The sequence below is a fragment of the Myotis daubentonii genome, chromosome 2 (assembly GCF_963259705.1).
Source record: "Myotis daubentonii chromosome 2, mMyoDau2.1, whole genome shotgun sequence".
Taxonomy (NCBI): domain Eukaryota; kingdom Metazoa; phylum Chordata; class Mammalia; order Chiroptera; family Vespertilionidae; genus Myotis; species Myotis daubentonii.
In genome coordinates, this window is record NC_081841.1 from 220577796 (window position 1) to 220717924 (window position 140129).

General features: G+C 58.3%; 2 protein-coding genes and 1 pseudogene across 2 annotated transcripts; 2 read left to right on the forward strand and 1 right to left on the reverse strand.

The window, feature by feature from the left end:
- The first annotated feature begins 2895 nt into the window (after positions 1-2895).
- KBTBD11 (kelch repeat and BTB domain containing 11) lies at positions 2896-9131 on the forward strand. Its single transcript, XM_059685837.1, has one exon. It carries the CDS (start codon positions 3620-3622, stop codon positions 5630-5632), a length of 2013 nt encoding a protein of 670 aa, XP_059541820.1. The 5' UTR covers positions 2896-3619; the 3' UTR covers positions 5633-9131.
- Positions 9132-17030: 7899 nt separating this feature from the next.
- Positions 17031-71206, forward strand: MYOM2 (myomesin 2). Its single transcript, XM_059685838.1, has 37 exons — positions 17031-17165; positions 23438-23556; positions 25193-25369; positions 27129-27267; positions 27419-27576; positions 28171-28263; positions 34655-34743; positions 34831-34881; positions 35600-35764; positions 36266-36427; positions 38034-38175; positions 39898-40097; positions 41266-41319; positions 42281-42408; positions 43919-44102; positions 45080-45254; positions 46925-47046; positions 49165-49352; positions 49765-49891; positions 50012-50190; positions 51945-52059; positions 54416-54572; positions 54657-54763; positions 56872-56916; positions 57450-57586; positions 58424-58568; positions 58822-58881; positions 60049-60116; positions 60895-61008; positions 61440-61527; positions 62026-62064; positions 63545-63650; positions 65901-66064; positions 66284-66320; positions 67211-67233; positions 68245-68300; positions 70586-71206. The coding sequence occupies exons 2-37, from the start codon at positions 23450-23452 to the stop codon at positions 70901-70903; spliced, it is 4419 nt and encodes a 1472-aa protein (XP_059541821.1). The 5' UTR covers positions 17031-17165; positions 23438-23449; the 3' UTR covers positions 70904-71206.
- Positions 71207-123319: 52113 nt separating this feature from the next.
- Positions 123320-123855, reverse strand: LOC132226487 (peptidyl-prolyl cis-trans isomerase A-like; annotated as a pseudogene).
- Between the last annotated feature and the right edge of the window lie 16274 nt (positions 123856-140129).

Consider the following 140129-nt stretch of genomic DNA (forward strand, 5'->3'; position numbering starts at 1 on the left):
ACAATAATGTCCACGTTAGGGACACATCCACAAGCTTATTTTCTAAGTTTCATATAAACAGCGGAACAATGGGGAAAAAACTAAAAAATGTTCTGTTTAGGTATGTATACGGTCGAGAAGGAATTGACAATCTTCAGGGGAAATGCTTGTACATTAGATGGAACTCAGACCTGTTCCCACTAACATATGTCCTGAGGACAATGGAGAAGGAACCTGCTATGACCGGCCCCCTCCCCCCGGCACAGCCCTATCCCTGGCTGCTCCTTCTGTCACCAGCGGTGGTGACAGACCGGGGGGGGGGGGGCTGCTCTGGGCGGTACCATCCCTCCCACAGGACCCCTCACCAGTGGGCGTTATTTTTTAAAATGTTTTTATTGATTTCAGGGGAGAGGGAGAGGGAGAGAGACATCAGTGATCGGCTGCCTCCTATACGCTCCCCACTGGGGACCGAGCCCACAACCCGGGCATGTGCCCTGACTGGGAATGGAACCATGACCCCCTGGTTCATGGGCCGATCTCAAGCCATACCACCTGGCCCTGATGGGGGCCACTCCATGTCATGGGGACGGCTCCCCACCCCGTGCCATGGGACAGCAAGCACACGCGGGGCGAGAAGTCCCTTTGGAAACCCCGACTCGGCCGAGGGGCTCGGGCGCACGTCACCGAGGACAGGAGGTGCCCCGTGGGCTGACTCTCCCCGACGGTTGTAAGGGGAAATGGCATAATGGGGCCTCCCGTGGCAGGAGTGGGGCTGGGGGAGACGGAGCTGCCTCTATGGAAAGGGCCCGGCTCTGCCACGTGGGGCCACGTGTCCTGGGACTGGGACGTCTGCTCTAGCTAGTGTTTAAGTGGGTCGTGTTGTACGGCTCGAGAATGAATCTATAAATGCCCACAGGGCGCCTGGCAGGAAACAGGCTCCCGCCCTGCTTTGAAGTGTGCCCACTCCCTGCCGTAACGCTTAGTCGGTGAAGACGGGAAGACCCCCCGGGCTGCCTGGGACCCCATTCCAGGCCAAGTGTAAAGAAAAAAGCACCCCTGGCTGAGGTCAAGGTCTTCTGTTTTGCACAGAAATGTTCAGAGGATGAGCCAAGCGAGAGCCGGCCTCTGATTTGATTAAGGTTCGTGTGCATTTGGGGTGAGACAGGCCAGTGGGCCTCCATGTTGACCCGCCCAGTCCCCCGCATGACTCGGCCGAGGCCCTGGGACCATGCCAGGAGCTGCGTCAGACCCGGCCGGTCCCCTGGGTCATCACTCGGTCCCTGCGGCCGGCGTCCTCCCCCTTCAGGTGCACAGGCCACCGAGAAGCGGGGGCGTGGCGATAGCATCCTGGCAGCCACACAGCTGAGCAAACAGCGGCCTGTCCTGTGAGCTCAGCGTCCCAGGACCCAGGGCGGGCAGGGCTCCGGTTACGCTCAGCATTTCTCATGGCTCCCCGCGACCTCAGCCGGTGCCTCCCACCTTGCAACTAGGCCAGCGAGTTATTGTTGAAGATGTCTGGGCCTGAGAGAGAGAGAGAGAGAGAGGGCATTGAATGCCGCCTTTCCAGCTTGGAGACACTTATTTCCAAGAATAATCACAGAGCGTGTTAGTAACAGGAGCAGGAAGAGCAGGACAAGCAGACAGACACACACACAGGCGCGCACATACACGCACACATATGCACATACAAACACACATGTGTGCGCACTCAGCCCTGGGCGCTCAGGCCCAGGCCGGTGTGAGGAATGCCGAGAGAACCAGGAGGTGCTGGGGAAGCGGCTACGTGTGCTGCCCTCTCACGTGAGAGGCGCAGGCGTCTGGGGAGACCCCGCGCCGGAGCCGGTGGGGCTGCCTCCTGCCTTTCTCCTCCTCGGGAAGCTAGGGCATCCTGGGTTACAGGCCGCTGCACCCCCTTCCCGGCGACAGAGCCCCAGGAAGGCTGTGGCGCCTGGGGAAAGGTCTTTGCTGGGATTATTTTGTAATTCGCCCGCAGGGTCTCCCACGGCCTGCCAGGCCCTCGGTGTGGGGGTTGACTTCATTTGATGTGGGTTGGCTTCCTTTTGCTGCCCGGGGGCTTTGGGGAGAGTAGCTTCCCTGAGGTTCCCAGACACGCAATTCCAAGAGGGAGCCGTGCAGGGCTCGGAGCAGCCTGGGCTCTGCGGGGAGGTGCCCTGTCCTGCGCCACATCTGCTGGGGCTGCGTGGGAGGCAAGGGACTGGGGGAGACTGCAGGATAGTGCCGCCCGGGAGCACATGGAACAAGGCGCCCTGGCCAGTGTTGGTCAGTGGTTAGAGCGTCCTCACCACCCCCCCCCCCCCCCCCACACACACACAGAAGGGTCCAGGGTTTGATTCTGGTCAAGGGCATGTACCTGGGTTGCAGGCTCCTCCCCAGCCTGGGCCCTGGTTGGGGCGCATGCAGGAGGCAACCAGTCGATGTTTCTGTCTTTCCCTCTCTCCCACTCTCCCTAGAAATCAATGGGAAAATAGCCTCAGGTGAGGATGAACCAAAAAGTAAAGCAACTGAGGAAGGTCATCCGTGCCTTGGCCGAGGTGCGGGCTTACCTGGAGTCCATTCACGGGGTGAACACGAGAGACGGGACCGCTCAGCGCTGTCCCCCAAATGCTGCCATGTCACACGTGGAGCCCATTTCCTGCACGGAGCTCCCCTTCGCAGGCCCCCGCATCAGTGTGTGTGTGTGTGTGTGTGTGTGTGTGTGTGTGTGGTGGGGGGGGGGGCATTTTAAATCCCTGTTATTCTGTAGGCGGTCAGCACGTCTGGCAGGAAGAAGTCAGGGTCCCTCCCACGGACTGGGCGGCTGGACCTGAGCGGTGATGGGGAAGTGTGGCGACCCCGCCCACACAAACATCCCAGACCCGCCGGCTCACGCTTCCTCTCCCCCCACAGGAGCCCGGAGGATGCTGTGGAGGAGAGGGAAACACCTGCCCCCCAGAGGAAGCCGCAGACCAGGGCCCCAGGGCGGCTGAGTGACCTGTGCCTGATCCTGTTTTTCCAGCGAGCACCTGGCCAGTGAGGGATGGGCTGGCCTCCGGGGGACCAGCGGAACCGGCCCCATCACCAGAGCTGCTGACACCGGACACAAGGCCACGCTGCCCGGCTGACGTGTGACCCCGAATGACAAATGGCAGCCCCTGAAAGAGGAAGCTTCCGGGGGCCTCTATACAAGAGACGGAGTTAAGGCCGAGTTCGGAGGTGGACACCCCCTCTCAGACCCTTGGTTCCTCGGGCTGCGAGGTGATGGAGTGTAAAGCAAGGACGCTGGACACAGGAGGGGGCGCGCCCGGGTTGGTCCCGTGCACCTGACAGCCCAGGAGCGCAGAGAGGGGCCTCGGAGGCGCAGGGCCGGCCCAGGACTGCCCCGGCACTAACGGAGGCCTCACCACCCTGCTGGAGGCTGAGGGTCACCTTAGCAGGCGCATCTAGGGCGGGCGCGCCCTCTTTGAAGGAGAGGAGGGTGGGGAGGGGTCGAGGAGAACCTCCTGGGAGCAATAAGCGGTGGAAGCAGGAGTCACACCTGAGCGCGCGTCCTGAGAGCCCACCGAGGCCCGAAGCCCCCGGAGAACCCTCGCCCTTGAGCCACCCAAGGTCATGGTGGGCTCCTAAGGGGAGGGGCGCTGCCATGGAGAACCCGGTGGCCCCCCGTGTCCTCTACCCCGGGGATGACCCGGGCCAAGGGCCGGATCCCAGGGGCACCTTGGCGCCGGGAGCGCGCCGCCAGGCAGGGGGAGGCGGCAGCGCGCCCGAGGCTCCGGGAGAGGGCAGCCTGCAGCCGCCGGACGCGTCCTGGGGGGAGGGCGCCGCGTCCCCGTCCCCGTCCCAGGCGCAGTCACCCTGCAGCCTGGGCGCCTCCCTGTGCTTCAGCTCCGGGGACGAGTCCCCGCCGCAGTCCCGCGCTTCCGCCGCCGAGGGCGCAGCGGCCTCCCCGCCCCCGTGCCGCCGCGGCCAGCGGGTGGTGGAGAGGCAGTGGGAGGTCGGCAGCGCCGCGTCGCCGGAGGAGCCCTCGTCCCTGGAGGAGCCCTCGTCCCTGGAAGAGCCCGCATCCCTGGAGGAGGCCGCGTCCCCGGAGGAGCCCGCGTCCCTGGAGGAGCCCACATCCCCAGAGGAGCCCGCGGACCCCGCGCCTCTGCCCCCTGGCGTCGGGACCGCGCACGGGGAGCCGGACCTGGTCATCGAGGTGTCGGGCCGCCGGCTGCGGGCGCACAAGGCGGTGCTGGCGGCGCGCAGCGACTACTTCCGCGCGCGCGCGTCGCGGGACGTGCTGCGGGTGACGGGCGTGGGCTGGGCGGCGCTGCGGCTGCTGCTGGCCTACGCGTACAGCGGGCGCATGGCGGGCGTGCGGCCCGACAACGTGGCCGAGGTGGTGGCGGGGGCGCGCCGCCTGCAGCTGCCCTGCGCCGCGCAGCGCGCCACCGAGGCCGTGGCGCCGCAGCTGAGCCTCGCCAACTGCCTGGAGGTGCTGAGCGCGGCCAAGCGGCAGCGGCTGACGGAGCTGCGCGACGCCGCCTACGGCTTCATGAGCGACCACTACCTGGACGTGCTGCGCGAGCCCGCCGTGTTCGGGCGCCTGTCGGGCGCCGAGCGAGACCTGCTGCTGCGCCGCCGCCTGGGCGCAGGACGGGCCCGCCTGCTGGCCGCCGCGCTGGGGCCGGCCGGGGAGCGCGCGGGCAGCCGGCCGCAGAGCCCGTCGGGGGACGCGGAGGGCCGCGGGGACGCCGCCGTCTACTGCTGGCACGAGGCGGCCGGCGAGTGGCGGGAGCTGACGCGGCTGCCCGAGGGCGCGCCGGCGCGGGGCTGCGGCCTGTGCGTGCTCTACAACTACCTCTTCGTGGCCGGCGGCGTGGCGCCCGCGGGCCCCGACGGCCGCGCGCGGCCCTCGGACCAGGTCTTCTGCTACAACCCGGCCACCGACCGCTGGAGCACCGTGCGGCCGCTGCGCCAGGCGCGCTCGCAGCTGCAGCTGCTGGCCCTGGACGGCCACCTGTACGCCGTGGGCGGCGAGTGCCTGCTGAGCGTGGAGCGCTACGACCCGCGCGCCGACCGCTGGGCCGCCGTGGCCCCGCTGCCCCGCGGCGCCTTCGCTGTGGCGCACGAGGCCGCCATCTGCAACGGAGAGATCTACGTGTCCGGGGGCTCGCTCTTCTACCGCCTGCTCAAGTACGACCCGCGACGCGACGAGTGGCAGGAGTGCCCGGGCAGCAGCGGCCGCGAGCGCTCGGCCGACATGGTGGCGCTGGGAGGCTGCATCTACCGCTTCGACCTGTGCGGGGCCCGGGGGGAGGCGCCCGCGGCCGGGCAGCTGCAGGCCGGCGGGGCGCGCGTGCTGCGCTACCACTGCGTGGCCAAGCAGTGGAGCTGCCGCGCCGCGCACCTGCGGCTCCCGGGCGCGCCGTCGGGGTGGGGCCAGCAGCCCTTCCGCTGCGCGGCGCTGGGCGGCAGCATCTACTGCGTGAGCCGCGCGGGCACCTGGCGCTTCGTGCCCCCGCGGGATGGCGAGCCCGGCGGGGACGTGGGCGCGGAGGACAGCGTGGAGGCCGAGGCGCTGAGCGGTCCCCTGGACGTGCGGGGCGCGCTCTTCCCCTTCGTGCTCAACCTGCCGGAGAAGCTGGACAGAGGCGAGGAGGGCGCTGCGTAGGATGGGCCGGGTCCCCTGGGCGTCTCCTGCCTCACCCTCTGGGCAGCCCTGGGCAGGGAAGGCCTCCTGGGCCTAGGTTCCCACGAGGAGTGGAGGAAGGAGAGAGTCGCGGGTAGGGCGCTGCCACCGGGTTATTGAAGGCTTTGGAGTTGGGAGCTGGTGGCTCGGCCTCCAGGACTCCCTCGCCGCTGCTTTAAGGCGGGCCTCCCCACTGCGCATTCCCTTTCCCTTCGCTTTGCTTAGCTTTGCCCTTGGCCTCAGGTGTAGGCTGTGCGCATGCAGGTAACCTCCCAGAGAGACAGCATCCGGAGGGGGATGATCAAAAGGGGTGCCTCAGGGCAGGCGAGCCGGCACCCACGGGGCACCCAGAGGTCCCCGCGTGCACAGGACGCAGACTGGAGTCTCAGAGGCACCTTGGCTTTCGCAATGAGCAGCCGCGGGGAGTTGGCAGGTCAGGTAGGCCCAGGTGAACTCTATCTGCGAGAGGAGCCACGGCTGTTGGGCTGGAGGGTTAAGGTGGTCACTGCTGAGTAAAGCTTTTTTAAAAGAATATTTCTTTATTGATTTCAGAGAGGAAGGGAGAATGAGAGAGAGAGAGAAACATCACTGAGAGAATCATTGATCGGCTGTCCCCTACTGGGGATCGAGTCCGCAACCCTGGCATGTGCCCTTGGTCAAATCAAACCTAGGACCCATCAGTCCACAGGCTGACGCTGTATCCACTGAGCCAAACAGGCCAGGGCATGAGTAAAGCTCTTAAGCCCTTTCTCACCCACTAACTAAGTCAGAGGGTTCCTGCCGCCACTGCTCCCGTTTTGGTGGAGCCTTTGGTGAGGGCTACAATCTCTCTCTCTCTCTCTCTCTAAAATATTTTTATAGGTTTCAGAGAAGGAGGGAGATGGAGAGAGAGAGAAACATCAGCAGTGAGAGAGAATCATTGATGGGCTGCCTCCTGCATGCACCCCCCACTCCCCACTGGGGATGGAGCCCACAACCCAGGCATGTGCCCCAACCCGGGGAATCGAACTCTGACCTCCTGGTTCGTAGGTGGACGCTCAGCCCCTGAGCCGCGTCTGTGTTTCATGATGGACTCAAAGAAAGAATTGTTCCCCCCGAGGAAGGTGAGGCCCATGGCTGCTGCCCGTGCTGAGGGCGAGCACGCGCCCCTGGGACCCGGCCGGGGTGCTCAGCGCGGATTACGGGATTCTGGGGAGGGGGCGGCTTTTTAAGAACATCGCCCTCAGAACACGTGGCAGAGTGACAGGCAGCCTGTGGACCTGAGGGGCCAGCACAGGCAAGTGCACGGCAGGTCTGCAGCTGGACGCTCATGTTCCCCAGGTGTTCACGTGCCACTCACTGCTCCGCAGAGCGCGAGGACTGACAGGCAGTCGGCTCTCGCTCCTTGGTCACATGACGCCGGGCGTTTCAGAGACGGACAGACAGGGCTTCCTGTCGGCTGGACTTGGAGGATGAAATACTTGCTCCGATGACCTCATGCCCAGCTCGGTATTGCTTACCTGTTGGCCCCGTGGAGGGAGCCAGGTGGCAGCCTGTGTGGCAGTCGGGGGCAGTGGGAAGGGGCTGGGCTCTGTAAGCTCTGTGGTTATGAGAGTTACCAGTTGATATGTTTGGACATGACCAGCTTGATCGAATCTGGGGCTTGTGCCAGAGGGAGGGGGTGACTGACAAGCTCCGTGAGGGACACGGGTCGTGCTGCCGGGCTGCGCTGGCCTTTACCACAGGAGACGGGAATCCCAGGGCAAGGAGCTCACGGCGAGGGGCACACACCGTGTTCTTCTACACGCGCCCCTTTCGCAGCGCGGCACCCCTCTCTCAGAGCCTCATGACGTGTGTGAGCGTTTCTCTGTGACCCGGGACAGGCTGATGCTTCCAGTCCTTAAACAGCGACCACACGGCTACCGCTGTGCCGTTCCTTGGGAATCCTTCCTAGGAAGTTGTCCGTTTCAGAGCCGAATGCCAAACGGGGCTTCCAGAGAGATGGTCCCCAGGGGGCCGGGCGTCAGGTGGGGCGGCCGCACCGTGACGCCCAGGAGCCTCGCTCCGTTTAGATGAGGCGTAGCCTGCGCTGGGCGAGGCGCCCCTTTCTGTGGTCTTGGGGTCCCGGGGGGGTCTGTCGGTGGAACACAGGACACGCAGAGGGTCCGTGGAAGGACGCAGGCTACTGTGTCACATTCCTAACCAGAACGTCTCAAAACAGACCCGAGAGGCCCCGCAGGCCGCGGGGACCAGTTTGTTTTGCTTTGGGGGCAGTTCTGGGGGTGAAGCCGCAGGTTTGCACCAGTGAGGCAGGAAAGCGCCTGCCGGGCGTGTTGATGGAGATGCTGGGGATGGGGGGGGGGGGGGTGGCCCCTGAGCACTGCCGGCCCAGGAGGGCTGTGTCCCATGTGATGCGATGTTCGTAGCCCGGCTCCCACCTGACTTTGAAAAGCAGTTGGTGGGAAACGATTTCCCACCCTGGATCCGTCGCCCAATGAGGCGCATGCGCCCGTGACACCCGCCCCCTCCTGCCGGGGAGACAGGACCGGGCACGATCGTCCCCCGTGTGGAAGCAGGGACTGTGCTGTCAGCCAAGGTTCACGTGGCACCCCAGGGCCCGGCCGGAAGCGACTTCGTTTTCTTTCTGTTTTCGCCCCTGGACTTGGGACGGGCCCAGCTCTGTGCTTGGAACGTGGCGATTTCACTCGCGCCTCCTGCCCGTGAGGAGAACGGAGCCGTGGGAATCCCTGGCTGCTCCGTGAACACTGACCACCCGCACTCGCTTCGCTACACACACCCAGAACGCGGCTCCTCGGCTCCGTTTCTGTTCATCCCGCTGTTGCTCAGTGAAGCTGGCCGCGGGGTCCCCGACCTCCTGCGAGAGGCTGGGAGGGAGCGTCCTGGGGCGTCTGTCTGGGGGGTCGCCCCCCCACCCCAGGACCTGACCTGTGGTAACCCCTGCGTGGCTGAATGTAAACGAATGTGTTACTTTGTGTCTGTCTTGTTTCAGGCCCTTCCTCGCTTACAAAATGCTTTATTTTGGGTTAAAAAATGAATGTTCTTATCTCCCCTCCCCCCGCGTTGCCGTTCACGAGGAGCTGGTGGGAGCTCAGGGGGTGGGGGGGGGGGCAGTGCGCGGCTGCCTCTGACTGTGTGTGGGTGGCCGTGCCCCCTCCTCACCCACCCAGGGCCGGGCTCCGGCTGCGCCAGCCCCAGCGCCCCGCTGGCCACCAGGCGCCTCCCGCGGGCTCCGGGACTCGCTGCGAAGGGACTGGACGTGGAAGGCTCGGCGCGCTCACGTGGGCAGGAGTGTCCCACGCGGCCGGCTCCACGCGGCCTGCAGTGTCGCGGCTTCTCGGACAAACCCACTGTGAGGGCACGCGGGGCGCGGACGCTGTGCCTGCAGCGAATGTATTTATCATCGCTTCCTCATTCCACCCGCGCCCACGCTGTGGCACCTGTGTGTCCGTTTCTGCGAGATGAATAAATGGTTGGAAAATGCCAGGGCCTCTGAGGTCTGTGTGGGGCGCAGCTGGGTGAGGTGTCTCCTGGAGACCACACCTGGGCAGCCCCGCCTGCAGGGGCTGGAGCCCCGTCTGTGAGGGAGGACTTTGCTGACCCCGAGGGTCCTTCCAGTCACAACGGCAAAGTCAGGGGCCTCTGCATGCCCAAGAGGTGTGATCCAGGCCCCTGCCCGCTCCCTCCTGCCCCTGCCTGCTCCCTCCTGCCCTGCCCGCTCCCTCCTGCCCTGGTCCCCTTGGCCTGGGGTGGTGCCCATCCTAGCGCGCCACCCAGCACCCCTGCATGCCCACACGCAGCCTCCCTACCAATGAAAGGTGGGAGTCACCATTTGTAGACGCAAACATTTCCTTTCACAGTTGGCACGCGACATGAGCAGGAGTCCCAGTGTTGCTATTATGCTGTGAGGGTTCTTTAAACTGTCTTTTTCCTCTTAAAATTTTTATTCATGAGGAGATGTTGCTAAGAGAATATTCTTCTTTAAATATGCTTTTGAATTGATTTATAGAGAGAGAGGGAGAGGGAGAGCGATAGAAACATCAGTGATGAGAGAAACATCGACCGGCTGCCTGCTGCACGCCCCACGCCGGGGATCGAGCCTGCAGCCCGGGCCTGTGCCCTGACGGGAATCGAACCCTGCCCTCCTGCTCCCAGGCTGGCTGGGAGGACAAGTTTATCTTCATAAAGAAGAGTGCGCTGTGCGCGCTTCCTCAGAGCCATCGGCCAGGCAGGTTGGGGACCACCCTTTGAGCCCCGTGTGCCCCTGGGGCGCTGAGGCCGGTGGGGGGCTCGGCGGGAGTGAGCTCTCTCCACAGGCCCCCAGGTGCCCCTGCACAGCACAACCTGCCCCGCGCCCGGCCGGCGGCTCCCTGAGTCCCTCCAGGTGTGAGCGGCCGATGTAACGGGGACCTTGTTCCATCGGGACCCGGGAGAGGGCGAGACCCCCCCAGGGCCCCGAAACCTCTCAGTGGTGACCCTGGCGCACCCACTCCTCAAAGCGCCCGAGTGCCTGCCGGGTGCCAGGTTCTCTCCTAGGTGACGGGGCGGGGGGGGGGGGGGCGCGCTGACCCCGTCCTCCTCGGGAAGCCCCTGACAGATGGAGAGGAAACCCCACCGTCACCACCGACGGTGACTGCTCTCCTTCCTGATCTGGCCCAGGGCCCCATCCCCCCCTGAGGTCGGGGCTCACTATCTACTCCTGAGGTAGGGGCGCCCCGTGCACCCCTGAGGTCGGGGTTCACTGTCCCCCCCTGAGGTTGGGGCTCCCCGTCCACTGTGGCAGGAGATCTTCACAAACAGAGGCGCCCGAGGCGATGCCCCGCGTCAGCCAGAATCGGGAGGTGGGTCCCTCGTGGGGTCGGTGGGCAAGGCCTGCAGGACCAGGCGGCCGGTGCCTCGGTTTCCCCACCTGCAGAGGTAGAGGCCCCGCTCTGACTCAGGCCGTCACGGGCAGGACCGCTCACTGACCGGAAACGGAGGCCAGACTCTTGCAAAACCTCTGGGTTTCCCCCGTGACTCACAGCTGCGAGCCTGAAGGGGTGACGCTTGAAAAGCAGTTCACGAGGGGCCCTCCGCTGTCGGGGGGCCGGGGGCCGGGAGCGTGGCCGTCTGCCCCTGTCTGTGCGGCCAGGGCTGGGGTCTGGCTGCTGTGGTCACTCAGTCACTCAACAACCACCTCTGTCTTCTCAGCGCCAGCCCCTCTGTTCACACGGAGCCACGTGCCACCACCCGGGTGCCCGTGGGCAGGACGCAGGGCAGGGGGTGTCCCGGCCCCCGAAGGCCTTCTCGGAGCTGCCGCGGGCCTGCTGGTGAGATGCCACCCAACCTGCTTCTCTGTGCACATTGGGCGCGACTGCAGTGCTCTCGGAAAAGGCTGCCTGGCCCAGCGGGACCCCCCCAAACCTGAGCAGGACACAGTGGGACCCCCCAAACCTGTGCAGGACACAGCGGGACCCCCCAAACCTGAGCAGGGACACAGCGGGACCCCCCCAAACCTGAGCAGGACACAGCGGGACACCCCAAACCTGAGCAGGACACAGCGGGACACCCCAAACCTGAGCAGGGACACAGCGGGACCCCCCAAACCTGAGCAGGACACAGCGGGACACCCCAAACCTGAGCAGGACACAGCGGGACCCCCCTAAGTCTGAGCAGTGAGGCCTCCTCGGGCTCACGTACAACCTAGCAAACAGTTTCTCTACCTCCCCCCACTCCCCGCCTCAGGGCAGGGTCCCTTCAGCGCAGGGTGAGCCGGCCCCACCCCCAGGCGATACACGAGCGCCTGAAGAGCTGGACATGCGTTTTCCTGGGAACAGTGAGGTCAGGGGTCAGGTTCCTCTCCCAGGACTCGCGGCCTAGCAGCTGCTCCCTTTACAAACGTTTACTCTGCAAGACAGGCCTGTGTTGCCCTGGTCACGGGGTTCCCCTCATGGATGGCGAGGCTGCCTCTGTGCTCTAAGCTCAGGTGTGAGGGACAGGAGGTGGCATCTGTGTGCAGGGTCCCCGCCTGCGAAGGGAGAGACTCGGGAGCAGTGGGCGGGCTCACAGGGTGTGTGTGTGCAGGGAGGAGCAGTGAGTCCTGCGTGCAGGGTCCCCGCCTGCGCAGGGAGGGACTCGGGAGCAGTGGGCGGGCTCACGGGGCCAGGGCATCCTTGTCCTGAGGGCAGCCGGGCAGGGCAGCCGTCCCCACCAGGACTCCTCCCCCCCAAAATGAGTGAACACCCGCTGCTTGGAGGCCCAGGATGGTGGAGGGATGGTGCAGGGGGATGGGGGGGGAGGGAGATGGTGTGTGTGGGGGGGGGAGGGGAAAGGATGGCCTGTGGCTTCCTCCGGCTGTTTGTCCCCTGCTCCTGCTTCCTGTCCCGGGAAGGACGCTGAGGGTGACCTCCCGCCTCCCCAGAGCCTTCTGTGCACAGACGTCCCATCCGGCTGGTCACACGGGGCCAGGGGACAGAGCCTGCTGTCTTCCTGCCTGCGAGGCGGCCTGTGGGAATGGCCGGGCGGACAAAGGCCCTTTCTCTGCGCTGACCTCTGGCTGGCCTGGCGGGTCTGAGTGTCCTGTGGTTCCTGGGCTCCCGCTGGCCGGGGTCCAGGAGGGAGCGGGAAGCCTCGGGCGCCCTCTGCTGCCGAGAGAGGCCCGCTTGCCACGTCCTCACCATCGGGCGCAGTTGAAAGGCCCCGCCCTGCTCGCTGCGTTCTTCCCGAAGGAAGGCCTGGGGTTGAGCGACTTCCAAGCCGAGGCGCCTGGACCTGGGGAATGGACGCAGTCACTCCCCATCCACACCTTCATGGAAACCCTCGCTGCTGTTTGGCCAGACACCTGGCACCGCGCCCAGACAGGTGACACATACAGTTAACCCCACAGTGTGTGCACGCACACCCACACATGCACATGCGTGCGCACACACATGCATATGCATGCACACCCCCCACACATGCATATATGTGCATACACACAAGCACACACCTGATTTTTGAACATTTAAAAAAATAATATTTAAAAAATGTTTTCAATTAGAGGTGAGGTTCAGTGTAGTTTCAGGTGCACCGCCCAGTGATTGGACATTTGTATAATTTACAAAGGGATCATCCGATAAGCCTCCAGCACCAGGCCTCGTTAGCGTCATATTATTGACCGTTTCCTGTGCTGTGCTTGACATCCCAGGACCATTCTGTGCCTGCTAATTTGTACTTAAAAGTATTTTGTTATTGGAAGTATTACCTGTGTCCCCCTGTCCCCCACTGTCCTCTCCCAGCCCGCCCCCACCCCCACCCCCCGATGGCCTGTGTCCACTGGTTATGCTTATATGCATACAAGCTCTGGTTGGTCTCATACCCCCTCACCCATCCTCCCCTGCCTTCCCTCTGAGGTTTGACGGTCTGTTCGATGCTTCTTTGTCTCTGCATCTACTTCTGATGTAAGGCTTGTTGCCAATAACCAAACTGCCATCACTTGGAGTTTTTCAGACGATGCTTGTGGGAGACAAAATACTCTTACTGTGATGAGCTAGAGCCAGTTCGGATTCACAGAAGCTTTCTTCCAAAATGGAGGCGATCCCCGGTAGCACAGTCAGTAAGTGTTTCCTGTCCCATAAAACCCGTTCGCCTTTCTTGCAGCCGCCCACAGACGTCCCCCTGCGGGAGGAAGATGGGCCGGCGGGCCGGGGCGCCATCTGGTGGGCATGAGCTGGGCGCTCCCTCTGGGAACCGGCTTTCTGAAGCTTGTGGCGCAGAGTCCCACCTCCAGCCTCCAGCCGGTCTTGGCGTCCACGTGGTCGCCGTACCTGTGCCGGCCTCGGCGGCCCTGCCAACACGGCCAGGGGCGCTGTCGTCCGAGGGGACGGAGAGGGTCTGTGCGCGTCAGTGACGCTGCTTTGCAGATGGCGGGGCCGATGAGGCGGAATCCCGCGGGGTGAAGGCCCCCCAGGGGCGGGCAGGCCGGAGGGTTTGCTGTTGATGATCCTCCCCCAGGACGTTTCCCATTGGTTCTGAGGGCGAGTGGAACAGAGAGGGAAAGGCAGAGAAACGTCCGTGTGAGAGAGACACGTCGACGGGTTGCCTCCTGCACGTGCCCCGACCAGGGCCGGGCACCGAGGTAGGTGCCCTTGACCAGAATCGAACCCGTGGCCTGGTAACGTCCCAGGGCTGAAGCTCTACCCACTGAGCCAGACGGGCTAGAGCCCCAGTAACTGTTCTTGTCAGCACAGCTCATGGCCTCCGGGATCCTAAGCCCTTAAGCACTGGGGAATGGAGTCCTGTCGGCGCCCTGATCCGAGTCCGGCCTGCTCCCAGCCAGCAGACTGCCCTGCGTTCATGCCCTCCCCGGGCACGGCCACCCGGGAGGGAAATTGCGGCGTAGCGGGGCTTAAGCGAGGATCCTCTAATCCAGACTCACTTTACAGCCGGGAGGCCAGGGCCAGGGCCGCGGCAGGGGTCACGCAGCTTCCGCCCAGATTAACAGACCAGAGCCGGGCCCGGAGCCCGTGCCCCTGACTGGAGCTCAGGCCCGCGGACCTCAGCGCCTCGCGGCGTGGCGAGTGCTTAAGGCCGTCGTGGAGATAAACTGCCCGCTAATTCAGGGCCGCATCTGTCAACAGAAGCTGTAAATAGCACCCAAGGGCAGAGCCGTCCGGCACATTTGATACCAACCGCGTTGGCTGAGCTTGGCGATGGCGAGCCACTAAGCAAGGCACGGGCTGAGCCGCGCGCCAGGCCGAGCGCATCACGGTCACCACGCGGGCGTGGGGACGGGCAGGGCGCGGTCCCGTGGGCAGGTCTCAGGCTCCACGCACAGGACGCGCACCGGGGGCACTTCACACCGACGCCATCAGGTGGAGGAGTCTCGCGCCTCTCCGACTCCGCAGGGCTCGTCCCAGGCCTCCTCCTCCCGCCGGCTCCGCAGGCTTCCTCTCTGCTGAGACCCTCTGCGCCCCTAACGGTCCGATGAGCCTGCGAGTCCGGAGGACACTCCTCCCCCCTGTGTGTCCCCGTGGCCCCGGGCACATAGCTCCCAACACCGCGCTCGATGATGAGCCCATGGAGGTCGTGCCAACAGGCACACGTGAGCCCGCCAGGCACAGGGCTGCCGTGGCTGCCAGGCTCCCGGCGTGTTTGGAGGCACAGATCCTGGAAAAACTCCGGCTCTGTTCCAGACACGCTGGTAACCCGGTTACCTGGGTGTTTGGGGAGAATAACAGTGTTATCACCACCCGGCTTCTCACTGACGTTTCAGGGGGTGCGCGGCTCAGGAGTTTGCTTTATTCGTTCCGAGAGACGTCTGGGGGGTTTGTGAGCCCTGGGGTGGTTTTAATCCTCACCCGGGGATATTTTTTCCATTGATTTTTTTTTTTTAGAGAGAGTGGAAGGGAGGGAGGTGGGAGGAAAAAGAGAAATATCTATGTGAGAGATGACGTGGATGAGAGGATGGTGAGGGATGATGTGGATGAGATGATGTTTTGACTCCTGGTGGGTCAGCCTGACCCTGCTTATGGATGCTGCTTGCTGGATTCACAGCTGAGTCACCTCCTCAAACGCTTCTCACAAAACTGCAAAGGAAACTTAAGGAAAACTTAACCCCCTATTCACATGAGTACATGTGCTCTACGATCTAAAATAATACGATTACTGTTCAGATAAGTCAGGTGCTCCCTACCAGTGTGATGGGCCACGGGGTGGATGGCAGTGAAAGTGCACAAAATCCGTCGGCCGGGAGGGAGCGATCGGCTAGTCACCCGGCCCTGTGGGCACTGGACCCCGTGCCTGGCCGTGTCCACCTGCTGTGACCTGCGCTCCTACTGCCCAGGATGGAGGCTGGGCTCCCCTGCATCTCCACACGCACCAGCTGGCTGGGGCGTCCCCTTCATCTCTGAAAGGGTGTTTTTGTGGCCAGAGGATGTTTTGGGGTCCTGTTCTCTGGTTTGCATTTTTTCTGATGAAAAAGTCTGTGCCATCTGTGCATGGTGTGACTTTCTCCCCTTTTCCCTCCGAATCACCAGCTGTTGGCAATTCGATCAGGACGTGACTCGGTGCGGTTTCAGTTCACGGTGCTCGGCTGGGCGGTGCTGAGCTCCGAGTGCCTGGGGGTTCCAGGTTCCAGCAGCCGGCAGCTCTGTCCTGACTCAGTGCCGTGCCGCCCAGGACCCCGGGGCTGCCTCCCACATCCCGGGGACAGGCGGTCCCTGAGCCTAGATGAGGGTGAGGAGCGCAGCCGTGGTCCCTGCGGGAGACGTGCCTCCCGGGAGGGGGCTGTGTGCTCAGGAGGAGCTGGGACCCGGCCGGAGGATGAGGCCGATGGGCAGGCGGCGGGCACGGTGACTGTCCCAGGGTGAGTGACCTCCCGGGAGAGGCCGGACCGGTTTCCGGAGCAAAGGGACGTGGATGACAGAACTCACCCGTCAGCTGCGGGCATGTGCTTGCTGCCCACGCAGCATCTGTAGTGCAATGCTGGGCCCTCGGCGTTAGGGGGGTGGCTCACACGGTAAAGGCATGCAGTCCGGGTCCGTGTGCAGGGGACTCTCAGAGGGGCCAGCCAACGCCTCTGACCCTCATCTTGGAACGTGTAAAGCGATTCATTCGCTGGCCTGCCTTGCTGGGCTCTGGCGTGTTTCGGTACCCGCTATATGGGCACATGGAGGGGTCCAGGGCTCCCAGGACTTTCCATACGTTACTTCTTCTAGTTTCTGCCACAAACGTGCAAGATTGTTGTTATTGCAGAGGTTTTACAGGTGGGAGCAGAGCCCAGGGGGTGACCAGCTGCCCTGCCCTTGGCCACACAAGCCCGGTGCCAGCCATGCGGTGCCAGTGCTGCGTTATTTATATTTGCACATGTGCCGGGCAGGACGGACACCCCGCCACTGGGGGAGGGGGAGGGGGAGGGGGCACAGCGTCCATCTGTGGCAATAACTATAAATAAGACGGAGCTGCCCACTGGGCGTCGCTCCCCCCTCAGGCAGGTCTTGTTAAGTCCACCCCAGGAGGAAACCTAGCGGTTGTTGAAATTAAAACAAACAAAAATTAGCTACGGAGGGCCCCCCCCCCCCCAGCCCTTGGAGTCCCGGGCTGGCCCTGGTCACCATGGTAACCGCGTGAGCCTCTGCCTGCGTCCAGTGGTGGAGAGACCCTCGGCCTGTCCATCTGTGCGCCCGGGGAGCCTGCCTCGACAGGATGGGAGCGAGACTGAGGATTTACGTGGAAAATGAGTGCAAAGGCCGTGCCCGCCCCTGCCCGCCAGCAGCGTCGTCGGCTTCCTGGGGAGGGGTGCCCTGTGCGGGTCCCTTTTCCATGGGATTTCCCCCCACAACGGCCGTCTGCTCCCAGGACCGGCTGTGACTATGGTCCCTGTCAGTTTGGGCAAGAAGCCACGTGTCTATATATGGCAGGTCCCTGGCCATAAATGGGGCGGGACAGGCTCTGCCCGGAGCGCTGGGCACTGCGTCCTGAGCCGGGACTGCCGTCCTGAGCCAGACACTGTCCTGAGCCGGGCAGCACTGCTTCCCCTTTGCACCGTCCTTCCCTCTCGGTGAGTTTCCCTCTTCGTTCCTCTCCTGGTCTCTCCTTCCTGGGGGGACGGTGCCTTGGGCACAGGCTGGGTCCCCCCAGCTTCCCCGGGACCGTTCAGGGTGGAGACGTTAACCTGCCCAGACCTGAGGTCCGAGTTTCTTGGTCAGATTTTAACATCGTCCGGTCATGTCTGCTGTTAGTGTCCCGAGTCCCTCCCCCACCCCACGGGACCCCGATCTGGGGCCCCTCCCCTCAGGTCCCCGGTCCGTGCACTGAGGTTAGAGATTGTGGTCTCAGAAGGAAAGGGCCTGTGACGAGGTGCAGGCGGGAAAGGGGGAGTGGAATCGGGTGTTTTCCTGAGATAACACGGAGCGGGGGGTCTGCCCACCCCGACGGCGGCCGGGGGCGCGGAGCAGGACAGGCGCTGCTGGTGTGTCCACGTCCCCGGGCGACGGCGGGCTGCCCGCTCTGTGCGGGGTCACTGCAGAGGTCAGCTCGGTGCCCCAAGCCCAGCTCCTGGTCACGCTCTGGAACCAGAGAGGTGGGATGTGCACCCGAGGGCTGGGGGCGGCGGGGGAGGGGAGTGGGATGTGGGGTGTGGGGAGTGGGGTGTGGGGAGTGGGGTGCGGGGAGTGGAGTGTGGGGAGTGGGGTATGGGGTGTGGGGAGTGGGGTGCGGGGTGTGGGGAGTGGGGTGTGGGAGGTGGGGTGCGGAGAGTGGGGTGTGGGGAGTGGGGTGTGGAGAGTGGGGTGTGGGGAGTGGTGAGACCGCCGCCCCTCCCTCCTGGCCTCGTGGTCCTCTCTGAGCAGAAGTCAGACATCGAGGAACAAGGGTGACGCGGAGGGATCTTTAGGGAACAGGCCTGGGCTCCATTTGCCAGGATCTGCCTGAGGCAGCTGCTGCAGGAGGCTGCCCCCCCCCCCCACCCCAGGGGGAAATGGGAGGGGTATTCTAGTGCCCAGCTGCTTTTCCTCGTGTCAGTTTGTGAACCATCTGGGTGAGAACCTCCTGGGCCTGTGTCCTGGCTTCCAAGGTGACTGGGAGGAGGCTGGGCTGAGGGTGAGCTGCCAGAGCTGCCCAGCGCCCTCGCTGGGCGGCCACGGCTGCTGCTTTGAGAACCGGTTTGCTCTGGCCGGGGGCTTGGGAGGAGCGTCGTCCAGTACAGCCAAAAGGTTGCGGGTTCGGTTTCCGACAGTCGGGGCACATAGCTAGGTTGCGGTTTGATCCCTGGTCAGGGTGCATATGGGGGGCAACCGACTGATGGATGCTCCTCCCTCCCTCAAAAAATCAATGAAAACTTATCCTCGGGTGGGGATTTAAACGTCACTGTGCTCCCTTCTCTGTCCTCTTGGCCTCTTGGGGGAAGTCGTTTGGAGAAGCTTTGGGGCAGCAGCTCCCGTGAGTGACTCGAGGAGCCAGTGCTGGGGCCCAGGGCCTGGTTCCCTGGGGGCCTGGTTCCCTGGGGGCCTGGTTCCCTGGTTCCCTGGGGGCCTGGTTCCCTGGGGGCCTGGTTCCCTGGGGGCCTGGTTCCCTGGATACCTGGGGGCCTGTTTCCCTGGGGGCCTGGTTTCCTGGGGGCCTGGTTCCCTGGATACCTGGGGGCCTGGTTCCCTGGGGGCCTGGTTCCCTGGTTCCCTGGGGGCCTGGTTCCCTGGGGGCCTGGTTCCCTGGATACCTGGGGGCCTGGTTCCCTGGGGGCCTGGTTCCCTGGTTCCCTGGTTCCCTGGGGGCCTGGTTCCCTGGGGGCCTGGTTACCTGGTTCCCTGGATACCTGGGGGCCTGGTTCCCTGGGGGCCTGGTTCCCTGGTTCCCTGGGGGCCTGGTTCCCTGGGGGCCTGGTTCCCTGGGGGCCTGGTTCCCTGGTTCCCTGGGGGCCTGGTTCCCTGGGGGCCTGGTTCCCTGGGGGCCTGGTTACCTGGTTCCCTGGATACCTGGGGGCCTGGTTCCCTGGGGGCCTGGTTCCCTGGTTCCCTGGGGGCCTGGTTCCCTGGTTCCCTGGTTCCCTGGGGGCCTGGTTCCCTGGTTCCCTGGGGGCCTGGTTCCCTGGTTCCCTGGGGGCCTGGTTACCTGGGGGCCTGGTTACCTGGTTCCCTGGGGGCCTGGTTCCCTGGGGGCTAGTTCCCTGGGTCCCTTGTTCCCTGGTTCCCTGGTTCCCTGGGGGCCTGGTTCCCTGGGGGCCTGGTTCCCTGGTTCCCTGGTTCCCTGGGGGCCTGGTTCCCTGGTTCCCTGGGGGCCTGGTTCCCTGGGGGCCTGGTTACCTGGTTCCCTGGATACCTGGGGGCCTGGTTCCCTGGGGCCCTGGTTCCCTGGTTCCCTGGGGGCCTGGTTCCCTGGTTCCCTGGGGGCCTGGTTCCCTGGTTCCCTGGGGGCCTGGTTCCCTGGTTCCCTGGGGGCCTGGTTACCTGGGGGCCTGGTTACCTGGTTCCCTGGGGGCCTGGTTCCCTGGGGGCTAGTTCCCTGGGTCCCTTGTTCCCTGGTTCCCTGGGGGCCTGGTTCCCTGGGGGCCTGGTTCCCTGGTTCCCTGGTTCCCTGGGGGCCTGGTTCCCTGGTTCCCTGAGGGCCTGGTTCCCTGGGGGCCTGGTTCCCTGGTTCCCTGGGGGCCTGGTTCCCTGGGGGCCTGGTTCCCTGGTTCCCTGGTTCCCTGGGGGCCTGGTTCCCTGGTTCCCTGGGGGCCTGGTTCCCTGGGGGCCTGGTTACCTGGTTCCCTGGATACCTGGGGGCCTGGTTCCCTGGGGCCCTGGTTCCCTGGTTCCCTGGGGGCCTGGTTCCCTGGTTCCCTGGGGGCCTGGTTCCCTGGTTCCCTGGGGGCCTGGTTCCCTGGTTCCCTGGGGGCCTGGTTACCTGGGGGCCTGGTTACCTGGTTCCCTGGGGGCCTGGTTCCCTGGGGGCTAGTTCCCTGGGTCCCTTGTTCCCTGGTTCCCTGGGGGCCTGGTTCCCTGGGGGCCTGGTTCCCTGGTTCCCTGGTTCCCTGGGGGCCTGGTTCCCTGGTTCCCTGAGGGCCTGGTTCCCTGGGGGCCTGGTTCCCTGGTTCCCTGGGGGCCTGGTTCCCTGGTTCCCTGGGGGCCTGGTTCCCTGGTTCCCTGGGGGCCTGGTTCCCTGGGGGCCTGGTTCCCTGGTTCCCTGGGGGAGGCCCCCTGCAGGTGCCTCGACCCCTCGTTCTGCGAGAACAGCTGTGAGTGGGGTTGTGGACTTGGGCATCTTCAGCGGTCCAGGTGGGCGTGTCTTGGTTGATGGAAGTCAGTGCTCTGCGCGGAAAGGCTCCCAGACTAAGTCCCTTCTTGGCCGTGAGAATGGGTCCGGCTGATCCTCACGGGAGGGGATTAGGCCCCAGCGTGTCACAGACGCGCCTTCCCCGGGTGAGGCCGTGAGGCCGTGAGGACAGGCTCACGCTTCGCGTTGCTGCCACAAACCCCGAACGTGCGGGCAGCGCTGCGGGGGGGGGGGGGTGGGGGGGGCAGGTGTTCTCGCCTCCAGCGTCCCCGCGGGTCAGGTCGAGAGTCGAACCCGGACAGGCCGAGGTCAGTCAGGCGACAGCGTGTGACCCGGGTACAGTCTGCTGAGAAGCCCGCCTGTGCTTCGGCTGCCGGGCCCACTCCTGGCGTTGGGGTAGTCAGTGCTCGCAGGGGCGTGTGGCCTAACGGGGGTCACAGGCCAAACCCCCGGGAGCTGAAGGGCCAGGAGCCCCATTTCTCGGCAAAGCAGACTGAGGCCGGGAGCTGCTGGGCCCCTGGTCGCTGCTGGGAGCCGGGCCCCCCTCCCCCAGGACTGTGGGGAGCGCCCCTGCTGGCAGGCCTGTGGGAGGACATGGGGCTGTGTCAGAGGTCTCTCTCCTGGGAAGACGGGGTGCGTTCTGGCGGCTGCTGGGTCCCGCGAGCCCCTTTTCTTTCTAGTGTCGTCCATACACAACAGTCCGGTCCAGTCCCCCGGGTCCCTCCTCAGGGCCTGTGACTCCAGGTGGCAGCTCTGGCACCTGCAGAGCCCATGGAGCCCGCTTCCCGGGGGCCGGTCTCCTGCTTGGGGCGCTCGGGGACACCGGGCAGTCCCCCAGGGGGGCTGTGAGGCGAGGGGAGCGGGCCCGGCACACACATGTGGCTGTGGCATCCAGGGGCGCGGAGGACCACGGGCTCGGGGCCAGGGGTGGGCCAGGCGCGGAGCCAGGAACCCCTGCGTCTGGGCGAGGGCACTGAGACGCGTCCTGGGCCCCTGGGCCGCGACCAGGCTGGGCTGGCACTGGCAATGCCCACGTGCTGTGGAATGACGAGCAGGTGGAGCGGAGTCCTTGACCCTGGTCTGGGTGACCCCCAGCGCGATGTCTCCTAAGCGAGCGGAGACGGCGAGGGGGGCGGAGAGGGTCTGGGGGCGTCTGTGGCATCTGCGGGCAGAGCGGGGACCGGGCCTGGACTTGGCTTCCCCTCCGCGTGCCGTTCACCACGGCGCCCGCCTCTCATGGGGTGGGGGCGTCCGGCCCCGGACCGTCATGGATGGCGAGCTGACGGTGCCCGGCCCTGCCCAGGACACGGGGACCAGGAGGGAGGCTGCCGTGGCCCCGGGCATTTCACACTCAGACACAGCCCGGCCCCGCCTGTGCGGACCACCCCTCCTGGGCGCTGGCGGCCGCAGATCAGACTTTGCGAGACAACCCGTCTTCTCCCGTCCTCCCCTGTCCTCTCCCGTCCTCTCCCATCCTCCCCCGTCCTCTCCCGTCCTCTCCCATCCTCCCCCGTCTTCCCCCGTCCTCCCCCGTCCTCCCCCGTCCTCCCCCGTCCTCCCCCGTCCTCCCCCGTCCTCCCCGTCCTCTCCCATCCTCCGGCCGGTGACAGGACCCTTTCCTTTGCCCAGAAATGCAGCCAGATTGGAGGGTTAAGTCAACGCAGACCGAGTAAGCGCAGGATGGGGGCGACACCAGGGCGCCCCGAATTCTGCTGAGGGAGGCTCTCCCTCCGGCCCTGCAGGTGCAGTGGCCTCTCCGAGAGGAAACCAGCCCGAGCTGGCGAAACGTGTCCCCAACACGGGTCCGACCTCGGGTCCAAGAGCTTCGCCCGCACTGCGCGGGCAGCCTCCGGGGCCAGCACACGGCCCGCCGGGTCCCCCACCAGTTCAGCTTCCCAGGGCCCAGCCCAGAGGGAGCCCTCCCGCCTCCTCGACTCCCCCAGCTGTGTTTGCTCAGGGACACTCCTTCCTTCCTCCCTCCCTCCCTCCCTCCCTCCCTCCCTCCCTCCCTCCCTCCCTCCCCCCCCTTCCTTCCCCCTGGCCTGTCCGCCCACCCACCTCGGGGCTCTCCTCCAGTGCCCCCTGCAGGGGCCTCTCTGACTCCCCCTCAGCTACACGCACCCCCTGCTCCCCGGACGCACACTGTGCATCCCCTGCTCTCGAATTCCAAGTTTGCTTTCACTTCTCTCACCTGTGTGAATTATTTTTATCCTCATCACCCACGGGGCCTTGAACAAACCAGGCATTCTGCAAATACCTGTTGTGTTCACAATTAAATGAAACCATCGCCCTGGCCAGTTTTCTCAGTGGCTGGAGCATCGGCCCTAGGCCTGAAGGGTCATGGGTTTGGTTCCCCGTCAAGGGGGTGTACCTCAGTTTTAGGCTCGATCCCTGGCCTTGGGGTGCATGCGGGAGGCGGCCAAACAGTGTGTCTCTCTCACATCAATGTTTCTCTCTTTGCCCCCTCCGTCCTCCCTTCCACTCTCTCTCTAAAAAAAAAAAAAAAAAAAAAAAAAATCAATGAAAAAAATATCCTTGGGTGAGGATTAAAAACAAAACAAACAAAAAAATGAAATACCTAGCCCAGCGTTCTTTTTCGTTTAGTCCTCACCCGAGGATAGTTCTCCATTGATTGTTAGGGAGAGTGGAAGAGGGAGGGAGAGACAGAGAGAAACATCCATGTGAGAGAAACACAGTGATTGGTTGTCTCCCTCACGAGACCTGACCAGGGCCCGGGCCGGGAGGAGCCTGCAACCAAGGTAGGTGCCCTTGACTGGAATTGAACTGGGACCCTTTGGTCCGCGGGCTGATGCTCCATCCACTGAGCCAGACTGGCGAGGGCCCAATGTTCGAACTGTAGGCAGCAGACAAAGCATGAAATCGGGTCCCGGGGCCTCACTCGGCATCCGGACTGCCGGTCGGGGATTATTCACGCGTGTACAATCCGCCGCTCACCGCCCGTGGGTTTGGCTAACTGGACTTGACTTTCCCCTTGGCCACAAGGCGTGGTAGAGGGTCCGGTAGACATGGCAGGGCTAGTTCAGAAAGGGCCTCATGCTGCTCGTCACTCTTTATTCGCAGGTGAACTCCAAGATGTCGCTTGTCACCATGCCTTTTTACCAAAGGAGACACAAGCACTTCGACCAGTCGTATCGCAATATTCAGACAAGATACCTTATGAACGAATATGCAGCAAAAATGTAAGTTGGAATTCACTGCTTAGAGCAGGGGTGGGAACCTTTTTTCTGCCAGGGGCCATTGGGGCATTTACAACATCACCCGCGGGCCATACAGAACTATCCACTTAAAAATGACCTGCTCTCTTTGGCCAAACATTGAATAAACTCGGCCCTCATGCCTTGGCAGGGCCAGGCCACAGGACGTCGCAGGCCTCATATGGCCCTCGGGCTGGGCGTTCCCCACCCCGCCTTAGACGCATGGAACTTCGGCTATGGGCGTCCCACATCAGAGGCAGGGAGCTTTACCTGGCCCCCTGGAGCCTGGAGTGACGTGGTTGGGGAGGCTCCGGGGTGGCAATGATCCCTGCTGCCCTTCTTCAATGCCAGAGGCGGATGTGGCTGACCTGCTGCTCAGGGGACTATGTGTGGAATGCTACCTGGCATCCGGGTAGACCCTGGTAGAATTTGCTAGACCTGCTAGATCCTGGTAGGTCCTGGTAGGTCCTGGTAGACCCTGATAGGCCCTGGTAGATCCTGGTAGACCCTGGTGGACCCTGGTAGATCCCGGTAGATCCTGATGGATCCTGGTGGACCCTCTAGATCCTGGTAGATCCTGGTAGGCCCTGGTAGCTCCTGGTGGATCCTGGTGGATCCTGGTAGATCCTAGTGGAGCCTGGTGTACTGACTCTGACCCCGGGTTAGATCAGGAGGGGTGGGGGCTTTTTAGGAAGTGCTCATTGACTTTATCCTTCACGCATCTTCCAGAAGCGGAATTTAAAAAGCCACCAAAAAACAAGGGCAGTGGGAGGGAAGACAATGGGAGGGAAAGCTGCCAGTGGCAGAGAAATTATGGGATGGCAGAGGAACGATGGGTGGAAACCTGCTGCATGAATAGTAAATGTAACAAGGAGTGAAGTGACTCCGAGTCACCGGCGGGGGTCAAGCCCCAAAGTCCTCTGGGAGTTTCTGAAGTCCGGCACCCTCAGGGTCCTGCAGCTCCCGCCCATGGACAGCACATCGGCAGCGCCAGGGCACTGATGGGAAGGTTGGGCTGCTGGCCGGCAGCCTCCAGCCTTGGGTTCCTGCGTGTCACCAGCACCCTATATTTAGAAATGCCTGGGGTCCGTGGGTCCAGTTGCCGTCCCCATAACAAACAAAGGCAAACACTCCCAGCCCCTCCCAACCGCGGCGGGAGCCTCAGATGCCTTCGGATATATATACGCCTGGGGCCGGGCCAGAGTGTGGGCACAGCCTGACACAGGGCAGGGGGTGGGGGAGGAGCTCCGTGTGACAGTGTCCCTCTGAGTGCGGGGAGCCGGGTGCAGAGGGATGTAGGTGTGTGCGCGTGCGTATGTGTATGTGCACTTGTATGTGCACATGTGGATGTGTGTGGACGTGTGTACACGCACACACTGTGTAGGCCTGTGTGCGCATGTTTGCGTGCACCTGCCTGGGTGCGTGCATGTACACACGTGAGAATGCACATGTGCGCACACATTTGCACAACTTCATGCACAAAGGTAATGTATCCGTAAGCATGCACACACATGATCCTGCATGTGTGTGCACTGCGTGTATAGGTGTGCATGTATGTGTGCGCATGTGTGTATAGAAAGAACAGTTTTCTAACACCCCCCACTTGCTCGCGTTCATCAAGGCGCTCGTCCTCCCGGTCGTCCTCCCAGTCATCTTCCCAGCAGTCTCTCACCGAGAAGTCGTCTTCCCAGCGAGCTGCCAGCCAGAAGCTGCTGTCACAGGGCGGCACGGTCTGCAGGCTCTGCGCCAAGAGGGTGAGCTCCGAGGAGGAGGAGAGCGAGCATGAGAACAAGAGAAGGTACGCCCTGGTCCCCTCAGGCCGCCTGGGTCACAGGTCGCAGCGCCTCCCACCGGGACGGGGTCCCATCACATATCCCCCGCCCCCGGGACAGGGCAGGAGAGAGCACAGGATGGGCTGACAGGGAGCCTGGAGGACAGGCAGGCGGAGGTGAAGTCAGAGCCATACGGTCCAGTGTTCCTCTCGGCCCTGAGAATGGGCGCCTGTGGCCCAGAGTCCACGCCCCACGCCCCGCGCCCTGCGCCCCATGCATGGTGCCTCTGGCTTTGGTCTCAGGTCTGTGGCCCACCCGGCACTCGGCCTCGCCACGCATGGCAGGAGGGTCACACCTGACGGCAGCAGCACTAAGGGTGTGAGGTTGATTTTGAGTTTCCACCACCAGCCTCTTAGCTTGTGATTTGTTCTGGTCAGGGTGCAGGACTGAAGCAAGTCAGTTTTTCATAGTGGGGCAGGGTTCCACCCGCATTGGAGGCAGGGGTGGGGGAGAAGGAGGGGACAGCGGGCAGGGTTCCACCCGCGTCGGGGGCAGGGGCAGCGGGGCTGTGGTTCCTCACACTCCACATTTCGGAGGACGGGGCTCATGGGAAAAGGGCAGAGGAGCGAGACGGATTAATGAGAAGTCAGTGCAAACATCATCTCAGATCCCAGAGGGACAGGTGGGGATCCTCCTCCGATGCACCCCAGTCCCCCCCCCGCCTCCTCCGCCACCTCCCGCCTCCCCTGCTCCCCACCCTACCCCTGCTCCCCTCCACCTCCGCCTACCGCCTGCTGCAGGGCGTACCGGTCCAGCTGCTTTTAGGATCAAAATAGTTACACACCCCGCTTCCCGCCACATCTGAGTCCCCCCTCCCTCCCCGCTGTGGAATAGGGGTGTTTTCTCTGTTCTCTAAACACTTCAAACCTGAAGGAGAGACAAGACGGGTGAACGGGTTTCACTGTGAAAGTGGCCCTGAGACACAGAGTCTGTTCCCGGCAGCTGAGAAGAGCCCGTACTGTTTAACAGCCGACTCGTGTGTTTAAATGCCTCCTGGGAACACACACACTTTATTGTAAAGTGAAGACTTCTTTTGTAGAAGGGTCGCCTCACCAGGGGTCCATTTAAAAATCTGGGCTTTCTGTGTTGGATCATGAGAAAAGGGTCCCCCTGTATGTGCTTGTGGGCACAGGGAGAGGACTTGAGTTTTATCATTTCAGTTTTACCAATTACACCTGCTGTGACCTCGAAAGGATTATGAAAACTTCCCATCCCTCAGTTTCCCCAGGGGCGCAAGGGGAGGGTGGACGGCGAATGGCCGGGGGCCGGGTAATTCACGGGGTTCCCAGGAACTCACTTTGAGGATTGGGCTGTTGGAAATCTTCCTAAAACGCCTGGTGAACCTGAACATGTTTTATCTCTGGTGGTGGTGTCCCCCCTGCGCCCAGCTGTCTTGGCAGGTGCGGGCCAGGCAGGTGGGGGCCAGGCAGGTGCGGGGGAGGCAGGTGGGGGCCAGGCAGGTGCGGGGGAGGCAGGTGCGGGGGAGGCAGGTGCGGGGGAGGCAGGTGCGGGGGAGGCAGGTGCAGGGGAGGCAGGTGAGGGCCAGGCAGGTGAGGGCCAGGCAGGTGCGGGGGAGGCTTAACACACCCCGAGGCCCTTTGAAGGAAAGACAAAGGGCGCTTCCCGGGTGAGACAGCCCCTGGCCGAGCGCTGGCCTTGCGTCCCCATGACCAGGCCCTGCCCATGTCCTGGCGGTCAGGACCGTGTCCCTCCTCCCTCCCGCAGGTACGAGTCCCAGGTGGCCTTGTACGGGGAGGCCAAGCGGGAGCGCTTCCTGCGGGAGCTGGCGGGGCTGGAGGACAGCGTGCACCTGGCGCGCGCCCAGGCGCGGGAGCAGCTGGACCGATACGCCCTGCACCAGGCGGTAGGCGGAGGCGGAGGGGAGCAGGGGAGGCGGGAGGTGGCGGGGGGCGGGGGGCTGGGGTGCGTCCGTCCGCGGGGCGTCGGTGGCCTCAGGGCGGGGGGCCGCGCTTGCCCACGCGTGTCCCTCCGCGGCTGACCGGCCGCTCCCGCAGGCGGAGGACTCGCTGGCCTGGGAGCGGCACGTGTTCGAGGAGCGGATGAGGCGCGCCCCCGAGATCCTGGTGCGGCTGCGGTCGCACACGGTGTGGGAGCGGATGTCCGTGACGCTGTGCTTCACGGTGCAGGGCTTCCCCACGCCCGTGGTGCAGTGGTGAGTGGGCCTCCGGCCGCGCGGGGCTCCAGTGGGGGCAGCGCAGCCGCCCAAGAACACGCCTGCCCCACCACTGGGCGTCGCCTGCTCGGAACCCCGTGGGAGGCACGGCATGAGACTGGGGCCCTGGTGAACGTGCGCGCCCCCCCTTCCCCCCCCCCCCCCCCCGTCCGAGGGAGAGGGACCCCCGCCTCGCAGGGCTTTTTCTCTGAAATGAGCCCTCGGGGCGAGGCTGAGGGCCGGCTTCCGGGCCAGGATGGAGGTGGGGGAGGGGGTCAGGGTGGGCCCGCGGCTGTGCTGAGGCGCAGGGAGGGGGTCTGGGGCCGGGCGACACCATCCGTTTACTCTCCGAGGGGAAGGACACAGACCCGATTCCCACCAGAGTCCAGGGGACCGGGGACGCCCTCTCCCAGGCCGAGCAGCGCCCACGCTCGCAATCAGCACAGGCCGCTCTGTCCTCACAGCAGACATGTGGCCCTGGTGGCCCTCACCCTGCGCCCGTGTCACTGAGCGTCCCCTGCAGAGGGGGCGGTGACACCCGAGGAGGGGGCACAACCCCAGCCTCCTCGCACTAACACACGTCTCCTCCTCCAGGTACAAAAACGGCACCCTGATCAGCCAGGCGGCAGAGCCCGGCAAGTACAGGATCGAGAGCAAGTACGGTGTCCACACGCTGGAGATCCACAGGTGAGCCGTGTGCACACGCTGGAGATCCACGGGTGAGCCGTGTGCACACGCTGGAGATCCACGGGTGAGCCGTGTGCACACGCTGGAGATCCACGGGTGAGCCGTGTGCACACGCTGGAGATCCACGGGTGAGCCGTGTGCACACGCTGGAGATCCACGGGTGAGCCGTGTGCACACGCTGGAGATCCACGGGTGAGCCGTGTGCACACGCTGGAGATCCACAGGTGAGGGCCATGTGCACACGCTGGAGATCCACAGGTGAGGGCCATGTGCACACGCTGCAGATCCACAGGTGAGGGCCATGTGCACACGCTAGAGATCCACAGGTGAGCCGTGTGCACACGCTGCAGATCCAGAGGTGAGGGCCATGTGCACACGCTGGAGATCCACAGGTGAGGGCCATGTGCACACGCTGGAGATCCACAGGTGAGGGCCATGTGCATACGCTGCAGATCCACAGGTGAGGGCCATGTGCACACGCTAGAGATCCACGGGTGAGCCGTGTGCACACGCTGGAGATCCACAGGTGAGGGCCATGTGCACACGCTGCAGATCCACAGGTGAGGGCCATGTGCACACGCTGCAGATCCACAGGTGAGGGCCATGTGCACACGCTAGAGATCCACAGGTGAGCCGTGTGCACACGCTGCAGATCCAGAGGTGAGGGCCATGTACACACGTGGCAGAGCCACAGGTGAGCCGTGTGCACACGCTGGAGATCCACATGTGAGGGCCATGTGCACACGCTGGAGATCCACGGGTGAGCCGTGTGCACACGCTGGAGACCCACAGGTAGGAGACCCCCAGGTGGGGGCCGTGTGCACACGCCAGCGCTGCATAGGTGCGGGCTGAGGCAGGTCAGTGTCCCAAACCTCAGGGCGGCCGCTCTCCATGGATGCACGTCCCAGGCAGCATTGCTGGTCTCTCTGAGTTCGTTTACGTGGCTCCTGCTTCAGGGTCAGGCTAGAGGGACACACAGTCCCCAGCCCCTCTGGGCTCCGCCTGGGAACAGAGAAGCCGTCTCAGGGGAGACCGGTCCCAGGTGCGCGGCTGCGTGAGGTGCGGAAGGCCGTGCTCACACCTGGGTCACGCGGGCTGCGTCTTGCACCAGGTTGGGCAAGACTAAGCTCACACTCTTCAAAGACGCAGGACCTTAATGTTTTCCTCATGATAAGTGGAAAAATGTAGAAGGGACAGAGAAGTCAAAGAAAACAAATTATTCGCACTGCTCACACCCAGCGGCTTTGCCTTTTCGCTGACACCACACGCAGGTCTCGGGCTTTTAAACTAAAGTGAGGTTCTCTTGTTCTTTTTAAAAATACATTTTTATTGATTACAGAGAGGACGGGAGAGAGAGAGATAGAAACATCAGTGATGAGAGTCATGGATCGGCTGCCTCCTGCACGCCCCCTACTGGGGATGGAGCCCAAACCCAGGCCTGGGCCCTGACCTGGAATCGCACCGTGACCTCCTGGTTCACAGGTGGACACTCAGCCACTGAACACACAGGTCCTCTGTATGCACAGCCTTTATTTTGTACAAAAAGGTCACAACATTATGCAATTCACCCTTTTTTCCCCCAATCCCATTCCCATTCTCCACAACTTGACTGCTTACCGTCTGGTAATTAAGACAAACACGGCGACCTGGGCTGGGCCCCGTCGGCCTGTGACCCTGGGTCACAGTCGCGAGCTCCTTTTGTCTGAAAATGATGATCAGAGTTGGGTCATAAAAACGTCAGCTTCTCCGTTTGCTCAGGAGTTCCTGTGAGACTGAGATAAGAACACACATTTCACATGTGTTATATAAATACACGGAAATCGTGCGTAGTAAGTTCTATCAGACCCTTTCCAGGGAAAGAGGAGGGTGCCCATGCAAATAATTCAGGCAGGCGTTAGAATGTGTGGTTTTATGGATTTTACTAGAGGCCTGGTGCATGAATTTGTGCATGGGTGGGGTCAGCCCAGCCAGCCCCGATCAGGGCCGATCAGGCCGGGCCGGCTGGGGGAAGGGATGCGGGAGGTTGGCCACTGGCCCCGCCCCCTGGTCAAACTCCTGGTGGAAGGGACAATCTGCCTGTTAGCCTTTTACGATATAGGATCATCATAAAGTTAGAGCAGTGACTGTCAGACTTGGGCTCAGTTTAGACTTCTGGGTGGGTGCCCCTCGCCCACCCCCAGGGCCGCATCCCATGGAGGCGCCGTTCCTCAGCCCCGAAGAGCAGGGCGCCCGCCAGCCCCGGCCCCCACGCCCCCCTTCTGGGTGTGACCCTCGCCGCCGCCTCCAGTCAGGTTCGTCCTGCAGCCTCCACGAGGCCTGGACGGTTTCCCACCAGAGCCAGCTCCCCCTGCGGGTCCGTGAGAGCAGGTGTTCCAGGGGCTGCAGGTGCTGAGCCCGCGAGGGTCGTTCCCTGTTTCTCTAGTGAACGCTTCAGAGAAGCGGGGCCTGGCCTCCTGGCTGAGGCACTGGCCACAGAGGACCCAGTGGACGCCGGGAGCGGGTGCCAGGAGCGTTCTAGATGCTGGGGACCCAACCAAGACCCTGACTTGGACGTCTGAAAAAATTTTTTATTTCTAAATTTCAGAGAGGAAGGGAGAGGGAGAGAGAGAGAGAGAAACATCCATGCTGAGAGAGAACCATGGATCGGCCGCCTCCTGCACGCCCCCCACTGGGGATCGAGCCCGCAACCCGGGCCTGTGCCCTGACCAGGAACCAAGGCGGTGGCCTGCTGGCTCCGGGTCGACATCCGCCGCGGAGCCACGCTGGGCCGAACTGCAGCCTAACAATTGTTTTAAAAAGGAAAGCGGTTTCCCTCTCTTGAGTCTGAACGAGTGGCCTCCGCGCAGGGTGGCCTGGGGGCAGTGACGGCCGAGGGACCGTGGGCGGCGGCTCGGACCCCAGGCCCCCACACCGGGCTGTGCACGGCCAGCGCCTGCTCCAAGGCCTTGGGCGAGGAGACCCCGAGCCGAGCTCTCTCTCAGCGCGCTCTCGTCTGACTGGGGGTGTGGGTGCCTGTGACTCCGCTGCAGAGAAGGGCCGGGGCCGCGCCCAGCTGTCACCCTCCGGTGCTGAGCCCCGTCATCGGATCGGAGCGGCTCAGGGCCCGGGGGTGGGGTGTGCGGCCGAGGAAGGAGCCTCCTGCTCCAGGAGTGACCTGTCTCCTCGGAATGTCTTTTGGCCCGGGCCCCGGATTCCTGAAGCGCTGAGAGCAGCGTGGGGCTCGCCGCGTCCCCCGGCCGCTCGGACTCGGGCCCAGACGGGCGCCAGGCGCTCACAGACTCCCTCCGGGACTCCCAGGGCAGGTTCTGTTTCTCCACAGAATTTTAATGCTGTTCTCACGCTCGGACGAAATGTCCAGGAAAGGTCTCGCCTGTGTTTTATTTGGAGCTCCCGCTACCCCCACCCTCACCCCCACCCCCACCCACTCCCACTCCCACCCTCACCCCCACCCACTCCCACCCACTCCCCCTCCCACCCCCACCCACTCCCACCCTCACCCCCACCCACTCCCACCCACTCCCCCTCCCACCCCCACCCACTCCCACCCTCACCCCCACCCACTCCCACCCACTCCCATCCCACCCCTACCCACTCCCACCCTCACCCCCACTCACTCCCACCCACTCCCACTCCCCCTCCCACCCCACACAACTCCACCCCCTCCCACCCCCACTCCCACCCTCACCCCTACCCCCAACCACTCCCACCCCCCTCCACTCCCACTCCCACCCCACCCCCGCCGACTCCCTCCATCCCCGCCCACTCCCCCCCTCCCCGCCCATCGCACCCCTGCGGAGGAAGGCCAGGCTGACTGTCTTCCTAGGTGGTGTTCTCTATTTTTAGGTGGTGATGTTCAAATTCTAACTTGAGTTAAATTTTAAAGCCGCCGTTGGCATCCAAGGCGAGGCCCCGGGCCTGACGAGCAGGAGGGGTCCGGGCCACGTACACCGGTGTCTGTCCTCCTTCCCGGGGCCCAGACGTCAGTGCTCTGCCCACGGGGGGATCGGGGCTGCACCCGGGGACTCTGGGGGCCCGGGGCCCCTTGGAGCCTGTCCGGCCCCCGCCTGTCCTGGGGGCCCGGGGCCCCTTGGAGCCTGTCCGGCCCCCGCCTGTCCTGGGGGCTGGGGCCCCTTGGAGCCTGTCCGGCCCCTGCCTGTCCTGGGGGCCCGGGGCCCCTTGGAGCCTGTCCGGCCCCCGCCTGTCCTGGGGGCCCGGGGCCCCTTGGAGCCTGTCCGGCCCCCGCCTGTCCTGGGGGCTGGGGCCCCTTGGAGCCTGTCCGGCCCCCGCCTGTCCTGGGGGCTGGGGCCCCTTGGAGCCTGTCCGGCCCCTGCCTGTCCTGGGAGCCCGTCCAGCAGGGAACATGACCCGCAGCTGTCACCGCCTGCCGGCACTTCATGCGGCGCTGAGGCTGGGTGGCCTCGGAGGGGGGAAGCGCAGGTCCCACAGTGCGGGAGGCCTGTGGCCAGCACCCCCGTCCCCAGGTCACCCCGTCCCCACGTCACCCCAGGGCAAGGTGCTTAGTTAAACAAAGTGTCCTCAACGTCCGCCCGGCCCTTCCCACTCCCCACCCTCCCGGCAACCCTCCCCCTGGGCTCCCCCTCTGGCAGGTGCGTTTATTTATAACCGTCCATGACCTCCGGCCGAGAGAGGTCACGCCCTGCACAAGTTACCAGAGCCTCCTGCTTGCTGTCCCAGCAGCCCCTGCCCTGGGGGGCGGCAGGCGGGGGGGCGGCAGGCGGGGGGGCGGCAGGCAGGGTGGGCAGGCAGGGGGGCGGCGCGGGGGGGGAGTGTGTGGCGGGCAGGGGGGGGGGGCAGCAGGCAGGGGGGCTGTGGCCTGTGCAGGAGCCGGTGGGAGCTGAGGGCCCGCGAGCACGGGCAGCACAGAGGCCCCGTGGCAAGCTCGGAGGCCGGGCTCTCCAGCTGCTGCCCCCCAGCGGGGCCTCCTCAGCCCAGGCGCTAATTGGGGAGCCCACAGCGCTGAGTGTTAGGGCCTCTCCCCTCTTCACGCAGAGTCAGGTGAAAAGCAGGTTAAATCCCCGGAGAGCTGCGGGGGGGGGGGGGGGGGGCGTGTGGGGCTTGGCAGGGCTCCTCCTGGCTCCCTGGGAGCAGCTCTCTCACCTCACGGCCCGCCCCTCGCTCACCCGCGGCGGAAGGGGGGCGGTGGCACGGGAGCAATGGGTCCCGGTTCTCAGAGCTCCGGGACCCTGTACCGTGCCGGGGGGGGGGGGGGAGGGGGGTGGAGGCTGTGAGGAGAGGGAATTCAGTGGATGCTTTTCAATGAAGAACAGGCAAGAAACATACAGCCCCGGCCTGTGCAGCTCAGTGGATAGAGCGTCGGCCTGCGGACCAAAGGGTCCCGGGTTCGATTCTGGTCAAGGGCGCGTACCTTGGTTGCAGGCTCCTCCCTGGCCCGGGCCCTGGTCTGGCGTGTGTAGGAGGCAGCCAATCGGTGTGTTTCTCTCACATGGATGTTCCTCCCTGTCTCTCCCTCTCTCTGCCACTCTCCCTAAAATCAATGGGCAAGGATGGCGAGGATTAACACAAACAAACAAACAAACAAACAAACAAAACACGTTAAAGTTGCAGAGCATTTTCAAATGCATGGTTTTATTTAATCACCAAAGTCCCCCGAGTGAAGTGAGGTCCTCAGGAGGTGTATTCGAGCAGCTTAAGAAACATGCTGTTTAGCCCTGGCCAGCTTGCTCAGCGGTTAGCGCGTCGGCCGGCGGACTGAAGGATTTCTGGTTTGATTCTGGTCAAGGGCACGTACCTCGGTTGCAGGCTCCATCCCTGGCCCTGGTCAGGGTGCATGTAGGAGGCAACCAATCACTGTGTCTCTCTCACATCCATAGTTCTCTGTCTCTCCCTCTCCCTTCCACTCTCTCTACAAATAAATGGAAGAAATATCGTCAGGTGAGGGTTAACAAAAGCAATACCTACTGTTGGTCGTATATAATAAAAGGCTAAAATGCAAATTGTCCCCTTGGAAGTTTGACCAGGAGATTGCTCACTATGACATGCGCTGACCACCAGGGGGTGGCGAGGAACATGGAGGGTGGCCAGTGGCGGCTGTGGCAGGGCACTGAGGGAGTGAAGGAAGGGGGAGGCAGGGAGGCGGGGGAACCTGATGGTCCCTGACCGCCGGCCAGGCCCAGGGACCCTACCCATGCACGAATTTCATGCACCGGGCCCCTCGTTTGTTACGAAGTCGGGCGGGACCTTGCCAGGTCTGTACTGAACACCGGGCCCGGGACAGAGCTGGCGTTGTTCTCAGGCACGTCTTCCACGAACAAAGGACCGAGGCCACCTGGCCGCTTCCCAGGACGCTGTGTTCAGAGGCAGGTCACCTGCTCTTACGGAACAGCTGACAGTCTGGCTTTTTCTCTCCAAGGGCAAACTTTGACGACACCGCCACCTACTCCGCCGTGGCCACGAATGTGCACGGGCAGGCGTCCACCAACGCGGCCGTGGTGGTGAAACGTGAGCGAGCACCGGGGACGGGGGAGGGTGAGGGGGCGCGCCTCACGCCCTCGGGCTCGCTCTGCCCATCACCCCCTTGCCTTTCAGGGTTCCGAGGGGAAGAGGAGCCGATCCACTCCATGGGGCTCCCGATTGGCTGTAAGTCGACTCTTTTTTCCCTTTTGGGCAGAAAAATATATACTGACATAGCACGTGGTTTAAAAAAATTCCTTTTTTTTTTTTTTTTTTACCATATATATTTTTACTGATTTCAGAGAGGAAGGGAAAGGGAGAGATAGAAACATCCATGATGAGAGAGAATCATGGATCGGCTGCCTCCTGCACGCCCCACACTGGGATGGAGCCTGCAACCCGGGCCTGTGCCCTGACCGGGAATCGAACCGTGACCTCCTGGTTCATGGGTCAACCACTGAGCCACACCGGCCGGGCTAAAAAATCATTTTCGAAAGGTCAGATTTTTTAAAGTTCGAAAAGCTCTCCACGCTGCATCGTCTACTGCTGTCCTGGGGTGAGACGCGGCACTTTCAATCGGGAAAAAGCCGAATCCAAACCCTTGACTAGCAGACCGGGGCCGCCTTCTGAGTTTAAGGATAGTTTCCTCTCTCCGCAAGCCCCGGGCCCCGGGCGCACTGGTGAGGGGCAGCGGACCCAGACCCTGAGCGGCGCCAGGCCTGCCTGGACGGCCACGGGCGAGGCCCACGCGTGGACACACCTGCGCCTCCGCCTCCCGCCTCCCGCCGCCCGTCACTCACAGCCACGTGCTCCCCTGGCCGCGCCAGCTGTGCCACAGGGAAGGGCCGCGTGTGTCCCAGTGCTGAGCCCATGAGCCCTGCCCGCCTGTCCCTTCCCTCCGCAGTGCCCTTGCCGTCCGTGGTGCCGTACACGCACTTTGACGTCCAGTTTCTGGAGAAGTTCGGGGTCACCTTCCGGAGGGAAGGCGAGACGGTCACGCTGAAGTGCACGCTGCTGGTGACGCCGGACCTGAAGCGGGTGCAGCCGCGCGCCGAGTGGTACCGGGACGGTGAGTGGGGGCGGCTGCCGCCCGGGGGCCTCCCTCCACGCGGTCAATCCTCAGCCGATGATGTTTTCCCCTTGATGTTGAGAGAGAGTGGAAGGGAGGGAGGGAGACACAGACAGAGAAACGTGGATGTGAGAGAGACACATGATTGGTTGCTTCCCACATGCACCCTGACCGGGGCCGGGGATGGAGCCTGCAGCCCAGGCAGGTGCCCTTGTATGGAATCGAACCCGAGACCCTTCAGTCCACGGGCCGGCACGCTATCCACTGAGCCACACCCGCCAGGGCTGGGAAACCACGTGATGTGGGACTCGCCTTTCCCGCCTGCGTGGACCTTTGCCCGTGCGGCGGCCACTGCTTCCCCGTCGGTGCCTCGCTTTCTCGTGGCTCTTTGCGAACCCGGCTCTCAGGTCGTGGAGCCCAGGGGACCGTCCCGCGTGGGCATGGCGGGCGCGCGGGCCCAGGTGCGAGCGCTCCAGTGCCGACCCCCTCCCGCCCTGGCAGACGTGCTCCTGAAGGAGTCCCCGTGGACACAGATGTTCTTCGGGGAAGGCCAGGCCGCGCTGTCCTTCAGCCAGCTGAGCAAGGACGACGAGGGCCTCTACACCCTCCGGATCGTGTCCCGCGGCGGCGTCAGCGAGCACCGCGCCTTCCTGTTCGTCAGAGGTCGGTGGGCTCCGGCCCTGGGCGATCCGGGGGCCCGTGGGGGGGCCTCAGGGAGATGCAGGCCGGCGGGCAGGGCGGGGCGATGGTTCACCGGCCCATGGCTCCCCGAGCTTTGCAGGGGGTTGAAATGGTCAGCTCCGTGTCAAGAAGCCCTGAGCTTCTAGTCGCTGGGGACGGAGCAGGTCCCGTGCCGCTCAGGGCGGTCGCAGCCGAGGTTCCGATGGGCCCGGGTTTTAGACGAGGAAGTGGACTCGGCACCGAGGTCTGGGCGGCTCTGTGGGTGCCGCCGCCGCCGTCGTTCAGCTTCAGAGCGGCCCCCCACCCCCGCACGGTGGTCGCCACCAGCGGGTGATCGAGCGGATGATTGAGCGGATGATCGAGCCGGTGATCGAGCGGATGATCGAGCGGATGATCGAGCGGAGGGCGGCCCAAACATTGGCTCATAACTTGCTGCAAACAACTCGAAGTTTCATGTTCTCTAAGGACTTTGAAATGTCAAAGCATCCACCATCCACCATCATGTTTCCCAGGTGCTAAAAGGCCACATTGTTGCTATTGTTTCTTCTGTGAAATTTCTTTTCCCTTTTTTGTTTTTTGTGTTTTTAGAGAGAGTGGAAGAGAGAGGGAAAGACAGAGAGAAACATCGATGTGAGAGAAACACATCAATTGGTTGCCTCCTGCCCGAGCCCCGACCAGGGCCTGGGCTGGGGAGCAGCCTGCAACCGAGGTACGTGCCCTTGACCAGAATCGAACCCGGGACCCCTGGGTCCGCAGACCGACGCTCTATCCACTGAGCCAAACTGGCCAGGGCCATTTTTTTTTTTCTTTAATCCTCACCCAAGGACATTTTTCCCATTGCTTTTTAGAGAGAGTGGAAGGGAGGGGGAGGAGGTAGAGAGAAATATTAATGTGAGAGAGACACACTGGTTGCTTCCCGCACACAACCCACCTAGGGCTGGGGATAGAACCTGCAACCCAGATGTGTGCCCTTGATGGGAAGCGAACCTGATGCTCTAACCACTGAGCCACGCCGGCCCGGGCTGTCCCCTGAATTTTGACAGCACGACATCGTGTGGCAGCGTGCCTTCCAGGGGCAGCGACCTCCGCTCTGGGTCCAATCACGAGAACTCACAGAGTTGAGCATGTTACAGAGGACAGACAGACGGCGCTGCGTTAGAGAACGCCTAAGTGTGTCGACATGGCCTGTCCCCCGTCCGTCACCGTCAGCGATGCTCAGCCCCTGGGTGTGAGGGTTACACGGGGGCCCGTCGGGCAGCTGGGCGTCTGAGTTTGGTGAAGTTGTCGTTGGGCTTTTTAATTCTCTTTTTATTATGTTTTTATTGATTTCAGAGAGGAAGGGAGAGGCAGAGAGAGAAACATCACTGATGAGAGAGAACCATTGACTGGCTGCCTCCTGCACGCCCCCCACTGGGGATGGAGCCCGCAGCCTGGCCTGTGCCCTGACCAGGAATCAAACCGTGACCTCCTGGCTCATAGGTCGACCTTCAGCCACTGAGCCACACTGGCTGGGCTCAACAGGCTTTAGAATGTCCCCGCCAGGGACTCTCATCACAGGTCACCTCTCCTCTGCCTTCCCCCCCACCAGATGCGGACCCGCTGGTCACAGGGGCTCCGGGCGCGCCCATGGATGTGCGGTGCCATGATGCCAACCGAGACTATGTCATCGTGACCTGGAAGCCGCCCAACACGACCTCGGAGGGCGCCGTCATCGGCTACTTCATCGACCGGTGCGTGCCCGTTGCGTCCTTACAGGGTGGGAGTGTTCCTGAAATGTTCCATGAAATACACGGACAAGATATTTGGATGTTTCCTACACTCGGCTCACGACACCATTCTTTAAATATATGTTTAAAATTCATTTCAGGGAGGAAGGGAGAGGGAGAGAGAGAAACATCAATGAGGAGAGAGACTCATGGACAGGCTGCCTCCTGCACGACCGCTATTGGGGATTGAGCCCACAACCCGGGCCTGTGCCCTGACGGGGAATTGAACCGTGACCTCCTGGTTCATAGGTTGATGCTCAACCCCTGAGCCACAGCATTTCCCTCTCTCTGAAATGAGTAAAAACATGTAAAAAAAACCCAAACCCAATAAAAACACAGAACTCGGCTGCAGCAGGTTAGCACCTGTGGGTCAGAGGCCTTTCATCAAAAATGCTGCCTAATTAGGAAAAGAGAGTGGATTCCTTTTGAACTGAAGATGCAGCCCTGACACTGAGCTGCTCCAAAGGCTGGTTTTTCAACTTCATTTCCCCGGGAAATCGGGAAATCCGACGAGAAGTGTTGGCACTTGAATACCAGTATCCCCGCCTCCGGGAAACGGAGGGCGATCATGTCCAGATTTCTGGTCGGGACTTAATGTTTTCTTTTCTTTTTGGTTGATCTTCACCTGAGGATATGTTTTCATTGATTTTTTAGAAACAGTGGGAGGGAGGAGGGAGGAGAGAGAGAGAGAGAGAGAGAGAAACATTGATTTGTTGCTTCCCCACATGCCCTGACACAGGCACAGTATTGAACCTGCAACCCAGGTAAGTGCCCTTGACAGGGAATCAGATCTGCAACCCTTTGGTGCATGAGCCACGCTCTAACCACTGAGCCCACTGGCCAGGGTAGGATGATGTTTTCGGGAGACTTCCAAATTCCACACGAGAAGCCTACTAGAACGATCCGCCTCACTGTAACTGGTCCCCCTTTAGGCCGCGGGGTGCACGGCCGTTCCCCCTCTGCAGCCTGGGCAGCAGACAGGCCAGGGAGCTGAGGGCACCTGAGATTTTGTGACGTGAGTTGTTCAAGAGCTACCGAGGGCGGACGGGTCTGAGATCTGAGACGATTTCCCCAGGAGTCAGGAACTGATCCGAGCCTATACGTTACAGAGGCTCGGGAATATACTCGATATTTCCTAAGTAGCTGTCTTTTAACATTTATTTGTGCTGTTTGTGTAAATTGATATTTTGATGGCGTCCATTTTGCCCATGTGAGATCTTTGCCTGTTATAATTGTTATCTATATGTATAAAAGCTTAAGCGACAGTTCAACCGTTCCACCGGTAGCTGTGACACACACTGACCACCAGGGGGCAGACACTCAACTCGCAGGCATGGAAACATGGAACAGACTGATGAATCTCAGAGGGAGGGGGGAGAGAGAATGGGGGAAGGGGGAGGTGAGATTAACCAAAGATCTTGTATGCATACTAGAGGCCCGGTGCATAGATTTGTGCACCGGTGGGGTCCCTAGGCCTGGCCTGCGAGGATCTGGCTGAACTGGCTCTCCGACATCCCCTAAGGGGTCATGGATTGTGAGAGGGTGCAGGCCAGGCCGAGGGACCCCACCAGTGCACGAATCCATGCACCGGGCCTCCAGTAGAGTATATATGTCTCAGTAGGTGTACACTCCTATAGACTCATTACGCTGATGTCGTCCTTACTCTTGACTCTTTTTTCTTTGAAGGTGCGAGGTGGGAACTAACAGTTGGGTTCAGTGCAATGACTCCCCCGTAAAAATCTGCAAGTACCCCGTGACGGGGCTGCTGGAAGGGCGGTCGTACGAGTTCCGCGTCAGGGCGATCAACAGCGCCGGCGTCAGCCGGCCGTCCCGAGCCTCAGAGGCTGTGGCTGCCCTGGACCCTGCTGACCTCACCAGGTTACAAGGTGGGTCCCTAAGAGGTCAGGGTCCCTAAGAGGTCAGGGTCCCTAAGATGTCAGGGTCTGGCCAGGACTGGGGCACATGGGGCCGTGCTATGTGATTCTTCCTTTCTCCCTACCCCCGGCGGTGTCTGAGCCTCGAGGACATGCTCATGGGTGGGGAGGGCCAGAGAGGGCCGTGGTGTCCCGTGGTGTTCCGTGGTCTCTCGTGGTGTCCCGTGGTCTCCCGTGAATGCCTAGGGGGAGCGGGGAGCCGGGCTGTGGTTTATACCTCAGTGCACCTTCCTGCCACCCTCCACTGGAATCCAGTTACCTGGGTGCAGAATTAGGCTTTGCCATGCCCACTGAGGGTACAGTTTCAACATACCAGGAGCCAGGTGTTGAAACCGAGCCACTCTATTTTGGAATTTTAATTTCACACAATGCAGGCTCCCCAAGGGGATGGGACCCTTAGTTATGCCCTTAAGGGAGCCCCATGCGTGTCTCTTACCTGCATGGCCTCTCGCGCCCACTGCAAAGAGCGGAGAAGCGCTGAACATCATCCAGACCGTTTCCACAGAGGCAGCTCTGATACCTCAGGGCAGGGAACACGCTGTCACCATGGAGCAAAGGCGATTCGTGCCTCATAGGCAACGAGGGAAATGGTGCTTTTTAAAATATATTCTATTGATTTTTCACAGAGAGGAAGGGAGAGGGACAGAGAGTTAGAAACATCGATGAGAGAGAAACATCCATCAGCTGCCTCCTGCACACCCCCTACTGGGGACGTGCCCACAACCCAGGTACATGCCCTTGACTGGAATCAAGCTTGCAACCCTTCCATTCCACAGGCTAACACTCTATCAACCAAGCCAAACCGGTTAGGGCAGAAATGGTGATTTTTAAATATTTTTATTGATTTCAGAGAGGAAGGGAGGGGGGGGGAGAGAGAGAGAGAGAGAGAGAGAGAGACACGTCAGTGATGGGAGAGAATCATTGATCAGCTGCCTCCTGCACGCCCCCTTCTGGTGATGAATCCCGCAACCCGGGCACGTGCCCTGACTGGGAATCAAACCGTGAGTTCCTGGTTCATGGGTCTCGATGCTCAACCTCTGAGCCTCGCCGGGCGGGCAAAATAGTGCTTTTTAAAGAGACCCTTGGATGTCAAATTTAGCGTCAACCTTTCTCTCTGCAGCCGTCCGTTTGGGGGAAGATAAAGAAATTGCGATCTATCAGGATGACCTGGAAGGTAAGTCGTTCTCGCCCCCCGGGGACTGGGTTGTAATTCGAGGCAGGAGAGGGGGGAGGCAGCGGGTGACAGGGACACCCTTACAGTAAGTGTGACACCTGTGGGTCAGACCTGCAGGCTTGCGGCCTGGGCAGCGGAAAACAACACAAGACAGAACGCGGAGTGAGCCTAGGCGTCCCATGGCCGATCGTGGACACTTGTGTGTGTGGGTCCAGGGCGCATTGCTTTGGGGACGGGGAGAAGCAGCCAGACCGGCCCCGAGGCTTGAGGACCGGGAGCCGGTTCCTTCTCACACCGCCCGTGCCTGGGCCAGTGCTCAGCATTGTCCGGGCAGCAGGTTCACGTCTGTTTCACTAAGGGACTGGCCTCAGCCCTCCCATCACGTCCCTGTTAGATCCTGCGAGTGCTTCTCCACCTCCTCCCGCAGCCGCCGGGAAGGGCGGGCCGCCGAGAAGGAGGGGCTTGCGTTATCGGTCCGAAATCCAAAGATTTCAGTTGGGCCCATAATCAGAGGACAAGCGCGAACATTTAATAAAAAATAGTTGGTTAACATGGAGCCGCCGCCTAAGGAGACGCACTTCGAGCTCCCCTCCCAGTGGCCTCGGTCCCACCGCGTCCCCAGAGGCTGCCTCGGGGAGTCCACTGGTTGGCTTTCCTGTTTGCCCCCGAACGGTGCGTGCTCGGGGCCATCCCTTCTCCAAACCACGCCACAGGGCAGCCCGGGCTGCGGTGGTTCCTGGTGGCCCATCCCCACCCCCACGCCCAGCAGGAACCCTGGCCGCTGGCTGGCTCCTTTCCTGGGAGCTGGTTTGGGGCAGAGCAGGAATGCGTGGTCTTTCCCGGGCCTGCCGCCTCGGCTCCGAAACAGTCCGCTCAGCGTGCCCACTCCCACGTGGGCTCCTCTGTGGGCCCTGCCTGGCAGCCCGGCCTCGCCCTCGCTCACCGCTGTCTTCCCCTCCAGGCGACGTGCAGATCCCAGGGCCGCCCACCAACGTGCACGCCTCAGAGGTCAGCAGGACCTACGTGGTCCTCAGCTGGGAGCCCCCCGTCCCCCGGGGCAAGGAGCCCCTGACCTACTTCATCGAGAAGGTACGGCTCCCCTCCCGGGACCACCCATCGCCGCGGCTGCTCTGTGCCGCGCGGTGGGCCTTGGAGACGGCAGCCACCGAGTGCCAGCCACAGAGCCCAGCACGCCGCAGGAGGACGCTCCTGCCCAGCCCACCTGCGGGTGGTGAGCAAGGTCCCCTCGGCTGCTGGGACTGGCCAGGCTCTGCCCCCCCTCCCTCCATGAGCAAGCCCGTCCCGTCCCCCGCCCTCCGTCAGGAGGCTGAGTCCCCACCTATCGGGAGGCATCGGACTTAGTCTCCCCCCAAACTCCAGGCTTCCGGTCCTGAGGGTGATTTGTTCAGAAGCCACGTGGCCACTGGGTGGCGACCCTGTAGAGGGACTCCCACTTCAGGTGGCCGCAGGTCAGGCAGGCCTAGCTCTGGACAGAGAGAACCAGCTGGTGGCCCCAGCCAGGCTTTCTCAGTGGTTGGAGTGTCCGCCCATGGACTGAAGGTCAAGGGTTCGATTCTGGTCACGGGCGTGTACCTCGGTTGCAGGCTGGGTCCCCCCTCTGGTTGGGGTGCGTGTGGGGAGGCAACCAGTTGATGTGAATCTCTCACATCGATGTTTCTCTCCCTTCCCCTCCCTCCCTACACTCTCTCTAAAAAACAACGGGAAAAATATCCTTGGTGAAGATCAAAAACAACAACAAAAAGAAAGAAATAGCTGGCATGTTGTGGCCCTGGAACACACATATCATGTGCACCCACACATGCATATACACACACGCACACACAGACACACATGCACACACAGATGTGCACACACATGCGCATACACCCACAGACCCTCAGACGCACATGCACACACAGATGCACATCCACACACAGACACACATGCACATACAGATACACATGCACCCACAGACACACATGCACCCACAGACACACATGCACATACAGACACAACATGCACATACAGATACACATGCACACACACACAGACACACATGCACATACAGATACACATGCACCCACAGACACACATGCACCCACAGACACAACATGCACATACAGATACACATGCACACACACACACAGACACACATGCACATACAGATACACATGCATACACAGATATACCCAGCAAAGCATACATCCTCTCCACGTGCCGTGCATCCCGTTTCACAATCACCTGCCCTTGCACTCAAAGCGCAGGTGTCAGCTGCTGCCGTGGGGGTCCGCCCTGGGCTGGGGGCTGCCTCGGCAAAGCCTCTGCCTCAGGAGAAGCTGTAACTGTGTCTGTGGAACCAAAGTTATGTTACATGATTGCTCACTTTTGAGTAAGAATTTTACTGGTCAGCGTTTTCAGCTTTGAATACTTTCTTACCTTCTCAAATCGGCTTCCCTTTCCACACACATCATAAAGACGTTTCGAGGGCCCTGTGTCGGGGTAGAGGATGGGCAGCCCACCATATGATTTGGTCGCTAAGATGGACGGTTCACCTCCGGCCCGCTGGGGGTCGGCCTGTCACAGCCCCCTTCTCCCGCAGTCCATGGTGGGGAGCGGCAGCTGGCAGAGGGTCAACGCCCAGACGGCGGTCAGGTCGCCGCGCTACGCCGTCTTTGACCTCGCGGAGGGGAAGCCCTACGTGTTCCGCGTTCTGTCTGCAAACAAGCACGGGCTGAGCGACCCGTCGGAAATCACGCCCCCCATCCAGGCCCAGGACACCATAGGTGAGTGGTACCACGAGCGGCCGCGATTCCGGAAGGGCCCTGAGTAAGGCGGCATCGGGTGACGGGACTGTGTTGATGAAGACACTAGCGTCGCACAGGAGTTGTAACTCAAGGAGCCTGAACGTTTCATTTGACCAGAGAGGAAAGCTCCCTCGGCCTCGCTCTGGTCAGTTCTCAACATTTCTCCAAAGTCTCATCTTATGAACGATGAATGGGTTAGACATACTTTTAGGCAATGGTCACTTTAAGAAAATCCCAGTCCCACCGGGCCGGCGTGGCTCAGTGGTTGAGTGTCGACCTATGAACCAGGAGGTCACGGTTCGATTACTGGTCAAGGCACATGCCCGGGTAGCCGCTCCATCACCAGTGGGGGGCGTGCAAGAGGCAGCCAATCAATGATTCTCATCATTGATGTTTCTATCTCTCCCTCTACCTTCCTCTCTGAACTCAGTAACAATTACATTTATAAAAAATCCCAGTCCCTAGATGGACTAGAGTGATTTGTCAGTATGATTGAGGTTCCCGCTCTGACGATGTCAAATGCTAGACGAGGCACAGATCCCTAGTCAAATCATGACATGAGTCCGAGTTCCTTCAGAGATGGACAGGGTGGGATTGTGGCCGATTGCCTCACAGTCGGCAGTTTTCCATTCCAACACAGTTACTACCCACTTAGCCAAAGCACAGTGTCACCGGAAGATCCCTCAGTCGTCCGGGTGGAGGGACGGGCGAGTTCATGATTGTACCCCCTTTTCTGTGGGGCCAGGTGGGGCCTCGGGAGGACAGAGAAGCCTGGCAGGCAGCCCTGGGTCCTCTGAAGGTTTGCCCATCCTTGTTCTCCTCCTCCTCGTCCAAATTTTATCTAAAGGCCCAAACTTGGGCTGCCACGCCCTGTGGACAGAGGGGCTGGAAGGTCGTGGTGTGTCTCTGAAACCCCAATATCACTGACCATGTACCAATCCGTCTCCCCTGCGAAGTCACCCCCTCTGCGCCCGGCCGGGTCCTTGTATCCCGGGACACAAAGACGTCGGTCGTGGTGGAATGGGACAGGCCAAAACACCAAGAGGACCTACTCGGCTACTACGTGGACTGCTGCATGGTGGGATCCAACGTCTGGGAGCCCTGCAACCACAAGCCCATCAGCTACAACAGGTGTGGCCCTTCTTCCCGCCGTCCCGAGGCCCCAGGTCACTGCCTGGGGGGACAGTTCAAGAAAGAAAACTGAAATAGGAGCCTCAGGACACCGAGGGCAGCATATCCTGTGGTAGACATACCTCTGAGAAGATTGTACACGTGAACGAGGAGCCTCAGGGCACCAAGGGCAGCATATCCTGTGGTAGACACACCTCTTAGAAGATTGTACACGAGAACTAGGAGCCACAGGGCACCGAGGGCAGCATATCCCGTGGTAGACACACCTCTGAGAAGTCTGTACACATGAACTAGGAGCCTCAGGGCACCGAGGGCAGCATATCCCGTGGTAGACACACCTCTGAGAAGATTGTACACATGAGCTAGGAGCCACAGGGCACCGAGGGCAGCATATCCCGTGGTAGACACACCTCTGAGAAGAATGTACATGAGAACTAGGAGCCACAGGGCACCGAGGGCAGCATATCCCATGGTAGACACACCTCTGAGAAGATTGTACACGTGAGCTAGGAGCCACAGGGCACTGAGTGCAGCATATCCCGTGGTAGACACACCTCTGAGAAGATTGTACAGGATGAGTCTGTCTTGGTCACACGGGGTGGGGGTTTTGAAGTTGATGAGCTAGTTCCTAGGCACCTGGCTTAGTGGTTTTCCTGCTGATGAAGAAGAGTTCCAGCACCTTCTTTTCTGACCTAATCCACATTTAAGATTTGCCTTGAATGGAGAGTTAAAACAGCAACCGTGATGTGAAAGGTGTTTTATTTTTCCATTTTAATTTTCTGAATGTTTAAAATTGCTCTCTTCACATAACTGGCCATCTCTTCTCTCACCAGCCATCGGGACAAATCCCAGGGGCCTGGCGCCTCCCCACGAGGGGGGGTGGTCGGGGGGCGCCGGCACCTCCATCTCCGCTCCCACCATCCATTTTACCTCGCTTCGCACAGAGCAGGCAGGGGCGTCCGAGTGAGTGAGGCGTCCCCAGGACACGCTGTCCACAGTGGCTGCGTTACCAATTATGGCCCAGCTGTTATTCTTTTCCAACTTCTTTATTTTTTATGAAAATACTTGAGAAGGCTGTGGCTAGGAAAAGATGAGATGTAATTGAGGAGAATAACAGAGTTTACTCACCGTGGCTGGAACCCAGGAGGCTGTCTCAGAGCACAGTTCTCTGGCGGAGGGGTTTTAGGTTACTGCGCCGGGACGGTGGGTGCCGAGCTCAGTGGATAGAGCGTTGGCCTGCGGACTCAAGGGTCCAAGGTTCGATTCCAGTCAAGGGCATGTACCTGGGTTGCGGGCACATCCCCAGTGGGGAGTGTGCAGGGGGCAGCTGATTGATCTTTCTCTCTCATCGATGTTTCTAACTCTCTATCCCGCTCCCTTCCTCTCTGTAAAAAATCAATAAAATATATTTAAAAATTATAATTTAAATGATAAGCTATACATTTACTGAGCACTTACCACAGGCAAAGCACCTGTGCTGAGGTTTTATATATATATAATATTTTTATTGCTTTCAGAGAGAGGGAGGGAGAGAGAGAGATAGAAACATCAATGATGAGAGAGAATCACTAACTTAAAACATAAAATAAACCCTTTCAAACCCCCAAACAGCCTGTTTTTGTGAAGGAGGGAAAGGCCACGCCCAGCAGCCACACCCCCTGTTTCCCCAGGTTCGTGGTGCACGGCCTGACCACGGGCGAGCAGTACATGTTCCGCGTGAAAGCGGTGAATGCCGTGGGGACCAGCGAGAACTCGCAGGAGTCGGACGCCATCAAGGTCCAGGCTGCGCTCAGTAAGTCACGCTCGCTGCTGTGTGCCCCTGCGCCAGGGCTTCTGTGCGACACACACGTGTGCTGCCGTGTGCAGCGTCGCCAAGAAAGGGTGGCGTGACTCACCCCCCAGAGAACGTGGGGTTCTGCGGGAACCGCTCACCCAGGCTCCTGCCTCGGAAGTGCCTGTGTGCTGACTAGCCACATGCTAATAACATGCCCAGTAAGACATTCCCGCTCACGTGCCCACATTAAAGTACATGCTGCGGGCCCGGGGTTCTCTCTTCAGTCAGAGGCTGAGGTCAGGCGGCGTCAGTGGCCTTCGGAGCTGCCTCAGTGTAAGGAGCTTTAATTCATGGCCCCGGGAATTGCAGGTGTTTATGTAACTTCGTGGCTTTGTTCCCACTCACCTTAGAACATTGTCATTGTGATGGAACTGACCAATCAGGTCCCGAACTGCAGGATGGGCGGGGACTGCGGGTGTGTGAGCTGCTGTTCTGTGGCAGTCAGCCACGTGGACTCCACGGATCCCACCACAGGCCTGCACAGAGTCAGGAGGTTCTGTGACCGACAGCCACGTGGGCTCCATGGAGCTCAGCACAGGCCTGCACACAGTCAGGAGGTTCTGTGACTGACAGCCACGTGGGCTCCACGAAGCTCAGCACAGACCTGCACACAGCCAGGTGGGTCTGTGACTGTCACGTGGGCTCCATGGAGCTCCGCACAGGCCTGCACACAGTCAGGAGGTTCTGTGACAGCCACGTGGGCTCCACGGAGCTCAGCACAGACCTGCACAAAGTCAGGAGGTTCTGTGACAGTCACGTGGGCTCCATGGAGCTCCGCACAGGCCTGCACACAGTCAGGAGGTTCTGTGACAGCCACGTGGGCTCCACGGAGCTCAGCACAGACCTGCACAAAGTCAGGAGGTTCTGTGACAGTCACGTGGGCTCCACGGATCCCACCACAGGCCTGCACACAGTCAGGAGGTTCTGTGACCGACAGCCACGTGGGTTCCACAGATCCCACCACAGGCCGGCACACACTCAGGAGGTTCTGAGACAGGACGTTGCACGGGCCACGTTCGGGTCATCGTAGGACCTTTGCATTTCTGAGAAATACACTTTGCTATTTAATTATTTTTGCCTCTGGCTCGATTTACCATTTTCAGCAACGAAGACTTCTCTTCTGAGGGTCATGTTTCTAGAATGTCAACTCTAATAGCACGTAGGTGGGCAAATACAACAAAATTAATTATCCCCTTGTCTCGGGTCTTCGTTCTAATCTCCGTTTTCCTTTGGGGGCACCTGCAGACCCTCCCTTCCCTTTCTAAGTCATTCCCGTGAGGTGAGGATCAATGATTTAAAACCTCACCCTGTGCTAAGAAGAGCTCATTTGCAGCTCACCTGAGCCTTAGGTAACAGAGGGCGCCCAGATGCAGGCGACTCAGAGTTGGGGTGAAGGGGGAGCTGAGACACATCCTGCTCCACCGGTTAGAGAAGAGGGTCCCGCTCCAGCCGGGGCTCAAACGGGAACCCCGACCTCCTTCCCGCTGGAGATCCTGAAGCTCCTGGGACCCCGCAGGAGGGGGCGACTCACCTGCGCCCCCTGGCCGTGGGGCGGCTGCCAGTCCTCGCGGTGGGAGGGGCCAGCCCCGCCAGGGTTTCCCTCAGGGGCGGGGAGGGTCTTGCTTCAGGGTCCAGGCCACTCTGACACCATGGCGCCCTGGTATTGTCAGAATAGGGGGAGGGTATTGGGAAGGAGCCAGAAGTACCTATGAGAGAACTTTTAAATATACTTTTATTGATTTCAGCGAGGAGGGGGGAGGGAGAGACAGAAACACCATTGATGAGAGGCCATCATGGATCAGCTGCCCCCCGGCATGCCGATACTAGGGATCGAGCCCGCTACCCAGGCTCGTGCCCTGACCGGGAACCGAACCCTGGCCTCCTGGTTCTAGGTCAGCGCTCATCCACTGAGCCACACCGGCTGGGCTCTGAGAGAATTTCCCAACTTTCTTTGAAAAGAGAGATGAGAACAGATGGTTACAAGGTCCGCCAGGAAAGGGGCCGAGGGCCAGCGCCCAGGGCCGCGCGGTGGACGGAGACAGGGCCGCGGGGTGGTAACTCGCGGTGTCCCCGCAGCCGTCCCGTCCCCCCCGTACGGGATCACGCTCCTGAACTGCGATGGCCACGCCATGACGCTGGGCTGGAAGGTGCCGCGGTTCAGCGGGGGCGCGCCCGTCCTCGGCTACTTCGTGGACAAGCGCGAGGCCCAGCACCGGAACTGGCACGAGGTCAACGCGGTGCCCGTGAAGGAGCGGCTCCTGACGGTGGGTGTCGGCTTCCTGGGCTCCGCGGGGCGCACGCAGCCGCCCGGCCCTTCGCCGTGGGCAGAGCGCGGTGACAAACCCGGATTCCACACCGCGGCTCCGGGGGCCGTGGGCCGTGGCTCTGGGGCCGGGGGGGCGTGTCTCGGGGCGTTTTCTCTCTTTCTGAGGAGCAGTGAGGGGAGGAGAGGCAGGTGAGTGGGGGGCGGACAGCCCGGTGGTGACGCCGTGGGGACCGGTGCCCAGGCCCGGCATGGCCCCCGCAGGTGCCTGATGCTGCGGTGGGGGGTGGGGGGCAGTCAGGTGGGCAGGCAGCCCCACCACGTGGTCACTCTGTACATCCACAGGTGCCTGCCCTGCCAGTGGACCGGCAGGCGCTTTTACTCGCGTGTGAGTGACTCTCACCATCTCATAGGTGGAGGGCTTGACTGAGGGCGCGTCCTATGAGTTCAAAATCGCTGCCAGCAACCTGGTGGGCATCGGGCAGCCCTCGGACCCCAGCGAGCTCTTCAAGTGCGAGGCCTGGACGGCGCCGGAGCCGGGTAGGGGTCCCACTCCTCGACCAACCCCCCCTGTACCCCCTCCGCCCCTGCCTCGCACCCGGGGCAGCCAAGGGACGACTCCCTGCGTGCGGGGTGCTGATCGGACCCCCCGCCGCCCAGGTCCCACGTACGACCTGACCTTCTGCGAGGTCAGGGACACCTCGCTGGTGCTGCTGTGGAAGGCCCCTGTGTACACGGGCAGCAGCCCCGTGTCCGGCTACTTCGTGGACTACAAGGAGGAGGGCTCCGAGGAATGGACCCCCGTCAGCGAGGCGCCCACGGCTCATCGCTACTTAAAGGTGGGGCGCCCTTCGCAGCCACTGCCTCTGGGGGCAGGGGGCCGGTCCCCGTGGCAGGCCCGGCCGGGGCGGTGGGGACCGTGGCACGTGCTGCGTTTCTGCCCCGAGCGCGGCCTCGCCACTGGACAGCCCTGGGTAGCGGCGGCCTCAGACACTCTGCACGGGCGCCGTCCCCGCCTTCCGCGGGGCGTGGGTATCAATCACTCTCCCCGCCCGGCCCGCAGTGACTGTGCTTAGCTCACAGTTCCTAGCAAAGTCTTTTTAAGAAAATATGTTTTTATTGCTTTCAGAGAGGAAGGGAGAAGGAGAGAGAAGCATCCATGATGAGAGAGAATCATGGATCGGCTACCTCTGCACGCCTCCCACTGGGGATCGAGCCCACAACCTGGGCCTGTGCCCTGACCGGGAGTGTGTGCACGTACAGACACACACACACATGCACACATCTTTACAGTTTTACCTCTGGCAGGATTGTGAGGGGACAGTGCTCTGTCCTCCCTCCAAATTCCTCTGTTTTAGCCCCTCCACTGGCCGGTGGCCGGGGTCATGTGACAGCCGCCCCGAGACCCGTCCCTGGCTCACGGCCCGGCTGCGACGTTCTGTTTGGGTCGGGCTCGGGGGTGTGACTGACAGGAAGCGACCTGTCCGCCCTCAGAGACAGGCCACATCCGCGCTGGGCACATGGCGGCACCCCGGAGCGCGTGGCAGGCATGGCAGCCACTTCCGGAAAGCAGTCGACAATATGAAACAATGTCTGTCCCCTTTGAATGAATAAACCAGCTTCTGCGAGTCTAGCTACTCCAGTTCGTCGGGAGTTTAGCAAATACACGCTTACTTGTGGTTACCAATGCGGATCACAGCGCCCATGGCGAACATGGGTGACACAGGAGGTGGACCCAACTGTGGTGGCGCCAAAGGGTGGGGCATTGTGCACGGAAAAAACTCACCTTCAAAATTCTGTTAGCCCCACAGAATTGTGTTAAATGACTCTACTCACCAGATTAGAAACTAGATGGTATGATTTCAATTCTGCTTGAAACTATGCAAAGAGAAAAGAAAGAGGACGTATCAGAATCGTCACAAATCGCCCTGCCAGGTGGCTCCTTTGGTCGGAGCCTCCTCCTACCCCCGCCCGACCCCGTACCCCAAAAGGTCACGACTTCCATTCCAGGTCAGGCACACGCCTGGGGTGGTGGGTTTGGTCCCTCGTCGGGCACCAATAGAAAGTGATAGGTTGATGTTTCTCTGTCTCCCCGCTTTCTCTCGCTCTGAAATCAATAGAAACATACCCTCAGGTGAGGATTAAAAAGAAAATTGTCGCCAGCCTGTGAGTTCCTGCAGTCAGGCCACCAGTGGGAGTCTGTCTGTGCAGCTGTGTGAGCCGACGGCACAGTGACTCCAACTGGAGGAGTGCGATTCTTTTCAAAACGTAGACATTTTATTGATTTCAGGGAGTAAGGGAGAGGGAGGGGGAGAGAGAGAGAGAGAAACATCAGTGATTGAGAATCATGGATCACTGCCTCCTGCACTCCCCACACTGGGGATGCAGCCCACAACCTGGGCCTGTGCCCTGACCGGGAATCGAACCCTGACCTCCTGGTTTCTGGGTCAATGCTCAACCACGGAGCCACGCCAGCTGGGCAGGAACACATTTCTTTATTTTTTGAAAAGAAAGCATATTCCTTACAAACGGTAAAAATAACCACGTTCCCTCTATTTCTCTCTTCTCGTGGTGTTTCGCCCGCCGCCTCCAGGTGTGTGACCTGCACCAGGGTCAGAGCTACGTCTTCCGCGTGCGGGCGGTGAACGCCAGCGGCGTGGGGAAGCCGTCGGACCCGTCGGAGCCGGTGCTCCTGGAGGCCAGGCCAGGTGAGCTGGGACGGACTGCGGCTTCGGGCGAGGGGCCCCGAGTTACGGGCGTGAATGCGGACGAGGCCGGGTCAGGTTTGGAAGCCGGTGGACGGCAGGGACACAGAGCGAGTTCTCAGGGCCGCGGGCTCTCCGGCCGGACCGGCGAGGGCACGCTGGGTCTGTGTGGGCGTCGGCGGAGCCTGTGTTTGACGTTAAAGCAGCGTGTGCAGGTGATGGCGGCTTTATCTGACCGGGGATTTGCGGCAGGAAGTGACGCAGCCCCTGCTGATGTTTGGTTGCCAGTAAGGAGAGCCCAGGAGGCGGCCCCGACAGGGACGGACTTCTTTGTTTTTATTTTTTTAATTTTAATTTATTTTGTTAATCCTCACCCGAGGGCATTTTTCCCATAGGTTGTTTTTTTTAGAAGGAGAGACAGAGAGAGAAACATTGATGTGAGAGAGACACATCGATGGGCTGCCTCCCGCTGGCGACCCAAACGGGGCCAGGGATTGAACCTGCAGCCGAGGTCTGTGCCTTTGACCGGAAGTTGAGCCTGAGGCCCTTCGGTCTGAGGCCAGTGGTCTAACCACTGAACAGCCCGGCCAGGGCCAGGGCATACTTCTGGGGGTTGGGAGCTCGCGGGATGCGGGAGGTGGGCGTCCGAGCTGCGGGGGGTGGAGCCGGCTGGAAGGGCAGGTGTCTCTCGTCCTCGCCCTGGGCACCGGCTGCACTGGCTTCGTCCCGGCTCTGTGCCCCCCCGGACCAGCAGCCTCTGTGAGCCTGGCCTCAGCCCTCACCGGGAGGCGGGGCGTCTCCTCCATCCTAGTTCCTCGGAGGCAGGCGATTCTCCCCGGCCCGGGGGAGGGGCCAGGTGCCCACCTTGGTCAAAAGGTAACAACTAAGCCTCCTCTTCCCCCTCGAAAATGCTGAGCCGAGAGGAGGGGAGCGGGGGAGCGAGCGGGGAGACCCCTGTGTGGCGTGGCCGCTGGGCCTGGGAGCAGCCAGGGCTGACCTCAGGGAGAGAAGGACCTTCGGGGCCGGGAGTGGCAGCGCCAAGGTGAGCCCAGTTGTCCTGCGTGCAGAGGGGGAAATGGCCAGACGTGCAGGAATGTGGAGACTTGGAACAAACCGCAAAGCCCCCCTGCCGTCCGTGTGCACCCCCCATCCGTGTGCGTCCCCCATCCGTGTGCGTCCCCCATCCGTGTGCATCCCCCATCAGTGTGCAGCCCCATCTGTGTGCGTCCCCCATCCGTGTGCATCCCCCATCCGTGTGCATCCCCCATCCGTGTGCGTCCCCCATCCGTGTGCATCCCCCATCAGTGTGCAGCCCCATCTGTGTGCGTCCCCCATCCATGTGCACCCCCATCCATGTGCATCCCCCATCCATGTGCGCCCCCATCCGTGTGCATCCCCCATCCGTGTGCAGCCTCCATGCGTGTGCAGTCCCATCCGTGTGCAGCCTCCATCTGTGTGCGCCCCCATCCGTGTGCATCCCCCATCCATGTGCGTCCCCCATCCATGTGCGTCCCCCATCCGTGTGCAGCCCCATCTGTGTGCGTCCCCCATCCATGTGCACCCCCATCCGTGTGCATCCCCCATCCGTGTGCATCCCCCATCCGTGTGCGTCCCCCCATCCGTGTGCATCCCCCATCCGTGTGCATCCCCCATCCGTGTGCGCCCCCATCCGTGTGCGTCCCCCATCCGTGTGCGTCCCCCATCCGTGTGCGTCCCCCATCCATGTGCGTCCCCCATCCGTGTGCATCCCCCATCCGTGTGCGTCCCCCATCCGTGTGCGTCCCCCATCCGTGTGCGTCCCCCATCCGTGTGCAGCCCCATCTGTGTGCGTCCCCCATCCGTGTGCACCCCCATCCGTGTGCATCCCCCATCCGTGTGCATCCCCCATCCGTGTGCATCCCCCATCCGTGTGCGTCCCCCCATCCGTGTGCGTCCCCCATCCGTGTGCGCCCCCCATCCGTGTGCGTCCCCCATCCGTGTGCATCCCCCATCCGTGTGCATCCCCCATCCGTGTGCGTCCCCCATCCGTGTGCGTCCCCCATCCGTGTGCGTCCCCATCCGTGTGCAGCCCCCATCCGTGTGCATCCCCCATCCGTGTGCATCCCCCATCCGTGTGCAGTCCCATCCGTGTGCAGCCCCCATCCGTGTGCACCCCCCATCTGTGTGCGGCCCCCATCCATGTACAGATTCCCATCTGTGTGCGGCCCGCAGTCCCTGTGTGGCTGGAGCGGCCGGCTCTTCCCTGGCCCTAATGTCCGAGGTGGACGGCGAGCCCCCATGTCAGGCCCTCTCTGAGGGGAGGCCCACAGGACAGCATGTCCCTCCGTCCCACGTGGTCACCTCGGTGCTCGCTCCGCAGGCACGAAGGAGGTCAGTGCGGGGGTGGACGAGCAGGGCAACATCTACCTGAGCTTCGACTGCCCGGAGATGACCGACGCCTCCCAGTTCACCTGGTGCAAGGCCTACGAGGAGATCGCCGACGAGGACAAGTTCCAGGTGGAGACCGTCGGGGACCAGTAAGTCGCACCGGCAGGGGCGGCCGCGGCCCCTTAGACACGCGGACGAGCGGGAGTCCTGACGCCCGGTCTGCTTGCCCGCAGCTCGAAGCTGTACTTCAAGAACCCGGACAAGGGGGACCTGGGCACCTACTCCGTGTCCGTGAGCGACACGGACGGGGTGTCGTCCAGCTTCGTGCTGGACGAGGCAGGTGAGGTGTGCGGACGTGGGGCTCTTTCGAAGGTGGGCGCTGAGGCCCAGGCGACTCGCTTCCTTGGGAAGAGGGGGTGACTGTGGTGGCGGGGGCGGGGGCCATGCAGAGCAGCCCACGTTCACTGGGAAATGACACCCGCTCGGGCCGTCCTCGTCCTGCTGGGAACGTGCAAGCGGTGGCACTCGGCAGCTGGGGCAGCGGCGGGCGCACTAGCGTGGACGTCCTCACATCGATGCGAGGCCCCGCGAAGCAAGGGGGCTCCCCTCGCTCCCCCCAACGCCCCGTAATTGGGGGACAGAGAAAACACACGCCTATGTCTCCTGTGTGTGAGAGCCTGAATGGCCATAGCGGATCCCGCCCTCGCTCACAGGGAGGCAACGCCAGAAAGAGCGGACATTCCCTCCTCACCGCGCCCGGGGCAAGGCAGTGGCTCCTGTGGTGGCTGGCAGAGCGCAGAGGCGGGTTCGCTCCCTCCTGGCTCCCTCACCGGTCCGACCCTCACCTGCTGTTCTTCAGGGAGGGCCAGCCGTATGGTCCTTTTTATTTTTATTTTTATAAAATTCATTTCAGAGAGAGGAAGGGAGAGGAAGATAGAAACATCCATGATGAGAGAGAATCATGGATCGGCTGCCTCCTGCACGCCCCCCGCTGGGGATGAGCCCACATGTGTTCTGACCGGGAATCAAACCGTGACCTCCTGGGTCATAGGTTGGCGCTCGGCCACTGAGCCAGGCCTGCCGGGCAGGGTGCCATTGCTGTAAGAGCCGTCAGGGAGGTGGGCGAACGGGCAGCAGTGGGCAGAGCCCTCGGATCTCCATAGCTCTGGGACCCAGGCCTGGGCTGAGTGCCCGCCCTCTGGCCGCCTTCCTGGAGCAGGAGGGCCCCTCAGCAGCCGCATCCTGGTTGGCGGTGCTCAGAGCGTGTCCCCAGGAGGCCTGACCCAGGACGGGTGCGGGGACAGGGGCGCGGGGGAGGGGACAGGCCACCGTCCAGGGCGGACGCAGCATCTGGTGGCCACGGCACCTGCAGGGAAGGCGGGCGGCTCCTGCAAATGTCACAGCACTCAGCAGGGTGAGGGGTCCCCTGTCCGCTGTCCGAGGTGCACCGGGCGCGGTCCCTGGGTCCTGCTCTCCAAGCTGCCTCTTCGCACCCCAGCGCAATGGTCTTCAAAGGCCCCCAAAACACCCCTAACGAATCCTGAAAGCGCCCCCCTCTGCACCGTTTCAGAGGTGACAGGCGACGTCTGAGCCTGAACTTTAAGTCGTTGCCAGGATGACGTTTCCCGCACACGTGATAGCGAGCGTGGACATTACACGTACTTCAGGCGACAGCGGGGCGCAGGCTCAGCGCCTTGGTCTGTGGCCGTCCCTACTGAGCCCTGGTCGGGGGTCTGAGTTGTGTCAGGCTGTTTGCTTCCTCCAGGAAAAGTCTGGTTTCACCTCTCAGTGCAGATACACGTCTCATAGTGGCTTTGTGACCACGATCTCATTTCTAAATTCCAGTTAGGAAGGGAGGGCGGGAGGGCGGGAGGGCGGGAGGCAGGGCAGGGGAGGCGCGAGGAAGGCTTCGGAACGTGCCCTGGGCGCTCTCAGGAGCGATGCGCTCTGCGGGGGAATGGGTGTCTTCGTGGTGACACCCCCGGGTGGGACTCTGGGGTGAGAGACACGGAGGACACTCAGAAAGGGGGCGGTAGCCGCCACCACCAGCCCCCTCGCAGCCAGGCCCACCCGAGGACAGAGTTCCTGTGCAATTAGCAACCTGGGAGCAGACCCCTCTCCCGGGACCTTACCTGCGCCCCACCCCACCCCACGCCCCTGCACCACATGCTCCACCCACACGCCCCGCGCACGCCCGGCCCCGCCCACACACCCCACCCAAGACCTGGCCCTGCAGGCCCTGAGCGGTCCCTGCAGTAAGTGGGAATGACTCCTGGGGAACAGCGCCCACAGGTTAAAGTGAGCCCCGCCTCCTTTCCCTCACGTGGGAATGCCTCTCGTGTCCTCCGTTAACTGTGGTGGCGTGGCCTCTGCCTGGTCAGCCTCCTCACCGTTTGCACACGTGTGCACTGGAGTCCACACCCATGGGCACGTTTCTCTTCCTTGTAGAGCTGGAACGCTTGATGGCGCTGAGCAACGAGATAAAAAATCCCAGTAAGTGAGCCGGGGACCTGGGCTGCGTGGAGTGGGGTGGGGTGGTGGGCGCGGAGTGGGGTGGGGTGGGTGGGTGTGGGTGGGGAGGTGGGCGCGGGGTGGGGCGGGTGGGCGCGGGGTGAGGTGGGTGGGCGCGGGGTGGAGTGTCCGGCTTTGTGTGGTCAGGGCCCCTTTCCTCTCAGCCCGCAGGCTGGCCACCTGCTCACTCACAACCAATGCAGCTCTGACTGTAGCTGGTAGAAATGTTCATGGCATTGCGAGAGCTTTGAATTTGGGGTTCAGGGTGGCTGCCGGGCCGAGGGGAGCCTCTGTGGCTGAATCCCACGGGACACAGAGAGAGTGCACCCTGGGGGTCAGGGGGCGCCGAGAAGGCCGCCCTCACGCAGGGTCCGAGCGGGGTCGCCCGGAGCTGGACCTTTGTTTCTGGGTGCACGGTCCCCTCACCCGGGGGGCTCACTGCTGGGAGGCTCAGAGCAGGACCTTCCTGTGAGCGCTCCCCGCGCGGGGCGCTGACTGACGGCCTCCTCCCGCAGCCGTCCCGCTCAAGTCCGAGCTGGCCTACGAGGTGTTCGAGCACGGCCAGGTGCGCTTCTGGCTGCAGGCCGAGCAGCTGTCCCCCGACGCCAGCTTCCGGTTCGTGATCAACGACCGGGAAGTCTCCGACAGCCCGGTGAGTGCGTGTGTGAGTGCGTGTGTGTGTGTGTGCAGGTGTGCCTGTGTGTGTGTGTGAGCGCGTATGTGTGTGTGTGTATATGTGCCTGTGTATGTGAGTGCACACACACGTGTATGTGTGTATATGTGTGATTGTATGTGAGCGCATGCACACACGTGTACATGTGAGCATGAGTGTACGTGAGCGTGTGCCCGTGTGTGCAAGTACATGCCTGTGTAGATATGCCTGTGTGTGCTCATGCACATGTGTGTACACGAGTGGGAATTTGTGCGTGTGTGCATGCTTCTCTGTGTGTATGTGCAGGTAGGTGTAGCATGTGCATGTGTGTGCATGTGTATATGTGAATGTGTATGTGTGTGTATATGTGTGTATGTGTGTGTGAGTGTACGCACGTGTACGTGTGTGTATGTGCGGGTACATGTAGTATGTGCATGTGTATATGTGAATGTGTGTGCATATATATATGTGTGTATGTGTGAGTGTACATGTGTGTACATGTGTGTATGTGAGTGGCTCAGGGTCCTGGGGGAGGAGGACGTTGTGAGGGTGGCTGTGTTGTGGCTGCATGTGTGTCTGTGTTGTCTACCCCACGCATTCAGTGGTCTCAGGTTTGGTGCGTGTCCGGGGGGGCATGTCTGCTGGCTGCCCTACCCCCCGCCAGTACACACAGGACAGGGTTTTCCCCTGAACGCACATCTGTGTCCGTTGTTTGACGTCTGGTTCACCAGTGGGTTTCGTGGATCCACTTCCTAGTGTTTTCGTGTGTCCCGATCCGAGCCGTGAGCTGTGGGACGGGGCTCTCACGGTGGGTTCTGTTTCCTCGGCGGCTCCCAGACGCACAAAATCAAGTGCGACAAGTCGACCGGCATCATCGAGATGGTGATGGACCAGTTCACGGTGGAGAACGAGGGCACGTACACGGTGCAGATCCACGACGGGAAGGCCAAGAACCAGTCCTCCCTGGTGCTCATCGGGGACGGTAGGCGCTCGTCGGGGACGGTAGGGCTCATCGGGGACGGTGGGCGCTCATCGGGGACGGTAGGCCCTCATCGGGGACGGTGGGCGCTCGTCGGGGGTCGGGGACGGTAGGCGCTCGTCGGGGACAGTAGGCCCTCGTCGGGGACGGTAGGCGCTCATCGGGGACGGTAGGCCGAGCGCCCGCGGGAGGGTTCAAAGCCCTTCTGCTGGCAGGAAAACGCATCTCATGTCCTTCTCCCTCCGTGTGAATGCAGCGTTCAAGGCTGTCCTGGACGAGGCTGAATTTCAGAGGAAAGAATTTCTCAGGAAGCAAGGTAGGTGTCGGCCGCTCGCCCACAAGCGGCACGAAAACCAAGGGTTCGGGTTTGAGTGTTCAGTTTGGCCGACTCTGCGAGGCCCCGTGGCTCGGTGCGGGCTCAGCGGCCAGGACTCACACGTCTCGGCTCTAGACACTTGGGCACTTTTCTGTCCTTTGCCCTTTTCCCAGGAACTGGCTGTTTTACTTACTTAAAATCGGGAACGTTTTAACTTTTAAATGTTTTAACTGCTAACGGTACATGTTAAATGTATTGTTTTTAAAAATGCACGCTCACTAGTTACAAAGTAAAATGGATAAATTTTAGAATCTGAAAAATAACGCAAGGGTTTAATTTTTTAATGGGATTTTTATGTGGGATTTCAATGCCTTTTGAAAAACATTAGAATATAGATTATAAAATATAACATCAAGGCTTTTTAAAGTTTGTAGTTTTTAGTTATTTTTATTTTTAATAGTCAAAAATATTTTATTTTAGCCATTTCTACTTTATGAACGTTTTCACTTTGTAGGATATATTTATTGAAAGAATTCAATACACGCTTTCTGCATCTGCCTTGCATGTTCGTGTTGAATGGGCTGATGGCATTGCTATTAGCGTATGAATTACTTCTAAGTTTCTTTTAAATAAACACGGTATTTTAAAAGACAGATGAATCCCCGTTGGATTCAGAGTAGCATGTGTGTGCAGTGTTGCTGGCCGGGCTGCGTGTCCTCCCCTCCCCGCTGTGCACCCCCCGCTCTGAGGCGTCTGCGCCCGGGCAGGAAGGAGAACGCCGCCTCCTTCTGGAGAGCAGAGGCGGCAGGCGGCGGCGGGAGAGTGAGTGGACGGTGCACACATGTCCATTTCAAGCCCAGAAACGGGTTTTCCCGGTTCCTACCGAACAGCTGCTTCCTCTGCCTGAAATGCACACACGTACACACACACACACACGCATACACCCGCACGTTTGCACATACAACTCACACCACATGTTTACACACACACACACATGAAACACATGCACACCTACACATGCACACACCCCCACATGTGTTTACACAATGCAACGCACATATGTACACTCACTTGCACAATACACGTGTGCACATGTACAAGCACACATGTGTATATACACATGTGTTAATATGTAATATGATTCCTTTTCACTTTGCTACCCCCCAGGCCCCCACTTTGCCGAGTACCTGCACTGGGACGTCACTGAGGAGTGTGAAGTCCGCCTGGTCTGCAAGGTGGGCGGGGCTGGAGGGAGCGTGGCCCTCGCTCTGTGGGCGCCAGGCCCTGCAGGGAGCTGGAGGGTGCGAGCTGGGCTGGGTCAGGCCGGGCGGGCGGCACGCCTCTGGGTCCCGCGGACGCTTTAGTTCTGAGGCTGCCAGTGTCGTCTGGGAAGGAGCCCCCATCCACTGGGCTGAGCGGGGGAAGCTCCTGCCCTCCGTGGCGCTGCGTCGGGGATGTCGCTGCCCAGCCAGGGCCCCGGACCTGGGCGAACTTTCCACGCGGTTAACCATTTAGCACACGCTGTGTGCGGCTCGTCTGCATCACCGACATCGTGTTCGCCCGGAGGCCGTCTCGCCCGGGGCTCCAGCAGGGCGCCCGCCTGGCCGGGGCGAGGACATCACACTTTCGAAGCCGGGCCTGGGGGATGCATTTGCCACCTTCGGACCCACGGCCTTGTGGTTATTCCTCACTGCAGGGTATTTCCATTGATTTTTAGAGAGAGGGAGAGGGAGGGAGGGGAGAGAGAGAAGCGTCCATGTGAGAGGCACACGTCCACTGTTGCCTCCTGCACGCACCCTGACCGGGTACATGCCCTTGCCTGGGAATCGAACCCAGACCTTCCGGGGCCCTGGCCGATGCTGGCCCCGCGCTCACAGCGGGCCGGACTGCAGCCTCCGCACGCGCCTCCGTCTGAGTGTGATGAGCGCGATTCCTGTTGAGGCCTGTGCTGCCCCAGCAGGGCCTTTGCCCTGTGAGCCGGGGGTCACCCCTGAACCCGGCTCTGTCTCCCAGGTTGCGAACACCAAGAAGGAGACGGTGTTCCGGTGGCTGAAGGACGACGCCCTGTACGAGACGGAGAGCCCGCCGGACCTGGAGCGGGGCGTCTGCGAGCTGCTCATCCCCAAGGTGCGCTGCCCCCATCTCCCGGGCCCCGGGAGCTGGCAGAACGGGCTCTCAGGTGCCCGCAGGCCCTGCCTGTCTCCCAGGTTGCAGCCTGGTCTCCGTGGTTTGCGAAGGAAACGTGTCAGCGGGGATTCCATGTTGTTTTATTTTTAAAATATGTTTTTATTGATTTCAGAGAGGAGGGGAGTGGGAGAGAGAGAGAAACATCAATGATGAGAGAGCATCGTCGATCGGCTGCCTCTTCCTCCCCCCACCCCGCCCCCACACTGGGGACTGAGCCTGCAACCCGGGCATGTGCCCTGACCAGGCATCGAACCGTGACCTCCCGGTTCATCGGTCACCGCTCAACCCTGAGCCACGCCGGGCGGGCGGCAGGCGTCCGTGTTCCGTGGTGACGCTCATTTCGCCTCCGTGTGGGCTGTGCTTCCTCGCAGTTGTCCAAGAAGGACCACGGGGAGTACAAGGCGACCTTGAAGGACGACAGAGGTCAGGACGTGTCCACGCTTGAGATAGCCGGCAAAGGTACAGCCAGCCCCCCGTCCCGCCGAGGAGAAATCCGTTACCGACGGGCGAGGCGTGCCGGGCCCTTCGCCCGCGCCCCGGGCTGTCGCACGCACTGCTCTTAGCAGCGGCCGTGAGAGAAAACAGGCTGTCCTTCCGCTGCGTGGGGCTGGTGCCGTGGTTGGAGTGACGCGTGGTAGACCTGGGGTTTCTGAAACGTCATGTGGTCCCCCTCAGACGGCGGGTCCCACCCCAGGTCTGACGGGCCCCAGGAGGGAATCCGCGAGGAGGCGATCCGCCACCCGGCTGGGTGCAGGGGGAGCGAGTTCTGCTCCTCGTTCACGAAGGGGAGTGGGTGGGGGAGTTACTCCGCACCAGCCTTACGGACACGCAGCGCCTCTTCGTGTGGCACTTTTCAAACGCGGTGCCGATGTCCCGTGCCGATCTAATGCGGTGAGAAGCGAGGGGGCTGCGCCGGCCGGATCGGCGTGGTAACCGTGCGTCTGCTCTCTCCGTCAGTGTACGAGGACATGATCCTGGCGATGAGCAGAGTCTGCGGTGAGTCCGTGCCCACTCGCGCTGGGGGCGTTTTGGGTGGGAGTGTCACTGTCCCTGGGGGGCACGCTGGGGGGGACCCAGGCGCCTGCCCTGTGGGGGCCCTGGTGAAATGGCAGAGCAGCCGCCTGCAAGGCTCGCGAGGGCACCCGAGGGCTCCTCCGCGTTAGGTTTAGAGGTTGTTCTGTGAGTTTGTTTTATGAGCTGCTCGCACCCCGCATGCCGCGTGAGTGTGAAGTGCCGCCCGGTCTCTGCTTTCCGCGTGAGCTGAGACGGAGAAGGGGGACCAGCCATGAGCAGGAGGCGCCCCCTTAGCTAGAGCTGGCAGGTCGGATGGGGGCGCCCACTGGTTTAATTATTATTATTTTCTTCCCTTTTTATCAAATGGGTTGGGGAGATATTGATCCATATCTCATGCAGGTTTCCGGTGTGGGCTCTGTTATAGGATCTGTTACACCCGTGCCCCCACCCCAATGGGCCATTGACTCTGCAGAGTCTTAGGAGAGACCACGTGAGTGTCCGGGGACAGGCCATGTCCCTGGGGACGGGGCAGGTGCTCTCCGTCCCCCAGTTAATTCCCGGCCGGTCGAGGGGCGCCTGACCACCTGGGCCTCTCGGACTCTCGTGGTCCCTGTCACTCACGTGGGGTTCTCTCCTCGCCCACAGGCGTTCCCCACATTGTCACCCGCCCCGTCCTTAACACGGGCAGCTTCCCCCTGTACAGGGTTCTCCAAGGTGCACCGCTCCCCGAGGGGCCAGACTCCGCTAGCGCCTTGGTGCTGAGTGTGGATGGGACTCGGGAATGTCTGACCTGGGAGCGCAGAAGCCGCTGGCGAAGTGGGGGCCTCGGGCCAGAAGGGAGAGTGGACTTCCTCCCGGGGGTGGCACGGGCGATTGGTCCGGCTGCTGAAATGTTGGTTAGAAAAAGTGTAAGTGCCCCCGTGACGGAGGCCTCATAGCGGTGCCCTTGACGTAAAACCGGAGGAAGGACAGGGCCTCCTGGCCACACGCCGGGGCGGCAGCTCTGGGGCTCGGGCCCCCGTGTCTGCCCCGTTGGGGATGTCCTACTGTCTTGGGTTCTGGATCAGTGAACACAGCACTTCCCGTGTCAGCGCAATCCGCACGCTTCCCCTCTTGTCCACACGCTGAGCTGCTCAGGGCAGGCACGCTTCTCTCCTTACAGCACTCAGCAGGGCTCGGCCAGTGTCGGGCACAGCAGATGCTTGGTTGACGAATGACTGTGGCAGGGGACAAGCGTGAGGACCTGGGGCTGACAGACAGAGGCACGGGTGTGGGAGTGTGTCTGCGCTGGGGGGCGAGGACCTGCCTACAGCGCTGTTTCCCCTGACGTGGTTCCCACTCACGTGGTCCCCCACGTGGCTCCCACCCATGTGGCTCCTGCTCCCGTGGTTCCCGCTCATGTGGTTCCTGCTCGTGTGGCAGGGCTGCGTTTTGAGATCTGAGCGTGTCTCGCTCTCTGCAGGCTTGTCTGCTTCTCCCCTGAAGATACTCTGCACTCCAGACGGAATCAGACTGCAGTGTTTCATGAAATACTTCACCGAGGAGATGCGAGTGAACTGGTACCACAAGTAAGTCCCAGCGCTGTGGACGGGCCGTCCAAGGACCAGGCCAGTGGCCGCGCCCTCAGCCCCCGGAGTTCTGAGAAACAAGGACAGGCCTCGGCTCAGCTCGGGCCGGGCCCAGCCTGGCATGGGGGGCGGGGGCAGGAGGCAGGTACAGAAAAGCCGGACCCTGTCAGAGGCCAACTCCTTCACCGTCTCCTGTGGTCGGTGTGGACAAGGGTGGTTCCCCGGGTGACGCAGGGCCGGGCACTCAGCGCAGAGCTAGTCCAGGAAGAATGAGACCTAGAGCCATATCCAGCGTGTCCGCCGTCTGCCTTCCCGGGACGCAGACGGAAGCGCAAGGACCACACAAGCCCAACGCTTAGGGTGGGAGCACGGCAGCCGGCGAGCCTGTGTGCGGGCAGGCTCTCCTCCCAGGCGCTGCCCTGGCTTCCCCAGGTGGGGGGTCCCCTGGGAAAACCCTCGCGACGTTCACAATGGTGACAGCACTCGCCCAGGGTCTCGCCCAGCCCGTGGGGTCAGGCCCTTTCCCGCCACCCCCAGCTCATCCCCAACACTCGCCAGAGCTCCAGGCCTGGGCGGGGCCACCGGGGCCTCAGGGGCACCTGCTGGGGGAGGAGGTGGGAAGGGCCGGTCTGACCTGAGGACCTGGCCACAGTGTCAGCCCAGCTTTCAGCGGGGTCAGCTCCCCAGTGTCTTAAGCTCCTCCCTGATCCAGCCCCCGTGCCTCCTCATGCCTTTATTTTTTTAAAAATATGTTTTTATTGATGTCAGAGAGAAAGGGGGAGGGAGAGGGAGAGGGAGAGAGAAACATGAATGATGAGAGAGAATCATGGATCGGCTGCCCCCTGCACAGTTGAGATTAAGCCCACAACCCGGGCCTGTGCCCTAATCGGGCATTGAACTGTGACCTCCTGGTTCAGAGGTCGATGCTCAACCCCTGAGCCACACTGGCCGGGCCCCTCCTCACGCCTTTAGATGTGCCATGTCCCCAGTGACATTTCCCAGGCATGTGTTTAGCGGCATCATCTGTGGGTGGATGAGGGGGAGCGCGGGCCCTGCTGGGAGGACCCACACTCTGAGCTCTTCCTGTCTGGATTGGACGCCAGGCCTCTGTCTTCGAGGTGATGCCAGGCACGTGGGCAGGGAGGTTTTAGCTGGTGCATCCTGTGCTTTTAGCAGCGTGGGACTCGGACCCGGGGGTGTCACAGGCCCCGGCCAAGGGGCTCCTTGGGGAGTGTGCTAGAGGCAGCGTCCTTTTGTTGTTGTTAATCCTCACCTGAGGATATTCCCCCATTGTTCTGCAGAGAGAGTGAAAGGGAAGAAGGGAGAGGGAGAGGGAGAGGGAGAGGGAGAGGGAGAGGGAGAGGGAGAGAGGTGAGAGAGACACATCGACTGGTTGCCTCCTGCATGCGCCCCCACTGGGGGCAGGGAGCAAACCCGCAACCCAGGTAAGTGCCCTTGACTGGGAATCGAACCTGCAACCCTTCAGTGTGTGGGATGACACTAACCACCGAGCACACCCACCAGGGCTGGGCTCCGCCCTTTGTAAGACTGAACGATGTTCCACCGAGCTCTGCTTGTCTGTCCATCACCGGTGTTGTTCCCACCTGCCGGCCGCTCACATGGTGCCGTGGCACACGGGGCCCATGTAGCTCCTCGTGTCCCTGCCGTCAACCCCTCTGGGTTTAGATCCAGAAATGCAATTGCTAGATCACATGTAATTGAAAAATTTTTTTTGAGGGAGAAATGCCATTCTGCATAGAGTATTTTTTTTAAATGTATTTTTATTGATTTTGGAGAAGAAGGGAGAGGGAGAGAGAGAGATAAAAACATCAATGATGAGAGAGAATCATCGACCGGCTGCCTCCTGCACACCCTACACTGGGGATCGAGCCCGTAACCCGGGCCTGTGCCCTGACCGGGAATTGAACTGTGACCTCCTGGTTCATAGGTTGATACTCAACCACGCTGGCTGGGCTGCATAGAGTATCTTAAAGTCCATTACGTTATGGCCAGCACGGATATATTAAATAGCAATTCATCTTTAAAAACTAAGCATTGTGTTTAATTTTAGAAGGTGTTTGGGTCTGAGACACAGATGCAGAGAATAAATTAACACCCTGAACAGCCTGTCCTGGCAGAGGCACCGGCCAGTTAGACGAGGCCTCCCCGAGCCCGGCCCCTGCCCCTCGGGGACTGGCCTGTGACTGAGATCTGGATTCAAACACGTCCCGTTGCCTTTTCTTGTCAAAGAGATGCTAAGATCGCGTCCAGCGAGCACATGAGGGCGGGCGGCAGCGAGGAGATGGCCTGGCTGCAGATCTGCGAGCCCACGGAGAAGGACAAAGGGAAGTACACCTTCGAGATCTCGGACGGCACGGACAACCACCAGCGCTCGCTCGACCTGTCCGGCCAAGGTCAGAGGCCTGCCCGCCTGGCGGCTCAGGCCTGGCGGGTGGGGATGCGTGTGGGATGCAGGGAGGGAAGCCTCTGGCGTGGCGACTCCCGGTTGGAGACATTCTTTCTGAATAATTGGCCCACTCGCCGGCTGCCGGCCCGTGTTCCTCGGGCAGGTGCACCGCGGGCACGCGGGCCAGGGGGCAGGCCCTGAGTGACGCCGACCTGTTTCCTTGCAGCCTTCGACGACGCGCTGGCGGAGTTCCAGCAGCTCAAGTAAGACTCGCTCGCGGGTTCAGACTCGCCGCCCAGGGCTCCGGGGCCTCGCGGTTATTTTGGCCGAGGGAACTCACTGGGCGCCCAGGGGACCCCAGGCCGGTTCCTCCCAGGGACCTGGGGTGCGAATGGCAGTTTAAGCCGCTCTCTGTGCAGACGGCAGACGCACTTCCATCCCGTGAATGTGTCTGTCAGTTACTGCCTAGGGCCCTGGGAACCCTGGGTGGGTTTCAATGAGTAAAGTGATGAATTCCTTTTTTTTTAAAAAAAAAAATATTTTTACTGATTTCAGAAAGGAAAGGAAAGGGAAAGAGAGATGAAAACATCAATGATGAGAGGGAATCATGGATCGGCTGCCTCCTGCACGCCCCCTACTGGGGATCGAGCCCACAACCCGGGCATGTGCTCTGACCGGGAATAGAACCGTGACCTCCTGGTTCATAGGCTGACGCTCAACCACGGAGCCACGCCGGCTGGGCAGTAACTTAGAGTTCTCAGTGTGGATGAATTCTAGGGCATCCCACCCAGAGCAGCCATTGGCCAGCACCAGGTCATTCAGGGAATATCTGTGAATGGATGACTGGGTGACCAATAAATTAGAAACCAGCATTTCCCAAAAGATCTGACACTCTCCAGTGCAACCTGGGGAACTCAGTGAGAAAAGAAATGTCTGCGACTCTGCGTCTGAATGTAAACTCTGCGTGTCAGCAGCTGAAAGACAGGGTGGCCCCTCTCAAAAGAGTGGTGGGCATCGGGGAAAGGCGTGTCCTCTGAGAGAAAGCAGGCGTCCCACCCCCTTCACCCCAGCCGGCCCCTCCCCTGCGGGATGTGTGTGGGTGCGTTTTCTCACGACTCTCTTCTGCTCTCTCCCCTCCTCCCTTGACGTCCAGGGCGGCTGCCTTTGCAGAGAAGAGTAAGTACCGGGCGATGGGAACAAGGGCCTTAGCTGTGGGTGGGCAGAGGCTGTGCTTTAGAGTGTTATCCTGTATCGAACGATAAAGGGCAGAGCTGCTCACTCCCATTGGGCACCTCCATGCCGCTCCCCACCTGCCCTCCTCACACCTGCCCCCCGACACCTGCCCTCCTTATACCTGCCCTGCTCACACCTTCCCCCTCACACCTGTCCCCCTCACACCTGTCCTCCTCACACCTGCCCTCCTGATGCCTCCAGCACCCCTGGCCACCTGTCCTCCTGCCACCACCCACCTGTTCTGTGTTGTTTTAGGAGATGGTTAGGCAGCGGGGGCTGCAGGAGGAGAGGCTGGAGAGGCACAGGAAACAAGTTTATTACACATGCAGGCTCTAGAGACAGGCCCAGTGTGTTGGGGAGCACCGGGGCTGGGGGTCAGGAGGCAGAAGACAGGAGCTGGGAGCTGACAGGCCACGCCCTCACTGGGCTTCCCTGGAAAGGCAGGCGGGCAGGGACACTCGGGGCAGCTGGATTGAACAGTTGTGGGCTTTGGGCTGTGGGCGTGGTCTCTGGTTGCCCGGCACCTGGCCCTGGTCTCGGGCTCTGGATGGATGGTGGGTGGATCTCAGGTCCCCCAGGTCCCCTAGGTGCCCAGGTGTGCTCCAGGCTGGGCTAGGACAGGGAGGTTTGAAGATGTCAAACATCATACTATACAGAAATTAAAAATAGTTCCTATTTACACACCCTTGCACCGCCCTGGTCTCCAGACCCACAGACCCCTCTCCCTAAGTTATAGCTGGGCCTGTTCCCCTAGTTCAGCTCCGGGCACCCCTCCTGCGCCCTCAATGCCCCGCTCCCACCCACATCCCTCCCAGCCTCCCCAGCCTCCCCTCAGGTGCCGTCCTCCACCGAGTGGCTGTGGACACCTGTATACAGCTGGTGCTCAGCAGGGGCCGGGGGAGGGAGGAGGACCCCCTGCTGATGGTTTTCTCAGCCGAGTCCCCTCCATTGCAGATCGTGGCAAGGTGATCGGTGGTTTACCTGACGTGGTGACCATAATGGAAGGCAAGGTAAGGACGGACGGCAGGACCCCGGGACGCCCAGGCTCAGCCGTGCATGCAGCCCCGCAAAGGGCCTTGCAGAGCTGGGAGCGGGTGCCTGTCACTCAGCCTCCGGGGGGCTGGGCTCCCCACCCGCTCCTGCTTGGCCCGCTGCCTCTGGTAACCCTTGTGCTAATATCTGAACCTACAAGCCACCCCTGGTCCTATGCCTGGTGTCCACCGGGGTCTGAACCCTGGTCCTGGGCTGAGGCGGGGGCCGGGGGGGGGGGACCAAGGTTGGGCAGGCCACACCCACGCCCATGCCCATAGGAGGCACCTGCCTTGTGTAGAGGTGGGAGCCGCCCTCTGTGAGTGTGACACCCTCTCCAGGCTCCAAGGCCTTTGGAACGTGGACTGGGCGCTGTTTACCGAGTTTTAATGGGTCACCTGTGAGCGGAATTGCTGACGTCCAGCCCACACCCCTCTGGTGCCTCAGCTCTAGCTCAGGGTCTTGGGACACAGAGGGAGAGGATTTATTCACCCAACACAAAGGTGGTGGCCCTTCTCGCAGAGCCCAGTGTGAGGCCGAGCAGCCTGGGCTCGGGGCGGAGCCGTCGCTGGGACACTCACAGCGGTTCGGCGTTACCAGGCTCTGGCGGGTTTAGCTGAGTGTCCACATGGTTGCTGCGTCCGACTTGCTATAAGTCAATGCATTCTCTGGATTTGCCAGAGGGTCCATGGGTCTGAATATAAAGGAAGTTGAGAAACAAGCTGAAACATTTGTGAAACGTGGATCTATCTGATTACTTTCAAACTCTTTAGCCGGCTTAGGCCAGCGGTGGGGAACATCCGGCCCGCGGGCCATAGGGGGCTCTCGAAATCATTTGGTCTGGCCCTGCCGAGGCCTTAGGGGCGAGTTAACGAAATGTTTGGCCAAACACAGAGGCTCATGTTTCAGTGGATAATTTTGTTTGGCCGCGAATCCTATACTAATAAAAGAGAAAAATGGTAATTGGCGTACAACCGATACCTTTTTGATTGGCTAATCAGTGAGATATGCAAATTAACTGCCAACTAAGATGGCAGTTAACCGCCCAAAACGATGGCGGCTAATTTGCATATTGCAGGCAGGATGGTACAGCGCCATCAGAGAGCGGGTTGGGGGTGTGAGTACCAGCAGTCGCCCGAGACCTGATCCCGCTGGTAGACGTGGACGCGGGCCGGCGAGGCAGCTGCGGCGTCCGCCCGCACTCAAGCCGCCAACCCGCAAGAGTGGGTTGGCGGTGTGAGTGCCAGTGGTCGCCCAGGACCCGATCTGGCCGGCAAACCCGGACGCGAGCTGGTGGGGCGGCTGCGGCGGTCGCCCGGGACCCGATCACGCGGGGCCGGCGGGGTGGCTGCAGCGTCCGCCCACACTCACGCTGCCAACCCGTGAGAGTGGGTTGGGGGCATGAGTGCCAGCGGTCGCCCGGGACCTGATCCCGCCGGCAAACCCGGACACGAGCTGGCGAGGCGGCTGCGGCGTCCGCCTGCACTCATGCCCTCAACCCAAGCGGGTTGAGGGTGTGAGTGCCGGTGGTCGCCCGGGACCCGATCACGCGGGCCTGTGGAGTGGCTGCAGCAGTCGCCCGGGACCCGATCCGGCCGGCAGACTTGGACACGAGCCGGCGGGGCGGCTGTGGCGTCCGCCCGCACTCACGCCCTCAACCCGGGAGAGCGGGTTGGGGGTGTGAGTGCCGGTGGTCGCCCGGGACCCGATCACGCGGGCCGGCAGGGCGACTTGCCCCCAACCCGCTCTCCCGCCCAGCAGGGGACCCTCATTTCCCCCCATCACTGGTTCTGCCTCCAGCCCAGGCCTGATGCCTCTGTCAGAGGCATCAGGCCTGGGCTGGGGTCAACGCCTGAGGGCTCCCAGTATGTGAGAGGGGGCAGGCTGGGCTGAGGGACACTCCCCCCACACACACACCCAGTGCATGAATTTCATGCACCGGGCCCCTAGTGATGTTATAAATGTCCAGGTGGCCCTCGGCAGGACAAAGGTTCCCCGTCGCAGGCTTAGGCCCTGGGTTACAGCTGAGGATGACTAGAAGGAATTACCACGGGTTTTTCTCAGGAGCTACTGCGTGAAGCTGCCCTTGTCTGCCTCCTGCTGTTTGGGGACCCCTGGGGTGTGGCGTGGCGCTCACGTGTGTAAAGAGCATGTTGACTCCATGAATGGGGTAAAGGACCATGATGAGGGTCGGTGCCATTCCGAGGGAATCTGACCTTCGTCTTCCTACCTCTGCCCTCCCTGCCCCCCCCCCCCCGCCCCGCAGACCTTGAACCTGACCTGCACGGTGTTCGGAAACCCCGACCCCGAGGTGGTGTGGTTCAAGAACGACAAGGACATCGAGCTCAACGAGCACTTCTCGGTGAAGGTGGAGCAGGCCAAGTACGTCAGCATGAGCATCAAGGGCGTGACCTCCGAGGACTCGGGCAAGTACAGCATCAACGTCAAGAACAAGTACGGGGGCGAGAAGATCGACGTCACGGTCAGCGTGTACCAGCACGGGGAGACGATCCCCGAGGTGCAGCCGCCCCAGCAGGCCACGCCCAAGCTCATCCCCGCTTCCGCCTCCGGCCCGGCCCAGTGAGGCTGTGCCCGCCGTCGGGGTGCTGTGTGCCGTGCCCAGTGCGTGTCGCCCGCTGAGTGTCCCCACGCGCGGCCCAAGCGCGAGCCCGCGCTCCGCGTGTTTAGCTTTGGCATTTGTTCAGTACAGCCTAGGGCCCTCGAGGCGGGAAGCCAAGGGCTCTGTGCGGCGTCCTGTCCACGCCCAGGGGTGGACTCTTAGTGCCGACAAGACCCAGCAGCCCGCCTCCTGGCTGGAGCCCTTTATGTTGTCCTACCGGCCACTGTGTTTCCTCTTGCTTCCGACTAATAAAACTCTACGAGGCGACTTGTTGTGGTTCTGCGGCACCTGGTCGTACCTAACTACCTCTGCTTCCTCACCCGTTCTTTATGATGATCGGGCAGGGTTGCAGCGGGGAGGGAGCCTGCAATCTGAGAGCCTGGGGGAGGTCCCTCCAGAGCCTAACCCCTCAGGGTGGGGGACAAGGTGATGGGGCCTGGCCGGAGGGGCACCCGCAGAAGGACAGTCCCTAGGAAGGGGGCACCTGTGCAGATGGAAAAACACTCGGCGGTTCTCGCATTGCGGATTCAAAGGTCTCTGCGAGGAACACGAAATGCACAGATGGCCACATTCTTTCTTTACAAAAATTATTTTTATTTTTCCATCACAGCTGATAGACAATATTATATTAGTTTCAGGTATGCACCCCAGCGATTAGACATGACGTAGCTTACTAAGCGATCATCCTTGTAAGTCTGTACCCTCTGAACTGTACATAACTATAGAATACTAGCGGCCCGGTGCACGAATTTGTGCACAGGTGGGGTCCGGCCGGCCCACCCCCATCAGGGCCGATCGGGCTGGGTCGGCTGGGGGCAGGGGCCGCAGGCGGTTGGCTGGCTGGCCCCGCCCTCTGGTCAAACTCCCGGTCAATGGGAAAATTTGCATTTTATGCTTTTATTATATAGGATTATTACTATATGCCCTGTCCTATACTTCACATTCCCATGACTATTCTGTAAGAACCAATTTGTACTTCTTGATCCCTTCACCTTTTCATCCATCCCCCCAACTTCCCTCCCATCTGCTAACCATCAAGATGTTCTGCTTGCTCCTTTATTTTGTTTTGTTATTTTGTTATTTTTAGATTCAATTGTTAACATGTACTTATTGCCATTTTATTGTTCATAATTTTAATGTTTTTTTTTCCCCCTTCTTCTTAAAGAACACCTTTCAGCACTTCATGTGATACTGGTTTGGTGGTGATGAACTCCTTTAGCTTTTTCTTATCAGTGAAGCTCTTTATCTGACCCTCAATTCTGAATGTTAGCTTTGCTGGGTAGAGTAATATTGGTTGTAGGCGTTTGCTTTTCATCACTTTGAATATTTCTTGCCACTCCCTTCTGGTCTGCATCGTTTCTGTTGAGAAATTAGCTGACAGCCGTATGGGTGCTCCTTTTTAAGTAACTGCTTTTCTCTTGCTGCTTTTAAGATTCTCTCTTTGTCTTTAGCCCTTGGCATTTTAATTATGATGTGTCTTGGTGTGGACCTCTTTGGGTTCATCTTGTTAGGGTCTCTCTGAAATTCCTGGACTTTTATGACTATTTCCTTCACCAAGTTAAGGAAGTTTTCTGTCATTATTTCTTCCATTAGGTTTTCAACATCTTGCTCCCTCTCTCCTTCTGGCGCCCAGAATGTGAGTGTTGGTGCGCTTGAAGCTGTCCCCGAGGCTTCTTCGACTAACTTCACTTCCTTGGATTCTTTATCTTTTTGCTGTTCTGATTGGGTGCTTTTTGCTTCCTTTTATTCCAAATCACTTGGCTTCATGTACTCTACTGTTGGTTCCTGGTAAGTTCTTCTTCTTCTCGATTAGTGCATGCTTCCTTTAGGACTGGTCCTTTTTTATGCCGTTGACGTTCTAAGTTCACCACTGAGCATCCTTATAACCAGTGTTTTGAACTCTGCCTCTGTTAGATTGCTTGTCTCCATTTTGTTTAGCTTTTTTTTTATGGAGTTTTCTCTTCTTCTTTCATTTGGGACATGTTTCTTTGTCTCCTCATCTTGGCACCTACCTGTGTTGTTCCCAGGTGGAGCTGCTGTGTCTCCTGGGCTTGGTAGAGTGGCCTTGTGCAGTACATGCCCTGTCGGGCCCAGTGGCATAGCCTCCCTGATCACCCCAGCTGGGCACTCCAGGTGTGCTCCCCATGTGGGCTGTGCCACCCTCCTGTTGTAGCTGAGACTCGATTACTGTTGGCTCGGCATTGGGAGGGATTTGCCCCAAGGCCAATCAGATGCAAGGACTGGCTGTGACGACTGACCTTTGACCACCGTGGAGGCCCACCCCACAGAGCAGGACTTAGCAGGGCTCTGGTCTTTGCTGAGTCTGCCCCTCAGGCGTGTCTCTGGTGGAGGTGGTTGGGTGGTGCCTCTCTGTGACCTGAAGCTGTCCAATGGGTTTGATGGCTCTGGGGCTTCCCAGGAGGCACGGACCAAGTTCAGTCACCACCTGTTCTACCCCAGGACACCCGGCATGAGCTACAGAGCGATCTGCAGAGGGCTGCTACTTGTGCTGGACTTGGAGGTGCCCAGGTGAGACCAAGGTGCAAACCAAGGCTGCTGCTGCTAGTGCCAGGCCTGGGGCCACTTAGCCAGAGGCACAGGGCACACGGAGGCCAGATGTTGGTTATTTGAGAGATTTTAGGAAATTCTGAAGCATGAGCCAAGATAGGCCATTTGTATGCATAAGCTTGGGTGGGCCTGCAAGGGGATGGGACAGGGTCTCAGGGAACCACTAGGGTGGGGCAAACAGTGTGAGCCAGGTTGATGGAGACTCAGATGTGGTGCCACCTGTCAGCTCTGGGAGTGGGGCAGGCTCAGCAGAGGAACATGGCGCTGTCGCACTTCTGTCTGAGAGAAAACTGCCCCCAGCCCTCACCCTGATGCCAGATAATTCAGCTCCTCCCCGTGTGTCCCTGGTGCCTTTTGAGCTGCTGTCCCAATGCTGGAGCTCAGAGGGAGTGAGGCCGATTAAGTCCATGTGCCGGCCCTTTAAGATGAACACCTGGGATTCCAGCAGTCTGGGCTGGGAGGACTGGCGTGGGGCTGGGACCCTCGTCCTTTGGGGGGGACCTCCCCTCTGTAGCCTAGAGACCCCTCCCGATTTTCACACGTGGGTGTGGGACCAGCCCGTTCCTCCTCTCCACCCTCCTGCCAGTTCCAGGTGGCTTCTTCTTCTTTTTTTTATAATCCTCACCTGAGGGTATTCCCCCGTTGACTTCTAGAGAGAGTGGGAGGGAAACATCCACGTGAGACACATCGCTGATTGCCTCCCGCACATGCCCCAACCGGGGCTCAGGAACTGCAACCCAGGTACGTGCCGTGTCTGGGAGTCAAACCCACGACCCTCCTAACCGCTGAGCGAACCAGCCAGGGCTGGCTCCTCGCTCACATCCTTCGAGATAGGCCTCCCTCCGCTCAGCCAGGCCTCGGGGGCTCCGCCCGGTGGGGGGTCTGGGGCTGAGCGGCGTTCTGACGCGGGTGTGGGCAGGCAGGTCCTGTGTGCACCTGCACCGCCGTCTCGTCCGGAAGCAAAGGCTGTGTGCTTTCTGAGGGTTGTTTAGTCAGACTCGGAGGGACTGAAAGAGAAAGAAAACAGGCGTTAGGGTGGTCGCTGCGGTGGCCACGGAGGGACGGTTAAACCTCGGCTGATTCCGGTCTCCGTGGGATTTTAGAAAACGGATATCCTTTCTCTCAGCATAGCCTTTCTTTCAACGCTTTCTTCCTTTTTTTTGTAAAGAGGCTGACATTCCTCTGGCATAAAAACCCCATTTCAGTATTTTAGTTTTATATGAAACACGTGACCATAAAGCCGAGAGCGTGGGGGGGGGGGTTAGAGCACTGCTTTCCCGCCTTTTCCCTCTCATGCGCACAACTACGGACTAAACTTCTGTCACACCCAAAAGCTTGTTTTTTGTCGATCTGTAATTTTGATTCATTCACACCGGATGGCTATTGTTGTGCTGGCTGCTGTCATTTATTTATTTTTTATTTGCCAATCTGAGGGAAAGAGGTCGGTGCCCCGACTAAATAGTCAGGCGTCGCATGCTTTGAACATCCTTGCGTTACCGGCTGGAAGTCGCTGGTTTAGGTTATTTCCTAGGTCGTCGAGGCCAATTCACACTCTGTGATACTGTGCTCCGTTTTCCGAGGGTAATAAGGAAACCCTGAAACTAAGTCTGTCCCTGAACACCCAGCCAGCTGGGCCGGTTTCGGGGCGCGGGAGGGTGTCCGCCAGCCCCTCTGGGAAGACTTGCTCCGTCTCGGAGGCGCAGGCGCAGGCGCGGCCGGCTGCTTGCCCTCTGCCGAGAGGAGGGGAGGGGCTCCCGCTCGGCCTGGGAGCGGAGGCTCGGGCGTGTAATCTGACTACGGAGCTGAACCACAGCCCTACGGTTCCGTGGAAGCGGTCGTTTGTGTGGCAGCTGTGGCCACGGGAAGGGATGAAATGGCTTTGCATTTCTCCAAGTCGTGATTTTTTTAAAAGCAGATTTTAGTTTTTTGAGCAGTTTAAGGGCAAAGTTGAGAGGAAGGTAGAGATTTCCCAGATACCTCCTGCTCCCCCCCCCCATACACGGCCTCTCCACCATCACACCCCCCAGGTGATGAACCTGCCTGACATGTCACCGTCACCCCAGTCCACAGCTCCCCTAGGGCCAGGCAGTGCTGCCCATTCGGCGGGTGCTGTGACCCCTGCCACCTGTAGGTGGCGCTGAGAGAACAGGGATGAGCTTGGCAGGGCAGCCATCCGTCCTCCCTTTGATCCATCCTTCCCGTGCGAACACCTCCCTTCCTGGTTATAAAAGCGACAAGGACAGACTGGCCAGCGGCTGTTTCCAGGGACAGGAGCTAACTGGCAAGGCAGTCACGTGGCCCCTTGATCTCTGTGTGCTGCACACGCGCAGGACAACACACCTTGCGAGCCAGTGCGAGGCTCTCACATGCGGGGAAGTCGTACACACGCGTGGTCTGTGTCCGCACAGCGTGGGGCGTGGATTTAAATGCTCCACGTTTCAGAGGGCACGCGGGGCGCCGGGCCAGCCGTCCCTCAGGCAGTGAGTCCCGGCCGCGGCCATTCCCCGAGCGGCTGTGGGCTGAGGGGCTGGGGCTCAGGGGACCCCGGTGTGTGGCCATTTTTCATTTTATTTATTTATTTTTAAAATCTTTATTGTGGAAGGTATTCCGTATGTCCTCCTTTCCCCCATCGACCTCCTCGGCCTGCCTCTGCGTCCCGCCAGGTCTGCACCCCCCATTGTCTGCGTCCACGGGCCATGCATCTATGCACACAAGGTCTTTGGTTAATGGCCTCCCACCTACCCTCCCTCCCCTGCCCCCCTCTGAGATTCCACACTCTGTTGACAATATCATTTAATACTCATCAAATGGGTAACAAATTTAAAAAAAAAATTAAGAATCTATTTATTAAAGCTGGGACAGTAAGAGTTTAGGAGAAAGAAAAGAAAAAGTCCACGCGTGAGCTCTAGCTGGTGTGGCTCAGTGGATAGAGCGGTGGCCTGTGGACTGAAGGGTCTCGGGTTTGATTCCGGTCAAGGGCACATGCCCGGGTTGCGGCTCCATCCCCCACCCAGGCCCTGGTCGGGGCACGTGCAGGAGGCAACCAATCGGTGTGTCTCTCTCACATCGATGTTTCTCTCTGTCTTCCCCGCTCTCTTCCACTCTCTCTGAAAATCAATGGGAAAATATCCTTGGGTGAGGATTAACTGTCCCCCGCCCCCCCCCCAAAAAAAACATCTGAAAAGCATCGGTAGCTGTCGCCTGGGACTGGGGCACCTCGGGGGCCAATTCCGGGATCCCCATCGGCTGCCTTCCGTGTCAGAGACCAGGACCCCGAATTGTGCCGCCCGTCCCCACCGGCCACCCGGGCGACACGCGTCTCAGGCTGAGCAATGACACGTGACACGTGTTGCCAGACGTGGCTTCCGTTCTGCGGCTGGGACTGCCCCCTGCCTGTAAGATGCGGTTGCCCTTCCCAACACGTGACGTGTGGGAAAATGCCTTTTCCTTCAATGTCGTTAGAACAACCCCCCCCTCCCCCCCCCCCCCCCCCGGCCCTGACACAGCGGGAGAAATCCCCGCCAGCCCTCCTGGAGGCGTTCACCACGCACACTTTCTAATAAAGAAAACAAGATTAAACGCCGGAAGAGGAGGCCATTAATTTTAATGAGATTCCTTGCAATGAAGAAGCTTAATTGGTCCAAAAAGAAAATAAAAAAGAAGAATTCTGCTTAGGAACAAAAATAATGGCAATGCAGCACCTGGAGTGGCATCCAGGGCTCGGGGGCTGCAGCCGTCCTGGAGGCGCTGGCCTCTCCCTGGCTGGGCCGGAGTCGGGGCTGAGCTGTGGCCGCAGGAGCGTCACCCGCCTTCCGCTCGGGCGCCTCCCCAGGGAGCCCTGTGCTCGGGGAGCACCTCCTGGACCCGGGCCTCAGCGGTGTAGGTACCCGGCTTCCATTGCTTTCTGGGACTTGAATCAGAAATGACTCTCACCGGAGCCTCAGGGCCCGACACCCGCGTGCTTTGTGTCAGGGGTGGACACACGTCGGTGTCTGTGTGTCAGTGGTGATCACTGCAGCCGACACGCTCACCGCAGGCCTTGCTGTGCGGCTGACGGGCCGGGAGGTGGCACCGCTGTCTGGGCTGCTTGGGCGTGGCGTGGGGGCTGTGGGGGGAACGGCATGGGGACCAGTGTGGGGGCCGGCCTGGCACTTACTGTCATTTTTAAGCTGCAGCCCTGAGTATAAAGACCCGAACAGAACCGGACGAGACCTGTTGATCCTGATAATCCCTGTGGGCGGGGGAGGATTTCATGGATTCAGAAACCCAACATCGGGCTTAGAGCGATGAGAGTTTCATTAGAGACCGAGGCGGAGGGAAGCTCACAGGTAAACAGATGTTGCCGATGCCCCCGGCTCTGGGGGCCCAGGGACCACAGACGTAGGCGCTCCCAGCCAGGGCCTCCCAGCTCAGCGCCCATGACTCAGGGATGTGCCAGCAGCTCCCTGTGTGACACACGGGAGAGGGGGAAGGGCTCTCTGAGCCGATGGGTCCCGGCGCCTCTCTGGTTCAGCCGCAAGGCCAGAGCAGCGAGTGGCAGCCCCGTCTCGTCTCTGCCATAGTCTCTCTCTCTCTCTCTCTCTCTCTCTCTCTCTCCAGCTCTCACCTGGCCTGACCCCCACTCCTGCCCCGCCCGGCTCAGCGGTTTTCTATGGCAATGGCTGCTGGGCGAGAAGGTGTGGCCCTGCTCAGAGCTGCCGGCCTCCCTCCCTGTGCAGGTGGGCGGACCTGGGCAGGTGTCTCAGCCCACCTGTGTCTTAGCTCACTTATGTCTTAGTCCACCTGGGCAGGTCTCCACCCACCTGGGCAGGTCTCCACCCACCTGGGCAGGTCTCCATTCACCTGGGCAGGTCTCCATCCACCTGGGTGGGCGTCTCCGTCCACTTGGGCGGGCGTCTCTGTCCCTTCCCAGCCATCACAGACGGGGTGACTTAACAACAGATCGTGCTCCTTGTGGTCTGGGGCTGACGCCCAGGAGGTAGGCGCGGCATGATTCCTCTCGTGGACGGAGAGCCCGTGGGAAGGAGACGGGTGCTGGGTGGTGAGGCTGGTGCCTGAAGCAGACACGCGTGTGAGGATCCCTGTTGGGTGACGTTCCTGTTCCTCTCGCTGTTGTCCACGAACAAGTGTCCTCTCTGAGGTTTAACGGAACTGGACCTGAGCCTCCGGGGGCGTCCGAGCAGGACTCTGGCTGGGACAGCCCTTCCGCCCGCTGTCCTGAGAGGGGGCAGTTGGACCAGGCGTGGCGCCTGCGCTGCCCACCCCGTTCCCAGCGCTGACCCCACCTGCCTCCCAGGTGAGTGGCCGGGAGCTACCTACAGCCTCACTCAGGCCAAATACATACCTTGGCGTCGAAGTGGAGATGCTGAAAGCATTGATAACTGGGCCCACAGGACGTGCCACCCTGGTCCCGTGACTGAGTCAGAAGGTGGCCTTCCAGGAGCCTTTTCTCAAATACAAGTGAGGAAGGCTGTCCCCTGGGAAAAGCTTGGAGAATCCTAATATATAAAAAGCCAGGGGCCGTCATGACCTAAACGACTGGACGGACGACCGAACAGCAGGCTAGGGTCCCGGCTGGCGCAGTGGGAGTCAGTCCTGAGTCCCCGCCGGCGTGGCAGGAGTCGGTCTGGGTCCCAGCCACCCATGGCATGATGGCGGGAGGGAGCTGTGGGAACGGAGCCATGCTGCCATTGGCTGGCCTCTGGGTCCCTCCCCCTGACCTGCAGGCCTGGGGAACCAGAGCCATGCTGCCATTGGCTGGCCTCTGGGTCCCTCCCCCTGCCCACAGGCTCTGGGGAACCGGAGCCATGCTGTGATGGGACTGCACCCTACCCGAGGGGTCCCGGATTGTGAGAGGGTGCAGGCTGGGCTGCATGAATTTTTGTGCACTGGGCCTCTGATTTGAAATAAAAAACATCACTGCGAGTGGCAGATGAGGACAGTCCAGTGAGCCATCGCCTGGCCGTCCACAGGGCGCGGGCTGCTGCATGCAGTGCAGTCAGTGTTCAGAATGTGCAGCCCAGCACAGCGTCCGCTCCGATGCTCATCAGCCGCACACCCAGCGAGAGGGCCAGAAAACTCATCTCGGAGGAAAATTGATTTTCACGCCTCCATTTCGCCATGAAAATGTATTACAGTTGGATCGATGGCCCAGCGTCCAGGCCAGGCCTTTACCATCGGGCGCTGCCCCTGGAATCACCCCGCGTGGGTCGCCAGTGCGACCGGTTCGTTCCGAGCGGAATGTGAGGGCACGTCCACGTGTGACTCATCGTCGCACATTCCCAGCCGGAGAGCACGTTGGGACGGGCCAGTTCAAGGTCGTATTTACAGAGAGAACCGAGGTCTGTGTCATCAGGAGACTCCTGAAAATTCCAAGTCCTCCACTCAGATCCTCGACACTCACCCCGGGGGGCCAGGTGCTTCTGCACGTCCTGAGCTCACCGTAGGGTCTCCGTCTCACAGAAGAGGAAGCGAGGCAGACAGACGTGCCCCCGTCACGAGGCCCCGGCCCCCAGGGAGCTAGGCTGGGGCTGGACACAGAGCTCTCGGTGCCCTGCACGCGTGGCTACACCCGGGATGCGCACCGTGTCTGTGATGCCTCACCTTCGGAAAACACAGGCGTGAGGCGGGGATCGAGGGTCCAGGGGGAAGCGCTTCAGCTCCCCGCCTGTGGGCAGAGGCCAGGGCGGAGGCAGCAGGGTGGTGCTGGTGACGGGTCTGCCTCCCGGAGTGCCCGGTCCACATGGCTGATAACAGGGCGGCCACACAGACAGGTGATGGTCCGGTAAACGCTCTAACCCCCAATGCACAAAGCGTCCTCGGACGGGCACGTCTGCTTTGTTTCTCCGGTGAGACAGCCCGCTCACCTCTTCAGGCTGCGTCTCAGGAGCTCCGTGACCTTGATGGTCAGACCCGTGGCTGTGGGGGTTCGGTATCTGTGATGCGCTGCTTGGACCGGAAGGTACACAGGTAGCAGAAGCCATGGCAGGAGGCCCCTCGACGGCTGCCGGTGCGTGTCAGGCTCCCTGACGAGGCTCCATTCCCACCCGGAAGGAAGTTAGTACAACGCACACAACTCTCACCGCCCGAGAGTGAGGGCACAACAGCGACAGGTGGTAGCGTGACAGCGGGACATACTTCAGAGGTTGCCACGCAGAGCGGTCAGCGCGGGGTGGAGGGGCTGTTTGGCCAGGACTTGCCATCCCAGCCCAGCAGAGAACTCAACACAACCTTCACTACAACCAAGGCAACCACAGATCCTGCCACTAGGGGCTGCTGTGGCCCCACATTTCATGGCCAAGGGGCTCAGCCTTGGGGCAGGGACTTCAGCTGGTTTTAGACTTTTCCTCCCTCCCTCCCTCCCTCCCTCCCTCCCTTCCTCCTTCCTTCCCTTCTTACCCTCCCTCCCTTTTCCCTGAGTGTCTCGCTAGAATGATGCACATTATCTTATCCCAAGGGGTGACGGGCAGCAGTCCATGGGGCCTCAGGAGCAAGCGCCGGGGTGCTCAGACGTGTCTATTTCTAAGGCCACGGCGCTTGGGAAGGAGAGCCCGGTAGTACCGTCTCGCTTCCTGCATATAAAGGAACAACAATGTTCTCCCCTTTATGTATTAAAGCAGGTCTTTGAGAAAGAATCCGTCTTTGATGAAATTTAAGCAAAATCACGGGTGTTGAGGAATTGTGGGTAGATGAGGTCGGAGGGGTCCCTGCTCATCCCCGGAGCCCGGCGTGCTGGGAACGGTACTGGGGAATCTGCCCTCAGGGCCGGGGAGAAGCCGGTGGCTTATTCTGTTGCTATTAAGTCCTTGATCAGAACAGGTTGTGCCCTCGAAACCTGTTCTCTCCCCCTTTTGTGAGACAGGAGAGACGAGAGCAGAGGTGTTGACTCAGTATTTCGTGAAGGGAGAAGGTGGCAGGATCACCAGCAGGTAAGAGGGTTGGCGACAATGCCCTGGACTCAGATGCTCACACAGCTCTCGCTCCGTCACTGCTTCCGGAAAGGCCTGCCCGTGGCTCCGGGTCAGTGCGAAGGTGCGACTCACCTGAGCTATGGAGTTGCGGGTCCAGATGGGCCCCGTGGACCAGGATGTGGTCACTTCCTGCAGCCTCTGCCCTCAGCGCCCCCTGTGTCCGCACCAGGAAATGGCTCTTTTCTCCGCGCAGCAAGCAGGCAGTGCTGTGCTGTCTGGATGGGCGGGGTTGTCATGACAACGCGTCATTCCACATCACCTGTCACGTAGGAAGGGGCACCCTCCACTCCTGCTCAGGGGAGGGACCCTGAGGTTGGGGCTCCACCGGGCACCTGGCAGCAGCTGCGGTGCCACGTCACCTGCCAACTACGGGGCCGTGTTGTGACGAGATGGACACCCAGTCCAAGGGGACAGTCCCCAAGGCCCACGCAGGAGCCCCTGGGCATTGTTGTAAGACGCCCCCCGGGACTGTCCTCAAGCAGTTACTGCTCCTGGAAGGTAGACGTGCAGGTGAATTGTGAGGGTGGCGTCCCCACTCGGGTCTGGAGAGGGCGAGGACGTGGTGTCCCTCAGAGCCCCGGACAGCTCGTCAGCGAGATGCCGGCACAGAACCCTGGTCGCTGTGTCTATATTCCTTTTTTTAAAAGTATGTTTTTATTGATGTCAGAGAGGAAGGCAGAGGGAGAGAGAGAGAGATACATCCATGATGAGAGACAATCATGGACCGGCTGCCTCCTGCATGCCCCACACTGGGGATCGAGCCCGCAACCTGGGCCTGTGCCCTGACCAGGAATTGAACCCTGACCTCCTGGTTTGTAGGTTGACACACAACCACTGAGCCACGCCAGCCGGGCACTGTGTCACTGTTGCGATGGGCGCGGTGAGGGACGCCATTAGGTGTTTCTATGCCGTTAGGTGGTGTAGAATTCCCGATATTTCTGAGCCACTGAAAAGGACGCCGGTCAGCTTTGTGTGCGAAGCCACGCTCTCGGAAGCGCAGTTTGTGTTTTCCCTGACAAGCCGGGACAGGTGTGCGGCCTCCGACCCAGGACGCCGCTTCCCGTCAGGGGGCGGGGAGTTGCCGTCTGAGAGCTGCGGGCATCAGGCTTGGACGCCTGTGTCGGATGCACCTCTTCTTCTGCCTCTTGCCCTGTGGACAGGTTTTCTGCTTCCAGTCCAGTGGGATGATCAGGATGGGGTTTTGTGTGTCTGGCGTGGTGTCATTTCCTTCTACCACGGCTAGTTTTACGCTTGTCTGACCGTGGAAAATGCTGTAACAGAGTAATTATATGGGCCTGGACTTTGGCTCACCAGTAGAGAGAAGGATTTTTATTTATCTCTGTCCACCGCACTTCTTCCCATGGTGGGAGTCAAGCGAGTGTTTGTGGAATTACTCTGTCAGGGTCCACATTCAGTTAATTCTAGGACAAGAATTGCCGGGGTTCATGTCCCAGCATCAAGAAGGGTTCAGGAATCTGGAAAAGGCTGCGCAGATGACATAGGAATCCAGAGACTAATAAAGAGTCCGGAGACGAGATATAATGTTGAAAGGCATTGGGGGTCAGAGGACCTCCAGCTAAAGGAACTGAAGACTCCCTCCTTGTCTCGGACCCTTGCCTTTATTCACACAAGTTGTCCTAAGGCAAGGTGGAGATGATACACTCCAAAGGGTAAGGTTTCAAAGGGTACAGAAGCATTGTCAGTTTGGGGAATAGCCTATGGCTGTTCAGGTGTTTGGCCAGTAGGAGGCAATAACATGTAAATTAAGATGCCCTTTAACTGTCTGGCAGCCACAATCAGTTTCCTAGTCAGGTTTGGGGAAATGCCTTTAGCCATTCCCAACAGGTGACTACATGTGTGACTCAACCCTGTTGAGTCCCCAAGTCTCATCGACCTTTTGATGAAACTCTTAAAATTATGACCTGCTGGAATTGGTCGCCGGCAAAGAATCTCTCTGGGGAAGCAGTACCGGTGCGGGGAGGAAAATCATTTTCCCACGACCCTTCTCGGTTGTTGGCTGAGAGCCCTGTGACAAAGGAAAGACCAGCAAGGGAACAACCCCACCGGATTGTAGTAACAGAATTGCCTCCCGCGTACTTGGGAGAGACCCCGGGGACTGAGGGACCCCCAAGGCAGACCCAGCCATCAGCTTACACTCTACGGCGGCTGCAGAGAAAGAAGGGGTGTGTGGGTGGCAGTGGAGGTGGCGCCAGTCATGGGGTGAGCAGGAAAAGCCCGGCAAACCGAGGCGAGATTTCTTGTGCAGATTTTAATCACGCCTCCTCCAGGGCTGTGTCTGTCTCACGAGTAAGGCGCATCCCCTCCTCCTGATACCGAGAGGCCCGCGCTTACGAGTGGAGGTTTCCTCTTTAACTGTAAGCATCCCACGAAAGCCTGCGTCCCACTCGTGTTTTAGGAGGTTCTCCTGGGCCGGCCACCCCTGGACATCATCGCCTTCCTGTCGTCCGTGTGTCTAGGAGACGTGTTGGGGACAGCGTGTCCTGCCGCTCCTCAGAGGTGTGACCGTCACGACCGGGTGTCTCAGGGGCAACTGAGAGGCTTTGATCTTGGATACAGTCCCAGGGACAGGCTTTCAGCCCAGCAGCCTCGCGTCGGGAGTGACCTGCCCCTCTTCTCGTTGCCCCAGACCCTGCAGACACGGCTCCAGGGGCGCTGGGCTTGAGTCAGCAGGAAGGGGGACACCTGCATGAGGACCCTCTCGCTGACTGAATTCCCTCCCCTTCCCGAGTCCACGTGTCCAGCAGGAACCCTCCTCTTCTTTCTCTCGGCGTGACCTCGCCAGGGTCCGCCGGCCTCACGTCCTGTACATGCGCCTCTGGGACCAGGCACATGATGAGGGTGCTCCCCGCATTTGCCTCTGGGTGATGGGCTCCAAGTTTCTGCCTCCAGCCCTGAGGAGGAAAGGCCTTGGGAGAGGGGATTTGCAATGCAAACGCCCGTTTCTTTCTTTGTGTATATTTTTAGCTCCATAGGGCAGCGTTCCTCACACGGGAACCTCAGCTATATTCTCAGATCCGTTATTTCTCCCTAATGTGGCCTGGACCTTGTGTGTTTGAGACCGGGGCTTTGGGAGGTGCTCCTCTGCCCAGCACCCACTGATGCGAATCCAGACTGTGGGGCGCGGGCCTCCCTGCAGGGCTCCCACAGCTCTGTGTCCTCCAGCGCAGGCCGGGCAATGCGGTGCACCATGCCCTTCTCCCCGGGATGCCCGCTCTGAGAGATCCTCCCACTGACGGAAACGAGGGCATATTCAGGAGTGTGGCTGGGGAATCTGATATTAACATGTATCTGATGAGGTTCAGGACACGTTCCCCCCAAATATGGCACAATGGCATGCAGACCATCTTAAGCTGAAGGAGTGTGAGAAAAGGGCAGAAGCAGGAAGGTCACCTTGAATGCACTAGGTTGTGTGAAAGATGGGAAGACACAGGGTTCGGCACACCCCTGAGCAGCGTCTACCCTGATCAGCGCTTTATCCAGGTCACACGTCACCGTCAGTGTCACTGGGGAAAGCGGGCTGCTCCTCTGTCTTAGTGACAGAGGCCAGGGGTTCCCAGAGGGAAGTACCGGGACATTCGCTGGTGTTTCACATGAGGAAGGTCGTCACCAGCAAGGACATCACCACCAGCAAGGACGTGACCACCAGTGCGGACACTACCACAAGGGAAGACATCACCACCAGAGAGGACATCACCACCAGAGAGGACATCACCATCAGGAAGGACATCACCACCAGGGAGGGCATCACCATCAGGAAGGACATCACCATCAGGAAGGACATCACCACCAGGGAGGACATCACCATCAGGGAGGACATCACCATCAGGGAGGACATCACCATCAGGAAGGACATCACCATCAGGGAGGACATCACCATCAGGAAGGACATCACCACCAGGGAGGGCATCACCATCAGGAAGGACATCACCACCAGGGAGGACATCACCATCAGGGAGGACATCACCATCAGGGAGGACATCACCACCAGGAAGGACATCACCACCAGAGAGGACACCACCATAAGGGAGGGCATCACCACGAGGGAAGACATCACCACCAGAGAGGACATCACCACCAGGGAGGACATCACCACCAGGGAATGTGGCTCCTTGCTCTCTAAGGACTGAGGCTGTGGGGTGCACAGGACAAGGACACGGCCCCCCTCCAGCCCACGGGCGCCTTCTGCACTTGGTGACGGTGTCTGCCGTGAGCACAGGTATCACTGGGGTGCACTGTGGTCCCTCCCGCGGTGTTTCAGAGCGGGGTGAGGTCACAGCTGAAACCCGGTGCTGAGTGGGTGCAGGGTCAAAGGCCAGCGCAGCTGCCGGAGGGCCTGGGCGAGGGACCCCGGTAACGATGGGGCGGTGCTCCTGGCCGCGCTCCTGTGGTGGCGTTTGGTTTCCTGGACCCAGAGTTGGGTTTCTTCGGGTTCTCCTTGTGAGGAAGGCTCACACCACCTTTGTCATTGAAAAGATGGGTCCAGGGACAGGAACCCCACTGGGGACAGGGCTGGGTTTCCTCTGCTTCTGCACAAGGACCAGAGGAGGATCTGTCGGTGGCCGGTCCTGCGCATGTTCCCTGGAACAGACACAGAATTTCCACACAGGCCCGAGGGAGTGTGCGGAATGGGCTCCGGTGCCAGCTTCACGGCAACAATACAGGCCTCGGGTAGACACGCCAGAGCTGGTGACGGCCCGTGTCCTAACGTCACCCGTGTCTCCCCACGGGGACTCAGTGACACTGGGGATTTATGCCCATGGGGGCCTGGTCCTGGGCTGGGTACGGGGAGGGGAAGCCAAGCAGACACAGTGCCTGAGGGCCCAGCACCTGCCCATGGGCCACGGGAACAGGCGCAGCTGTGCGTGAGGGTGCTCGGTGCAGGGGGAAGCGGGGTGCAGACGGAGGCTCTGCAGGAAGGAGACAGCAGGTGCGTAGGGCCGGCTCAGGTGGCCCTCCAGGCCGGATGCCAGTTAAACCCTCAGTTTGGGTCGGGTTGGACCCAGATGGGCATTCCGAGATCAGTGTCACCACAGCCAGAGGGCGCCCCCGACACGTGCCTCCAGAGGTGGGTCCCAGGCTTTCCCCCCCTCCCTGCCTGCGTGGCATGGTCCTGGGAAAGATATGCTGGCTCAGTCCCGGCCACTCCTCCTCCCTGGGTGCCACCCAAATGCCTGGACCTCTGGGGCGCCTGACTCATCTGAGAGGCTCCTCCCTGTCCCTGTGAGAACGCACCTGTGGGCTCCTCCTTGGGGTCCTGACCGCCGGGGACGCAGCCCTGGGCCTCTGAGGGCTGCCCGGGGAAGGGGCCTGTGTGAACAGTGTCCACACGGTTTAAACGTTGGGATGACCTGGCCGATCCTTGCGCACAAACACCGGGAACAGGAGTGGTGACCTGCAGCCCACAGCCCGCCCACCCCTGGACTTTGTGGGGCACGGTCCCCCTTGGCCCCTGACACGTGGTCTGTGGCCGCTTTCGCGGGACAAGTCCAAGTTGAGATACTGGGATAGACACGTGATCCCCAAAGCCTACGGTGAGGGTTGTCCCAGGCAGAGGGGCGCCAGTCGGAGCTAGGGGAGGAGGGGAGGTCTCCGTGGGGACAGGTCCTGGGCTCGCAGGGGTGGAAGGCTGGCTCCTGGAGGGGTGCTGAGCAGGCTCCTTCAAACAAACAAACAAACAAACAAACAAACAAACAAACAAACAAACAAACAAACGAGCCAGAGCAGCCGGAGGGGTTTAAACAAACGAGTAGATGCGCACGTTCCCTCTGTGACTACAATTTCACTTATTCATTGACTTTAAGGTTCTCAGCAAAGTATGACTGTCTTATATTTTAACTTTTAAAAAATATATTTTTACTGATTTCAGAGAGGAAGGGAGAGGGAGAGAGAGAAACATTAACGATGAGAGAGAATCATGGATAGGCTGCCTCCTGCACACCCCCTACTGGGGATCAAGCCTGCAACCCGGGCCTGTGCCCTGACCGGGAATCAAACCGTGACCTCCTGGTTCCTAGGTCAACGCTCAACCACTGAGCCATGCCGGCCGGGCATCCATTTTAATTACAATTTCACCTATAAATCTGATTCCACTGGTGAGTGTGGAGCCGTTGTCTGGGGTTATCACGGTTCTTGAGGTTGCAGGCCACAGAGCACATGTGGTCACGCGGGCCAGGATTCAGCGCCAGCTTTAACCAGGTCAGAGCACGCTTCTATTTTCCGGCTCAGAAAGTGGGTGATCACTCGCCTTAATGAAAGGGAACCTGCTATGGAGCTCAGTTTGAAATCTAGGCAGACATCCCCCACTGGGACACGTGCTTGTGACAAGCAAATGGCCGTTTTCCTGACTTTTGTACCAAGAAAAATGAGGATTTGCGGGTTGAGCTACACGCCACACTCATAAAAAGAGTGTAGCTGTTGAGGCTGGCTTTGAGTTATCACGGAACCAAAAGGCAATTCAGGGCAATCAGTGCTTTTTCTTCCTCTCGCTGACTCGAAGCCGGGCTGCTTGTTTTCACATTTGGTATAAAGAATGCCAGCGTCCTCGCCCGGCGCCGCCCGCGGGAGCGTTCGGGCTGATTCATGGGCCCCGGGAGGCTGCCTGGAAGGATCTGGTTCCAACGACCTGATTGTTTCCTGAGTTCTCTGTGCCCGACGAGGACAGGCAGCACTCCACGGGGACTGTGATGCAGGCCGGCCTCTCTGAGACCTTTCCCCTGTGCATAGTTCACGGTAGGTCGGTGCCCCAAACCTCAAACTCTCCGGAAAGCCCCTCCCCCCGTGCCCCTGTGGTTTGCTCATTAAACCAGCGGCAGACGCTGAAAGGAGCTGCCCTTCGCTTAGGGAGAAACACTGTTAAAAACAAAACGAAAGCATTGAAAGAGGCGTCGAACAGCAACAACAAGCCCACTCACCGGAGAGTCCTTGATTTTCAACTATGAACTTTTTAATGAGAACATGTTAGAAAGGAGGACTGTGAGAACGAATGAAAAACCATCTCCATCAAGACGTGGTGGTCACAGGAGTCCCCTCGATGCTGTAGACGGAGAAGCACCGCGGTGAGTTCATCTGCCTTGGAACCAAGCCTTCACTGCATGTGCCCTGACTGGGAATCGAACCCTGACCTCCTAGTTCATAGGTCGATGCTCAACCCCTGAGCCACGCCAGCCAGATTGGGGATATGTTTTTATGTTATTTTTTTAGAGAGAGAGAGAGAGAAACATTGATTGGTTGTCTCCCACACTTGCCCCCACCAGGGATTGAATGTACAACCTCTTGGTGTATAGGATGATGCCCAACCAACTGAGCCACCCAGCCAGGGAACCATCCTATATAATAAAAGGCTAATATGCAAATCGACTGAACTGTGTAACAACCGGTCACTATGATGTGCACTGACCACCAGGGGGCAGACGCTCAACGCAGGAGCTGCCCCCTGGTGGTCAATGTGCTCCCACAGAGGGAGTGCCACTCAGCCAGAAGCTGGGCTCACGGCGGGCAAGCACAGCGAGGGTGGCAGGAGCCTCTCCCGCCTCCGTGGCCGTGCTAACAATGTCCCACTGTGGCTCAGGCCCGCTCCCGCAGGGGGCTGTGAGGGGGCGCAGGCCACGGTTAAGGGACCCCCGAGTGCACGAATCTCATGCACCGGGCCTCTAGTGGTTTTATATTTAAGTGTTTCACATGAAATTTTATATTCATGACCTGAAGAGGCAGCGGCTTTCTAATTGTGACATCACACAAATACGTATCGCGCCATGGCGGTCTTCCTGTTGGCGTCCTTGCTTGAGGTCTTTCAATATCTTCAGTCAAATGACTTATTCGTGTTCTCCGGGCAGAACATTGTTCAGATGGATGGAAGGCAAGAACGTTTACAACCACAGATGAGCTTGTGCTGTTGTCTTCCTTCTTTTTAAAGGCTTATTTTCTCAAAGAAAAAAATTAAACATCAATTTTTAAAAATAAGTGTTTGAGGGAGAAGCCCCCACCCGTAATGAGGGAAAAGCAGGCCCCTGTGCGCGTGGAATCGCGTTCCAGACGGCGCCCCAAACGCCATCCCTACTAGGGACGTTCCTGCAAGTTTCACATCTCAGAGGACAGAGAGCGGCTGATTTTAAAAGAGTGAACTTTCAACGTCCCCTCCAAGCACCATGCCGGCGGCTCCATCCCTGCCGGGGCTGACGGCTTAATCCCTTCCCACCAGGAAGCCACACGCCCATGAAGTCACACTCCTGAAATGTGTGAATACAGATACAGACATTTTAAGAATCAAACATATGCTTTCAAAGGAGCTAAATCCCGTTCGTTTCTAAGCATGGTTAAGGAAGGAGGCTTTTATGTGTCTCACTGATAGGCGAGAGGAAGCTAAGTCGGCATCTAATTCCTTTCTGTCGGACAGAGAAGCGGAACATTCGCGGCTTCGCGAGCAGGCCGGCGTTCTCTCGTCTGAGCGCAGGCTGCCAATCCGCGCCCGGTCCCGCGTCTCCAAAGGGCCCGAGGTCTCCGGCTCGTCTCCATCTCGCTCCAGAGTCTGAGGCGTGGAGCGTGTCTCTGTGACCTCAGGAGGCGGCGAAGAGAAAGCTGATTTTGTGCCCAGGGGCTGGGGCAGTGAGCCTCTGCGATGCGTCCCTGGGAAAGCGAGCGTCTGACCCTCTGCGGGGAGCCGCGTCCTCGCCGAGGCCCCTGCAGCCGGACCCCCCCTGGGGCCTCGCCATCGAGGTGTGTGGCTTCTGCTCCTGGTTCCCACCCCCCTCGCTCCCCGGGAAATGACACCTTAATGCCAAGTGCGTGTTCTCTGAGGGAGACCCCCAGGGAGACGGAGACAGGGGCACGTTGTGCTGACAGTGCGGGAGAGTCGGAGAGACACCGAGGCTTGTCTCAGAGGCAGGGATGGGGGGGGGGGGGGCGTTGGAGGCAGAATCAGGGGTTGTTTTTCTTTTTAATTTTAATAAAAATATTTTTATCGCCCTAACCGGTGTGGCTCAATGGATAGAGCATCAGCCTGCGGACTGAAAGGTCCCAGGTTTGATTCCGGTCAAGGGCATGTACCTTGGTTGTGGGCACATCCCCAGTAGGACATGTGCAGGAGGCAGCTGATTCACGTTTCTCTCTCATCGATGTTTCTAACTCTCTATCCCTCTCCCTTCCTCTTTGTAAAAAAATCAATAAAATATATAAAAATATTTTTATTGATTTCAGAGAGGAAGAGAGAGAGAAAGATAGAAACATCCATGATGAGAGAGAATCATGGATTGGCTGCCTCCTGCACAACCCCTACTGGGGACTGAGCCTGTAACCCAGGCATGTGCCCTGACCGGGAACTGAACTGTGACCTCCTGGTTCATGGGTTGACGCTCAGCCACAGAGCCACGCAGGCCGGGCAGGAGTTTTTGATGACACAGACGTGGGTGAGGGTGAGGAGGAGGCGCACAGATGAGCCTCAGGTTTCCTGTGAGTGAGCCTGCGGGCGGCTGATCATGAAAAGGGGGAACGGTGGAAGACAATTTGGAGAGAAACAGCAGGAACACCATCCGGTTTGGGACCGTGTTTGAGACGCCCCTGGGTGTCCATGTCGCGGTGACACGGGCCTGGGTGCGTGCTCTGAACTGGAATTCCGTGTCGAAGATTCGCTCCCACACGAACGGCTGCTCCCCCAAACCCCAGGCTGTGTCTTCCTGCGGGTTTCACATCGGGTGAGGCCGATGCTGCGTCCTGAGCAGCTGGCGGTCGGTGGTGGTCCCTCGGCCTGTCCCAAGCACCTTGGCTCCCTCCGCAGCCAGGAGCCCGTGGCCACGTGGCGGGAAGGCGCAGCTCTGGGCCGCGGGGGCGAGGGCTCGGAGGGCAGGTGGAGAGGAGACTCCGGGGCTGCCTCCATGCTAGCCGGTTAGAGCGACAAGTCCTCCGAGGCCCCCCCCCTCCACCCCCCCACCCCGGCGGCCCTCCATGAAGCTGCAGGCCCCGCGGAGGTGGCAGCAAAGTCCCATGTCGATGCCCCTCGGAGCAAAGGACTCACACAGACAAGTGAAGGGGTGGACACAGACCCTCAGCAAATGGAATGGGAAAGGCAGCCGGGCAGCCCTTCTCCCGCCTGACAAGAGAGACCTCAAGGAAGGCCGTCGCAGAGCTGAGGAGGCCGCTCCGTGATGCCACAGGGGTCCATCCGACAAGAGGCTGTGACTCTGCTGAACCTCAGAGGGAAGGCGGGGCGAGGGCAGGGTGGGGTTAGAGATCAACCAAAGAGCTTAGTGCCTGTAAGCATAACCCATGGGGGTGAAGGCCTGGGGTGGGGGGTGAAGGATTGTGGGGGGCAGGGGTGGGGGGTGGGGGCAGGGGGCGGGTGGGCTGGGATAGGTCAATGGGGGGAAAGGGGACATACCGGTCGGTAATACTTTCAACAATAAGGCATTTAAAAAATACTAAGAGATGCTTGGGAGCAAGTGTTGCCCAGCTAATTAGGAGCTTTTAGTCAAACAGGGACATGGGTCAGGCCAGGGGTGGGCAAACTTTTTGACTCGAGGGCCACAATGGGTTCTTAAACTGGACCGGAGGGCCGGAACAAAAGCATGGATGGAGTGTTTGTGTGAACTAATATAAATTCAAAGTAAACATCATTACATAAAAGGGTACGGTCTTTTTTTTTCAATAGTTTTATTCATTTCAAATGGGCCGGATCCGGCCCGCGGGCCGTAGTTTGCCCACGGCTGGGTCAGGCCGTTCCGCGCATTGCCATGGAGAAGGCTGCGGCGTCCACAGAGGCCTGGCTGTTTAATCGGCGCTGACTTGGCCCGGGACGTGGAAACAGTCTATAAATAATGGATACACCAGCGGAGGGCAGGCCGGGAGTTATTTATGAGCCGCCTCGGCGATCAATCTCATAAACCTGTGTCTGAACAACGCGCCGTATCCGTCAATGTCAGAGAGAGATTAAATCACTTAGGCGATTAGAGGACAAAGTGACTGCAATAGGTTGGAATTACGTAAAGTGAGCGAGGACCTGGATAAAGTTCATTCCCCAGTAACTGCAGCGACAATATGACACGATACCGGGGGAATAATTTGCAAAACACATGCTTTGTCTTTAAAGAAATGGTTTACAATCTATAAGTGAGGCCGTGGAGACGGGGCCCGTTTTCTCTCAGGTGTAAACCATGTCCAGGAAGGTTGTGTGACAGTAAATCATGAAATGCACCCCCAGGCCTCCTGCCTGCACACCGGTCCGTGCACCGCGCCCTGTGCGTGTGGTCTGTGTGTGTCCGCGCCTCACACGCACCGTGTTGGTGTGCACACGGCTCGCTGTCCACACATGTTCACTAGACATGGCTGTGACTATGTGTGTGTGTGGTCTGTGTGTGCCCGCGCCTCACATGCACCGTGTCGGTGTGCACACGGCTCGCTGTCCACACATGTTCACTGGACACGGCTGTGACTGTGTGTGTGTGTGTGTGTGTGTGTGTGTGGTCTGTGTGTGCTCATACCTCACACGCACCGTGTCGGTGTGCACATGGCTCGCTGTCCACACATGTTCACTGGACACGGCTGTGACTGTGTGTGTGTGTGTGTGTGTGTGTGTGTGTGTGTGGTCTGTGTGTGCTCATACCTCACACGCACCGTGTCGGTGTGCACACGGCTCGCTGTCCACACATGTTCACTAGACACGGCTGTGAGTATGTGTGTGTGTGGTCTGTGTGTGCCCGTGCCTCACACGCACCATGTCGGTGTGCACACAGCTCGCTGTCCAACACCCCCCGTGCGCCCCATGCAGCCAGCCCCCCACGCTGCCGCCTTGGAGTAGCCCCTGCTCCCGCGTGAAAGCTGATGGGAGGGGCATGTGCTGAACTACATGTTGGCAGACACGTATGCACACATGGCCCCCAGGGAGAGTCCTGCGTGAGGCCGCTGCTTCCCAGGCATGCGGGCTCCTGCCTTCCATGACAGGAACCACCTCCGCTCCTATCAGAGGGCGTTTCTCTGCAGTGAATCAGCCCCGCCCCCCTCACCCCCGCCAGCCGCCCTGGAGGTGGACTCACCCCGTGTGCGGCCCCAGCCATGGCCCATCACAGCCAGCGATTCCCGAAGGCGGCGTGAGCCTGCAGGGCAGGTCCTCATAGATGTTCCCGAGTGAGAGGGAGGGAGTGGGTTCCCAGACGCTACGGGTGTCGTGGACACGGAGGAGAAGGCTCGGGTTAAAGCAGATGGTCAGCGACACGGCGTGGGGAGGGGTGTCCTCATGTCTGGGTGCCGGCGTGTTCCCCTGTTTCCCCTGATGACCAGGGCTGCGGTGTGAAACAGAAGGCTGTGCCCTAACCTCTCACGTGTCCACAGCAGCTCCCTGGTTGTGGACGTGGGAGACTCCCTGTGCGCTGGGGCTAGTCCGTGGTCAGGCAGCGGCTGATGAACATCTTCTCCGCTGTGACCTGTGGTTTCCCCTCGGCGCAGGGCTTCGGAGAGAACACGCGTTTAGTCTTGTGAAGTTCACTATCGTTTTTCCTTCTGTCAACTGGGCTCTCGGCGTCCAGTCTAGAACATTTTGCCGACTCCTAGGTCCCAGGTTCTCCCCCCAAGTTTGTGGAGTAACCTTTTGCAACTAAGTCCGCCATCCACTTTGGCTTAACTGTGTACGGCCTGAGGCCGGGGCGCATGCGCACAGAGATGGCCCAGAGCTGCCCCTGGCCCAGCATTCGTCATGGAAGCGATGGAGAGTGCTCTCTCCTCCATCGATCGCTTTTCACGTCGGAGGACAGTCCTGGGCGTGTCTGCATGGAGGTATCGGTGCGTCTCCATTCTGCCCCCTTGACCTGCGGGCCGGCTCCTTGGTGACGCCACAGGCTGGTCTCCATAGCCCCTGAGTAACACGACCTGCAACACAGCAGCTGTGTTAGTCTTTAGTCCCATTTTATCCTTCTTTTTCAAAATTGTCTGAGCTCCTATAGCTCCTGTCTTCCCGTATATACTGTTGGGAAATCTCAGCTACGTTCTGGCCTGGCCACCGACTGTTAAACGTTCTGAATGAAAATATTCAGCGAAACAGATGACAGCGCCCATGGGAAGAGAAGGAGGCAGGCAGAGGGGCTCGTGTCCACGCGAGATTCTTGCTCCGGCTTCCGCACCTGGGGCGTGTCAGAGGGGGCTGCTCACCCCGTCCCCCAGGTGACGCCACAGGCCGAGCCGGCCAATGGGATGTGGGTCTCAGGGACTCACGCCAAGTCCAAGCCCAGCTCACTGGGGACTTCCTGTTGGGCCGTCCATGCTCTTTCCTGCTCCTGATTGGCTGGAGTAAAGGCCAACCCCATTGTTACGATTCAAGGAACCACACGTGGCAGGTGGAGCGCAGACCTACCAACCAAGAGTCACAGTTTGATGCCCAATCGGGCACATGCCCAGGTGGCGGGCTCGGTCCCAGCAGGGGGCGTGCAGGAGGCAGCCGATCCGTGACTCTCTCTCCTCATTGATGTCTCTCTCCCTCCCTCCCCCTTCCTCTCTGAAATCAATAAATAGAGGAAAGAGAAAGCGCCTGATGGACAGAGCCCGGGCGCCGATCTCTGGCGGAGCCAGGATGCTGTTGTCCAGGACTTTAAACCTCCCATTTAGCAGACAAACGTTTCGTCTTCGCACTTAAGTGCAGGCATTCATCTTTCCCCAACCCACACGCAGGCCGCGGCCAAGTCCTCCAGGGTGAGCTCCCACACGCGCTTATAAATAAGTAATAGGGCTTGTTATCGATTAAGGACCATGAATGGAGAGCCTGTCGCTGTGATGAAGAAACATTGGGCAAACCCAACCCGAGTCTCGGGTCAGAGTGTCGGGAGTCTCAGTCAGTCTACACCCCGTTCCCCGGAGAGACCGATCTGCAGGGAACGGCGACTGAGGCAGCTGAGAGCACAGCCCTCGCCGCCCAGACCTGTGTCCACGCCGCACGGTCAGAGGGATGGTGTTACCTGGGCTTCAGAGGGACCTGGCCCCGCAGGCCCTGCGCTGGTCGGGTGGCGATTTCTGCGGCGTCGGTGCCTGGGACGGTCATGGTACGAAAGTGTCCAGGCTCAGCACTGATGAATTTGAGAAAGAAATTAAGCCCTTGGCAGTCATGCTTTGTTCTAGAGAGAAACAATGGTAATTCTGCACACCTGGCTCCGAAGCAGGTATGGAGGGAGCACGGAGAGCCCTGGGGAGCGTCAGAGGTTGGGGTGGGCAGTGCCGGGCCAGGGCAGAGGAGGTTCTCCATCAAAATTGGAAGCTGACTGTGAACGCAAAGTGATTTCCCCTCTTTTGAAAGGAATGGAAGCCGTTCCTTTGTAACGCGTATGCCAGAGGGGCCAGGGGGAAGGGACAGCATCCATGTCGATTGGGATAGAAGTTTCAGGGGAGGAGGCCGCCCCTCCCAGCGGCACCTTGCTTCGCCCGGACTCTGCCACCTTCATGGCGCTGGCCTCCCTGTGAGACGCGTGGTCCAGTCCGTGCTGGCCTCCCTGTGAGACCCGTGGTCCGGTCCGTGCTGGCATCCATGTGAGACGTGTGGTCTGGTCCGCGCTGGCCTCCCTGTGAGATCCGTGGTCCGGTCTGCGCTGGCCTCCTTGTGAGACCCGTGGTCTGGTCCGTGCTGGCCTCCATGTGAGACCCGTGGTCTGGTCCGTGCTGGCCTCCCTGTGAGACCCGTGGTCCGTTCCGTGCTGGCCTCCCTGTGAGACCCGTGGTCTGGTCCGTGCTAGCCTCCCTGTGAGACCGTGGTCCGGTCTGCGCTGGCCTCCCTGTGAGACCCGTGGTCCGGTCCGTGCTAGCCTCCCTGTGAGACCCGTGGTCTGGTCCGTGCTAGCCTCCCTGTGAGACCCGTGGTCCGGTCTGCGCTGGCCTCCCTGTGAGACCCGTGGTCCGGTCCGTGCTAGCCTCCCTGTGAGACCCGTGGTCTGGTCCGTGCTGGCCTCCCTGTGAGACCCGTGGTCTGGTCTGTGCTGGCCTCCCTGTGAGACCCGTGGTCTGGTCCGTGCTGGCCTCCCTGTGAGACGCGTGGTCCGGTCTGTGCTGGCCTCCCTGTGAGACGCGTGGTCCGGTCCGTGCTGGCCTCCATGTGAGACGCCGTGGTTGGTCCGGGACTCGCAATGAGCACCAGCGTCGGGGTGGGCTGGTTCTGTCCACCGGGCAGCCCTGTCCGCTCAGAGCCCGCAGACCCTTCAGTTCGTATGGAAGTCCCTGTGCCCGGGGGCCAGCTCGACGCCCAGGTCCTGCTGAGGGAGAGAAGCAGGCGGGTCATTCTCTGCTTACGCGGGAGAGGAACACACTTGTGAAATCAGGGGCCCTTGGGGTGCCCAGGTGACGTGCTAATAGCCTTGAGAGGAGCGTCTCCGCAGAGGCCACCTCTACAGAAACGGATGATGTAGAGGCCCCGGCCCCTCCCCGGCTCCTCCACGTTCTCCCACCTCCTTCACGGAGCAGCGGCCTCCACAGGTGCTGGGCGCCAGGGGCTCTGTGGGCTGTGGCCTCGCCCCCGCGGCCCAGAGCTGCGCCTTCCCGCCACGTGGCCATGGGCTCCTGGCTGCGGAGGGAGCCAAGGTGCTTGGGACAGGCCGAGGGACCACCACCGACCGCCAGCCGCTCAGGACGCAGCATCGGCCTCACCCGATGTGAAACCCGCAGGAAGACACAGCCTGGGGTTCGGGGGAGCAGCCGTTCGTGTGGGAGCGAATCTTCGACACGGAATTCCAGTTCAGAGCACGCACCCAGGCCCGTGTCACCGCGACATGGACACCCAGGGGCGTCTCAAACACGGTCCCAAACCGGATGGTGTTCCTGCTGTTTCTCTTCAAATTGTCTTCCACCGTTCCCCCTTCTCATGATCAGCCGCCCACGCGCTCACTCACAGGAAACCTGAGGTTCATCTGTGCGTCTCCTTCTCGCCCTCACCCACGTCTGTGTCATCAAAAACTCCTGCCCGGCCTGCGAGGCTCAGTGGCTGAGCGTCGGCCTATGAACCAAGAGGTCAGGGTTCAGTTCCCGGTCACTGTCACAGAACAGCATGAACTGGGTGGTGTAAACCACAGGCATTTCTCTCTCACATCCGAAGTTCCATGGATTCTGTGTCCGGTGGGAGCCTCATTCTGGTTCACAGCTGGCACGTTCTCGCTGGGCACTCACGTGCAGATGGGGAAGGAGTGCTGGGTCCCTGGTCAAAGGGCACTAATCTCATCGTGAGGGCCCCACCCCCGTGATCTAATCAGCTCCCACAGTTCCTGCCTTCCAGCACGATCACTGCAGGATTAGCATTTAACGTGGGTTTTGAGGAACACAGACTTTTAATCCATACCGACCGCCTCCTGCAAGTAAAGGTCCCATCCTTGGGAAACCAGACTATGACATCATGCTACACGCCTGATGGCCATGTGACGCATGAATGGAACACGAAGGACCGGTTTCCTAAAATCACTGACGCTGGAGTGTCATTTCCATAACGGTGGGCTCTCAAACAGGACTTGGGGTGTCACTCGGAGCCGTGAGAGAGCGCCTGTGTCTTCTCCCACAAACAGAGTCTGCGTGTGTAAGTGGTCCAGATGCGGGGAATGACGACAGCTGATGGCATGGCCGAATGACCGGTCACTATGATGCGCACTGACCACCAGGGGGCAGGCGCTCAACGCAGGAGCTGCCCCCTGGCAGTCAGTGCACTCCCACAGGGTGAGTGCCGCTCAGCCAGAAGCCGGGCTCACGGCTGGCGAGTGCAGCGGTGGTGGTGGGAGCCTCTCCCCCGTCTGCAGCAGCACTAAGGATGTCTGGGGAGTGGGCCTAAGCCATCAGTCGGACATCCCCCGAGGGCTCCTGGCCTGCGAGAGGGTGCAGGCTGGACTGAGGGACCCCCCGAATACACCGGGCCTCTAGTTAAGTATATAAGTTCTTTGGTTTAGATGTCTGTGCAGATGATCTCCCTCCAGATGCGCCTCTATCTAGATACCTCAATGCAGACTGACCTCAGTGGAGCACCAGACCTAGAGCTATGGGTATCCAGCTCCAGCTCCTTTATGTTGAAAGTTTAAAGTTTTCTTGTGTCTTTCTTCTTCCTCTCTATCTTTTCCAATTTAACGTTGACCTTTTAAGTACCATAACCTTTTGAAACAGGAACGATTCCTGATTTTTACTTCAGTTTTGTCAATGTTGAGATTCATGCACTTGCCCTGACACACACAATGAGGCAGCTTTTGCTCTTTCCCTTGGCGCTGTCATTCTAAGAGGTGAGAAGTCAAGGGCAGCCTGATTTATGCACTGGCAGCCCTCGCCTGCCTCCTTAGCATTTTAATCACAGGGAGGTTGTGGTGCCCAAGCATTTTGTTTCTGGAGACTTGACCTGTCTTCCCTCACGCTGTGATGCATAATTAAAGAACAATTTGCCTGCAGGGGTGGAGATGTTGCTCTTTGTTATTTCCGTGTAGGTGTAAAATGCACCCTGAATGTAGAACATTTAGTGCCAACTATCATGTAAAAGAGCTCATCAGTGTGTGGAGATCGGGTAAACAATGGAATGATTATTTCTAGACAAATTAGCTTAACTAACAATATTATTAGAGTTATTGCACCTGGTTTGGTTTCCTTTTTTAACTTGTTTCTGGGCGATTTCAAAGGACGTGTGTGACTCCCATTCCGTTCTCCTGGGGCGGCCCTCTGGGTGTGTAGCCCAGCCTGGAAAGTCCCAAGAATCCATGAGATTCCTGAGACAGGTTGAAGGTGTCTGGTGAAGGGTTTAGCATTTCTGTGGCGCTTCACGTTTGCAAAATATTTTCTATAGATTTTATTCTCTTTTTAAATAAATAAATATTTTTATTGACTTCAGAGAGAGGAAGAGAGAGGAAGAGAGAGGGAGAGAGAGACACACACATTGATGTGAGAGAGAAACATCGATGGATTCGTTGACTCCTGTACACACCCCGACTGCGGATCGAACCTGAAACCTGAGTATGTGCCCTGACTGGGAACCGAACCCAAGACCTTTTGGTGCATTGGAAAGGCGCTCAACCAAAACACTTTGGTTGGTGGGCACACAATGCAATAAACAGATCTTCCAGGGCAAAATAAAGTGACTTCAAGATGGGGATTCATTCTCCTACTATTCTGAAACTGAATTAAAGTTTGCTTATCAGAGAAGCAGGCTAATCAATACAAATTCATTTTAAATATATCTGCCAGCCAAAGCAATGTTTAATATTAAATTATATGGAGATCAAATTGTAAATTAAAAAGAAGACAGGTACCAAAGGGCCAGGTAACTGCATTTATCCGGGAAAGGGTGCCCAGGGGCAGCGTGAACTCGTAAATTCGTTTGCTCATTAGGAATGTATCTCGGAGGAAAGCAACCATTATCGCCTTAATTAGAAGAAAACTGATATTTTGAAGATATCTGAGCCAAACCACTGTGAAAGGTTTGATGGAAGGGCTGAATTTCTGTACAAAAAGAGATTTGGATAATTGATATCTTGTTGACTTCACTCAGTCGCTTTTCTCGGTGCAATTAGAAAGTATATTTGTACATATTTGATTGACAGCGGCTTCTGCGTGTCACCCACCCAGGAGGCTCCTTGACTCAAGGCACGAAGGGCCACCTCCAGGAGCATGTGCACAGGGCGTGGGGTTCCTGGTGGGGCCAGGCCAGGCCACGGGCACAGGAGCAGTCTCCACAGTGGACGTGAGGGACCAGGGCCTGGCAGCTGCCCTCATTGTTACTGGGAAACCCCTGTCGCTGTGTCCAATCGCGAAGGCTGGGTTGAATCCCGTGAGGTGCTTACTGAGAAGGCAGCCCACCAAGAAGACAGGGTGCTTACAGGCATCAAATCCTACCTCCCAGCAGGTGCAGGGGACTGGACTATGAGGGGATGGGCGCGGGAATGGATGTTAGCTATTGTCCTTAGTCCTCAGGGGATGAGCTGATGTGGATGAGATGATGGTGAGGAGATGCTGTGGATGAGATGCTGTGGATGAGATGGTGTGGACCCTGCGTATTGGTTCTGCTTGCTGGATTCACAGCTGAGTCACCTCCTCAACTGCTTCGCACAGGCCTTGCAAAGGAAACTTAAGAAAGACTTAACCCCCTATTCACATATAAGAAACTGAGCCCCCTATTCACATTACTAGTACATGTGCTCTAAGATCTAAAATAATGTGATTATCTTTCCGATGAAGTCAGGTGCTCTATCCACCAGGTTGTTGGCACCCCCCCCTCCCCCCATCACCATGTGCCCGGCGAGTCAGGTGGTGCTCCCAGGGCCGAGCTCCCTCAGCGCCTGCTGGCCCAGAGCCAGCTCCAGGCCCCATTCAACCTCCCAAAGAACCCAAACTTCAAAGACACTTCGTCAAGGGGTCAAACACAGGGTGACGGAGGAGATCCGACATGGCGGGTGGGCACACACCACAGTGACCAGGTCCTGCGCCATCTGCTCCCCGCACGGCGAGCTGGCGGCCTCCTTCTGCGTTCTTGTCCCGCGAAGTTTGAAGAATGAAAACCGTGGACTGAGAGATTTTAAGCGGAAGTGTAAGCGCTTACTGCCAACGTGCGCTAACTCCCGCCTGGGGGGGTGTCCCCTTGGGTCCCCATTGAGCCTCGGTCTCAGGGTTATCGGTGCTGGCGGCTGCTGTCTGTTCACGCCACTTCCTCATTGTACGTCCCCGTGTTTTTCCTCATCGGCCGATGTCCCCTTTCCCTGCCTCGTGTCGCTTCCCAAGCTTCAAGTTCACGGTGCTGCCCCTCCTCCTGGTGGTTTGGAGCTGGCTGTCCTGCGGAGGCATTCCTTCCCCAGGGAGCCTCCCCTCGCGGCCTCTCCTGCCCCCACATCCTCTCCCAGAGAAACAGACCCGGAACCTATGTGACCCCATTAACCAGTGTCACCGCCACGCATGGAAGGAAGCAGAAAGCCCTTGGTCCCTGGTCCAGGTTGACTCCCACCGCCACGCGGCTGCTGTGGCCTGAGTCCCTCACAGCGACCCGAGAGACAGTGCTGACCAATCGGGAAAAGCGCCCCAAGTCTCCGTCCTTCTGAGGACCCCGAGCACAGCACCTCCGTCGCCTGCTGCCTCGGACGCCTGCTAACCTGGGCTTCACGTCCGTCCGCCTTGTGCTGGGGAAATGCAAAGATTAACCAGGAAGGCGCACATTTCCTCTGCCAGCTGCACAGACGGGGACTGGGACGTCAGTGCGGGTTTGTTATGTGCCTGCACCTTTACTTCCAGGGGGGGAGCGGCTCCCTGTTATAAGCGAGACTGTGCTCTAGTGCTAGAGCTGCTGGAGCCGGGCCCGGTGCCCCTCGGCCTCCAGCGCTCCATCCCGCGCACTCCGCTGCCCACACGGGCCTGGGAGGAGCTGCTGGCCATTTTTTCAGATCAAGAGGCTGCCTAGATGGATAATAATAAAGAGAGAAGGAGGCCCGTCTCCGAGCGAAGGTGCCTGGGAAATGCAGATCGCTCTCAGCGAGGCGGGTCTCAGTCCCTTCTCCCATGAATATTTTATCATAAAATAAAGGAAATCAGGGGCTGCAGCCTGAAGGCTCGGCAGCTCTGAGATAGGAGGTCTGCTTCCTCCCAGGAGGAGGGAGAGGAGGAGGGAGAGGAAGGAGAGGAGGGGGAGGAGAAAGCCAACAAACTGCCCCCAGGCTGCCCCATGCAAACAGACTCTTTGGGGTATTGCTGTTGTTTTTAAATTAATCTTTATTGTTGAAAGCATTACGTATGTCCCCCTCCTCTCTCATTGACCCTTTCTAGCCCGCCCCTGCCTCAGGCCTTCACCACAGTATCGGCTGTGTCCATGGGTCATGCATATATGCATACACATTCTTTTGTTGATCTCTTCCCGCCCTCCTGCCCTCTCTCACCCTCCCTCCCTCTCCCCCTCCCTCCCTCTCTCACCCTCAGTCCCTCTCCCCCCTCCCTCCCTCTCTTACCCTCCTTCTGAGATTCTACAGCCTGTCCCTTGCTTCTATGTTTCTGGACCTATTTTGTCCGTCAGTTTATTTTGTCCATTGGATTCCACTTATGGGTGAGATCCTGGGACACTTGTCTCTCTCTGACTGGCTTATCTCACTCAGCATCATGCTCTCAGGTTTTGTGGTCCTGTTTTGATAAGCAGAAGTTCTTGCTTTGATTGGACTCCAATGATCAATGTTTCGTTTGTGGTTATGGTTTGCATCGCTTAGAAAACCGGGCTGTGTCACTGTTTTCTTACGTGGTTCTACCTTCTGGGCTTAGCCCCGGGAGCGTCTCTAACCAGATACTTGGGGCTGCTGGAGAGGCAGGGGCTCACACCCCTGAGAAAGGGCTCCTGCCCAGGAAAAGCGAAACTCATCAGAACCCAGACACACAGCATCCCCCAGCGCCGTAGCCAACAGAGATGGAGGCTGATGGCCACCAAGACACCACAGCCTAACGTTTATCGCGGCTTCATTCACATTAGCCCAACCCTGGACGAAACGGGGTGCCCACCCATGAGAGAACAGACAGTTTCCACCTGTCCTCGTCACGCGGGACCACCCTGCAAGGAAAGGGGCGGCCGCCGCTCCCTGTGCCTACGTGGCTGGCCTCAAAGCCGGAGGGTGCCGGTGCCAAGCCCAGAGTGCCCGTGGCCTTTGGGGTCCATTTATTAGAATTAAAAAGCGGGCGAAACTAATGAAGCAAACGCCTGGCGTCGGGATGAGAATGCCGCTCCCTGTGCTGCAGACGGAACTATGTCCTGGACTGGCCACGGGGTCTCCCAGGATGGGCGGAGGGGGCGCCCTGGGACTGAACACACATCCACGCTATTAAGATAGATAGGGTTTCACACTCCAGATCTGTGAACTCAAACAACGTTGTGCCGCGCCAGCGCGGCCAAGGGTGACCCTGAGAGGGGCGGGGAAGGATGGAGAAAAGACAGACACGAGAAGAAAGCTGGGGCTGGGTGGGACGCTGCTCCCGGATGGAGAGACAGCGCCACGGACTACAGGCCGTGTCTTTATTTTATAGCAGATCCCAGGAGGCAAAGTCAGGGTGCAGCCAAGATGTTTACAACGTTTCGATCCTATTTAATTACAGGCACCTGAACTCTATCAAGCCCACATCACTCAGGCACGTGGGGCCACGAGTTCGGACCATGGGTTCAAGCTGTTGGCTATAATTGTGCTGGGAGGGCTCTGCCCTCCAAGCTGGGACTTGCACGTGGCCATGAGAGGACTGTGCCCTCTCATCAGTCCGAGGCTTGAACCTGTCCGAACACTGTAGCCGCTCCCCACACAACGTGACTCACGTACTTTCAGAATCAAAGAAAACCGTCCCGGCCCGCACACCCTCTGCTTGGAGACGCCTGGCGCTCTGCATCCACGGCGCGTCCGGATGCAGGCGCGGCCGACGGCAGCTCATTCGGGGTGTTAATCATACACAAGGCTCCGCACGCTGTGGTCCCGCCGGTATACATTTGAAAGTTTCCTGTTTTGGGAGCGGGAACCAGCCGGGGGCTGTTCAGGAATCAAGTCCACAGGAAGGGCACGGACATAACATGTGTAACCTCTTCCGGTGCGAAAAGAAGCTCCCCGAGGTGGGTCTTTCTCTTGTGGACGAAAGGGCCACATGCTGACCTGGCAGCTCAGGGGAGGCCTGCGTGGCGGTCCTGCAAACCCAGACCTGCAGTCACCACCAGGATGGTCTGAATTTACACTTTAACTAAAGCAGTGATGGTGGGTCGTCACCTCCTAGGCCGGTGTCTTCACTGACAAGGCCATCCTTTACCTTCACTGAGCCTGTCTGTCTTTTTGCATCTAAGATAACATGCCCGTGAAATGTCTGGGTAGCAGGTAACTTCCCTTTTCCCAGACCCCTTAGGGCACAGCCTAATGTGTCTGACACCAGGACAGAGACCACAGGTTCCTTCTTGTTACTGTTATCCTGTTAATTGTTGACTGTTAACTGTCCTGCACCCACCTAAGTATGTGTCCATCATTTTACTTTCTATCCAATCCCAGAGGTTTCCCCGCTTCGCTTTCTCCCGCCTCCCTAATCCATCACCAATGGATTCCTGTAACCCACCTACGCCCCCTCCTTTGATTGCAACGTATAAAAATAGACGAAAAAGCCGCCATTCTCCGGAGCATTATCCCAATCCGTTGAGATTCTGCTTCCCGGCAATTGTTGACAGTTTGGCTCAAATAAACTCACAAAATTCTTCACAGGTTTGAATGTTTTTACGTTAATGCTCTGAATTGGCTTGAGCTTAAAACGATGGCTTTAAAGGCAACCACAAGGTAAAATGGGCGAATCACACGCGACCTGTCCACTAACAAGGAATGACGACGTCATTGCGCGTCTTCGTGGCGATGGCTCTAGTCTGACTGTGAAAGACCGGGATCTCGGGAAGGTCAGGGAGACGCCACCAAGTTACTGGTATTTGGCCTTTGAGGAGCCAATGAGCTCAGCTCCCGGAATGCGCCCCCCCTGCCCCGCCTCCCCCCGCCAGCCGCTCCCTGAACGTGGACTAAATTATGACCCTCCCGCCCTGAGCGCCATTAGGAAAAGCATCTCGCCCACCGCCATTTGCTTCTAAGATTGTGTAGCAGAGAAGCTTAACATTGCTTCCACCCCAGGCCGGTCTCAGGCTCCCACAGGGACCAGCAGCGCGTTCCTAACGAGGCCCAGCAAGGCGTCTGTGTGCCTCTTCCGAGTGGCCAGCGAGGACCCCTGGGAGTGGGAGCAGAGCTCCGCCGGCTCCTCCCTTCTTTGTCAGGTAGAACGAGGCCCGGACGGCTGTTGTTTTTAGCAGAGATGTTTGGAAACTTACCCAGGCGGCCCACTCGGTTTTCAGAAACGGGTTCGGACACTGTCTTGTTTTCACTTTCCCCGTCATTTTCGATGACCCGCTCCGCGTTCCTGCTGCTCTAATCGTGGCTGAGTCTCTAACCCGAGTCCCGAGGCTCAGGGAGACCCCGGAGCACGCCGTGCCCAAGAAAACAGGGTTTGAATGTCAAGTAACGTTCTTGCCACATGAAGAGGAAACTCATGGAGATTCCAACGTGCTTCCACCTGCAGTGGGATTTCGGTCTTTTCAAAGCAGTTTTGGTTAAGATGGCTGTAGGTCTTTAAAAAAAAAATAGTCACTATTGGGTCCTAGCAGGGTGGCTGTTGAGCACAGGGGAGCAAGGGTTGGGGGAAGATGGGCTTGCCAAATATTAATTTGAGAGAGTTATCGGAAAACCCGGGAATTGGAGCAAAGGTCCAGCCAAGCAAAATGTCAAGCAGGCAGTGGGACATAGTGTTAGGGTTTGGCGGTGAGGCTGGCTGTGAAAGAATTCGCAACTGAGAGGAGAGAGAGATGGAGGGAGGACATTGATTTTACTTTCCCCGAAGGGAAAGGCTGGTGCATTGCTAGTTCATACAGGACAGGAACAAAGAGCAGCCTGCTCTTCTAAACACAGTCTGTTGCTAAGCAACAGGGAAGGGAGGGGGATGCTGCTGTGGTTGAGCAGCGATCTGGGGTTGTCAAAAGTCAGCCGGCTCTCCGGGAGACAGTCTGGCACATGTCCCAGGGAGGTGTCTTATCAGCATTCTTCCCAAGCCTGAATCACGCTCAGCGCAAAAGTTACGAAGAATTAGAAAAGGCCGCAGCTTGGGTTGAAAGGGAGGGGGAAGGGCACTTTCTACTCTAGAGACTCCTTGGTGTGAGTGATCCCTGAGTTGTGAAAACAGCAGGGAGGCCCTGTCCGGTTTGGCTCAGTGGATGGAGCGTGGGCCTGCAGACTCAGGGGTCCCAGGTTCGATTCCGGCCAAGGGCGTGTACCTGGGTTGCGGGCACATCCCCAGTAGGGAGTGTGCAGGAGGCGGCTGATCGATGTTTCTCTCTCATGGATGTTTCTAGCTCTCTATCCCTCTCCCTTCCTCTCTGTAAGAAAATCAATAAAATATATTAAAAAAAAAAAAAGAAAACAGCAGGGAGGAGGGGGATGCAAGAATGAAGCCTTGAGAGTAGCTTATCTGGCAGTTTGAGCAGAGGGGCTGTTTGAATCAGAGGAGCCAGCAATCTTGGGGTTTAATTGCCAGGTGCTTCTCATAAATTGTGGAAGGCCACAGCAAGGGGGAAAAAAAGACCCCTTTCCTGCCCTTGCACATAGGATTCTGGAGTAAAAATAGGAAGGACACTAAATCTGAAAAGTTAATTTAAACGTCCAGGAAAGCTGCAGGCAGATGAGGCTGGAGATGTGCCTCTAGGTGGGTTCTAGGTTGGATCAAACCACAGCCCAGACGAGAGGCCGCCCAGGGCAGCTGCCGTGAGGAGACTCGGAGGTCGGTGATGTGTTTCCTGTACTGACGCGTCACACTTTCTGTGGCAAAACCCAATCAGAATGGAGAGGGAAACCCCGCGTTCGCAGCTACAGGTATTTTCCCTTGTGAGTGTGAGCCCATGGTACTTACGAATAGAATTATAACAAGTCGTCCGGCCTTTCGTGTTTTGGGCTCTCGGCGAGGTCTATCTCAGCTCCTACTCTCCCAGTGACCCCAGGGGTTACAGGTCACAGAGGGCAGGTCCTGGGCCTGTGCTGCACCGGGCAGCTGCCCCGGGCGCCTGCTGCTGACCCGGAGGCCGGCGGGGTCTGCAAGGCTCTGCGTCTGCCACTCCGCACACCCAGCGTGGGCGATCGCGGCCCCCGCACAGCCAGCCGCCTCTGGGGACGCACGAGTGAGAACCCCGGCATTTGATTTACTTGGGCCAAAGAGAAGGAAAATGGGTAAAAAGTAAGTGGTAGTGTTTACTTTGCTGTTTGAACTCACTCTTCAAGTTTATGAATTTGGGTGCTTCGTTTGGTCACCACAGTCGCTGTATTTGCGGGTGCATTTTCCTCTGAGAATAATGTAATTTTACAAGCAAGTGAGTGGTGTTTTTGTGTTTTTTTTGGGGGGTGAGGGGGTAAGACTTTCAAGCTAACTTTTCAAACCTCTTATACCTCCTATGGGGGGAAGGGTTGCCAGAATATCTGCTGGGAAGACGTCCTACCACTTGCTCATCCAGGCAACTAAGCCATTGGTCATGTGACTGTGGTTATAGCACATTTAACACCCACAATTTCAAAAAAAGATCCCAGTCTTGCCAGAGTGGCTCAGTGGTTGAGCATTGACACATCAACCAGTTGGTTATGGTTCGGTTCCCAGTCAGGGCACATGCCTGGGTGGTGGGCTCAGTCCCCAGTGGGGGGCGTGCAGGAGGCAGCCGATTGGTGTTTCTATCTCTTCCCTTACCCTCTCTCTAAAATCAATAAAAACCTCTTAACAATCCCAGAAATGAAAAAGTGCCCCAACGTAATTACCCAACTACTTAAAGGTGTTAAAATTACAGAAGAGCTGAGCCTGTTTTTCCAAATTACCATCAGTCAGAGCAGCTGCCTCTGACCCAGGGTGATTTAATGACTCTTCCCAGGGCTCAGGTGAAGGGGAGGCCGGGGAACAGTCGTTCCAGCCCGCCTGCTTGGTCCTCTGCACCGTGGGGCCTGCTCGCTCCCCATGGCCTCCTCTCCCGGGTTCACATCACTGACGGAGTGACTCCGTTTAACTGGAGCTTCTCAGGGCAGCCTGCACAGGCAGCCGCACTCCCACCTGCCTCCTCCTGCCTGGCTGGCCAGCCTTCCACTCCGGGCGCCGCCCTCAGGGCACAGCGACCTGGGAGGGGAGCTGCTCCGGGAGCCATCTATGTATTTTGGAAAGACCTCCGGGCGGTGCCCACCGAAGGCAGCTCTTTGCTCCTGAGCCCCCAGAGGGGAGGGGGTAGGATGTGGGCTCAGCCCCGGGCGTCTCCTTTCTCTGGACCCAGGTCTCCACAGACAGTGACCGAGGAGGCTCTGGGAGTGGGATTCACATACAGCTCTTGTGGGGACACAGCTCCTGAGCAGCGACTGAGCCTCAGCGTCCCCCAAGGCCCCGCCTTCTCTCGCTGCGAGGCACCCACAGCCCTGGAGGTCGGCCAGCGTGCGGGGCTGGCTGCATGGAGCCGCACAGGGGGTGTCGGCCAGCGTGGGGGGCTGGCTGCATGGGGACGCACGGGGGGTGTCGGGGGCCTTTGGGCTGCGTGTGAACACAGCAGGATAGAAGCCGCGGGGCAGAGGCAGGGGTGGGGTCCCCTGGAGCTGTGGGGCCGGGCTCTGATGTGACAGGCGTGTGACACAGGCGCTCCGAGATGCAGGGCTGCGCTGGGAGGGGCGGGGGGAGCCATTGTTTCAGGCTTCGGGATGCGGGGATGAGCGAAAGGGCTCTTGCGTGACAGCCGCACCGGCCACAGTAGCAATGGAGGCTGCTGCTGGGTCCCTGCTTCTGGGTGGAGGTCGCTGATTCTGTGTTTTTCTAATAAAAAGACCACTTTCCCCCCATTTCGGAGGATTTCATTTTGACGTCAGAGAGGCCTCGTACTCCAAGCCCCGTGGAGCGTCAGTCACCCCAGGACCCGGCCGCGCTTCTCCCATCACAACCGGACTCGGAAAGCGGCTCTGTGGCCACCGCTCAAGCTCGCAGCCATCAGCTCAGTGAGTCCTGGCGGTGTCTGCCTGGTGGTGTGAAGGCAGCACGTCTGACCTCGGGTCATGGAAGGTTCTAGAGCAGCGGTTCTCAACCTTCCCAATGCCGCGACCCTTTAATGCAGTTCCTCATGTTGTAGTCACCCCCAACCATTAAGTTATTTTCGTTGCTACTTCATAACTGTCATGTTGCTACTGTTATGAATCGTCATGTAAATATCTGATATGCAGGATGTATTTTCATTGTTACACATTGGACATAATTAAAGCATAGTGATTAATCACAAAAACAATATATAATTGTATATGTGTTTTCCGATGGTCTTAGGCGACCCCTGTGAAAGAAAGGGTCGTTCGGCCCCCAAAGGGGCCATGACCCACAGGTTGAGAACCGCTGTTCTAGAGGCTTGCCCTGTCTTCTTCCTCTTTCTATAAGGGGCGCATCTAACTCCTGCTTGAGGAGCAGTTGAGTGGATGGGAGTCGGTGGCGTTTATTGGGCTCCATTTTGCTGGGGGGTCAAACAGGGGAGGAAGCTGGGGGTACAGAGGTTCCTGCGCACGGTGGGGAAAGGATAGACGACTAACCCGCGAATGTTCTCGGGGGATCTGCTCCCGGGCTGCGCCCCAGACCTGAGCGCTAAGGAAGAGGCCGCCCGCACGGGGAGCCTGACAGAGCCAGGAGGGGCTGGGGGTCCTCCCGGGACCCCGAGGAAGGTGGGGCTCAGGAGGTGGGGGACTGAAATGGGGGTGTTCCTGTTTTTGTTCCTACAAAATCACTATTTGCAAAACACACCGTGTTAACCATGGCATCTTTGTTCTTTCAAATATCAAAACGTAAAGGTTACGCTGTTGGTCATGACACATTTTATTTGTTAAAATTAAGCCGTGTTATTTTTCATCATAAAGTGTGATGGAAGGGTAATTTTCCTGGCTTTTAGTCGCTCTAAATCAGAATTGGTCAAGTCGATGGAAGTATAATTTAGTGAAATAAAACGCGGCTCTGTGGCCTGACAGCGCCATGAATAATGCATCTTTAATAGCTGTCAGTTAAGGTGGGTTTTAGAGATTTATGGCGGGCGGAACGTCTCCGCACACAGACAGGTCTCCGAATGCAGCGGCGACAGCATGTGAGTGACTCCGGGGCAGACAGGCCCAGGGGAGGCGCGGAGCCCCTATTGGCCGTGCGCTGTCCCTTCGCTCCATCGCTTCACCCCTAATCCCAGTGCCCGAATCACAGACCTTCAGAGGCGAAGGAATCGCAGGGCCATCACTTCCAGCCTCCTGACTAGACAGGACCCTATCCCCCCTCAGGCCCCGGTCTGACAGGAGTGTCATTAGGAGGCTGTCGCTGGCTGTTCCCTTTGTAATAAACCTAGCAAAGTGCGCCCTGAGTTCTGTGAGCTGTTCCAGGAAATTACGGCGCCGGGGGATGGGGGGCGGTCGTGGGCCCCCTGATGTGGGGCTGGCCAGTGGAGCTGCAGGGGTCTGGGCCTTGGGACTGGCCGTCCAGTCCTGTGGGACGCAGCCTCTCACCTCGGAGCCGTCCTGGTTGTTGGTGTCAGAACCGAGCCGGCAGGGGGGTCGGAGAGGGGAGAACTGGGTGATGGGGAGACCCCGCACATGCGGGGTCACGGTGCTGTGAGCACACCCACATTCCCCCCCCGGACCCAGGTTCTGCTGGTGCCCCCAGGCCCCGACATAGTCCGCCTGGCTCCTCTGGCCCTTATTGGGGAGGGAGGGAGGGAGCGGGTGGACAGTTTAGCAAGTGGCGCCCAACCGCAGGACTGGGCCTTCTAAATTACACAGAATCACTCATAGTGTTAGATTTATTCCTAAAAAATATCTTTCTTTTTGCGAAGTGATAGGTCGACGTGGAGGCAGCATGGCTAACGAGCTGGGGTGCTGGCGGCACAGGGCCTGGCGAGGCCGCCTGCTCCGGCTGGAGGCCATGCGGCGGCGGGGCCCCTGCCTCCCCCCAGCGGGCCACTTGGATTTTGGCCACAGAACATTTTGGGACTTTTAAGCAGCAAAGTCTGTCCAAAACCACAGCAACGCCGATGAAAAAGAAATCACAAAACCGAGCCCAAATGCGTGCAAAGGGTGATGCCACGGTGTTCATCCCTGAACTCGGTGCAAACCACACAACAGCACGAGGCCACGCTTGCTGCGTGGGTCCAGGCTTTACCGCCGGCCGGTCGGTCGGTCGGTCGGTCGTCAGCAGTGGACCCGCTGAGTCTGAGGTTGCGATTTCTAGGAAGAGCCGGGAGCGCGGGGCCCGGTCGGGGACGCGTCCCCCAGCTTCGTGGTGGGTCAGGCAGGAGCGGACCTTTCACGTGATGGCTTACTGTCCAGTTCCAGGGCCCGGCCGGGGGAGGGCGGTTTATCCCGATGAGAATGACATGAGCAGCTCTGTCCTCACCAAGGCCGCCTTGGGAACCGGGGTTCTAGGAGCTTCCCAGGAGCCACCGGCAGTGGAGCTGGAACAGATGCGTTAACATCACCGCAGGGGAGACCAGGCCCAGCCCTGAGGCGCAGGGTGCACCGTGAGGTCAGCCCACCCTCCCGGGACCAGCCCGCCGACAGCAGCGATCGGGGGCCTGGGAGCTTGGCCCACTCCCGCTCGCGTGGCCATGTCCCTTTCTGAGCTGCGTGGGCTGCTTCTCCCTTGAAAAAGTTGGCCAAGCAACTTGCCTGAGCCTCTTGCTCGGGAGGTCAAGGGCGTTGCTAGGGGGAGGTCAAGGGTGTTGCTAGGGAGAGGTCAGGGGCGTTGCTAGGGAGAGGTCAGGGGCGTTGCTAGGGGGAGGTCAGGGGCGTTGCTAGGGAGAGGTCAGGGGCGTTGCTAGGGGGAGGTCAAGGGCGTTGCTAGGGGGAGGTCAAGGGCGTTGCTAGGGGGAGGTCAAGGGCGTTGCTAGGGGAGGTCAAGGGCGTTGCTAGGGGGAGGTCAGGGGCGTTGCTAGGGGGAGGCCTGTCTCCAGCTACGGGGCTTCTGAGGGTGGGTGGGCACCTCTGATGTGCATGCGCTGGGGGTTCTCTCTGGGGGTGCAGTCCCTTCTGGGGTTTTGCTGCGGGGCTGCCCTGCACATCCTCCTGGGGCTCAGGCCACATCGCATGGGTTTCAGCGGAGCCCCGGACCCTCTGTCCAACGGTCTTTGGGCAGCGGCTCAGCCGGGGAAGGAAGGCTGGACTCGGGATTCATTGTTGCCCAGGGGTCTGGTCTGCTTTACAAAAACGAAACTGAAGGTGACATTGTCTCACGTGCCCCGAAATGGAAAACCAGGAGCCAGCACCCCATCCTGTGGCTCAGGCGGCATGTGCTGTGGATGTTTCTGTGGGCTGTACCTTTTTTTAAATGTAAGATTTCTTTAAAAATTATTTTTATTGATTTCAGAAGGGAAGGGAGAGGCAGAGAGAGAGAGAAACACCCATGAGGAGAGAGAATCATGGACTGGCTGCCTCCTGCACACCCCACACGGAATGGAGCCCGCAACCCGGGCCTGTGCCCTGACCTCCTGGGTCACAGGTTGATGCTCAGGCATGAGCCACATAGCCGGGCTGTGGACTGGATGATTAGGGAATGGACGGCTCCCACAGTCAGATGTGAGGAGCGTCTTTGGTGGTCACAGGGAGGGTGTGCTGGTGGCCAGAGGGAGGGTGTGCTGGTGGCCAGAGGGAGGGTGTGCTGGTGGCCACAGGGAGGGTGTGCTGGTGGCCACAGGGAGGGTGTGCTGGTGGCCGCAGGGAGGGGAGAAGGTGTGGACTGAGAAGCGCAGCTCAGCAGCCTGAGCGTGGGGAGAGCCAGCTGAGGCTGCAGCTGTGATGTTGGCAGAGACGTAACTGGCACCACAGGGTCCGCACGGCGTGTAGGGAGAGGATGTGCTGTTTGCCAGGAGCACGCGGCCAAGTTTTGCAGGTGGCGGGTCATGGGCTGCTGCACGATTACCTGCCTGGCTGGCAGCAGGCGCTGCCTGGGAGGGTGGAGCCCGCCCCGGGCACTGGGCCCGGATGCCCTGTCGTGACCCGGACTAGCACCCGAGGGGCTGTGTGAAGTGGCCGCTTGCAGAGCAAGGTGCTCAGATGCCCAGACTCAGGTCGGCCGCAGGTCGCTCCCCACGATCTCAGCGCAGGGAGAGGAAACGAGGGGCGGTGCCCACTGCCCCTCTGCAGGGCCCTCAGCCCTCCTCCTGCGTGTCAGAGTCCCGGAGCGGCCAGCGGCCCCTCCCTGGAGGCCTAGCGCAGCCTGTGCTGAGGGTGCCTACCTGGCAGGTAGGTGAGCGGGCACGTGACTGTGAGTGTGGGGAACAGCTCAGGGCTCCTGGGGCAGGAGTAGCCAGGCTGGGGGGCAGGACAGAAATTCTAAGGGAAAATGGCAAAAAAAGGGGCATAATTGCAAACAAGTGGAGAAGCTGGGTCATGGAAGGAGGGCTCACGACCTCTGGGCAGATGGACCTGCAGCTCACTCCTCCCAGTGCCCTGTGCTCTGTTGCTTCCTTTACGGGGAACTCAAACAGTGTGAGATGCGGGCCTGGGCCCAGGGTGCTAGCGTCACCCTTCCAACGCCTGAGTTATTCAGACCAGGGTGGAGACCACACGTCATCGCCCGCTGATGGCATGTATTGTCGTGAGCATGAGACACACACGGCTCTTTGGGCCGCACCCTGCAGCGTGCTCTCTCTCCTGCTTTTCTGTCCCAGGGGGTTGATGGATGGTGCTCCCGTCGTCACTCCTGGCGGCAGGTTTATTGCCGGTGAGACGCGGCCTGTGGAGGGTGGAATGGCGCCCGCTCACTCTCTGTGCTGTCGCATAGGAACTGCCCTGGGCTGAATGCAGCACCAGAGAAAGCACAGCCACCTGGAATTTAAGGAAAGACATAACGTGTGCTATTTACTTTACAGATCATGTTCAACACATCCCGGGAGGCGCCAACCTCCCACAGTCCCTTCTCCCCGGCTGCTGGCCCGATCGGCCCTGATCACAGGCCAGGCTGAGGGACCCCATCCGTGCACGAATTCGTGCACCAGGCCTCTAGTATGTATATAAAAGAACTCATCAAGCAATAAAAATATATTTTTTAAAAATGATGAAGCTATATTAGAAATACAAATTCTTTGATGTTTAAGAATTTTGAGGTTTATGTTTTGAGACTCATGAACTCCTTCTTTTAACAACTTATTGAACCTGCCCATCAGGGCCTAATGCTTCTGGGAGATTCTGAGAGGGTACTCTTACCGTGTGGGAGGTGGTCCTGCAATCTCAGCCCCTCTGCCTCTCTCTCTCTCTGGGTCTCTCTCTCTTCCTCTCTCTCTCCCTCTCTGTCTCTCTCTTCCTCTCTCTGGATTTTTTTCTCTCTCTCTCCCTCTCTCTCCCTCTCTCTCTCTCCCTCTCTCTGCCTCTGTCTCTGTCTCTCTCTCCCTCTCTCTGTCTCTTCCTCTCTCTCTCTCACTGTCTGTCTCTTTCTCTGTGGATTTCTCTCTCTCTCTCTCCCTGGATCTCTCTATCTATATCCATATTGATATCACCAACGTGCAATGTGTTCTGTGCATCTATGTCTACACCTCTGTCATCTGTCTCTCCTCCACAGATGGAATGTCAGCATGTCTTCCCAGAGTTTTCCAGCTGCTGGCTCTCTCACTGGCCTTAGGAGATGGAAAGACCTCTGCTCCGTCCCCTTCAGCTTTCCTAGTTCCTAAGGAGCCTCTGAAAAAGGCATTGGGCACTCGGTGTCTGCTCGTCTTGGAGAAGTAAAGTCTGTTCCACGTGGCTCCATGCTGTTCCAGGTGGCTCCATGCTGTTCCACGCAGCTCCATGCTGTTCCAGGTGGCTCCATGCTGTTCCAGGCGGCTCCATGCTGTTCCAGGTAACTCCATGCTGTTCCACGCAGCTCCATGCTGTTCCAGGTGGCTCCATGCTGTTCCAGGTGGCTCCATGCTGTTCCAGGTGGCTCCATGCCGTTCCAGGCAGCTCCATGCTGTTCCAGGTGGCTCCATGCCGTTCCAGGCAGCTCCATGCTGTTCCAGGTGGCTCCATGCTGTTCCAGGCGGCTCCATGCTGTTCCAGGAGGCTCCATGCTGTTCCATGCTGAGAAGCCCCTCACCTGGCTGACCCTGCATGTGGAGGAGCCCACGCACTCGGGCAATTCCAGTTGCTGCAGTGCTGAAAGGCTGCAGCACTAGGCCATGGAGGTAGTGTGGGGCTGGGGGTGGGCACGGCCTCACGGGGCAGGGCCTGTGTGCAAATGTCCGGTGTGGGTGACACTAGAGACAAAGGCTGAGCACCTGGAGCCTGGAGGTCACGCCCTCCTGTGGCTGTGGGAGCCGCTCAGCAGGGTGTCCGGGACCCGGGACCCTCAGTGACGCCAGGGCTTTCACAGTGAGCTGAGCAAGGAAGGACGGACCCACGTCACATCTCTGTCCCTCGGGGACAGCCCGGCGGTGTCCCTAAAATAGTCCTTTATCGACCCGTTTCTTTTAAAATCTAAGTCATGATGCAGAGTCTAGTTGGAATATGTGTGTAGCTGCTTATGAAGTATTTGAGCAGATATCTGCATTTAATGCACAAATTGGGTATTTTTTTTCTCTCACTTCTTTTTTAGTTAATTTTTTATTTTTATTTTTTTATTTTTTTTTAATTAAATCTTTATTGTTCAGATTATTACATTTGTTCCTCTTCCCCCCCCCCATATCTCCCCTCCTCCCAGTTCCCACCCCACCCTCCGCCCTCACTCCCCACCCACTGTCCTCATACATAGGTGCACGATTTTTGTCCAGTCTCTTCCCACATCTCCCACACCCCTTTCCCCCCCAAGAATAGTCAGTCCATTCCCTTTCTATGTCCCTGATTCTATTATAATCAACAGTTCATTCTGTTCATCAGATTATTAATTCACTTGATTCTTAGATTCACTTGTTGATAGATGCATATTTGTTGTTCATAATGTGTGTCTTTACCTTTTTCTTCCTCTTCCTCTTCTTAAAGGATACCTTTCAGCATTTCATATAATCCTGGTTTGGTGGTGATGAACTCCTTTAGCTTTTCCTTATCTGTGAAGCTCTTTATCTGACCTTCAATTCTGAATGATAGCTTTGCTGGATAAAGTAATCTTGGTTGTAGGTTCTTGGTATTCATCACTTTGAATATTTCTTGCCACTCCCTTCTGGCCTGCAAAGTTTCTGTTGAGAAATCAGCTGACAGTCATATGGGTATTCCCTTGTAGGTAACTGAGTTTCTTTCTCTTGCTGTTTTTAAGATTCTCTCTTTATCTTTTGCTCTTGGCATTTTAATTATGATGTGTCTTGGTGTGGTCCTCTTTGGATTCCTTTTGTTTGGGGTTCTCCGCGCTTCTTGGACCTGTAAGTCCATTTCTTTCACCAGGTGGGGGAAGTTTTCTGTCATTATTTCTTCAAATAGGTTTTCAGTATCTTGCTCTCTCTCATCTTCTGGCACCCCTATAATTCTGATGTTGGTACGCTTGAAGCTGTCCCAGAGGCTCCTTACACTATCCTCGCATTTTTGGATTCTTTTTTCATTTTGCTTTTCCGGTTGGATGTTTTTTGCTTCCTCGCAGTTCAAATCATTGACTTGATTCTTGCGCTCCTCTGGTCTGCTGTCGGGCGTCTGTATAATATTCGTTATTTCAGTCCGTGTATGCTTAATTTCTCGTTGGTTCCCCAATATAAGATCGAGGGTCTTATTAGTTTTCGTGTAGATCTCATTAAGTTTATCGACAGCTTCTAAACAGTTCTTGAGAGACCTTAAAAGTGTGGCTCTGAACTCTATATCTTCCATTGACAATTTTGTCCTGTTTCTTTGTCTCCGCATTTTGTTATGCTTCCTTGGTGTACCCCCTAGTGGTCTTTGTTCGCAGTCTTATAGTTAAATCTTGATTGTTGTAGCTAATTCCAGGGAGGGTTTGACCTCCAGGCCAAGTGGCTATGAGAATCAGCTGTGTCAGCAGTGAGAGAACTTCTGTCCTCTAGGGAGGTGCTAATCTAGCCTTTGTCTGAGGCTATCCGGCAAAGGCCTCTGTGCAGGGCTTGGGCGGGGCGGGTCGCACAGGATCAACAGGGTGGGCCGGAGAGAGCAGTTATGGTGGCTCTCAGTCCTGTCCCCAGGGGCTCTGCCTCTCTGAGTCCCAGCACCCGCTGCAAAGCTCGGAGAGAAAGCTGCACTCGCTCTGACCGAAGCCAGACAGTCCCGCTTCTCCCGTTTGAGTCTGGGTCCCTAAAGACTCGCCTGGATCTGGTGCTCAGAGTCTGCGACTCCCTCCCGATTGAAAACAACAACCGCGCCCTCCGCCGCCAGCCCACTCCGCGCACTCCGCACCTCAGAATTTGACTTCACCACTGCGCCTCCTCTGAGTGTCCGTGTGTGTTTCTCTTTCCTCCTAGTTGTAGGACTTCCACTCAGCCAGCGTTCCTGTGGTTCTGGGTGATGTCCGTTCCGTGTTTTAGTTTCACTTTTGAAGTAGTTGTTCAAAGCAGCAAACTCCGGCGTTAACCTATGCCGCCATCTTGGTTCTCCAAATTGGGTATTTTGACCTGGGATTTTTGTTCTTAACCCCTTTGCAGGGTTCAAGTACACAGGGACCTGTGATTACCCACCTGCACTGAGTCTTGACGCTCCTGCGGGTAAGAAAAGAATCATGTTTCTACACGACCTTTTACTGCTGGAAGCAGAGGCGGGCGCTCAGCTACACGTGAGAACGGAAGGCCGGGGGGTGGGGGGGGTGGGGTGGGGAGGAGGAGAAAGCTACGTGTCACCTGTGCGTGTCAGCAGCTTCGGGCCGGAGGCCAGGGCTCAGGCTGGGGGGGCTGTGGCCGAGGGTGCTGTTCGCCGAGTGACTCTGACGTGAAGACAGGACGTTCAGGCCCCATGTTTCCAATCTCTCCGGCGGCACGGGCACTGTTCTAACGAACATTTATAGTTTCAGCACAAAGACCCTCTTCGATATTTTAACATTTTCTCTTTTTTTAATTGTTGAGAGTATTACCGTGTCTGCCACTTCTCCCTTTTTGCCCCTCTGCCCAGCCCCTGCCCCACTCCAGGCCTTCCCTCCGCTGTTGCCTGTGTCCCTGGGCCTGGCATCTCTGCACATCCCGTCTTTGGTTAATCTCTTCCTGCCCCCTCCCCCCATCCTCCCCCCGAGGGCTGTCTGCTGTTCTGTCCCAGGGGTCCAGGCCTCTGACCCTATTTTGTTTGTCGCTTTATTTTGTTCTTTAGATTCCACTTAGAAGTGAGATCCTGTGAGACTTGTCTTCTCTGACTGGCTTGCTTCACTCAGCACGATGCTCTCCAGGCCCCTCTGTGCTGCCTCAAAGGGCAAGAGATTCTTATTTTTTATGGCTTCATGGAATTCCATGGTGTCCCTGTCCCACAGCTTTTTATCCACTCGTCTCCTGAGGGGCACTTGGCTGTTTCCAGATCTTCCCTATGGTGAATTGTGCTGCTATGAACACAGGGGTGCATATATCCTTTCTGATTGGTGTTTCTGGTTTCTTGGGATGTATTCCTAGAAGTGGGATCAGTGGCTCAAAGGGCAGTTCCATTTTTAGTTTTTTGAGGAAACTCCATACTGTTCTCCACAGTGGCTGCACCAGTCTGCATTCCCACCAGCAGTGCACGAGGGTTCCTTTTTCTCCACATCCTCTCCAGCACTTGTCGTTTGTTGATTTGTTGATGGCAGCCATTCTGACAGGTGTGAGGTGAGAACTCATTGTCATTTTAATATGCATCTATCTGATGATCAGTGACTTTAAGCATTTTTTCAGGTGTCTCTTGGCCGTCTATATGTCCTCTTTAGAGAAGTGTTCATTTTTTAATTGGGGTGTTTGTCTTCCCTTTGTTAAGTTGTAGGAGTTCTTTAAATGTATTTAAAGTGCATGATGACTTTTGCAAAGTGAGTGAGATGTTTAGAGTCCAGTCATCACCATAAAGTATAAAATATGTGGGTGAACCTGGGCACCCGTTAAGGCCACAGCATTCCGTGCAGCGGGAAGCTGATAGAGCCGTTAGCAGGTGGGGTCAGTGATTGTAAACACCGGTGTGTTGTGACAGGAGGGTTGCTTACCTTCCCTTTTTCCAGGATGTGACTTGCTTCTGTGAGCCAGGGGTGGGCCTGCATCCTGGGGGCACCGTGGGGTCGGCGAGGCCCGTGTTCCTGCTACCTGCCCGGGAAGCAGATGGACAGCAGGTCCGGAATGAACTTGGCGCCTGCTCTCCGTTGAGGGGCGAGTTCCGTGAAGAGCGGGACCGCCGGCGAAGGGGCCAGAGTGGCACACCTGCGGGTGCACTTAAACAGGTCACCCCTTCGGCCACGCGGCCCTGCTCACGGTGCTCACGGGGCCTGTGATGGAGAAGAGGCAGCCAGGCACGGTGGCCCATGAAGGGCACGGGGCCCGGCGCTCGGGAATGCTTCCCTCAGACTCACTTTTCTCCTTTTGCAAAGTCACATACAATGCTCTCTGTTATGTCTCAATACAGATTTTTTGTTGTCAGTAAAATTGAGGAGAGGATTTCAACAGAATAACCACGTTGTTTCATAAAGAGACCATGGGAGCTGCGCAGCAGCCTGGCTCCCGGCTCTCGGTCCTCATGCACACGGGTGGGCAGAGCGGGCAGGCGCTGGGGGAGGAGGGGGAAAAGGGGGGGCACGGGCCTTGTCCGTCTGCCCAGCTGTCCCTGCAGGGACCGGCCTCCCCGCACTAATCATAGCGGAGGCTGGGCTGTTAATGGGTCGACGCCATTCCCAGCAGAGCAGCCTTTTCTGTCCTCACAGCCCACGTCGCTGTGCCTGTGGCAGGGTCAGACCCACTCCCGCCTCGTAAGGGGGTTCGCTCCCGAGTCCTCCATAAACCAGCGTCCTCGGCGCCAGGCCTGGCGCTCGGAACCAATGAGCCGCCCAGTGAGCGGCTGGGGAGGCGGGGCGGACCGACCTCCCAGCCAAGGGGCCAGGCCTGGGGGACAGTGGGGATGGCAGGTGCCCAGGAGCCGTCAGCCACCCTGTTTTCCGGGCCCTCGTGCCTCTGGGAAGCCATGAGGCAGGGCTTCGAACTCCCCTCCGTCCAGGGCCCAGGCTGCTGGGCTTTGTGACGGTCACTGAAGGTCACTGGGTGATCAGCAGCCCTTGTTCCAGTTCCGGGCGTGGGCTGAGCGTGTGGCCAGCGCCAGGACCGCGGTGGGAGGAACAGAAACCACCGTCACATTTTATCCTCGTGTCACGTGTCGGTTTGCTCATCTGCAGAATGGGGGGAAGCAAGGCCTTTCTCCTGGGTTGGCGGGAGCGTTGGGTCAGAGAAGGAGCGCAGGGCCAGTAGCCTGGGGATTTGCACAATGACAGTCAGGTCTCAGTCAACACCAAGCACAGCCCGCCGTGAGCCCTCTCCAGACAGCGGCAGCGCTGACCTGGCCACGGCTGGCGCCCGCAGAGAGGACTGAGAGCTGCGAACTCTGAGCTCCTGGAGCAGAGCAGCTCCCCGGGCGGATTTGCGATCACGGATCCGCGGGGCGTGGGCAGGAGCCGAGGCCGGTCCGTCAGTGCCGGTGCTGTGCTTCCCACGCATCTTCGTGTCCCCTCACGAGGGCACGTCCAGCGTGCCAGGAGGATGCCGGGAGGATGCCGGGATGTTCATGAAAAGGAAGCTGTGAGGGCGAAGGGAACCGATGGTCAAGCTGAGGGGGAGGAGGACTCTATCTGGAGAGATGGGGGGTGGGTGTGATCAACCACTCCCAGGTTCCCCCTTCCCCTCCCTGACCACGTGCCCCTTGCCCCTGAGTCGCAGGACCTCCTCTAGTGGAGGCCGTTGCACCGTTTAACCATGGGAGCCGGGGACGTGCCGTGGGAAGTGGCAGGAATGAGCTCACCTGCCGGGAGCCGGTCCATCCTTGCTGTTTCAAGGGACCTGGCATATATGGCATACTGTTCTTGGCACTATGTGTTTTAACCAAGGTCTCTGAGAAAGGTGGTTTCCCCAGGTAGGGATTTTCCCCTGAAGTTAGGGAGGGACTAAAACCCCTCAACTAAGTGCCAGGCGGGTAATTAATCCCTTTAACTACGAACAATCATGCTTAAACTACATAATCTTTTCTCCCTGGAATGGAGATAAGAAACGCCCTAACCTTTGTAATATAGATTGATAGGATTGAATCAACTGGTATAAATACAGTTGTAACAAGACAGAAACACTCAGAACTTAGAACAGAATCAAGAAGACAGAACCCACACGGAGCCTAGAGACAGAAGAACTTCGCTGGAGAGAGCATGCCGGAGGATCCTGGAGAGGGACTGGCCTCGGAGCCTAGAGACAGAGCCTAGCGGGAGAACATGGCAAGGGATCCTGGACTGAACCTGACTACAGAGATTGGCAGGAGAACCTGACTGGAACCTGGACACTGAACCTGACTGGAGAGCCTGGACAGAACCTGGCTGGAGAACCTAGCGAGGGAACATGGCTACAGAACCTCGCTGGAAATCCGAAGCAGAACCTCTCTGGAGATCCAGACCAGAACTTGGCTGGAGATCCGGGCTAGAGATCCTGGCTAGGCTGCTGATCAACTGAACGCTGTCTCCGTGTCATTCCTTCTTCGCCGACTCCGTCCACACCTTTGGGGACCCCTGGACCTGCTGGGGTTGGACCCCGGCACTCACCTTCCTCCGTTTCTAACGCCTGGTCATTACACGCCCATCTCCATGCGGACCTAGAATCCGGATCTGCTCTCTGCTGGGACCAGCGTGGCCCTGGCCGCCCTGCTCACCCCTGGGACACACCCACAGCCCCCGCTGGGACCCGACCCGCTTCTCCCACACGTGCCCAATGGAGCCGGGTGAGAATCATGTTCACGGGACACAGTGCTCAGCGGGCGGCTTCCAGGCGTGGCCAGGACGGGCCTCCCAGAGCCTTGGGGAAAAGCCCAGCTCACACCCCGACACCCAGGGCCTCAGATCTGGCCTCCACTTCCATTCACTTGGTGGTGTTCACGTTTCACCAAGTCTGTTGCCGTTTTTAAAATACCGTGCTCTTTACAACTTGACACTATTTTTAATCTGCTCACTTTTATCCTTAACATAGCCTTTCCCTCTCCAACTAACAGAGTTCACCATTTATCAGCCCCAGGCGATGGGCACAGGTCCGTGGTGAAGGCTCCGTTTCCTCTCTGTCCTGCCCCCTTGCCATCCTGTGGTGACTCCCGTGCACTCACACCGTGTGCAATCTTACACCCAGTGCTCTGGTGTTTGTCTAAGAAAAATAACAAAATGGACTAAACATATGACCTCAGGAACCAGGCTGAGTTGCCCAATTAATAAAGCAAGATGGTGGGGGGAAGGGAAGCTTTGCTGAGACGTTGTTTCCCGTCTGATCTGGGACTAAACTCAGTCTCCTGGTCTCTCTCGGAATTCCGTGTCATTGTGAATCCCCCTTCTGTGTTCCTCAGGCTTGGGATTGCTATAGAAACAGACATTTCCCCCAACAACTCCCGGAGTTACTACATTGAGAAGAGACAGAGAGGAAAAGTCGCGTTGTCATTGCTGCACTCATTGCTTGTCACATCGCTGATGAAAGACTTTCCAACTTGCTTGCATTCCCAGCTTGATAAACAGGTGAGGCCATGCCTGACAGGTGAGGTCGCTATTTCTGAAGACAATTTCCTGTGTGTTGGGCTCAGAAAAACACCCCCAGGAAACAAAGGGACTTGATGGCAGCTTCCCGGCCTTCCCATGACATTGGAGTCCCTGCAGAGGGGACGGTCACTCTGGGTCTGTGAGCAAAGCACAGTCCCTTCCCCTTGACACAGGGTTGGCGCGGGCGCTCCGTTCACCAACGCGGTTCCCTCGCCATCGCGGTGAGGCCTGGGGAACGTCCGCAGGGCCCGGTGAAGGCTCTTCATCCTGTTCTAATATTAACCCTAACCCTAACACTAGCCCTAAACTTAACCCTAAACCTAACCCTAACCCTAATCTTAACCCTAACTATAATCCTAACCCAAACCTTAACCCTATCCCTAATCTTAACCACAACGTAACCGTAATCTTAACCTTAATTTTAACACTATTCTAAACCCTAACCATATCCCTAATCCTAACCTGAAAACTAACCCTACCCATAATCTTAACCCGAACCCTGACACTAACCCTAAACATAACCTTAACCCTATCCCTAACCTTACCCTAAACCTAACCATATCCCTAACTCTAACCCTAATCTTAACCCTAACCCTAACCCTACCCATACTCCTACCCTTACCCCCAAGTTTAACTCTAACCCTAATTCTAACCCAAATCCTAACCCTAACCCTATCCCTAATCTTAACCACAACCTAAGCATAATCTTAATCCTAATCTTTTTTTTTTTTTTAACACAAGTCAAATTTATTAGAGTTGCCCACAGTCAGCAATGGTGGTCTTCTTGCTGGTCTTGCCATTCCTGGACCCATAGCGCTCCATGGCTGTCACAATATCCATGCCTTCCTTCACCTGCCGAAGACCACATGCTTGCCATCCAGCCACTCAGCCTTGGCCGTGCAGATGAGAAACTGGGAGCCGTTTGTGTTCGGTCCAGCATTTGCCATGGACAAGATGCCAGGACCTGTATGTTTCAGGACAAAGTTCTCATCCTCAAATTTCTCCCCATAGATGGACTTGCCGCCTGTGCCATTGTGGCGTGTGAAGTCACCACCCTGGCACATAAATCCCGGAATAATTCTTTGACAGCAGGAACCTTTATAACCAAATCCCTTCTCCCCGATGGTCAGAGCACGGAAGTTTTCTGCCGTCTTTGGAACCTTGTCTGCAAACAGCTCGAAGGAGACGCGGCCCAGGGGCTCGCCGTCGGCGGCGATGTTGAAGTACACGGTGGGGTTCACCATGGCTAGTCTCGGATGGCTTCGGGGTGGCGGCGTCTGCCCTTAATCCTAATCTTAACACTAATGTAAACCCTAACCATACCCCTGATCCTAACCCTAACCTGAAACATGACCCAAATCCTAACCCTAACCCTATCACTAATCTGAAACCTAAACCTTCCCTAATCTTAACTCTAACACTATCACACTATCTCTAATTTTAACCCAAACCCTAATCTTAACCATAACCATAACCCTAACCTTAAACCTAACCCTATCCCTAATCTTAACCACACTTAACCAAAATCTTAACCCTAATCATAAACTAATCTAAACACTAACAATATCCTTAATCCTAACCTGAAAACTAGCTCTAACCCTAACCCTAAACTTAACCCTAACCCTAAACCTATCCCTAATCTTAACTTAATCCTATCCCTAAATTTAACCATAACCCTAACCCTAATCTTATCCCTAACCCTAAGCCTACCCCTACCCCGAACTCTAACCCCAACGCTAATCTTAACCCTAACCCTAACAATATCCCTAACCCTAACCCTAACCATAACCATAACCCTAGCCCTAATCTTAACACTAAAGCTATCCATAATCTTACTCTAACCCTATCCCTAATCTTAACCCTAACCCTAATCCAAACCTAACCCTAACCCTACTTGTAACCTTAACCCTAACCATCATCTTAGCCCTAACCCTAACTCTAACTCTAACCTAACCCTAATGCTAACTGTACCTGTAACCCTAACCCTACCCCTACCCGTAACTCTAACCCTAACCCTAATCCTAACTGTAATCTGAAACATAAACCTAACCCTAAACGTATCCATAACCCTAACCCTAATTGTAACCATATCCTTAACCCTAACACCACCTTAAACCTAACCCTAACGCTAACTCTATCCCTAATCTTAACCTTAACCCTAACCCTATTCCTAACCCTAACCCTAAACATACCCCTAACTCTATCCCTAATCTTAACCTAAACCTATCCCCAATTTACCCTAACCTTATCCCAAAACCTATCTCTATCACTAAACCTAACCCTAACCCTAACCCTATCCTGAACTCTAACCCTAAACCTAACCCCAATCTTAACCCTAACCCTAACCTTAACCCTAACGCTATCCCTAACCTTAACCCTAAATATATCCCTAATCCTATCCCTATTCTTAACCCTAACCCTAACCTAACTCTAACACTAACCCTAACCATAACCCTAACCCTAACTATAACCATACTGTTAACCCTAATCCTAACCCTAATCATAACCTTAACCATAGCTCTAATCTTAAACCTAACCCTAACCCTACCGTTACCCCTACCCCCAACCATACCCTAACCCCACCCCTAATCCTAACCCTAACCCTAACCCTAACCGTAACCCTATCCCTAACCCTAATCTTAAACCTAACCCTAACACTAACCATAACCCTAACCCTAATCTTAACCCTAACCTCTAACCCCTAACTCTACCCCTACCCCTACCCTTAACCCTAACCATAACCCTACACCTACCCCACCCCTAACCCTGCCCTAACCCTAACCCTAATCTTAACCCTAACCCTAACCCTAATGCTTTACTTAAATAAGATACCCATTAGAAAATATTCCTCCTCCATTTTAGTGAGAGTTTAAAACCATTGAAGACTGAGGACCAGGGTCCCTGGTTGGAACTGAAAACCCTAAGCCCAAGCACAGAGGATGTCTCCTGGAGGGAAGGGAGCAGGCAGAGCAGAGGGTGGGGAGTGGAGGAGCAGGCAGAGCCCAGCAGGCTGTGTAGCTGAGAGACACCTCGCCCACTGTCCCATAGTCCCTCTGTCCCTTAGTCCTTCTGTCCCATAGCCCCTCTGTCCCGCAGCCCCTCTGTCCCATAGCCCCTCTGTCCCTCTGTCCTGCTGTTCCGTAGCCCCTCTGTCCCTCTGTCCCGTAGCCCCTCTGTCTCATAGTCCCGCTGTCCCGTAGCCCTGCTGCTGGGGACTGAGCTGGGTAAAGAGCACAGAGAGTGTCATGCAGAGCCACCTGCTTCATGCAAGTGATGGAAATTCACTGATAACATGAGTGAGAATGCTGTCCCGCAAGGAGCACGAAAGCCAGGGTGCAGCCACGGACGCTGCAGTCCATCCGCTGACGTGGCGCCACATGCATGTCTTTATCCAGCAGGTCCCCACGGTGTTGTCGCCTGCTTCCCCGACTCAGCTTTCCTGGGCCTGGTCGCTAGTAACCACCTGACACACGAGGAAAGCAAGACAGGCATGACCCCCGAGGTAACAGAGTGAGGTCAGCACGAGGCCCGGCTGGGCCACGTGAGAGGTCACCGAGCCTGGGATGCGGCTCTGAGTCCACCTGAGTAACAGTCTCGGGGTCCACGGGGGACAGCTGCGTGCCCGTGTGAGGAAGTGCAAGGGGTCTCTCTCCAAGGACTTACAGGCTCTAGAAATTATCTCCTCCCGCGCGCACGGTCAGTGTTACAACCAGCATCCCTTCTGTTGTAGCTACTTCATAAATAATTGAATGGCCACCTCTGTGGGGTCTACAATTCAAAGGAGCTATTATCCTAGGTAAATGCGCCGGGGTCTTTCTCAGCATCTACTAGGGTTCAAGAAATCTGGAAAAGGGGCTGCACATACATGAATAAAGAGGCTGGAGAAGAAATATGAATTTGGAAGGCAGCCCCAAGGTTCATCAACCTTTTGATGAACTTCTTGCATTGAGGACCTGCTAGAATTAGCCTCCAGCATAAATGGGAGAAATAATACTCTGTGTGTGTGTGTGTGTGTGTGTGTGTGTTTAGCTGGAATGTTGCAGCCATTTAATCTGCATATTGCAAAAAAAAAAAGTTCTGAATTTTTAAAATAAATCTGAATGGTTTAATCTAAGAATAAATCAAGCACAGTCCCCCCAGGGAACCATGAGAGAAGAGTGAGGGATCGGTCCTAACAGACCTGGGTCTTTTCTGTCACTTTAAAGTCCTGGCTGGTGTCTCTTCAGCATGCGCTCGCTCGCTCTCTCTCTCTCTCTCTCTCTCTCCATTTATTGGTTTCCCAAGAAGCCTTTTAACACAAATATACATTTAACAAATTGGCACTTTTGTATCAGAGCGTCTGTAATAATTCACATTCTGAGCACTTTCATTAGGAAGTACCTTGTACATCAAAGAAAGAAATGTTTAAATTCCATACAGTTCTGCTCAACTTACCACTGAGCATAACTTATCATAACTTGTCGTCATACAAGAAAACCAACATGGGTGTTATTTAGGGAACAAGACTGACCAGGACATTCATTGAACCCGGACGGCACCATCTTTCAAACGTGAGTAGACAGAGCACCCCAACCAGCGTTGACCTTCGTTCACATGTTTAGTCCAATTAGAGTTGGGTCTACTTTCTTCAAGATCTAAGAGAACGCAGAACTCTTTCATTACTTCACTATTGTCTGTCTTATACTTGATGGGCCATTTAGTGCTTTAGTTAATACTAGAGGCCGGGTGCATGAATTCATGCACGGGTGGGGTCCTTTGGCTTGGCTGGCAATCAAAGCTTATGGAGGTCCGGCTGGCTGGGGGGTGCGACCCTGGGAGGTTGGCCAGCTGCGCCCCCATCCTCCCCAGTCTGGGCCATCGGGGGGCTGGCCAGCGGCGGGGAGGGACTGAAAGAGGTTGGCCTGCTGGCCCCTCCCTGATCGGGGCTGCGGGGGGAGGAACTACAGGAGGTTGGCTGCCAGCCCCCTGATGATCAGGGCTGATGGGGCAGCTGGCAGGGGTGGGGGGAAGGTGGTGGGGCTGTGGGAGCGCACTGACCATCAGGGGGCAGCTCCTGCATTGAGCGTCTGTCCTCTGGTGGTCAGTGTGCATCATAGCGACCAGTCAACTGGTCGTTCCGGTTGTTCGGTCATAATGGTTGCTTAGGCTTTTATATATATAGATAAAGCACTGCTTAATGACATGGAATGGCACAAGAGAGAGAGAGCTCAGTTACTGGACATGTTCTGGATTAGTTGCTGGTCCTGGGGAACATAAAGATTTGGTTGGCTCTTGTCTAATTCTTAGAATCGAGAAAATGCATAGGTGTTCAGCATTTCATTCAGGGATTTGTGAAGCCATCGGACCAGGAGGAGCTTTTCTGAGTTTTGTTGTCCCCGTCTGCTAATGATCCTACGAAATATCCACTTCTTAGACAAAGTCCGCACTTGTTGCCGCAGCCTCGATGGGAACTTGTTTTTATTGGAGCCTGTTCTTCCAGGCGGTCCTCACGCCATGTGGTGCGAAGTCTGTTTTTATCACCACGAGACTCTTCTGCAGCTCAGACGATGCTTGTCTGTCCCATTGCAGTCTCCAGGCAGCGGAAGATTCCAGGCTTCAGGGCCTGCACTGTTGACTGAACGCCCTGGAAGTGAAAGGCTCCTGCAACCACAGAGGCTCTGGACGGTGGGCATTGGGTGCTGGAGCTCACGGGATCGGCCGTGGAACCTCCGTTGGACAGAGACCTCAGGAGAGCGAGAGGAATAACGCAGCACAACACACAGAGGATGCGGAATTGTAACCTCGTGAGGAGCACTCACACAGGTTCCGAAAGTTGATGGCCATGCACAGCTGTGACAAAATGATCACATTCAATTTTATCATCCTTGTTGCTTCAAAAAGGGCTCAGATTTGACCTACATCATCCTTTAAAAAGTGAGTATCTATACTAATAAAAGGGTCATATGCTAATTAGACCAGATAGACCAGAAATCCTTCTGGACAAAGCCACGGTGGTGGGGACTGAGGCAGAGGCAGTTAGGGGCAATCAGGCAGACAGGCAGAGTGGTTAGGCGTGATCAGGCCAGCAGGGGAGAGCGGGTAGGGGCGATCAGGCTGGCAGGCAGGTGAGTGGTTAGGAGCCAGTGGTCCCAGATTGTGAGAGGGATGTCCAACTGCCAGCAGTTGGACCTGCCTCCTCGAGATGCTAGCAGTTGGACATCCCCTGAGGGGTCCTGGATTGGAGAGGGTACAGGCTGGGCTGAGGGACTCCCCCCCCCCATGCATGAATTTCATGCACTGGGCCTCTAGTAATTAATAATTACTTACAGCTAAGTGACTGGAATCTACAGGATCTAAAGAGGTCCCTTTTCAGGGTATCCATTTACTTAAGCACAGGTCACGGTGCAATGCCCCGGCAATTCTCTATAAGGAGAGCCATGCACAGTGTCAGTGTTTTCCAAAAAACTAGAATAACTTCTTGAACACTGAGAAATGACACCGACCACCCAAACTTCATTCGCCCTGTTACTTCCTCATTCCCGCTGACAAAAGAGGGAGAATGGCACACCTCTAGATTTCCTTGGCTGCGTACCGGGGACAGCTGACTTCCCGCAGGCCTGGTTAAAATAAGTCTCACGTACCAACCTGGGTGGTGAGCACACAGAGCAGTATGCAGAGGATGCAGCATTGTATACCCGAGACCATTATAATTTTTTAAAAATATATTTTATTGATTTTTTACAGAGAGGAAGGGAGAGGGGTAGAGAGCTAGAAACATCGATGAGAGAGAACCATTGATCAGCTGCCTCCTGCACACCCTGCACTGGGGATGTGCCTGCAACCAAGGTACATGCCCTTGACCAGAATCGAACCTGGAACCCCGCAGTCCACAGGCTGACGCTCCATCCACTGAGCCAAACCAGCCAGGGTGAGACCATTGTAATTTTATACATGAATGCCACCCCAATCAAATCAAAGAAAAATAAAGGCAATACGTGTGGGGAGAGGCGTGCCTGTGGCTGCTTCGTAAACAGTCCTCACACGGGTTGGCTGGGTTCTGAGTTTACAACACTGTTCTCAGAAGTCAGGGGCGGCGGAGGGACAGGCTTGCCTTCTACCAGGATTGGTTCACGTCGCCAACACGATTGGGCGGAGCCCAAGGTCAGGACCACAAACATCCTGGATGAGGCACTGGGCAGGCCACAGGGGCAGCCAAAGCAGGGCACATCCGAAAACCAACCAATGACCGCACATAAAGAAGTGGAGCAACACATCAATGTTTCTCTCCTCTCCCTCCCTCCCTCCCTCCTTCTCTCTCTCCCTCCCTCCTTCTCTCTCTCAAATCAATCAGCAAATTAAAAATGGTTAAGATGATAAATGTTGTTATGTGTCTTTACTGTTTTAAAAACGACGATGAATTCTGCTGCGTTGGGAAATGTGGAGTTTGATTGACAGAGAGAAGGCTGTTCATTGGGGGTGTGGCTCATGCTGTAAACAGGGCGGGTCTAAGTCCAGGAGGCAGCCAGGTGCTGAATGCCCCAGCCATCCACACGGGAAGACAACGTCAGGGCCATGGGTTTGGGGCGTTTGGGAGGGAACAGAGAACAGCGAGAAACGTGTGTAAAACCTGAAAGATCTCTGTAAATGCCTCTGATGAGCCGGGAGGAGACACACCTCCGTCAGTGCGGTTCCTGCTGGTGACCAGTGACCCTGCGAATTCAACAACAGGATGTTGGCGGGTCTGGGCCTCAGGGTATGTTTTCCTGCCACACCTCCCACAGGACTGCAGCCTCCTCCTGGCACGACACAGTTCGCACCGCGTGGAGAGGCTGCTGTAGCTGTTCTACCCGGAGGAGCCAGCCCGGGAGGGAAGGCAGCCCGGGGTCCGGCCTCCCTGGGGGGCGGCAGCTCCGTACCCTCCTGGCAGGTCAGCTGGTTTCAGGGACTGAAGCAGGGACGTCCCCCTCTTTAAGGACCCGGCATTGTTCTCTGTTTCCGTTCTGGCTCCTTTAGAAATTCTACCCTCTCGGAAGGATGAGAGGGCGCTGAGCTCCCTCTATTTCTACTTCCTCGTCCTTATTGGAGAACGAGAGACTCCCTTTCTGAGCCAGCGGAGAGGCGCCGAGTGGCTGAGCGTGAATGCGGCCTCTTGGCGGTGCGATTGGCAGGGCAGGGCCACGGGGCCTCCTGCGCTAGGGCCACAGCAGGAGCACCAGCGGGCGGCAGGGGAGCAGCCTGGGCCGGGGTCTGCAGTCCCCGAGGCAGGGAGCTCGCGCAGACGCATGGAGTGTGAGGACGGGGACTGGGCCGGTGCAAGCGAGAGACAGCCACTCCCCACCCCGCCGCCAACATCGACCGGAGGAGGAGGCCAGATCATGAACATTCACGTAGAACCTGCAGTGTGTGCACCGATATCCCCCTGAATATGTGTGTGCAGCAATTCAGGTGCATTCTTTACAAAACTTACTTTTAAATTTCTAGTATTTTCTTTTTTACGAATATATGTTTATTGATTTCAGAGAGGAAGGGAGAGGGAAAGAGACAGAGAGAGAGAAACATCAATGATGAGAGGGAATCATGGATCAGCTGCCTTCTGCACGCCCCACACTGGGAATCGAGCCCACAGCCCGGGCCTGTGCCCTGACCGGGAATCGAACTGTGACCTCCTGGTTCCTAGGTCGACGCTCAATCACTGAGCCACGCTGGCCGGGCGTAGGGTGGGGTTTTTGTTTCACTATAAGCCGAGGATTTAGGTTTTCAATATGATACTGAATGACCTCAGCAAGTAAGCTGTGCTCCAGGGATGCAGGAACTATGATGAGAGAGCGAGAGAGAGAGAGAGAGAGAGAGAGAGAGAGAGAGAGAGAGAGAGAGAGAGAGATTGATTCTGTGTAAATATCATGGGCCTCATTTGTCCAGAAATATGGAAGTTTTTCAGTGTTTATCCTCCTCTCATGACTCTTGTCAAAAGTCAGTCTCATTGCTGTGTGGGCGCAGCTCAGGTTCACGTGGAGAAATGTTTTGACTCAGAAACAGCACAGCTTTCAATGGACCCACATCCTCTAAGCATGTGTTTAGACAGAATTATAAACGAAGGCCAATCTCATCTGCTCACTGTAAGAATAAAAAAAAGTGCTGCCAGCTGAGCTGGAGGAGGGGCCGGCTTCCAAGACCACCCCCCCCCGTCCCCCCCCCCCCCCACCTGCAGTTCACGACCACTGCCTCCCGCTCTGCGTTTGGCCTCGCCCATGGCTAGCTGTTTGGCTGTTTGATGGACGCTCTGCTGGAATCGCTCAATCACGTGCGCGATGCATGTAACAGAAAATGGGATCTTCGTAACCGCAGTAAATCCAGAAATGCCAAGGCAGACGAGGGAAAGGCTTAGCGGGTCACGGTGCAACTTGAAAAGAAAACTTCTTTGAAACCGCCCTGGCTGAACGTGCCGCCTTATCCCACCACCCGCCTGGGAGGGAGGATGGAGGAGAGCCACCAGATGTCCCCTGGGAGATAAGGGGATTTGGACAGCGTGTCCCAGCCAGGGGGATGCTGCGTGCTAAATGCCTCCGTCGGAAATGTGTATTATAGCTGAGCAAGGGGTTTAGCTCTGTGCGACACCCTTGACATTTGGGGAAATGATGTTCTATGTTGAATCCATTGCAGCAAGGGCAAGAAGTCCTCCGCGTTCCTGGCCCACACTCCCGGCTTCCATAGTTCCCGGGCCCTTCCTCCCACTATCGGCCTCTGAGGAAAGGAAGGACGGCCACAGGTGTCCTCCGGGGAACGCACCTGGCGCCCGTGACCGCGGCCCGGCTGCAGGCCAGTCAGCTCCTGAAGGTGGGGTAGAAGCCGTCCGCTCGGGCTGCGGACTTGTGTCCATGATGCTGATGTAAGTGGGCAAACAAGTAAGCAGATCCTACACGGGACTGACCACGTACTACCTGTGGCCTAACAAGCAACACCCCACAGACAACACGACACATTCCCAGGAGGGTCGTGCACGTGAAAACCATCCTTCGGCTGCTGCTCGCATGTGTGGCAGCATGAAGCCGGTCTGACCATTAGGACAGGTGTGGCTGGTATATCTGTCAGGCAGGGGTAGGGCCATTTGCATGTTATAACATTCAAGGGCCATCAGAATTATCAACCTAAAACTCAGCCTTCTATATGAGCTCGAACATTTCACTCACTCACCCTAATGCCTTGGCAGGAGGTGACTTGAGGGCCTCCTATGGCCCGAGGGACGGGCGTTCCCCGCCCCTGCAAGCAAAGGGGTGGGTGCCGGTACCTCCGAGCCCCTCAGACGCGGTCTGCAGGGCCGAGTGTCCCCAGGTCAGGGTGACCAGTGGGCAGCATCGCTGTCTGGCCACGGCCGCCAATTGGTGACTCCGTTCCCTGCTGTCTTTTCCTCGGAAACCCAACCCCTCAGGTTTGCGCCTCAGCTTCTCTCTTCCCCCAGAGGCCTCAGTTTCCCTCCAGAACCCTTACTCACACCACTTAGCTAGAAACCCTGTCTGGACGGGGCCCGAAAAAAGCAGCTGGAGTACGTAACCCACAACATGTCAACAGCACGTCTCGAAGACGAGAGGGCGTTTTCTTGGGCAGTTCCTCAGACAGCACCTCTGTCCTCAGTCCTGGAGGGTGATGGGTCACACACCGGGGCACACACCTGTTCTGAGCGGAAAAGCTGGAATACGTCACATCGCCAGCCAGGAACGTGCTCGCTGTGAGAGCCGCTCCCGGGAGTCCTGTGGGCGCACAGGGGCTGCTGGCCCCTGGTCACCTGGTGTTGGACGCCAGCCACCTCTGCACCCGGCGGGGATGTGTGGGGTGGAGGGTGCCTCTGCTGCACTGCACCTCCCGGAAGACCTGCCTCACGGGGACGCTCTGAGGACATGGCCGGTTTCCCCAGAAGCCTGTGCGGACACAGCCCGGGGCTGGCGCAGATTCGAATGCTAACAGGAGGGGTCTGCTCCGGGGAAGGGGAGCTGCAGGCAGCAGCTCTGACCCACGTGGGAGGGCGATGGGAGGTTAGTGGGGGTTGCCGGAGAAACCGAAGCATATGTATGCTGGTCACACCAGCACAGATTTCTTTTCTTTTGAAAGAGAAAGAGCAGTAAACCTAGGAGCTTGTGAAAACAACGAAGCAAAGTGGAGTAGGAATCGTCCTGTTTTTAAATTAAGTGACAGCAGGGTCTTCGCACTGTTTTATGGAGCAATAACCCAGCTCCTGGGGGGACGGTCTCTGAGTCCGAGGCCAAGGTCTGTGTCCTGAGAGTAAAAGTAGGTTATTTCCTCATAAGACAGTTCCCCAGAACCATTCCTGCTGTAACGTTCTGTGCTGGCAAGTCCTTTGGTTCTTCTCCAAAGACCAAGTAAAAAGGCGGCTGTCTCTACTAACAGGTATACCATTGTCCCCCCATCTCAGTGCTCAGTGACCCCACTGAGTGAGGAAGATGGACAGGACACAAAACAGGCGTAAACCCCGTGAGTGGCGGTCTCCTAATGCCCTGTTTTATTTTTATTAGCATATAAAAGCCACATGAACAGCAGGAGCCCGTCAGTATCAGGAACTGCCTTACCAGGAATTACAGAAATTGAGGGCTCAGTTTTAGGTTCAGTCATACAATATTTAGTTACAGCCAAGTCCAGTCTAATACTTGGTACCAATGCTTTATATTATAAAACTAGAGGGTGTCCCCTCATCCCAGCCTGCACCCTCTCCAATCCAGGACCCTTTGGGGGATGTCCAACTGATGGTTTAGGCCTGATCCCCGCTGGCTCCTAACTGCTCACCTGCCTGCTGGCCTGGTTGCCCCTAACTGCCCCCCCCTGCCAGCATGGTCACCCCTAACTTCCCCCCCTGCTGGTCTGCCCCCAACTGCCCCCCCTGCTGGCCTGGTCGCCCCTCACTGCCCCCCCTAACCCCCCTCCCCCCGCCCCCCCCCCCCCACTAGCCTGGTTGCCTCACACAGCCTGCTGTTCAGTCGTTTGGTTGTCCCTCACTAATCCCTGTGCTGGCTTTGTCACCCCACTCAGCCTGTTCAGTCATCCAACCAGTTGTTTTGGATGTGACGGCCCCTGGCTCTCTCTATATATAGATGAATAAATGGAAAGAAAAATGATGGTGTATCCTTCATTTCTGACTGTTCCTTTTATAACGGGAATCAATGGTAGAGGATGCCAAGAATCAAATCAGTGTTTTGTAATATGAGGAAGCAAAAAAAAAAAAAATACAATCAGAAGAGCAAAAAGAAAAAATAATCCAAAAATATGAAGGTATTGTAAGGAGCCTCTGAGACAACTTCAAGTGTACCAACATTCACATCATGGGGGTGCCAGAAGGAGAAGAGAGAGAGCGCAAGATATTGAAAACCCATTTGAAGAAATAATGACAGAAAACTCCCCCCGACCTGGTGAAAGAAATACACTCACAGGTCCAGGAAGCACAGAGAGTCCCAAACAAGAGGAATCCCAAGAGGCCCACACCAAGACACATCATAATTAAAATGCCAAGGATTAAACATAGAGAGGATCTTAAAAGCAGCAAGAGAAAAGCAGTTCGTTACTTACAAGGGAGCGCCCATATGACTGTCAGCTGATTTCTCAACAGAAACTATGCAGGTCAGAAGGGATCAGCATGAAATATTCAAAGCAGTGAACAGCAAAGGAAAGGAGTTCATCACCACCAAACCTGAAGGTTGAAGGGTATTCTTTAAGAAGCGGAAGAAAAATAAAATAAAAAAATATGAATCATAAAATGGCAATAAGTACATATCTATCAACAATTGAATCTAAAAATCAAAATAAATGAATAAGGAATCCAATGAACAAAATACACTGATGAGTAAAATAGAACCAGAGGCATGGGAACATGGAACAGACATGAATCTCAGAGGGCAGGGGGGAGGGGGAGTGGGAAGAGATTAACCAAAGATCTTACATGCAAAGATGCGTAGCCCATGGACACAGACAACAGGGTGGTGGAGGCCTGGGGCCGGGGACTGGGGCGGGTTAGAAGGGGTAAGTGGGGACAGAAGGGGATGTCTGTAATACTTCCAAGAATAAAGATTTAAAAACATAAATAAATATTGCAGAAGCCTCAAAATATTTAACTAATTGTCATAATTTATAAACAGTGAAAATACAGATGGCAACTTCAGGATTTCAGAAAAGGGACTAACAGGAGTGACGAGAAGGTAGCAAATAAAAATGCATGCAGCGCTGCGGTAATAGTTTCTCCACTCAGAGTGGCGACGGGGTAATCTGATTATAAACACAGAATTCTCATTACGCAGGCGGCTGCTTGGGGAAAACTCCATCTAGGCCCGAGGCGAGCCCTCGAATTGATAAAGCTATCCCACGTGGAAGGCGTTAGTTTGCATTATACGCTCAATAATAACGTGATTAAAAAACAAAATTGCATTTAGATTGTGACGTTGCTGCTTCTGTTCTTCATTCGGGGGAGAGTGGCATCCACGTGGCGTCTCCGAATCCTTAAGGGCTTCGTGGGGCACTGCACCTCACCTAAGAAATGGAGTTTGTGCCTGAAATAAATGAAATAATTTCGACGCATTTATCATAAAAGAGACATAATGGAACCTCATATGCAAGAGGTTATGCTAAAGTAGCATTGTGTGACTCACTGCCGTCCCACTGACAAATAGTCACATTCCACAAAGTGGAGTTGCAGCTTAAAAGTCTTCCCTTGGTTAATTTCTAATGCCTGGCAGTTCCCAATAAAAGGAAATGCTAGATACCGATGCAGAATTCACGCAGATCACATAATCAGGTAAAATGAAAGACGGGCTCTTTAATTACATGATTAGTACATGTCAGCACACCAGAGGTAAAAATCAACATTTTTAAACATGTAATTAATATTTCAAAAGTATAGTCACAAATAAAAGCAATGATTAACCGAGTTGATAAGGGCTTTGCCATACACACACACACACACACACACACACACACACATACACTAGAGGCCCGGTGCACGGATTTGTGCATGGGTGGGGTCCCTTAGGGTGGCCTGCGGGGATTGGGCCAAAACCCGCAGTCCAACACTGCCTGCCGCTCCTGCCTGCTGCTCCAGCTCATTCTGGCCCTGCTGTGCCTGCCATGGGCTTGCGCCCAGTCAGTTGAGATTGGGGGAGGCTTGCCCCACTGCAGTGGTGCTCGCCAGCTGTGAGCCCTGAGTCTGGTGTCCATCCCAAGGAGGGGAAGAGGTGCTGGGATGTGATTGGTCCTCTGGGTGGGTGGTGGGATGCCCTTGTGGGGCTGGGGTCAGGATCCACCCTGCTGATGTTTGCACCAGTTGTCAGGAGCCACCCGGAAGCCGCTTTTACATCGTTTCTTCCTTGTGGAGCGTCTAGGGAGGGGAAGCAGCTATGGTGGCTGACTTCCAGGAGGCAGGCGGCGCTGTTGGGATCATGCCTGGTGGCTCAGGTCCGTCAGTGTCTGGCCCGTTCTCCGGAGACTGGACCTGCAGGACTGCTGAGGGAGTGAGTGGCTGCCGCCTGGCAGGTGGGCTGCCGGGATGGGTTGGTCAGCTGAGTGGCACTCCCACTGTGGGAGCACAGTGACCACCAGGGGGCAGCTCCTGCATTGAGCGTCTGCCCCTGGTGGTCAGTGTGCGTCATAGCGACCAGTTGACCGGTTGTTCACTTGTTCGGTCACTTAGGCTTTTATATATACAGGTATGTACATATGAAATGCTAACGAAAGAACAATGAGAGTGAAATCTTTATGAAAACATGAAACTTTTGGGATTGTAATAACTAAAATCATGAACTAACTGTTCTTTCTTTTTTTGTTAATCCTTCCCCGAGGATCTTTCCATTGATTTTTTTAGAGAGAGTGGAGGGAGAGAGACAGAGAGAGAGAAACATCAATGTGCGAAAGACACACCAATTGGTTGCTTCCTGCCTGAGGGTTGAGCCTGCAACCAAGGTACGTGCTCTTGACCAGAATCAAACCTGGGACCCTCAGTCCTCGGGCCAAGGCTCTATCCACTGAACCTAACCAGCCAGGGCAAGAACTATCTGTCTGCACATGTGTGACTGGCGCAACTGCACTGCAGCGAATAGTCCGAACGAGGCTTTGTTTCGTTTCTGATGTTGACCTGGGAAGCGTCTGGAGTGACCACATGGCTCAACCTTGGCGCCGGCTTCCCCAGCTTCTCCGCCCGAGTGTGACTGACAGAGAAGGGGACTCGATCACTGCGTTCTGTGGAGCAGCAGTAACTGAGTTCCATACAACAAACATGTCGCCTGCCCACGCCTCCGCCTCGAATGATGCCGCCGCTGCCAGGTACTAGGCTGAACACTGTGGAGCTTATGTTACTTCTGTAGGCGTGTATCTTAGCCAGACGCTCCCTCCCATCCCTTTATGACATTAAAAGTATTACCCCAACTCCCCCTGCATGCCTGTGTTACAGCAACGTCAGAAGCATTACAATGAACCAACAGCCCTGCGCACTAATCTGTGCGCGAGTAGCTCGCTGCCGTTTGCCTGAGCTGGCTGCCCGCCCACCACCGCTCATAGCTCTCCACGCACGTAGCTCGCTGCCCCACCCTCCTGGAGCTTTCCTGCTGATCGGTCGTTACACGTCACAGTGTAACGACCATTTGCATATAAGAGTGGAAGGGAGGGGGAGAGACACACAGAGAGAAACATCGATGTGAGAGAGACACATCCATTGGTTGCCTCCCGCATGTGCCCATGACCAGGGCCAGGATGGAGCCTGCAGCCGAGGTCCAGGCCCTTGACCTTGGAAACCCCGGGTCAGTTTCACATGTTGGTTTAGACCCGTTGGTGGCCTATGTCCCACAGGCCAAACCCGACCCACAGCCTCTTGTCTGATGGCTCCCCGCTCAGCACTGTTCACGTGCTTAACGCACCTCCAATGTTTAAAGGGACAGGAGATATGCACAAGTAATAACACGCACCCTGCAAACCCCACGTAAGTGACTCTCTGGCCTTTACACAAAAATGTCTTTTCTACGGCAGCACCTTCTGGTTAGGGATTCTCAATTTCTGGAGATTAGAGAATTCTGAGGACCATCTATATTCAGCAGAGGAATGTTGAAACGTTATTCTCATGCAGGAGAAGACCCAGGTGACAGGGTGAGAGGGACAGTGAGCAGAGAACACAGGCCCATCAGTATTCACGAGACACGGACACCTGGGACCCCACTCACCCCATGTGCTGGGAAGAGCATGAATCGAGATGCGGGGGAGCACAGGGACATGGGCTACATGGGGAGACGCAGTTCATTGCAGCGGCCACCTGCCTGCAGGCAGTGCGTCTGGCCCTTTTTTTAAAAATATATATTTTTATTGATTTCAGAGAGGAAGGGAGAGGGACAGAGAGATAGAAACACCAATGATGAGAATCACTGATCGGCTGCCTCCTGCACTCCCCACACTGGGGACTGAGCCTGCAACCCGGGCATGTGCCCTTGGTGGGAATCGAACCTGGGACCCGTCAGTCCGCAGGCTGACGCTCTACCCACAGAGCCACATTGGCCAGGGACTGACCTTTTCTCCAAGTAGATTGAGGTGGATCCATATTTTTGATGACGATTCGAATGCAAATGAAGAGAAAAGAACTCAGAATGTTTTTGGTTTGTTTACATGGCACGCCTAGTGCACTTCCTGGCTCTCATTAAACTCAGAAGAAAAAGTGGGTTGAAAGAGGAGCGAGTTTCCAGAGAGAAGACCCTCTCTAATCCCATGAACAGAAAAGGCGCTTTTGTGTGTTTTTAATGACCATGTGACGGGCATGTCTGCTCAGGGACAACGCCCGGTGCCTGGGCAGCACTTCGAGAAGGAAGCACCAACACGCACGCAGACTGTGCGTAGCTTTTTGCTTGTTGGAGACAACACAGCGTAACAAAGCCGTGATGGCGTGGGCTGTGGGGCTGGTACCCAGCACGAGTAAATGTGAGGAAAGCAGCGCCCCCCCCGCCCCCCGCGGTTTCTGTGCCGCCGAGCCCGGGTCCCCTCGCGCCCAGCGCCCTGCGTGGGTGTCGGAGAGGCTCAGTCTGTGCTTCACAGGAGACCCCGGAGCCTGCGGACCTGCTGCACCTGGTTGGGCCGCTTGCCGGCGGCATCCTTGGCCAGATCCCGCCCTTGGCCGCGCCTCAGTCGTCGGGCCTGTGACATGGGAGTAAGGGCCGAGCTTCCCTCCGGCGTTTAGAGAAGCGTGTCGAGTTGATGTCTGCAGCTCAGCCAGCAGGACGGGTGCCACTGGCCCTTGGTGCTTGCCAATGACCTACCCAGGCGGCAGGATGGGCCGCCAGGAGCTTCTCCTTCCAGCCCTGACGGGTGTGGCCCTGCAACCACGTAAATATCCTCATGACCAGGCAGCAAGGAGACGTCCGGTGAAGCGGGGATGCGCTGTGGTCTCAGACCTTCGGGGACAGTCACGGGCAGGGACACCTGCTGTGTGCAGGGGAGGGGAGGACGTCATGGTACAGGCTCCAGGAGAAACTGCCACCTGTGTCCAGCCCAGGGGCTGCTGGCCACGGCCACGGCCACGTCCACAGCCACGGCCACGTCCCTCCCTA

Excerpts from the sequence above, each read along its gene's own strand:
- MYOM2 (XM_059685838.1), top strand. The coding sequence starts at position 23,450 with ATGTCGCTTGTCACCATGCCTTTTTACCAAAGGAGACACAAGCACTTC. Across the intron at positions 47,047-49,164 it reads CAAGGTCCAGGCTGCGCTCA|CCGTCCCGTCCCCCCCGTAC; the intron begins GTAAGTCACGCT and ends GTGTCCCCGCAG. Across the intron at positions 56,917-57,449 it reads CAACGAGATAAAAAATCCCA|CCGTCCCGCTCAAGTCCGAG; the intron begins GTAAGTGAGCCG and ends CTCCTCCCGCAG.
- KBTBD11 (XM_059685837.1), top strand. The coding sequence starts at position 3,620 with ATGGAGAACCCGGTGGCCCCCCGTGTCCTCTACCCCGGGGATGACCCG.